The 101,650-nt window shown below is 42.4% G+C and overlaps 1 protein-coding gene across 3 annotated transcripts; it reads left to right on the top strand.

Moving 5' to 3' along the window:
* The first annotated feature begins 6,887 nt into the window (after nucleotides 1-6,887).
* Nucleotides 6,888-97,628, top strand: LOC143782651 (colorectal mutant cancer protein-like). Of its 3 annotated transcripts, none has more exons than XM_077270361.1 (14): nucleotides 6,888-6,981; nucleotides 10,825-10,974; nucleotides 20,107-20,276; nucleotides 34,501-34,659; nucleotides 51,964-52,104; nucleotides 59,564-59,691; nucleotides 59,822-59,962; nucleotides 63,394-63,494; nucleotides 64,562-64,694; nucleotides 65,554-65,812; nucleotides 69,473-69,655; nucleotides 77,929-78,020; nucleotides 90,498-90,620; nucleotides 97,173-97,628. In XM_077270361.1, the coding sequence occupies exons 2-14, from the start codon at nucleotides 10,911-10,913 to the stop codon at nucleotides 97,351-97,353; spliced, it is 1,875 nt and encodes a 624-aa protein (XP_077126476.1). In that variant the 5' UTR covers nucleotides 6,888-6,981; nucleotides 10,825-10,910; the 3' UTR covers nucleotides 97,354-97,628. The 3 variants fall into 3 exon arrangements, with proteins under 3 accessions (XP_077126476.1, XP_077126486.1, XP_077126469.1); XM_077270371.1 differs by having other exon boundaries at nucleotides 6,898-6,981; nucleotides 10,864-10,974; nucleotides 97,173-97,489; XM_077270354.1 differs by lacking the exons at nucleotides 6,888-6,981; nucleotides 10,825-10,974 and adding an exon at nucleotides 15,521-15,665 and having other exon boundaries at nucleotides 97,173-97,489.
* The last annotated feature ends 4,022 nt before the right edge of the window (nucleotides 97,629-101,650 follow it).

Here is a 101,650-nt window from a genome sequence, read left to right as displayed (position 1 = left end):
AGTTAGAAAAGTACAGCCAGCCTCCGGGTCACTGTAACATGACGTATACGCCAGCGGGTCGGTGGAGCGCCCCTGTAAGAGGCTGGGTACCCCATACAATGTATGGTTCTGTAAGAGCCGGATATGGCGATAAGTATGAGTTATAAATAGTGATGAGCGAATATACTCGTTACTTGAGATTTCTCGAGGTGTCCTCTGAGTATTTTTAGTGCTCGGAGATTTAGTTTTCTTCGCCGCAGCTGAATGATTTACATCTGTTAGGCTACGTTCACAATGCAAACAAAAACGCACGCTAAAACGCTGCGTTTTGCGACGCATGCGTCCTTTTTTGCCGAAAGTTGGACGCAAAAAAAATGCAACTTGCTGCGTTTTCTGCGCCCAACGCTTGCGGCCAAAAAAACGCATGCGTCGCAAAATGCAGCACAACGCATGTCCATGCGCCCCCATGTTAAATATAGGGGCGCATGACGCATGCTGCGGCGCCGAACGCTAATGTGAACGTTACCTAAGCCAGCATAAGTACATGTGGGGGTTGCCTGGTTGCTAAGGAATCCCCACATGTAGCTGTAAATCATTCAGCTGCGGCGAAGAAAACTAAATCTCCGAGCACTAAAAAATACTCGGAGGACACCCGAGCGTGCTCTGGAAATCTCGAGTAACGGGTATATTCGCTCGTCACTAGTTATAAACGTTTATGATCTCTTTAAAAATGTGCAAAATAATGAATGGAATCTGTCATGTAGAAAATGGTATCTGGTCTGCAGGCAGGATGTTATGGCGCAGGAGCAGATTGACATTTTTGTCAGAAAACTTTCAATTAAATCCCTGGTGTTTGCTGTCAGTTAAGTTGGCGCTCCTATCCAGTGATTGACGGTCTTCCGTGTATGACTATGCATGTAGAGATAGCTGTCAATCATTAGTAGGACAGCCAGCTGGCCTCATACATACACACACTGGATTTCAATGAATAAAATGCAAGTCATATTGAATCTTTCCAAACCTATTTATTCTGCTTAGCATCTCCTTTATAACATGCTGTCTACAGATCGGATTGTGCAATGTTAGGGCTCTATCACACGTCCTGATATTTCCAGTACTGGAAAAACGAGTACCAGAGATATCAGTGTCAGTGTGTGTAATACATGTGGCAACCATGTGCCGCATCAGTACCACACATACCAGCGCCTGGGAAGCAGCGGTACTGTTAGCTCTGTTCCCCAGCGCCAAGTTCTGAAGACAGCTCACATCAATGATGAGAGTTGTATTCAACTGATAACAGCGAGAGCAGGCAGCAGCTGATGGGACACTAATAACAGCAAGAATTTTCAGTCTGTGCCTGGAAACACACTGACGTGCAGAGACAGGGCCACCATCAGGGCATTACTACCCTCACTATTGTAAGGGGCCCGGTGAGCAGAAGCAAAGGAGGAGGGGCCTGGACTGCCTGAGACACCTGGCAGAGTGTCTGACCCAGTCCAGACTGTCCTCTTTTTCTTCTCACCGGGCACCAGGGGCAGCATCAATCATCTTTATTTGCTAACACAGCCCCGCACACATGCAGGATCTACAGTACAGACAAAAAGTTTGGACACACCTTCTCATTTAAAGATTTTTCTGTATTTTCATGACTATGTACATTCACACCGAAGGCATCAAAACTATGAATTAACACATGTGGAATTATATACTTAACAAAGAAGTGTGAAACAACTGAAATTATGTCTTATATTCTAGGTTCTTCAAAGTAGCCACCTTTTGCTTTGATGACTGCTTTGCACAATCTTGGCATTCTTTTGATGAGCTTCAAGAGGTAGTCACCGGAAATGGTTTTCACTTCACAGGTGTGCCCTGTCAGGTTTAGTAAGTGGGGTTTCTTGCCTTATAAATGGGGTTGGGACCATCAGTTGTGTTGAGCAGAAGTCTGGTGGATACACAGCTGATAGTCCTACTGAATAGACTGTTAGAATTTGTATTATGGCAAGAAAAAAGCAGCTAAGTAAAGAAAAACGAGTGGCCATCATTACTTTAAGAAATGAAGGTCAGTCAGTCCGAACAATTGGGAAAACTTTGAAAGTGTCCCCAAGTGCAGTTGCAAAAACCATCTGTTAGGGGTCAAGTTCCTGCCTCTGCACAGGGGGAATCTCGGGCCATCTCCACTGCAGTCTCCCATTCTTCTCCTGCCGCAGTGGAGTCTGCTCAGTGGAGACATCGGTCCCAGTGTCTCGCTCAGTCTGACTCTGTGCAAAGGGTTACTGCTGCCTTTCCAGCTTCTGCCATTGTAGCCAGTACTGGGCAGCGGCGAACAGACGTTTTTGGGACTAAGTCCTGCTTAGCTCCTCATCATTGCCATGGTGACCCGATGTCGTTATAACGACATCTGGGTCTCCAGAGCTAGTGCAGTGCATGATCACCAAGTCTCCCTGTCAGTGCACATGGTCACTGACAGCTTCTATGGCTTGCGGATGCTGCTTCATCTGCAAACTATTGAAGCGATCAGCCTGCAAAAAATGATTGTCTCATAGTGGGACAAAGTAAAAAAGTTAGAAAAAAGTAAACAAAAATTTTTTAAACAATTGTAAGTTTTAGTTTTTTTTAAATCAAAAATAATAATAAAAAATCAATATTTATTCTATCTAAATAAATATTTTAATAAAAAAATCTAAATAATAAAAGTACACATATTTGGTATCGCCGCATCCACAGAGACCCGACCTATAAAACTGTCCCACTAATTCACCTCTTTAGTGAACACCATAAAAACTAAAAATAAAAAACAAGGCAAAAACAATGCTTTATCATCATACTGCCAAACAAAACGTGGAATAACGCGATCAAAAGGATGGATATAAAACGTCATCTTGTCCCAGAAAAAATAAGCCCCCATACAGCTCCATCAGCAGAAAAATAAGAAAGTTATAGCTCTCAGAATAAAGGGATACAAAAATAATTATTTTATATTTAGTAGTTTTTATTGTATAAAAGCGACAAAACATAAAAAAAAATTATATAAATGAGGTATTGCTGTAATTGTACTAACCTGATGAATAAAACTGCCTTATCAATTTTACCACACATGGAATGGTATAAACGCCCCTCCCAAAAGAAATTAATGAATTGCTGGTTTTTGTTCATTCTGCCTCCCAAAAATCGGAATAGAAAGCGATCAAAAAATGTCATGTGCCCGAAAATGGTTTCAATAAAAACATCAACTCGTCCAGCAAAAAATGAGACCTCACATGACTCTGTGAGCCAAAATATGGAAAAATTATAGATCTTAAAATCAGGTACAGACTGGGGCTGAAATTTAGTCCTGGCATTTGAAATCACACAGGCCCATGTCCCTGTCCCCATGAACCAGATGGGACATAGTACTAATATTTCCCTGGATGGAGGAAAGGAAGATTTACTACAAGACCAATATTTCTAATGATACCTGTGGCCTGTTGGGGTTAGTGACAGTCAGAGACTTTGTGCTCCTTCAAAACTCTTAACAGTATGGATGTCTTGAGAACACCGATTCTGTTAACAATGTAGCAGACAAGGCAGAACACGACAAGACAGGCCCTTCTGGCATTTGCCAGAATTGCCAGATGGACAGTCCGGCCCTGCTTAAAATATGGTGATGGAAAAACTATTTTTTGCAATAAAAAAACGTCTTTTAGTGTGTGACAGCAGCCAAATATAAAAACCTGTTATAAGGTCTCTTTCACACATCCTGATATTTCCGGTACCGGAGATATCAGTGTCTTTGTGTGCAATACTTGCGGCACACATGTGACATGCTTGTGCCACATCAGTACCACAAGGATGGGTGCAAGGGAAGAAGCGTTACAGTAAGCGCTGTTCCCTGGCGGCGGGTGCTGAACACGGCTCTCATCATTCTCCCCTGCTCTGCCGGCGATCGGTGTGAGCAGGGTAGAATGATGAGAGTTACATTTAAGGCCTCTTTCACACTTCCGTGTTTTTTTTCCGTCACAATGCGTTGTGTTTTGTGAAAAAACGGATCCAGCAAATGTTTCATAGCGGTCTATGTTTGACAAGTGTGACCAACCTGTCAATCAGTTTTCCAAGCGATGCTACAGATCACTTGGAAAACGCTATGGATCTGTCAAAAACACAGATCCAGTGCATCCGTTTTTTACAATCTGCACAGGATCCGTCTTTTCATCATTTTGCCGGATTGTGACTAATTGTAAAAAATGGAAGTGTGAAAGAGGCCTAAGTAATAAAAGAGACAGCAGGCGGCGGCTGATGGCACGCTTACTCCCATCAGTCTACCCCTGCTGCTGCTAATAACAGTGACAGCAGGAGCAGCGGATGGGAGTATTCATTTGCCGCTCCTGCGCTGTAAATAAATACAGTAATTTAAAAAAAGGGGGTGGGTCCCTTCTTATTTTTGATAACCAGCCAGACAAAACTCAGCTGGGGGCTGCATCCCTCAGCTGTCAGCTTCCGCAAGGTTGGATATCAGGAATAGAGGGGTCCCCACGCCATATTTTTAAAATTATTTAAATAATTTTTAAAAATCGGCATGGGGTCCCCCCATTTTTAACAACCAGCTTTGCTAAAGCTCACAGCTGTGGGTTGGTATTCTCAGGCTGGTAAGGGGCCATGGATATTGACCCCCCCAGCCTAAAAATAGCAGCCGGCACTTGTCTGGCACTTCCCACTTGCCCTGTAGCAGTGGCAAGTGGGGTAATAGTTGTGGGGTTGATGCCCACGGCTTAGTAATGGAGAAGATGGTTCTGCTGTTTTGGCACCTCATGGGGTCTCCCAGTGGGTCATGGTACCTGCAAACCATAACAGTAAAATCTGGCACTCCTTCCCTTCTGAGCCCTGCAATGCTCCCAAACAGTGGTTTACTCCCACATGTGGTGTATCAGCGTACTCAGGACAAATTGCACAATAACTTTTGGGGTCTAATTTCTTCTGTTTCCCTTGGGAAACTAAAAAATTGGGGGCAAAAAGATAATTTATGTGACAAAAATATGATTTTTTATTTTTAAAGCTCTACGTTACAAACTTCTGTGAAGCACTTGGGGGTTAAAAGTGCTCACCACACATCTAGATAAGTTCCTTTGGGGGTCTAGTTTCCAAAATGGTGTCACTTGTGTGGGGTTTCCACTGTTTAGGCAAATCAGGTGCTCTCCAAACGCGACATGGTGTCCGATCTCAATTCCAGCCAATTTTGTATTGAAAAGTCAAACGGCGCTCCTTCCCTTCCGAGCTCTGCCATGCACCCAAACAGTGGTTTACCCCCACATATGGGGTATCAGCGTACTCAGGAGAAATTGCACAACAACTTTTGTGGTCCAATTTCTGCTGTTACCCTTGGTAAAATAAAAAAATTTTGGTCTGAGTTAAATTTTTTGTGAAAAAAGTTAAATGTTCAATTTTTTTAAACATTCCAAAAATTCCTGTGAAGCACCTGAAGGGTTAATAAACATCTTGAATGTGGTTTTGAGCACCTAGATGGGTGTAGTTTTTATAATGTTGTCTTTTTTGGGTATTTTCTATCATATAGACCCCTCTAAGTGACTTCAAATGTGAGGTGGTCCCTAAAATAAATGGTGTTGTAAAAATGAGAAATTGCTGTTTAACTTTTAACCCTTATATCTTCCTAAAAAAAAAAATTGGTTCCAAAAATTGTGCTGATGTAAAGTAGACATGTGGGAAATGTTACTTATGAAGTATTTTGTGTGACATATCTCCGATTTAAGAGCATGAAAATTCAAAGTTGGAAAATTGCGAAATTTTCAACATTTTCGCCAATTTCCATTTTGTTTCACAAATAATCGCAAGTCATATCAAAGAAATTTTACATGAATTACAATATGTCATGAAAAAACATTGTCAGAATCACCGGGATCCTTTGAAGCGTTCAAGAGTTATTACCTCGAAAAGGGACAGTGGTCAGAATTGTAAAAATTGTCTTGGTCATTAACATGCAAACAACCCTTGGGGGTAAAAGGGTTAAGACCCTGTTAGGCATCGGGATTCTCCCGCTGCATGGGATTGATCCCAAGCTTTATCTGTGTCGTGAGTCTGTCTAAGCTTTGGGACTGTACACGTAGGCAGGCAGCTAGCGTCAGTGGGGGCAATTAGCCATTGGCTTAGCATCTGGTTCCTACATGTGTGTGGTTAGCATAGCAGAGTTCCAGAGCAAGCACAACCTTAGTCAGGGTATTAAGCTCAGTTGCAGAGCTTCTCTTTCATTTCTGTGTGCGAGTGACACAGCTCAGTTGCAAAGCTTCTGTTTAATTTCTGTGTGCGAGTGACACAGCTCAGTTACAGAGCTACTCTTTCATTTCTGTGTGCAAGTGACACAGTTCAGTGCAGAGCAGCTCTTTTGTTTCTGTGTGCAAGTGACACAGCTCAGTAGCATAGCTTTCATTTCTGTACTCTTCCTCTCTGGTGAGTAACAGTGGTTGGAACTCAGCATCCTGTTCACACTGAGGTGGCGTTAAGCCAGTGAGAACAGGCAATCGCTCGCCGTGTGTTCCGTCATTGTTTACTAGCAGCAGTTTTCCATCTCTGCACGGTGGACCCTGGGTTGCCATTGCACTTTATTATTTATTTAGCGCAATCTGCCAACCCTAACAGACGCACACTCAGGTTCATTGGAAGTCCACGCAAATAGCAAGTTATCACTTATTTAATGGACATCCATTAAGGACTTCAGAGAGAATATTACAAAAATAGTCACAACTCCTAAAAAAAAAAAGATGGAAGAGGTTGTTATGAAGTTTAGCTTTTTAATTTAATTTTATATTTGCTTGTTGCTAAAAACACATTTGTGAGAATATTTTAAATTTAAAAATAAAACAACTAACTCCCTGCCACAGTTTACCTTGTCTTTTCCCTCAGGAAGCCCCTGGCTATAAAATGAGTGTCCCTGTCTCCATATCACGTCCTGTTTCCTCTTTTAGCTTCCAGTGTGTTACATGTTCCTGGCTACGTTGGATGCTCTGGGTAGTAGTGGTAAGTGCATGCGTTCATATGCTTTGTTGAAACATGCTCAATAGATCGACATTTGTCAACTTGTAACACTTATCTACTGTTTTTTGTTTGACTATGGTAGGTATAGTAGCGGTAGAACTTTGTCTGTGATGGCAGTACTTTTACAGCTCTATGCCTGTTTATAAGTCTTCATATAGAAATATACTATTTTGTTTCTTTAATATAAGCTTCCTATTGGTGCATAAATAACAGTAAAACACTGCAGTTTTTAGATTTTATGTTTCATTTCTGTTATAGTAGAACAGTGTGGTTATATGAAGTTGATTGTCCGACTCACTATAAATTCTGTTGTAACAAAGCAGGATATTTGATTTTCCTGTTTCTTGTATTCTTTAACCACTCCCTACAAACCTCATCTTCACCTCACATTTGTGTGCGCACACTGCTCTGTCTGTCGTTTTATTTAGGAAACAAGCTTGAATGTAGAAAAGAATAAATACTAATGATGTGAATATACAAGTGCTTCTCACAAAATTAGAATATCATAAAAAAGTTAATTTATTTCAGTTCTTCAATACAAAAAGTCAAACTCATATTATGTAGAGTCATTACAAACAAAGTGATCTATTTCAAGTGTTTTTTTCTGTAATGTTGATGATTATGGCTTACAGCCAATGAAAACCCAAAGGTCATTATCTCGGTAAATTAGAATACTTTATAACACCAGCTTGAAAAATGATTTTAAAATCCGAAATGTTGGCCTACTGACTGTATGTTCAGTAAATGCACTCAATACTTGGTCGGGGCTCCTTTTGCATCAATTACTGCATCAATGCGGCATGGCATGGAAGCGATCAGCCTGTGGCTTCAGCTCATTTGCATTGTTGGGTCTGGTATCACTGATCTTCCTCATGACTATACCCCATAGATTCTCTATGGAGCTAAGGTCAGGCGAGTTTGCTGACCAATCAAGCACAGTGATACTGTAGTTTTTAAACCAGGTATTGGTACTTTTGGCAGTGTGGACAGGTGCCAAGTCCTGCTGGAGAATTAAATTTCCATCTTCAAAAAGCTGTGTGTGTATGTGTGTATATATATATATATATATATACGGTACATACTGAGTACTGTGGCATGTAAAAGTTTGGGCACGCCTGGTAAAAATTACTGTTATTGTGAACTGTTAAGCAAGTTGAAGATGAAATTATCTCTAAAAGTGCTACAGTTAGGCTGTGTGCCCATGTTGCGGTTTTTATGCTTTTCCACCGCGTTTTTGCTGCAGCAGAAACGCTTAAAAAACGATTAAAACGCATTCCGATGCAATCTTATGGGATTCCCCAGTTGCTGTGCCCATACTGCGGATTTTCCCACTGCGGAATCGCATAGCAGTAAAATCCGCAGCATGTTCATTATTTCTGTGGAATCGCGGCAATTTCGCCTCCATAGGATTGCATTGAAACACTCACTTTACGCATGTGGCTATGCCCACCATGCGTAAAGTGAGCGCTTCATGTGTGGATGGTACTCAGGGTCTGGAGGAGAGGAGACTCTCCTCCAAGCCCTGGCTACCATATCCCTGTTAATAAAAAAGAATTAAAATAAAAAATAGCAATATACTTACCTTCTGATGGCCCCCGGAGTCCTCCCGGCTCTCAGCGGTGCACGTGGCGGCTTCCGTTCCCAGGGATGCATTGCGCAAATCACCTCAGATGATGTCGCGGTCACGCGACCGTGACATCACAAAGGTCTTTTGCGCAAAGCATCCCTGGGAATGGAACGTACCGGGAGCGCCGCTGAGGAGATCGGTAGCTGTCGGAATGTGAGAATAACCATATTTTTAATTTTTTAAATTATTTTTAACATTCTATCTTTTACTATTGATGCTGCATAGGCAGCATCAATAGTAAAAAGTTGGTCATACTTGTCAAGCACTATGCTTGACAAGTGTGACCAAGCTGACAATCACTTTTCCAAGAGATGCTTGGAAAAGCGCAAGCATTCTGCAAGCTAAAAACACTTGCAAAACACTTGTGTTTTGCGGGAAAACACATGCGAATTCCACATGCATTTTACACGCGGCAGGGAGTTGCGGAAATGCTGCGGACATTTCCGCAGCATTTCTGCAACGTGGACACATAGCTTTAGAGATGACATATTTCCTTTGTATTTTAGGCAAAAAAAAATATTGTTATTTTTTTACATTTTAAAAATTACAAAACGGAAAATGGGCCAATGCAAAAATTTAAGCACCCTTGCAGATTTGTGTGGTCAGATAACTTTGACCAAGGTTTCAGACCTTAATTAGCCTGTTAGGGTTATAGTTCGTTCACTAACCAGCTTTAAAAAAAAAAACAGCTTCCTCTAACCTTGTACCATAAAGAGTAGCCATGGGTTCTTCTAAGCAGAAAATGGTGGAGGCCCCGAAGCAGGAGAAGGCCATAAGAAGGGAGCAAAGCATTTTCAAGTTGCCCTTTCCTAAGTTCGAAATGGAATTAAAAAATGGCAGTTAACAGGAACAGTGGAGGTCAAGATAAGGTCTGGAAGACCAAGCAAAATTTCAGTAAGATCTACTTGTAGGATTGCTAAAGAGGCAAATATGAACCCCCGTTTGACTGCAAAAGACCTTCAGAAAGATTTTGCAATCATGCTTTGGCATTGTGTTTTCAGCCAAAGGCATGGGGAACATTTCACGGGTAGAGAGAAGAATGGATTCAATGAAATTTCAACAAATTCTTGACGCAACCTAACACCATCTGAAAAAAAAAAAAGCTGATGTTGAAAACAGGATGGCTTCTTCAAATGGATAATGATCCTAGACACACTTCAAAATCCACAATAGACTACCTCAAAAGGTGCAAGCTGAAGGTTTTGCAATGGCTCTCACAGTCCCCTGATGTGAACATCATTTAAAAAAATAGACCTCAAAATAGTGCATGCAAGACGACCCAGGTATCTCACAGAACTGGAAGAATTTTCCAAGGACGGATGGAAGAAACTCCCTCAAACAAGAATTGAAAAAGTGTTTACAAGCTGTGATACTTGCAAAAGGAGGTGCTACTAGTACTAACCCTGCAGGGTGTCCAAACTTTTGCATTGGCCCGTTTTCCTTTTTGTAATTTTTAAAATGTAAAAGATGAAAATATATATTTTTTGGCCTAAAATACAAAGGAAATGTGTCATCTGTAGCTTTAGCCCCTTTAGAGATAATTTCATCTTCAGCTTCCTTACACAATAACAGTAATTTTGACCAGGGGTGCCCAAACGTTTACATGCTACTGTATATATCTATCTATATATTAATATCTATATCTATATAAGTAAAAAAAATTTTTTATCTGGTAATACTTGGAATCAACACCTTGAGGGCCCGTGATCTATTAAGTTACATAACAAAGAAAAATTATAATAAGATGTTGATGCAATGGTGTTATGACTTCTAAGTGTATAAAAATGATTTCTAAATATATGCATGTGATGTCACTGGCAGTTAGTCATAAAGTGCATGTAAAACTTTTAAGACCCCATACATATTAGACTATTGGAGAAACATGCTGATATAGGTGGTATCGGCTGATAGTGTATTGTGTCCTGAAGAGAGAAATCCAGCCTTTTGGATTCCAATAGTCGCTCCTTGTTCTGCTGATAAGACTTCCCCAGACAGTCTGGCAGCAGTTCTCTTGTAGAGGACACAGGAAAGCTAATTATAATAGTAATTTATAATAGGGCTATTGTTCACAGCTCTTCAGGGTTCATCAATTCTATAAAGATGGCGAGTTTGTGAAAGTTATTGGCTCATCATTGTCCCATAAAATAATCATTTGGGCTATACTGATTAAATACATGATAATATGGCTTCTTTTACAGAAAGTAGAAGAACTAAAGTATTTGTATTACTTTTGCCAGCAAGTAGACGGTGATGGAATGAGAAGTGACCAATATAGTATAAAGATATGGAGGAATCTTCCAAATCAGAAAACGAAAGCCAGCCACCAGTGTTAAATGCTTGTGATGAAGGTACCACTATGAAATTCAAATCATACTTATTTTTTTCTGTCATGAAATGGAAGTAGTGATTTCTGGTTGCATATTTAGTGACTGTAAAACATCTAGCCAATATATGTTAATTTATTTCTGAAATACATTTTTTTTCATTGTTACCACAACTTAAAACCAAGACATGCATCTGTTATCTGGGAACTTGACCCCTTGTTTAAGAAATAGATTAAATGGATATTTTCTTGTAAATTCATGGCTTATTTAACCCCTTTACCCCGAGGGTGGTTTGCACGTTAATGACCGGGCCAATTTTTACAATTCTGACCACTGTCACTTTATGAGGTTATAACTCTGGAACGCTTTAACGGATTCCAGTGATTCTGAGAATGTTTTTTTTCGTGACATATTATACTTCATGATAGAGGGAAAATTTCTGCGGTACGATTTGCGTTTAAAAAAACAGAAATTTGGTGAAAATGTTGAAAATTTTGCAATTTTCAAACTTTGAATTTTCATGTCCTTAAATCACAGATATGTCACACAAAATAGTTAATAAATAACATTTCCTACATGTCTACTTTACATCAGCAGAATTTTGGAACCAAAACTTTTTTTGTTAGGAAGTCAAAAGTTAGGAAGGGCTAAAAGTTGACCAGCTATTTTTAATTTTTACAACAAAATTTCAAAAACCATTTATTTTTAGGGACCACATCACATTTGAAGTCACTTTAAGGGGTCTATATGACAGAAGATAGCCAAAAGTAATACCATTCTAAAAACTGCACCCCTCAAGGTGCTCACAACTACATTCAACAAGTTTATTAAAGGGCACCTGTCACCCCGTTTTTTCCGTATGAGATAAAAATACTGTTAAATAGGGCCTGAGCTGTGCATTACAACAGTGTATTTTGTGGACCCCGATTCCCCACCTATGCTGCCAAAATACGTTACCAAAGTAGCCGTTTTCGCCTGTCAATCAGGCTGGTCTGGTCAAAAGGGCGTGGTGTCTTCCCCCAGATCTTGCTTAGTTTTCCGTTGGTGGCGTAGTGGTTTGCGCATGCCCAAGGTCCCGAATCCACTGCACAGGGGAGTGAAAATAGCGCGATGTGCGTTATTTCCCTGTTGATCGGTGGGGGCGGCCATCTTCCTTTGGCCGCGCGTGCGCAGATGGAGCGCTCTGCTGTCCGTGGCTTCAGGAAAATGGCCGCGCGTGCGCAGATGGAGATCGCGGCGGCCATTTTCCTGAAGCTGAATTCGCATCTCGGCTTCAGGAAAATGGCCGCTGCGATCTCCATCTGCGCACGCGCGGCATCCCGCGGCCATTTTCCTGAAGCCGCGGGCAGCAGAGCGCTCCATCTGCACACGCGCGGCCAAAGGAAGATGGCCGCCCCCACCGATCAACAGGGAAATAGAACACATCGCACTGTTTTCACTCCCCTGTGCAGTGGATTCGGGACCTTGGGCATGCGCAAACCACTACGCCACCAACGGAAAACTAAGCAAGATCTGGGGGAAGACACCACGCCCTTTTGACCAGACCAGCCTGATTGACAGGCGAAAATGGCTACTTTGGTAACGTATTTTGGCAGCATAGGTGGGGAATCGGGGTCCACAAAATACACTGTTGTAATGCACAGCTCAGGCCCTATTTAACAGTATTTTTACCTCATACGGAAAAAACGGGGTGACAGGTGCCCTTTAACCGTTCAGGTGCTTCACAGGAATTTTTTAAAGAAAAAAAAATAACATTTAACTTTAAAAAAAAAAAAAATTGACTTCAGATCCAGTTTTTTTTATTTTAACAAGGGTAACAGGAAAAATGCAATGCTAAATTTGTTGTGTAATTTCTCCAGAGCATGCCGATATCCTATATGAGGGAGAAAACCACTGTTTGGGTGCACGGCAGAGCTCGGAAAGGAAGGAGCGCCATTTGACTTTTTGAATGCAAAAATTTCTGGAACAATTGGCAGAGGCCATGTTGCATTTGGAGAGCCTCTGATGTGCCTAAACAGTAAACATCCCCAACAAGTGACACCATTTTGGAAACCAGAACCCTCAGGGAACTGATCTAGATGTGTGGTGAGCACATTGAACCCTCAGGTGCTTCACAGAAGTTTGTAACGTTGAGCCATAAAAAAAATCAAACTTTCCCCACAAATATGTTTTCAGCACAAAATATTGCATTTTCATAAGGGTAACCGGAGAAATTGCACCATACAATTTGTTGTGCAATTTCTTCTGAGTACACCGATACCCAATATGAGAGAGATTGGGCGCATGGAAGGGCTCGGAAGGGAAAGAGCGTCATTTGACTTTTTGAATGTAAAATTTCCTGGAATCATTAGCAGACGTTATGTCCCATTTGGAGAGCCCCTGATGTGCATAAACAGTGGAAATCCTCTACAAGTGACACCATTTTCTAAACTAGAACACTCAAGGAATGTGTTTAGATGCATGGTATGCACCTTGAACCCCCAGGTGCTTCACAGAAGTTTATAATGTTGAGCCATGAAAATAATAAAATCACATTTTCCTCACAAAAATGTTATTTTAGCCCCAAATTTAGCATTTTCAGAAGGGTAACAGGAGAAATTGCACAATACAGTTTGTTAATTTCTCCTGAGTACACCGATAACCTAAATGAAGGAGAAAACTACTGTTTGGGCGCACGGTAGGGCTCGGAAGGGAAGGAGAGTCATTTGACTTTTTGAATGGATGTTATGTCCCACTTGGAGAGCCTCTGATGTGCCTAAACAGTGAAAACCCCTCAAAAGTGACACCATTTTGGAAACTAGACCCTAAAATTAATGTATTTAGATGCGTGGTGAGCACCTTGAACCCCCAGGTGCTTCACAGACATTTGAGCCATGAAAATGATAAAATCATATTTTTCCTCACAAAAATATTGTTTTAGCCCCACGTTTTTAATTTTTTTAAGGGCTAATAGGAAAGGTCCATTTTTTCCTGAGTGCGCCAATACCCTACATGCAATTGGGAAATATTTTTTCAGGCACAGTGCAAAGCTCAGAAGGCAAGGAGCGCCAGATTTTACTGTTAAGGTTTGCCAGAGCTATGACCCACTGGGAGAGCCCATGAGGTGGCAGAACAGCAGAACACCCCCAATAAGTAACCCCATTTTACAAAGTACACCTCTCAATCAATTCATCTAGGGGTGCAGCGATCATATTGACACCACAGGTGTGTCACAGAATTTTATACCATTGAGCAGTGAAGAAAAAATAACTACATTTTTTACCCTCAAAATTTAGTTTGAGCCCCAGATTTTACATTTTCACACAAGAAGTGGGTAAAAATGGCAACAAAATTTGTCCCACAATTTCTACTGAACGTGGCAATACCCCATATGTGGCTGTGCAGTACTGCTTAGCCATACGCAGAGACTCAGGAGTAACGGAGCGCTATTTGCCTCCTGGAGCGCAGATTTTCCTAGAAGAGTTTGTGGATTCCATATACAGAGCCCCTAATTGTTATAAGAGCAATATTTCCTTCAAATTGACCCCGTTTTGGAAATTATACCCCTTGTGGAAATTATCTACAGGTGCAGTGCTGATTTTGACTCCATGGGTATTGTCCAGAAACAATCATCAATGAATGTTGCCAAGTGAAAATTGCAAACTGCCGCTGTAGTGACCAGTATGCTGTAGTGATCAGTACATTGCAGTCACCAGTATGTTATCCACAGCCCGTGCTTCTGGAGGCATGCGCCCGTAAGTTAGGTGGGCTCTCATTGCTTCAGAAATGCCAAACGTGGACGCTATAGGTGGTTTAGGTACACCGTGGGGTGTTTTTTTTTGTGGATTGAGTTGAAGCTTTTATTGGGAACATTTTACATAATGTTACATAATTTATCTGGCGTTCTACGCTGAGCACTTATTTGGGGTTTCCATCTAAATCTCTCAGCGACATGATTCAGATGAAATCCCAGAGGGATCCATTCACTATAATGAGGCAGCAGAGTGACTCTGGACTCTGGCCTCTGTTTAGCGCTGTACTTCTTTTCAGAAGTGCATAAAACTGTGGCCGACAGAATTTTTGTGTAATCCTAAAAAGATGGACATTTCCGGATCACAGGCCAGACGGCATCCGTATTGCCTCCATCTGCCTCATTATAGGGAATCTTCCCCCAGAGGTTCCATCTGAATCACGTATTTCAGAGATTTACATGGAAACCCCGGTATAAGCGCTCAACGCAGAGCACAGGATAAATATGCGCCGAGCCTTACTGCGATCTTTGGGAGGCAGAATGAAAAAATTAACAGTAGGTGAAGAATTGGTTTTATTAATTTTTTATGCCATTTCTCGTGCGGTATAAGTGATTAGGCGACTTTATTCTACTGGTCGGTGCAATTAGAGCAATACCAGATTTATATTGGGTTTTTATGTTTGGCTGCTGTCACACATGAAAAGACGCTTTTTATTACAAAAAATAGTTTTTGCATCACAACATTTTGAGTTCTATAAATTTTCTATATTTTGACAGTCAGAGTCATGTTATGGCTTGTTTTTTGCAGGACGAGTTGACGTTTTTATTGGTACCATTTTCGGGCACATGACTTTTTTTTATTGTTTTCTATTCCGATTTTAGGGAGGCAGAATGAAAAAAACAGCAATTCAGGAATTTCTATTTTGGACGGGGGTTTATGCCATTCCGTTTGTGGTAAAATTGATAAGGCAGTTTTATTCTTCGGGTAAGAATGATTACAGCGATACCTCATTTATATCGTTTTCTTATGTTTTGGCGCTTTTACACAATAAAAACTATTTTATTGTAAAAATAATTATTTTTGTATCCATTTCTTGTAAGAGCTTTAACTTTTTATTTTTTCGCTGATGGAGCTGTGTGATGGCTTGTTTTTTGTGGGACAAGATGACATTTTCAGTTGTACCATGTTTATTTATATCTGTCTTTTTGATCATATTTTAATTCCACTTTTTGTTTGGCGATATGATGATAAAGCATTGTTTTTGCCTTGTTTTTTTATTTTTTTTATGGTGTTCACTAAAGCGGTTAACTAGTTGGACAGTTTTTGCAGGTTTGGTCGTTGCAGACGCAATGATACCAAATATGTGTACTTTTATTTATATTTTTTTTTCTATTCAAATATTTATTTATAGATACAATATTTTTTCTTTTTTTATTATTTTTTTTTTAGATTTTTACAATTATTTAAAAAAGGTTTTTTTTAACTTTTAACCTTTTTACTTTGTCCCACTATGTGACAATCATTTTTGCAGGCTGATCGCTTCTACAGCATGGGAATGCAGAAGCATGCTGTAGAAACTGTCAGCTCTGCACTTGAGTCGCCCGCCAGGGCCGTGGGGTACCCGGTACCGGGTCCAGTGTTCACAGGGGGATATCCATGTCGCCCATGTAAAAGGGGAAAGTCTTTAAAGGGGATTTGGTGAATAGAGTTTATGTTCGTGACGCCACCTGTGGTGTTCGGTCAATGGGGACCAACACTGCTTTAAGGGGTCCTCTGGGGTGATGTTATGGCAGCTAGATGGTATAACTTCCCACAGGTGAAGTGTATCCCCAGGGCTCCCGTGGTGTAGATGGAAGATGGTGAGGAGTGCAATAAAGAATGAGGACACAAGGTTGCAGTCTCTTTACCTTGGTTTACTGAAGACTTCAGCATCCACAGTCCAGGGCACTAGATCACAGGGCAGGCAGCGTCTGGCCAGCTTGAAGGCAAGTTAGGAGTCCCCTTACCCAGGTGGAAATCAAAAGCCTTCCTCTAGCGCCGTGGTGGTGTAGTTCCTTACTGCTTAAAGCTTCACATAAGGTCCTCACAGATGTTTTCTCTCTCTTTCTTTGTCCCCCGGATAGGATAGGACATAACCCGTATGACTGGTGGCTTGAGGCTGTTTATAGGGACTCTAGAACTCCCCAGCCTCTGAGGGGTCCCACCGTGCCTCCTGGGTGTTAGGTCGGACAGGTAACTTAAAGTTCGGCTGTCCTGCCGGTCTCTGATGTAAGTCATAGAGGTCCTTACAACCTCAGTGTTCCGCCTACCGGTCTCTGCGCCTCAGAAGGAGGCAGCCTGCTTGGGTATTGGTATTCTCTCCTGTGCTTTGCTCTCCTGCATGCTCTCTTCAATGTATTTGGCTTTCTCAATGTCTCTTTCCAGGAACTGCAGCTACACAGCTCCGTAAACCCTTCCTTTGCCTCAGACTGATCCAGTCTGTTTCCTGGCAAGACTGAACTAACCCTCCCTACAGACTACCAGTTATATATAAATATATATATATATATATATATATATATATATATATATTGAAAAAATTAGAACAGCATCATATTACCACACTTGCAGTGCAAAGCTTTCCAGACCAGTGTTCAGATGGTTCCAATAATATGAGAAAAAAAGGAAAACAGCACAAAGAAAGTAACAAAAAAGTGGGTCTTTAATGCCTGGACGGCGTGGCAACCCTCAGTTGCTTCTCTGGAGTATTATTGTGGCTAAAATGACATGGTCTTGATTGTACAGGTGACGAGAGTGAGCTGAGGGGGACTGTCCACCCCCTGTTCTCTCTGTGTCCTTGTTGGGATACAGGAGGTCCCACTTAATTGGGGAGGGCTGTCCTGTGTCTTTTTGGACTTATGTCCTAGACTGTCTATGCCACTAAGATATAATCAAGATGCTAAGAGGTAGTGAGTGCCTTCATATATACATATATAGCATTCCTATCAGCCATGCAGATATATATAAAAAGAGATAAATATTTTTGGATACGACATTTTTTGAGTCATGGCACTATGAGCTGATTGGTAAGTTAGCGCTAAAAGAACTACAAAAAAATCAAACATATTTTCTTTATTTCGGTCCCGTTCTTTTTCCTTTGGGAATTAGGTCCTTTTTCCCTTTTCCAAAATGGCGCCGACGTTCCTAGAACGCTAGTGCGCAGGCGCCTACCACAATCCTTTGCTTGCTTGTTCTGACGCAACAGACATGCGCAGTAACCCTATGGGGACGCTGAGAACAAAAAACATGTGGTGTTGTGCTGTAAGTACGTCTCTGACTTAATTTCTAAATAGATTGGGACATCTGTGGGATTTTAATTGATTATTAATAGATTTGGTTCACAATCACATTGCACTTTATTTATAAAATATCAGGTTTGATGTTTATCTATTTTTAATAGAATATGTACGTATGCACTTTATTGTAATATGATATTGGATGGATATTGAAGATATATGTGCAAATAATGTTTTAGTGATTAATTAATGAGCAACATGTGTAATACCTATATATACTCACTCTATTTGTATGTTCACTGCTTGAAAAAGGATTGGAAAATCCGAAACGTTGCCACGCCGTCCAGGCATTAAAGACCCACTTTTTTGTTACTTTCTTTGTGCTGTTTTCCTTTTTTTCTCATATATATATATATATATATATATATATATATATATATATATATAGGGAGTCACCTAGCAAGTAGGATCAAAAGCTCCCCCTGGTGGCCTGGAGTGTGAATGTGTTGCATGTTTGTGGTACCTGGTTGCAGTTATCCCTTCTTGCCTTCAAGCGTACCATCACTCTCCCCGTGAGGAAAGCAATGCTACTGTGATGACCAGGACCCTGGGGCGCCACACACTGACAGAGAGACTTGCTGATCATGGACTGCGCATGATCAGCATGTTTCCTAGCTCTGGTGACTCGGATGTCGTCATGACGGCATTCGGTCACCATGGCAATGATCGGGATCCCGCGTCACACAGCGGGGTCTCCAATCCAAAGGCAGAGGGGCTGTCAGCCCTCTGCCTGCACCCAGAATGCTGCTATCGTGTTTGATTGCAGCATTTCGGGGTTAAAGTGCCAAGAGCAGTGTGTGACCACTCCTGGCACTTAGTGTCCGATATCAGCTATCAGAATCAGCTGGCACCCGGCTGCGATCGCCCACACACCACCAGTGTGCGTGGGCGATCGCGCAGACGTGATAATCTGTCCGTGGTCAAATAGGCCCAGGTCACATAGATGGATTATTATGTCTGATGTCAAAAAGGGGTTAATAGGGTTCATCTGGTGAGGTGAATTCACTAACCCTCAGATCATGATGAACACAAGCTTGAAGTGAGAACAAATTCAGATAACCGTTCTTTATGCTTACAGCAGACAAAGGGTTAATCAGCAGGTTTGAGCCAGGAAGTATACAGTATGTAGGTTGTAAAAACAGGAATTTGCAGAGATGATTGCAGTCAAGAGTACTAGATGGTGGCAAACTTGAAACAAGCACATGGTAACTGAACACGAAGCGTACATATTCAATACTCAGATCCACTTGAGTATCTAAGTTGGCCTTAAAAGGCCTTGGCTTATGATGTTGTTGACGTTTTTTTCCGGTGAACTTGTGAAGCCTGACATAGAACACAGCTATGAGTGGTGGCTATAGATAAGGGAAGGGAGTAGGGCCTGGCCATATAGCCCAAACACCTGTGAAACATTTATGGGAGTGAGTAAAAAGGAAAGCAGCAAAATTTAGACTCAAAATCATGTAAAAAAATATTCCAGTCATGAGTCGGGAAAGTCAACGAGTCCGATGTCAATAGCCAAGAGGGCAGAGACGAAGTTGTAGTCAGATAACAGTCCAAGGTCAGAATACCAGAAAGCGGATCAGAGCAAAAGGGGTAATACAAAATGGTAGTCAATATTAAAATCCAGAGTCTGTCAACAAAGTATCAGAAAATCAGAATGCTGAGAACAAGGCACAGAGGAACAAGCCACACAAAGCTGAAAGCTGCAAGCTGCGACCGGCAGCTATCTGGGCCAGACAGCTCAGTTAAGTAGCTAAGTAATCACTGGAACAGGGAGCACAAAAGGAAGCTCAGCACGTTCTAGACTCCAATTGGATGGCCGAGGTGTCAACAAAAACACAGACAGCTCAGCATACCCCTACACCAGACTGGATAACGGAGCTGTCAATCACTGCACAGACAGCTCAGCACGCCCCCGCACCAGACTGGACGACTGAGCTGTCAATCACTGGCTCCTAAGACACTCTGATGGATGCAATCATTACACTAACAATGGAGCAACTGCTTTAAGTTAAAACATTTTATAGCATTTTTTGTTGTTATATACTTATCCATTGATATTAGTTTATTTTTTTAATCTTTTTTTTCAGCATATCAGAATGACTTGTTCTTACAGCTGCAGGAAGTGATCTCTTCCCTGGAAACATGTGCCTTCTCATGGAGAAATCCACCTGGAAACAGGTCAAGGGAAGAAAGTGTGACATTCCCCCATGATCTCTGTACTCATGAAAAAACACAAATCATGCATGGATGTAATCAGGTATGAAATTATTATATATCTAAAATTAATTCTATAATTTTATCCATAAAGCCGATTTGATATGAAAATAAAAATAAGTGACTATGTTACATAAACCTGATTCATATTGACAATCATTTCCCAGTTTTCTGAATGCTGCCATCTCTCATGATGTGAAGGAGAGGGCCTAAAACTGTCCCTGGAACTGGGACCCTAACTATCCCTATCCCAAGGATACTCTTAATGGTACAGCAGACTGGGTCTCCAACCTTACTATGCTCCTGTTTCTAAACTGTCCCCTCCCCCACCCCATGAGGCAGGGGTAACTGAAAGCCACTATCATACAAAACACTCACCAAAAATAGGGAGGAGCATATGGAAAGGGACAAATGAACAAACTAAATTGGAATAAGAATGAGGAGATATACACTCACGAAACCACTGCACACAAAACACTCAAGCAACTACTCAAACTCCAACACTACACAGCTCATCACTTTGAGGAAGAAGATTATTTCACCGACAAGGAAGAAACACCCTAGAGCTAGAATATGTAGGGAGAGGAAATAATATCAGCAGCTGAGAGCAATAATGCTGTATGTTCTCAGCCAGCACGGAAAGAGTCCATAACCTTTTCAGCACTTATGGAAAGGAAATCCATTTATAATAGGACACAAATCACACTGTCTCTAAAGAGGACCTGCGATTCATTACCTGTTGTGACTTTTTAATTCTAGGTCTCCCAGAGGGACGTGACATCCTCGTGACGCCAGCAGTGCAAACAATTTATATTTTCATTCTGATTGCCTTCATCACTTATAGATACGATTTCCTCTAGTCTACACTGATTTACCGAAATTTAGAAGCAGAATTAGGCCTCGTTTACAGCTACCTTATTTTACACTGCATCTTGTGCAATGAGATTTTTGCTGCACACCTTGCATTTGGCAGCAGAAGTATTAAACTAAGAACTGTTTTCTTCTAGTGAAACAATAGTGTAATATTTGAAAAGAGGATAACTGATAGTTGATCTTCTGGACTTGAAAGAATATACAGTGACATGTAAAAGTTTGGGCACCCCTGGTCAAAATTACTGTTATTGTGAACTGTTAAGCAAGTTGAAGATCATATGATCTCTAAAAGACCTAAAGTTGAAGATGACACCGTTCCTTTGTATTTTAGGTAGATATATATATATATATATAATAGAATAAAAAAATAAAAAACGGAATGCACTCACGAATCTCAAAAAACAGCTTTATTCAATCTTCATGGATAAAACTTCATGGCCGGGGGAAGAGGAGTGGAGATCGGGCGAGCAGGAGGAGACGACGGCCGTTTCGCGCAGTGCTTGCGCTTCAACGGGTCTGCATGAGTGAGGGCCGGGTGGTGGACGGGATATGTCGGCCAACAGACACACCCCCACACCCAAACCCTCCCACTTGCCGAGAAATACAAACATTAAAAAGCACTTATTAAAAACAGCAAAACCAAAATTGCACACTATAAATAATTTAGAATATATACGGAAATAATCAAAGAAATTGCTAACAATAAGAAACCTTCTTATCTATACAGTTGAAATAACCATTAACATTAATAGCATTCCAAAAACTTACGAATACATTTAGATATAGAACCTCTCTACTTGATAAAGATTGCAGGGAAATTTACAAAAAGATTGACATGTCAACTCTGTCGTTGAAACCTAGAGGACCCATTGCGCCAGTGCGCATGATCCATCTAGCTTCATGCCTCAAGAGAATATTATCCCAATTACCCCCCCGAACAGGTAAATTAACTCTTTCAATACCCTCAAATGTTAGCACTGCGGGATTACCATCATGTTTATCCTTAATATGGGAAATCAATCTAGGAACACCTTTACCAGAAAGCACAGACTTAAAATGCTCACGGAATCTAACATATAGGGGACGAATAGTTTTCCCTATATAAAAATACTTACATGGGCAGAAGATAATGTACACTACATGATCAGTTTTACAAGTTATAAAATCAGTAACCAGATGATCTATACCTCCCATATGTAACAAACGCTCCGTGATATGCTGATTACAAAATGGACAATGTCCACATTTAAAATTTCCCTTCGGAATGCCAGAACTCAACCAATTGTTGTTACATTTCACAATCCGGTTCCTGACCAATCTGTCTCTTAATCTCGTACTGCGTCTGTTGGCTATTAAGGGACCCCTCGCTACAATGTCCGCTATATTCTTATCACGCTTCAAAATGTGCCAATTCCTTCTAATTGATGAGCGTATATGATTGTCCATAGCACTAAAGCGAAAACAGAATGCAAATCTCTTACCTTTATTCATTCTCCTCTTATAACACATTAACCCAACCTCCTCACTTTCTACCACTCTGTCTAAGGCTGACTGAACCAAATTTTCGGGGTAACCCCTCTGCCTAAATCTATCTTTCATTTCCGTTGATTGCCTAAAAAAACCTTCATCCGTATTATTTACTCTTCTGATTCGGAGAAACTGGCTGTAGGGTAAAGCGTGTTTAACGTGCCTGGGGTGATAGCTGTCAAAATGTAACATTGAATTGGTCGCTACTGATTTCCTATATAGAGAGGTACAGACAGTCCCCTCTCTAATCTCTACTAACACATCTAGAAATTCCAATGATTGTTCCCCAAAAACTGACGTAAATGACATATTCATTTCATTATTCTTGTTCAGGAAAGCTCCAAAATCGTTAAACTATTCTTTTGTGCCATCCCATACAATGACTATGTCGTCGACATACCTGAAATACAATTTAATGTGTTTCAAATAGATGTTACTATCAGAATAAATATATTTTTCCTCAAAAAGCCCTAAGAATAAATTAGCGTACGTACAAGCTATTGGCGTACCCATTGCTGTGCCCACTTCTTGTATGTACCACCTGTCTAAGAAAGTGAAAGCATTATGGGTTAAAATAAAATTTAAACCTCACATACAAAATCAATAAAATTTTGACTATTACCCGTGGAACCCAATATTTGTTCGATGGCATCAACTCCCATCTTTTGAGGGATGTTGGGGTCACAGTAACCAATCTATATACTGGGATAAGGGCTCAGTAAGTGAACCCGTCCCAGAAACAATGGGTCGCCCTGGGGGATGATCTATAGATTTATGGACTTTTGGGATATAGTACCAATGAGGTTTAATAGGATAATCAGGTAGTAACTTTTCAGCTTTTTTCTGGGAAATCACACCCCGCTCGACATGTTTTCTCAAAAAGGACGTCAGTTCATTTTTATATTTATGCGTTGGATCACCGGACAGTGGTTTATATGTTCTATCATCTGACAGTTGTTTCAAGGATTCAGATACGTACATTGACCTGGGGAGCAAAACGATCTTACCCCCTTTATCAGCTGGTCTTTCTATCGTGTCATCCCATGCTCTTATTTCTTTCATAGCTTTAATCTCCACTAATGTGAGATTAGGGGGAGCTCTGTCATACATCAGGGCTTCAACATCACTGATCACCTGCGCCTCAAATAAGTCAATCAGATTTCCAGGTGAGGTAGGGGGCATGTAATTAGATGAAACTCCCCCAATAAAGGGCTTCATTTGTACAGTATCAATATCCTCATATGTATTAGAGCTATCCGATATACTCAATAATAATTCTGCATCTTTTTTTATATCTGCCAATGCACCCGTACCAGCCATAAATCCCAATGGACCAATCTGACATGGATTTTCCCCTTCCGGGACCCTGTCAGATTGGGATTGATTTATAAATGATTTATGTAGATGAATTTTTCTGATATATTTAAATAAGTCAATTTTAAATTCTGTAAAGTCAAACTCTTGCAGAATACTATAACCTAAACCCTTCGAAAGCAGCGACAAATGTGCTTCAGTCAAGTTATGTGTGGTAAGATTAAGTACCGCATCCTCGAGGGGAACCGCTAATACCGCCGTGTCCACGCCACATGTTTCCGTTTGTGTGGACGACCCCCTGCGTTTCTTCCTTCTGCCCCTCCTGGTTTTTCGCCTAAAGGGAGCGATGTTTCAATGTTACTGGGTGTTTCCACTGGTAACTGTTCACAAAAACTCGCAGAGGTAGCTGCCTCTTCACTGAGACTTGAATCCGACTCTGTAGTTATGTAGTCTCTCTTTTGTCCTTGATTTTTAATCTTAGAGAAACGTTTTTTTCTCTGCCACTTGTTAGTATTTGAACCCATCGTCATGTCCTCATGTCTTGCTTTCCGTTTGTTCCAAGAAAAAATATGTCCTGTTTCAAAATCTGTCTTGTCCCGTATAAATTTATCTTTTTTTCTTTGTTTTATATCAGCTTGAATAGGAATTAATTTGCTATCCAACTTTTTATTAAAAGTATTCCATTGACTTTGTGTCTGTTGGCCGACATATCCCGTCCACCACCCGGCCCTCACTCATGCAGACCCGTTGAAGCGCAAGCACTGCGCGAAACGGCCGTCGTCTCCTCCTGCTCACCCGAGCTCCACTCCTCCTCCCCTGGCCATGACGTTTTATCCATGAAGATTGAATAAAGCTGTTTTTTTTAAGATTGGTGAGTGCATTCCGTTTTTTCATTTTTTATTCTATGGAACATATCTGTTTTTCTATGGAGTTGCACCCGGAATCTTATGGTGTGACTGTCTTGGATAAAGATGACTTATAAATACCGGCTTCAGTTCAATTAATAAGCTTTAGGCAGTGCTGTTCACTTTTTTTCTTTGTTTCTGCTATATATATAGATAGATAGATAGATAGATAGATAGATAGATAGATAGATAGATAGATAGATAGATATAGATATCTATATATATATATATATATATATATATATATATGTATATACCTATATATAGTTTTTTTTACATTTTAAAAATTACAAAAAGGAAAATGGGCCAATGCAAAAGTTTGAGCATCCTTGGAGATTTGTGTGGTCAGATAACAATTGATCAAGGTTTCAGAACTTAATTAGCCTGTTAGAGTTATGGATTTTTCACTATCGTCGTTAGGAAGGGCCAGGTGATGCAATTTTCCCAGTTTTATAAAAAACCCAGCCTGCTCTAACCTTGTGCCAAAAACAGCAGCCATGAGTTCTTCTAAGCAGCTGCCTAGAATTCTGAACGTGAAAATGGTGGAGACCTACAAAGCAGAAGAAGGCTATAAGAAGATAGCAAAGCATTTTCAAATTGCCCTTTCCTCATTTTGAAATGGAATTAAGAAATCATAGAATTTTAGAGTTGGAAGGGACCTCAATGGTCATGGGGTCCAAACCCCTGCTGCTCAATGCAGTATTCACTAAACCATCTCAGACAGATGTCTGTCCAGCCTCTGTTTAAAGACTCCTTGTGAAGGAGAACGCACCACCTCTCGTGGCAGCCTGTTCCACTCATTGATCACCCTCACTGTCAAAAAGTGTTTTCTAATATCTAATCTGTATCTTCTCCCTTTCAGTTTCATTTCCATTGCTTTTCATGTTTCCATGTTCAAATGAGAATAAGCATGATCATTCTACACCGCGGCGTCCCTTCAGCTATTTGTACATAGCTATTAAGTCTCCTCATAGCCTTCTTTTTTGCAAGCTAAACATTCCCAGATCCTTTAACCGTTCCTCATAGGACATACTTTGCAGTCCGCTCACATCCTGGTATCTCTTCTCTGAACTTGCTCCAGTTTTTCAATGTCTTTTTTAAAATGTGGTGCCCAGAACTTGACACAGTATTCCAGATGAGGCCTGACCAAGGAGGCGTAAAGGGGGATAATTACTTAACATGATCTAGGCTATATACCTCTCTTAATACATCCTAGAACGGTTTGCCTATTTTGCTGATGCATCACACTGTGCAGTCTGTGATCTATTGGTTTACCCAACTCTTTTTCACACATGTTGTTGCTTAGTTCTATTCCTCCCATTCTGTAGATTTAATTTTCATTTTTCTTGCCCAGATGTAGAATCTTGCATTTCTCCCTGTTAAATACCATTTGATTAGTCGTTGTCAATTGTTTAAGCTTATCTAGATCCTTCTGAATCCTTTCTCTATCTTTTCTAGTGTTAGTTATCGCTCCTAGCTTTGTATTGTCTGCAAATTTGATCAGTTTACCTTCAGTTTCCATATCTAGATCAATTATAAAAATGTTGAACAACACTGGGGCCAGGACAGAGCCTTGTTGTACCCCACTTGAAACACTCTTCCAATTGGATGTGCAACTATTTATTACCACTCTTTGAGTACGATCACTGAGCCAGTTATGGGCAGTAGGGGATAACGAGAAAGCCCAAGATTGAGGATCTTCCTTGAGTAAGGAAATAATTATTCCCATCCGCTGAGTCTCATCCCCAGAAGATCAAGGTCTCAGTGAAAACAACGATTTGCAACCCTCCCTGAACGTACAAAACTTATTGTTTTCACCAGCAAAGGTGTCAGGGAGCTTGACCGAGGGTTCAGGAGAGTGCAAGGCGACATGTACAGAATCGCCAGGCCTGCTGACAACATGGGGGTGTTACCCTGCACCGTCTTAGCCATCTCCGTGAACTATTTCTGTAATTGAGTATAGGACGTGGCCAGGGCCCTATGTTCCACTTACAAATCCCGCATCATCTGTGTCAAACTGGACACCTGGTCATCAAGATTGCACACACAACCTCCACCAGGGGGTATGGGTGAATGAAAATAGGTACACTCACAGAGAAACCACAGAGCAGCAGGCAGGAGCCACTAGGTGGTGAAAGAGTAGTCAGACAAGCCAGGTCAGCAACAGAGAGGGAACGAAGTACCAGAGGTCACAGCAATACACGTGGTCAGAAATAAGCCTAAGAAATCAGAGCCAGTCGGGAGCAGGAAAGCTAGAGACGGAAGACAAAAGAACAGGTCAAGGGGCAAGCCAAGTCAAACACCCGGAGGTCACAACACAGAGAGTGAGTCTTACAACGAGCGAAGTCACATGGAAAACAGGAAAGGGACCTAGGTAAACGGGCAGAAAACAAATCAGGGTATAACGGGGTCAGCTGCTCAAGGCAGAGACGGGAACTATAATTGACACTGCTTGCAGATAACAGCGGACTTAAATAGCCAGACAGATAAAATTAACCCCCGCATGACCATCCCAGGGAAGGAATAATCAGAAACAAACCTTGGACTGGATCATGACACTCCCATCCTTCTTGGAAATTTCTGTCCTTTAGAAAATCCAGCCACTGGACCTTTCCTACCCTCTTTCTGAGTCCATTGAAATCTTCCTTTTTGAAGTCCAACCTTAAAGAGAAGTTGGCGGAATACTTGTCTGGGTCTGAAGTCCTAGTGCGCACCGATAACAACTCTCTGGCTCACTTGGAGAATGCAAAGTTGGGAGCTTTGGAACAGCGCTGGGTGGCGCTAATGACCAAATATCAGTATAAAATCACCCACAGAAGGGGGGCTGAAAACACTCATGCAGATGCACTCTCTAGAGTGACACACAAGAAGCCTAGTCTCAACTGAGATGAGGAGTTAGAGGCTGAAGAGGTTCCCGAGTTTCAAGATTCTGCCAGGATGTTGGCAGCTACACAGGAACAGGTACAAGCAGTTCCCCATGAAAATCTATTAGGGCAGCATCGAGATGACTGGGTATGGATCCAACAGGAAGACAGAGAGCTCGCACAAATACGACAGTGGGTGGCACTTAAACAACTGCCCTGCCTGAGTGAGAGGGAGGCCCTGTCTCCTGGGTCATTACAAATTCTTCAGCAATGGGAGAGAATGCAATTAGAGAATGGACTGTTATATTGGAAGATCCAATTACAACGGGCCCTGTCCGTCACTTGGCAAGTGGTGATTCCCAAGACGCTGTTACATAAAGTGGCTATGGAGGCACATGAGAGAGGAGCTCACTTTGGCCAGGAAAAGACCTTTCAGTGTCTACAGAAGCTGGTTTACCACCGCTTGCTGAAGTCAGTAGTAGAAGAAGTGTGCCAGCTCTGTAGCAGCTGTGAGTTGGCTAAACCTCCAGAACAGAGAGCCCCTGCACAAACGATTGTAACCTCGGCACCTTTAGAAGTGTTGATGATCAACTATTTGGCAATATGCCACGTCCTTCAGCGGTATGAACATTGCTTGGTAATGACAGATCTTTTCACCAAATTTGCCGTTGTGACCCCGACTCGGAACCAAACAGCGGACTCCGCAGCACTTGCCATCTGCAAGAACTTCATCCAAGTGTACGAATGTATCCACTCAGATCATGGTGCCTGTTTTCTGGGACGAGTAATGGAGGAACTCCATCGCTTATACCAAATCGGGAAGTCTCGGATGATGCCCTACCATCCTCAAGGCAATGGAGCATGCGAGCGGTTCAATCGGACTCTCATTCAGATGTTAGAACCCTAGAGGAACACCGCAAAGTGCGATGGCCAGAATTCATAGCAGAGTTGGTGTGGGTCTATAACAACCAAGTACATCGCACCACGGGGTACACTCCCTACACCCTGCTCTTTGGAAGACCGAGAGCAGAGACTACAGAGCTGGAACTGGACCCAGAAGAGGACTACCCACGGATGGGGGTGTCCACCTGGGTATGGGAACATCGCCATTGTCTGCAGACATTACATCATCTGGTGTGGACCAGGTTTGAAGAGCTGGAACATCCGGAGGTAGCTCCTCTGCGATGGACAGTTCTACAGGCCAGAGATCTGGTATTAGTATGAGACAAACATCCTAGAAATAAACTAGAGTACTGATGGGGAAAAAAACATTGTATCGTGTGAAGCGATGAGTCAACTCTGAAGGACCCGTCTATGAAGGTCAACCTGAAGCAGAAGAAAATGCCCCCACTCGTCTCGTGCACTGAAATATGCTACGTCCATGCGTGTCAAGAGACCCTGCACAAGAAGAAGAAAAGAAACCCAGTACTCCTGAGGATCTTCCTTCAGTCACTTATGATTGTGAAGAGGAAGTATGTCTTGAACCGTCACAAGTAGGCCCAGAAGAAGGGCAGATACCTGAGGCTTCTGAAATTCCTGAAATGGCTGTTTTTTTACCAGTTCCAGGCGCGTCCTTGACCCCATCAGTGAACCGGACTCAACTACCCAACTTGATTCAACGGCTACTACTAGTTTATGACGTTCTGAACGTTCGACTGCAGGAAAAGCTCCTAACCGATATGAGCAAGACCAATTTGTTTGGCAACAAATCATCCAAGGAGTAGGAGAATGTCAATGCATCCTACAGGAACTCTCGTGGAATGGCGAGCACAAAGAGAGGGGAATGTAAGGAGAAGAAACGGACCAGGCATACCTTTTCCGTTGTGGATTCGAAACTGTTGAAACTGTCACCCAAGTTGCACAGGGGAAAGCTTAAAACCTCGGACGGACCTTTGCACTCAGTGTTAGGGGGCGCGGCTATATGAAAGAAGCTGCAGAGTGTGGGAAGCATGGCAGACTTGGTGGGAACGTGCAGCACGCAGGAGGACATGGTCAGGGCTCCGACTAGTGTGCAACGGGATGGAGCAGGTCCAAGCCTAAAGGGACTGCAGACAGAGACCAGCAAGTATACGCTGACACCGGAGATCGTTAGTGACAAAATCCCCTTTCAGGACTTAGATGCGCGTGCTGAGACAAGAACGCCAGGTGACCTGCTGTGAACTGTTTCCTGACACACCAGCTTGCATCTGCCAAGTAACATCATACTCTGGCAGTGTTAGAGACTGTGACGGTACCGCTACTCTGCCTTGTGGACCCAAGACCCCTGTCAGGACAGCGAGGATACACCGCCGCCGCCAGGACCCCCATCAGGACGACAGGGATTCACCGCCGCCACCAGGAACCAGAACGCCATCTTCCTCAGGACACTGCCGGACGCCTTATGTGCCAAAACCTTGGTGCCACCGCTTGAATTCAGGATTCCAGATTCTGACGTCGTTGGACTGATAAGTGTAACATTACTGAACTTCCCCTTTAAATTGCCGGCATCTGTTTTATTCCACGTTAACATTTACTGCTCTAATCAGTTTAATCCCCTTTTCTCCCTGCCTGGAATATCCACTGTTAAAATAAATCCCACATTAACCCTTGCTCTGCCTCCAGTCCGTTACTGCATCCCGCATCCTGCTTATATACTGTATATATATATAGATAGATATATATATATATATAGATAGATATATACATATATATACATACATTGCATTGCAAAAGTATTCGGCCCCCTGGAACTTTTCAACTTTTTCCCACATATCATGCTTCAAACATAAATATACTAAATGTAAATTTTTGGTGAAGAATCAACAACGAGTGGAACACAATTGTGAAGTTGAACGAAATTTATTGGTTATTTTAACCCCTTAGTGACAGAGCCAATTTGGTATTTAATGACCGAGCCAATTTTTACAATTCTGACCACTGTCACTTTGAGGTTATAACTTAGGAACGCTTTAACAGATCCCGCTGATTCTGAGATTGTTTTTTTCGTGACATATTGTACTACATGTTAGTGGTAAAATTTCTTCGATATTACTTGCATTTATTTATTAAAAAAACTGAAATATGGCGAAAATTTTGAAAATTTTGCAATTTTCAAACTTTGAATTTTTATGCCCTTACATCAGAGAGATATGTCACACAAAACAGCTACTAGCCTGCTTGATTACCCATGGGGATTCCCTAGCAACCAGGCAACCCCCACATGTACTCAGCTTGGCTACTAGCTGTAAATCATTCAGCTGCTGAGATGAAAACTAAATCTCCCTGAGCAGTCATAAATACTCAGCGGTCACCCGAGCGTGCTCGGGAAAACCGCTCATCACTAATCTTTAGGTCTTTCAAATTTCAGAGGTCATTTCATCTTAAAATTTCTTAACTGTTCACAGTAGCAGTAATTTTGCCCAAACTTTTACATGCCACTGTATGGTTATTAAATCCATGCGGTTTTAAGTATAATTTATAATTGTTTATTCTGGAACACTGAAGTGGTCAGCAGATTTTTACATATGGAAGTGGTGGTATAGCTGTGTGGGCTCTTGTTCTCCACTAACAATTATACCTGTTTTTGTGGAGTATGAATGTTTCAGTAATGAGTACTCTAGTGTAGAAGGATATGGAAATCAGGCTGGGAATGCACTGGGGGGGTGTCATTGGATATGGAAGAAGCATATCAGTTGGATTGATACATCACCAGTGCACTTTCAGTCTGATTTGTATATGGCTTCCACTATATATTCCTCTTGACTGGCACATCAGGTCTCTACAATAAAAGAGTATCATTTTTATTGGAGGACAAGCACCTGCACAGCCATACCACTACTTCCAAACTAAAATGTGCTGACTGGTTCTCTTTAAGTATTCTTTTTTATTCAGCTGCTAAAGTCATGGAAAAGTCTTTAGTGTGCAATCCATGTTCTACCAAACAAAGCAATGGGGGCACCACGATCGGTGGGACTCAACCCAGGTCTAAACAACTGAAACACATATGAAAAGAGAAAAGGTAGACCTGACAAAATGGGAGTCACCACCATGTGAATATAAAATATCAGATAACAACCTTTATTCAACACTTATGCAAAAGACAGAACATTTAAAAACATTTAAAAAGGGATCACACATATCCCTGAACCAAATAGCCTATAATAAGGCCAAAGCACCGCACCCCCTAATGAAGGGTTAAATTCACATGCCCAATATAGTGAACAAAGAAAGACCCTGTACACTAGCTCAATTGCTACAAATCAACAGTCCCCCGGTCCAAATAGTGGCAAGCGGTGTTTGTCTAATAACAAATATACCAGCGCCCCATGATGGCATAAAACCTGAAAGACAATAATAATTAGCACAATCCTTAGATATTTAGCATGTGTAGAAATGTTATGACCATGCAGGGATAAAATACCCACCTAAGCAAAAGAGACCGGTGACCCAGAGTGCAGGAGCAAGAAATAACCCGTAAATGCCAGTCATAAGCACAATAGCATAATAGCATACAAGGGCATGTGTACCCTAACACAGGTGAGTGCGGGCGACAGACACCCAACGCGTGTCGCCACACAGCGGTGGCTTCGTCAGGGGTAAACTACCCCTGACGAAGCCACCGCTGTGTGGCGACACGCGTTGGGTGTCTGTCGCCCGCACTCACCTGTGTTAGGGTACACATGCCCTTGTATGCTATTATGCTATTGTGCTTATGACTGGCATTTACGGGTTATTTCTTGCTCCTGCACTCTGGGTCACCGGTCTCTTTTGCTTAGGTGGGTATTTTATCCCTGCATGGTCATAACATTTCTACACATGCTAAATATCTAAGGATTGTGCTAATTATTATTGTCTTTCAGGTTTTATGCCATCATGGGGCGCTGGTATATTTGTTATTAGACAAACACCGCTTGCCACTATTTGGACCGGGGGACTGTTGATTTGTAGCAATTGAGCTAGTGTACAGGGTCTTTCTTTGTTCACTATATTGGGCATGTGAATTTAACCCTTCATTAGGGGGTGCGGTGCTTTGGCCTTATTATAGGCTATTTGGTTCAGGGATATGTGTGATCCCTTTTTAAATGTTTTTAAATGTTCTGTCTTTTGCATAAGTGTTGAATAAAGGTTGTTATCTGATATTTTATATTCACATGGTGGTGACTCCCATTTTGTCAGGTCTACCTTTTCTCTTTTCATATGCAATCCATGTTCTACATAACTTTTTAAAAACAATGTGTGGCTATACAATATCAAGAGGTATAGCCACCACTGTGAAGCAGGAGCGGTAAGTTATCTTGCCTACACAGTATCTCACATCTAATATCCATTGAGGATGGCTGAGATCGTTGAAGCACACATTCTATCTCATGCATGTTAGGACCTTGCCAAGTCACCGGTCATCTGCTCTATTGAGTTCTATAGAACAGCTCCTGAACACACAGTAAGGGTATGTGCACACGTAGAAAAGTCCACTGCGGATTTTTCCACAGCGGATTTGATAAATCCGCAGGTCAAAAGCAATGCTTTATTGCGGATTTACCGCTGTTTTTGTGCGGATTCCACTGCGGTTTTACACCTGCGGTTTTCTATTATGGAGCAGGTGTAAAACCGCTGCGGATTCCGCACAAAGAATTGACATGCTGCGGAATGTAAACCGCTGCATTTCCACACGTTTTTTTCCGCACGTTTTTTTCCGCATCATTTGCACTGCGTATTGCGTTTCCCATAGGTTTACATTGTACTGTAAATGCATAGGAAACTGCTGCGGATCCGCAGCTGCGGAAACGCTGCAGATCCGCAGCTAAATCCGCAGCGTGTGCACATAGCCTAACTCAGGAGCTGCACTCAGTCAAGAACTTCTGCAGCACTCCCTGATTAAGCAAGTAGCCTGCAATGGAACTGGAGGTGAGGTGACACAGCAAAGAGAAACAACCCATTTAAGTACCTGTTTTAGTACCTTCAAATTGAATGAAAATACTTATGATTTTAATCCAAGTCTAGGAGTAAATCACATTTAATCCTAGTATGATCAACATACTGTCACAATATTGACATAATCTTTAGACAGCTTTCATATGGCTTTAATTTTTATTCTATTTTGTGCTCATATTACAGATACAATAGCCAGAATTGTGGTTCATGAGCTAGGCTAGATACACATAACATTTGTGGCCAATGTCATGTGCATATGCTCAGTTGATATGCGCCCAACAGTGGCTACAGTCAGGATGGATGCCAAAGCATCCTTCCACCATAGGGACCCATTGTAAAAAAAGTATACGTCTGTATAGGAAAGGGTAGGTATTAAACAGTTAAAGAAATGGTGTATAGGCGCAACCCTTCAAGTGTATATGGTAGGCTAAGTTCACAAAAGCAATATATATCTCACTATCTATCTAGGAGATTCAGTTGTTGTGTTCATAATAAGGCTGCAGTCACACTAGCAGTATTTGGTCAGTATTTTACATCAGTATTTGTAAACCAAAACCAGGAGTGGGTGATAAATACAGAAGTGGTGTCGTGTTTCTATTATACTTTTCCTCTGATTGTTCCACTCCTGGTTTTGGCTTACAAATACTGATGTAAAATACTGACCAAATACTGCTAGTGTGACAGCAGCCATAAATGGTGATAGAAAGCACACGTATTATGATTGCCTAAAAGTGGCCTTAGCTTTTGTTCAACTTTGAATCTTAGTATGCAAGTCTGAATGAGGCCTTGCACGTGAATTTAAGCAGTAGTTCAATCAGCAGTGAAATCGATATATAAAGGCTATTGGCACTAATAACCCACTCTTTTCTTACAGAGTTCTGTTGATGATAAGGTTTTACAGTCTGAAATTACACAATTCCGGGAGAATAATGCAGCATTAAGGGTCAAACTGGGGCTTGCAGACAAGGAGCTCAGTAGGTCAAGAGCCACACTCAGCATCTTCAAGGAGGAAAAGGACAAACTACAAATCAAGGTGATTACTTTTGTTAATATAATTATAAGGAATTAAGGATACATCCCATGCTGTGCTGTAATCGAAGAACAAACACAATGAGACTGTCTCAGTGCTAGTGGTGACTCTCTATGTCCCTATAGTATTTTTTTTAGTAATTTGTTACTTGACTCTTCTATTTTTGTGTTCATATTCAATGTTGAAAATCTCACTCATAAGTAAATACTTTCAGTTGCTTCATGCAAATGGCCTCTTAAAGTGAATCCACCATCAGGTTTTTGCTACCCTGTCTGAAAGCAGCATGATGTAGAGACAGACACCCGGATACCAAGGCTATATCACTTATTGTGCTTTTTACTGTAGTTTTTATAAGACCACTGTTTTATCTTCTGCAGATCAACCAGTTCACTGAAAGCTGAGCTCTGTATCACCCAGCCGACACACATGATTGACCGCTTTTTGTGAACAACTTGCTTAGGCAGAAAGCTGCCAATCAGTGGTGGAGCAAGGTTATACAGAGCACATAAATATGGGAGACTACTATGGTTGCAATAGGAGATTACCTTTAGTCCTCTAGTGATAATCTCCTGCTGATAAAACAGTGATTGTATGAAAACTACAGGAACCAGCCCAATAATTGATGCATCACAACAATCAGTGTCTCTGCCTGTACATCATGCTGCTCTCAGATTAGATAGCAAAAACCTGGTAAGTGATTTTCTTTCTTCCATTCCTTGCACTTGGCTTGGACATGTCAATTCCTAAGGGCAAAATTAGATATAAACACTCTTATTATAACAGGGAAAAATAAGTATTGCAAAACAAATATTTTATCTTCAGTTTCTGAAAAAAAGCACTGGGTGCATAAATTACTCAGCTTTTTACAGCATTTCAACTGTAATAAGAGAGTCTTCCATATACTGTAGCCACAATTTTTTTCAAGCTGTTAGTTTCCTTGCTGGGATCACACTGAGAAAGACGCCTCAATTGGCTTGAAAAGTTTTTTAATTTGTAACTAAGGCCTATTGAAGGTTGTGAAAAATATGGAGGCTATAATTTCTTGCCAATCAACTATCATATCTGGTTCAAGATAATATTCCTCCTACAAAGTGTGAAGCTGAGACAGGAAACCATTCTCAGTAGGTGACCAAGCTAAATTCATGCCTCCGACCTTCCATAGAGAAGTTATGAACTATCATAGGTTTTGGAGTTTCCGCTGCCAGAGCAAGTGGGAGGGAGACTAGGACCATCCTGGAGGACGGGGAAGGCGAAGGGAGTAACTGACCAAGGGGTTAACTACACATGCGACAATGTGGGTCTTCGTTCTCTGCCAAGGGAGGTCACGCCGTGCAGTGTGTTGGAAGAAAACAGAAATAACTGGTTTCCACACCTCCCATGTGGTTGCCAGCATCCAATGGCCAAACAGCAAGCCGGTAACTGACATTTGTATCCTCTACTTATACTTTTGTACTACCTCCTGTATTTGCACATCTGACCATTGTATATAACTATTGTGTATATAGTGTATTGTCTTGTGTACCCTTAAGGTGATTAAATATATAATTTAACCTTGGGCTGCTGTTTTATCTCGGTCCACGAATCTATACGTGCGTGTTCTCGGTTTTTACCTTCATATGCTACCGGGGCTGGCTTCTGGCTCCATATAATCCTGTTAATGGACCGGGCTTATGTCTAATAAGGAACTGGTGGCAGTCCTACCAGGCTGGCAGCGCTCTGTTTCACTGTTGCTAGTAAAAGGGGTCTCTCAGCCTGTCAGAGTTGTGAGCGAGTGTGGTGCCACATCAGCGGCTGCGTGGGCCACCTTCTCTCACTCCCTGGGCCTCTGTGGACAAGGGGTGTCTGTGTAAAACTGTGCCAAGCTGACCTTACATGTCCCCAAGGGGTGCGGAACATCACGTTGGTGCAAGTGCGAAAGACCATACCGCATGGTCCCTCCAACTTAATAGTGACGTCAGGCGGTGTGGTGAGGTACGGGTTCATCACAAAGGTAATTCAAGGGAACCTGTCACCAGAAAAACGCTATTAACCTGCAGATCTGGGGTTAATCTGCAGGTTAATAGCGCTATAATGCTGGTCACCACCTGCACGTAGCCTAACGCTGTGGGGAGAAAATTAACTTTATTCTCCCCAGCAGCGTTCACATTTTAGGCACGGGGGGGCCCCAGCACTGGTTCAGTCACCGCAGAGTATACAGAGCGGCGGCTTTAACTGCACCCTCGGCTCTGACTAACAACTGAGCCCCAATGCAGAAAGAGTGTCAGTGAGGGCTGGAAGCGGTTACAGCAGACTCAGACTCTGCATACTTAAAGCGGTGACTGAACCTATGTTGGTACCTCCCCGTGACTGAAACCACGCCCCTGTCACTGACTGACACTGGCTCTGCATTGGGGCTCAACTGTCAGGGCCAGGAGTGCGGTTTCAGTCATGGAGGCAGCGTCGGCTCCGATTCAGTCACCACTCTATATAGAGAGTAGCAGCTGTAATCTCGCAGCCGGGCCCTGACTGACACTGGCTCAGCATTAGTGCAGTTGTCAGTCAGGGCCGAAGGTGCGGTTACAGCTCTGTATTCTCAGAGCGCTGACTGAATCAGCACTGGCGCCGACCACATGACTGAAACGAGAAAGCTGCTGGGGAGAATAAAGTTAATTTTCTCCCCGCAGGGTTGGGCTACGTGAAGGTGCCGAACAACATTATAACACTATTAACCCCATATCTGCAGGTTAATTGCATTTTTTCTGGTGACAGGTTCCCTTTAACCCCTTCTGGACATGCACCGTACATGTACTGCTCTGCAGGAGCTGTGTTCCTGCAAACAGCAGTACATAAGCACAAGCAATAATCATTAAGCACATCATGTAATCAAAGGCCAAGAGTATATTACCATGAAAACTCCCCCAGTATACCCAGACAGCATATCGCCAGGTGAAATACTCCAAAAAGCATATTTTACACTAGAGAGAGAGAGAGTATCAACAACACCAGGAAAGTAACTAAAAAGTTAATCTTTATTAAACATATATCCAAATTACATATAACATAAAAATAGAAAAAGAGGAGGAAACAAAGCAGGTACACAAAGGAAAGGTCACTTGTCCACTATATAACCTGGGAGAGCACTTGAATATATGATTCTAAGTAGTCAGAAAAAAGAGACCGGGTGCACAGGTATTCCTTATCATGCAGTAGTCTCACAGGTATAGCCATAAGCACAGCACCATCAAGTCCGTTCAACGCATATTTTGTCAAAAACAGTGCTCACCCATAGTAAGTCAGGACAATGCGGTGGCCTTCCCATGACCCCTGACGCGCGTTTCGCGTGATTGCTTTCTCAAAGGGGAGATGATGTACACGATCGCGTGGCCTCACGCTGAGTGAGATCTGACACCTCGCAGCAACACCCATTTAACCCATCTGATACCGCTGTCAGTAGTGACAGCAGCATAGATGAGTATTGCGCAGGGAATTAGTTCTCTGCGCACTTCCATCTGCGCACTTCCATCAGGATAACACGATGTGATCGCCTTGTCCTGATGGTCTCCATGGAGACCCCCGGCCGCAAGATGGACGCGGGGTCCTTCAAGGTACTGCAGGAAAGGTGACTTGTGAGCGCCTGCTGAGAGGAGCTTATATTCCTCCTTCCATGCCTGTGAGATGCAGAGTATCAGATTGGCGATCTGACACCTTACATGTCTTGATGTCCCAGGATGGGACAATGTAAAAAAAAAAATAATTCATATATATATATATATATATATATATATATATATATCAAAAAAGAAGGCAGCACTCCATTTTTCCAAGTAGATATAGGATTTATTCAAATCCACATGTCAGTGCGACGTTTCAGCTCTATTGAGCTTTTCTCAAGCAGTGGATACAGGTTCCTTAGTGCATTTATATAGTACTCAAACATCCTTAATTACCGCCATTTGTGCTTAATTATATTCAGATATATTAAATAAAGTGCATCTGTGCATTTGTGCATTTATAAGTGTTAATACTGACGGCCACGCCGTTCTTACCGCTGCAGGAGTCTGTTACTGATGGAGGACGCCATTACTTCTGTCGGCGTTCACAAATATCTAATGCGCATGTCCGCTGTGTCATACCACTAAGTTGAACTGCAAGCCAATTGGATAAGCTTGGCGCATGCGCAGTAGCGCTAAATTTCGCCATTTTCTTGTAGATATAATTACTAGAGCTCCAAATGTACAAAAAGGGGGCGTATCAATGTGCTTTTGAGTACGTAAGTGGGCATAACTATATCTAATGCCACCACTTATTTAAATTACGCATACCCTTTAACACTGCTATTAAGCATAAGCACCATATCTATTTCCAAAACCATCTAGGTCCTACATGGACACTAGTTCCTATAAATATATGTAATAAACGCATATGGGACATTATAATCACCACCCTGACACTGCGAGTATAGCCTTAACAGGCCGTACCTCACAGATCAGATAGCATTCGGTCGTGGGCAAGTCAAACCACCGTCAGGCTGCCCACAATCCGGATCGCCATAAAGTGGTGACATGCCCCAGCGTATTAACAAAATTCTCTCATCAGATACATAACAGGTACTATAGCCTCATTTTAGCTCACTTTATTAAATTGGCCTCAGTTCAACAAGATACTTATATGTCAAATTAATCAAATTATATAATAAATTTACAACAAGTAATAACATTTTTATATAATGCATGTCCTCCATGTTCACTTTGTCCTTCACAGCGGTAATTCGGCCTGGTCGACTTCTTATCTATATAAAGGATAAAATAAGAAAAGTGCATTAGTGCCTCTTCTTAACTTAAAAACAACAACAAAATAGCAATAACATGGGACCATATAACCATACATTACAATCAAATAATCGTATGCATCTTAAAATCTACATTAAGACCCCCAGGTTTTAGGGTATTGAGCTCGTATATCCACATAAGTTCTTTCTTTTTGAGGATTGATTCTCTATCTCCCCCTCTTCTCTGTAAAGGGACAGTATCAATAATTTTAAACCGTAGGTCTTTTTCTGTGTGTTTATGTTCAGTAAAATGCTTGGGGACCGGGAGATCAGTTCTCTTTTTCCGTATGGTATATCTGTGTTGGTTCATTCTAACCTTAAATTCACAGGTTGTTTCTCCAACGTACCACAAGTTACAAGGACATGTGAGGACATAGATGACATACTCTGAGCTACAGGTCAAAAAGTGTTTAATTTTGTACGTTTTATCTGTCACTGGATGTTTAAATGTGGGTCCTTTTATCATTTGGTTACAATTTATACAGTTTAGGCAGGGGAAGCATCCATTTCTACCAGATCCTGTCAAGGACATTTGAGTTCTTCTCCTCATGGGGCCAATATCTGACCTAATGAGCATGTCCTTGATATTTTTACTTCTCCTATATGAATGTAACGGAGGCATCTTAAACTCATGGACATTAGGGAGACATTTTCCCAACATTGTCCAATGTTTTTTGATGATACTAGCTATTTTGTCACTTTCCTCTGTATATGTAGAGACAAAAGGAACCCTTTTAGATATTTTTTTCACATTTGGATTTTTGTCAATAAGTTGCAATCTGTCCTTTTTCATGACAATATTTTTTGTCCGTTCCAATAACCTCTTGGGGTATCCCCTATCCAAAAATTTTTTGATCAATAGGTCTATTGTTGAATCAACTTTATCTTCCTCTTTTACTATGCGTCTAACCCTAAGCAGTTGGCTCAAAGGGATAGATTTCTTTATTGATCTTGGATGCTGGCTGTCATATAAGAGTAAATTGTTTTTGTCCGTATTTTTTACAAATAGAGTAGTGTTAAGCTGGCCATTATTTTGTCCAACCAACACATCCAAAAATTGAATTTCAGTTCTAGATTTTGCCAAAGTAAATTTGATCGTTTGGTCTATTGTATTAAGGAACATATGGAATTCATCCAACTCATCTTCTGTACCTGTCCAAAGGAGGAAGACATCGTCTATGTATCTCCACCACACCAATGCATGTCGGAAGTGGTGGGACACATAGACAAGGTCCTCCTCCAAGGACTCCATAATGAGGTTAGCATATGAAGGGGCCATATTGGCCCCCATAGCTGTGCCTTGTTTTTGAGCGTAAAACGCGTCACCAAACAGAAAGTAGTTATATTTCAAAATGTGGACGACCAGTGGACAGGTTGCCTGGAGGCTCTGCACCCAGAGATAAGTTATACCAGTGTGCTGTTCCATTTTTTACTATATTTATATATATATATATATATATATATATATAAAACATTTTTTTTAAATCCCCAAAGAAAAAAAAATATTTTTTTCCAATAAATACGTTTATTTATGTAAATAAAAATCTGCAATAAAATAAACATATTTGGTATCTCCGCATCTGTAACGACCCGCTCTATAAAACTGTCCCACTAGTTACGCCCTTCAGTGAACACCGTAAAAAAATAAATAAAAAACGAGGCAAAAAGCAATGCTTTATCATCATACTGCCGAGTGCAAAAAGTGCAATAAAACGCGATCAAAAAGACGAATGTAAATAAAAATGATACAGCTGAAAATGTCATCTTGTCCCGCAAAAAGCAAGCCATCATACAGCTCCATCAGCAGAAAAATAAAAAGCTATAGCTCTCAGAATAAAGCGATGCAAAAATTTTTTTATTTTTTCTATAAAATAGTTTTTATTGTGTAAAAGTGCCAAAACATAAAAAAAAATATAAATTGGGTATCACTGTAATCATACTGACCCAAAGAATAAAGCTGCCTTATTGGTTTTACCACACGCATAACGGTATAAAGAAAAGCCCAAAAAAAGCAATTCCTGAACTGCTGGTTTTTGTTCATTCTGTTTCCCAAAAATCAAAATAGAAAGCGATCAAAAAATGTAATTTGCGCGAAAATGGTACCAATAAAAATATCCCTCAAAAAACAAGCTGTTACATGACTCTGTCAGCCGAAATATGGAAAAATTATAGCTCTTAAAATGTGGTGATGCAAAAACTAGCTAAATGCAGCTGTGCTCCGTGCTTGTAATTCCCCAGCGAATGAATGAAATGTAGGGTCATTGACCTACATTTCCTTCAGTCGCGGTGAGGCGCCCTCTGGTGGATGTTCTCATGAACTGCAGCCTGGGAACTTTTTCCCACGCTCCAGGTCATATGAGGACATCCACCAGGGGGCGCATCACCGCGACTGAAGGAAATGTAGGTCAATGACCCTACATTTCATTCATTCGCTGGGGAATTACAAGCACGGAGCACAGCTGCATTTAGCAGGGCTCCTGCCTGTAATATTAGTTAACCCCTTCAGATGGATTACTTCGTGGGACGAGACGGTTCACCAGAAGGTATGTATCTTGTGCGTTTATTATTTTTCCAAGCGAGGGTGTTCCTGATGGATTGAGAGAACAATAAATTATTACAACAACCGCTGTGTTTATTTCATTAAAATACTTTTAAATCATGTGTGTGTGTGTTTTTTAACCCTTTCGTACTATTGGATTAATAATGGATAGGTGACATAATTGACGCCTCTCCATTATTAATCTGGCTTAATGTCACCTTACAATAGCAAGGTGGCATTAACCCTTCATTACCCCATATCCCACCGCTACAGGGAGTGGGAAGAGAGTGGCCAAGTGCCAGAATAGGCGCATCTTCCAGATGTGCCTTTTCTGGGGTGGCTGGGGGCAGATGTTTGTAGCCACGGGGGGGCCAATAACCATGGACCCTCTCCTGGCTATTAATATCTGCCCTCGGTCACTGGCTTTACCATTCTGGCGGAGAAAATTGCGCGGGAGCCCACGCCAATTTTTTCCGCCATTTAACCCTTTATTTCAGCAGCTACAGCGCTGAAATTTTGCACATACACACTACTAACATTAGTAGTGTGGAATATGTAAAAAAAAAGGGGATATGAGATGGTTTACTGTATGTAAACCATGTCTCATATCCTGTCGGGTTTGTGCAGGAGAAATGAGAAGCCGGCAATTGAATTACCGGCTTTTAACACATATCGCGCTGAATGAAATCTAAATACAGAATATATATATATGTGTCTCAATGACATATATATATATATATATATATATACTGTATATATGTTTTCCCGAACATTTGAGCACATAAATCCATTAGATGTCGGTTTTGCAAGCCTGCGCGAAAATCTCGCAGTACGGATGCCATACGGATTACATACGGAGGATGCCATGCGCAAAATACGCTGACACACCCTGACTACGGATCAATATTTTGGGAACATTTCTTCGTATTACGGCCGTAGTACGGACGTATAATACGTGGCGTATTGTCTTACGCCCAGTGTGAGGCCGGCCTAAGGCCGGTCAGACCTAACGTATAAAAATACGGTCCGTTTTTTACGGCCGAGATACGCAGAAAAGTTCCTGAACAGTGATCCGTATTCAATGCGAGGATGCGATTTTTTTTTTTTTCTCCAAAAAGTATCCGTGTATCATCCGTATGGCATCCGTTCGGCGAGAGTTTCTTGCCGGCTTGCAAAATCGACATATAATAGCTCCATGGGCTCAATTATTTGTGAAAATATATATACAGTATATATATATATATATATATATATATATATATATATATATATATATATATATAATCAGTGAGACACATATATATATTTATATTTAATACAGAGCTAGATAGCATAAAAGCCGGTAATTCAATTGCCGGCTTGTGCTAACTCCTTACCAAACCCGACAAGATATGAGGCATGGTATACATACAGTAAACCATTTCATATCCGTTATATTTTTACAGATTCCTCACTAATAATGTTAGTAACTTGTGTGTGCAAAGTTTGAGAGCTCTCTGTGTTAAAATAAAGTGTTAAATCATGGAAAAAACTGGCGTGCTCAGCGGAGAGGGTAGGATAAATGTCATCCTAAATGTTATGTAAAATGTTCCCAATAAAAGCTGCGACTCAATCCACAAAAAAGCAAGCCCTCACTCAGGTCTGTCATCTGTTACCGGAAATATAGGGGCTTCCACGTTACTGATAGCACAAAGGCTCTGGAAAAGCTAAATGGCTCCTCGCCCCCCAAAAGAAACTCAGCAAATTCTCTGCTCTCAAATCCAAATGCCCACCCTCCCTTCTGAGTCTGTGTGCCTAAACCACACTTAGTGCCCACATTTTTGGCATTCCTGTAGTGATCGGCTCCCTCCTTATTCGGCAAGCTTTAGCGCTTACCAAATAAGCTGCAGAGGGATTCCGGATACCTAGTTTGCTCCTGCTGATCAGCTGTCCAGCGCTGCAGCTGCATGCCCAACAAACAGGCTCTCCATGCATGTGTTGTGACAGTGAAACAGCCGCGACACATGCGCCGGACAGTTGATCAGCAGGAGCGATCCAGATATCCAGGTCTCCCTCTCTGGGAGAAGAACAAATTCTCTCATCTATAGTGATGGGAGCCCACCTAATTTACAGGTGTGTGTCTCCAGAAGCATGAGCTGGGCATAATGTACTGGCCACTACAATGGCAGTTTGCAATTTTCACTCAGCAACATCCACTGCTGCTTGTTTCTGGAAGACACCCATGGAGTCAAAATGGTCACTACATCTGTAGATAAATACCCAAAGGGGTGTAATTTCCAAAATGGGGTCATTTGAGGGGGGATTCTGCTTTTCTAGCATTTAGGGGTTTTGTATATGAAGTTCGCAAACTATTCTAGGAAAATCTGCGCTCCAGGAGGCAAATAGCATTCTGTCCCTCCCGAGTCTTTCCATATGGCTAAGCAGTACTGTACAGCCACATATGGGGTATTTCTACATTCCGCAGAATTTGTAGGACAAATTTTGGTGCCATTTTACCGTTTTTCCAGAATGAAAATGTAAAATTTGGGGCTAACACAATTTTGGTGGTAAAAATGTAAATTATTTTTTTCTTCACTGCCCAATGGTATAAAATTCTGTGACACACCTGTGGTGTCAATATAATCACTTCACCCCTAGATGAATTCATTGAGAGGTTTGTAAAATGGAGTCACTTATGGGGGTTCTGCTTCTCTGGCACCTCAGGGGCTCTGCCAATGTGACATGGCACCCTCAAACCAGTGCAGCAAAATTTGCACTGTAATATGGCGCTACTTCCCTTCTGAGCTTCTCACTGTGCTTCAAAAGTAGTTTTTGACCACATATGGGGTATCAGTGAACTCAGGAGAAATTGCACAACAATTTTTGGGGTCCATTTTCTCCTGTTACCCTTGTGAAAATACAAAATTTGGAGCTAAAAAGGTTTTTGCAGGAAAAATGTGATTTATTTTTTTTTTATATTCACGGCTTAACGTTATAAACTACTGTGAAGCACCTGGGGGTTCAAGGTGTTCAATACACATCTAGATAAGTTCCAAAAGGGGTCTAGTTTCCAAAATCGTGTCACTTGTGGGGTGGGTTCCACATTTTAGGTACATCAGGGGCTCTCCAAACACGACAAGGCATCCGCTAATTATTCTAGTGAATTTTACTTTCAAAAAGTCAAGTGGCCCTCCTTCCCTTCCAAGCCCTGCCATGCGCTCAATCAGTAGTTTTCTCTCTCATATTGGGTATCAGTGTATTCAGGAGAAATTGCACAACAAATTGTATGGTGCAATATATCCTGTTACCCTTATGAAAATGCAATATTTTGTGCTAAAAACACATTTGTGGGGAACATTTGATTTTTTTTTATTTTTACGGCTCAACGTTGTAAACTTCTATGAAGCACCATTGTGCTCACCACCCATATAGATCAGTTCTCCGAGGGGTCTAGTTTCCAAAATGGTGTCACTTGTTGAGGTTTCCACTGTTTAGGCACATCAGGGGCTCTCCAAACATGAAATGGTGTCCACTAATTATGCCAGCAAATTTTACATTCAAAAAGTCAAATGGGGCTCCTTTCCTTCCAAGCTCTGCAGTGCGCCCAAACAGTGTTTTTCTCCCTCATATGGGGTATCGGCATGCTCAGGAGAAATTACATAACAAATTTTGGGGTCCATTTTTTCCTGTTACCCTTGTGAAAATAAAAAATTTGGATTTGTGGGAATTTTTTTGTGAAAAAATATTAAATGTTAATTTTTTTTCCACATTCCAAAAAATCCTGTGTTGCACTTGAAGGGTTAATAAACTTCTTGAATGTAGTTTTGAGTACCCTGAGGGGTGCAGTTTTTAGAATGGTGTCACTTTTGGGTATCTTCTATCATATAGACCCCTCAAAATGACTTCAAATGTGATGTGGTCCCTAAAAAAAATGGTTTTGGAAATTTTGTTGTAAAAATGAAAAATTTCTGGTCAACTTTTAACCCTTATAAAACTTCCTAACAAAAAAAATGTGGTTCCAATATTGTGCTGATGTAACGTAGACATGTGGGAAATGTTACTTATTAACCATTTTGTGTGACATATCTCTGTGATTTAAGGGCATGAAAATTCAAAGTTGGAAAATTGCGAAATTTTTGCCAAATTTTCGTTTTTTTTTTACAAATTAGTGCAAGTCATATCAAATAAATTTTACCAGTACCATGAGGTACAATATGCCATGAAAAAACGATCTCAGAGTCATCGTGATCTGTTGAAGTATTCCAGAGTTATAACCTCATAAAGTGACAGTGGTCAGAATTGTAAAGTTTGGCCTGGTCAACGTGAAAACCACCTTCGGGGGTATAGTGGTTAATTTAAATGTTAGTACCTCTTCCATTTGTCGCTGCTCCACGTTTTCTGGACCAGTTTTATTTTTTTTGCTGTGCGCCTCCATTCTAAATTTATGCCCCTCAATAATAAAGAGCACCCAATATGCACATTTTTCCTTCAACCAACTGGACATATCCAACAGAACTTTCTGAGTGTTTTTGCTTTGTCTCCTGTATTACGCTTGTCAATCAAAACATGGTTATATCATAGAGAGATAAACTAAACACCCACAAAGAAGGTACCAGTCTGGCTCTGCCTGTTCTCCTGAGATGAGGTTTGTCTCACCGCAACACGCTGAGAACTCCACAGTCACCTCTTCCCCTATTGCTATTGAAGCCCCAGAGCACAGGAGAGTGGAGTGTTTTCATTGGTCAGCATAATAGAGGAGAAAAAGCTAATGTCCATTGAGAAGTTACGGTATGTGTAATAAGCCTGTTGGTTTAAGGGAAAATATGCACATTGTTCAAACTTTATTACCAGGGGACAATGGAACAGAAGGGCTTAGAAAAAAAAAGAAAATCTGTTGTAGAATTAGTGGAGCAATGATGATACATTTTTTAAATAAAAAAAATCCAGTGAATCCAGTTGCAGTCCCTGTAAAATAGTTTCTGTTAAATGTACTGAATTAATGAATCTAATGGATTTATGGTAATTAAAGGGAATCTGTCATCAGGTTTTTATTACCTCATCTGCATAATGTAGGAAGAGAGACCCTGATTCCATCGATGTATCACTTAGTTTACTGGGTCCAGCAGTTATGACACAATCAGTTTTTAGATGTAGCATGTTGCAGAGCTCAGAAAGCTAATGCCACCCACAGCACAGCTTTCTGTGTACATTTTCTATCCGACAGTAAACTTCTTATCAGAGGAAGAGGTATGGTCGCACAAGGGCTCACGCAAGTTGTAGTCAAGGCATAATCTCCTGGTAGTAAACCATTCATTGTATTGAAACAACAGCATTGAGTCTAATGAGTGACACATCCCTGAAATCTGTGTCTCAGCCCCTACTCCATATTGTCCTCGGATTGCATAGCAAAAACCTGCAAACAGATTCCCTTTAAGATAAAACCGTGTATATACACTACTATAATTACAGCAGAATCAGTAGATATTTGGTGGGCTTTCACTCCTTTCCAACATCGGGCGTAATAGTACGTCAATGTTGGACTTTCCAGGCACATGTCAGCTGATATATACAGCTGACTTGTGCCCGCAACAGCAGTGGGTGAAATTGCGATCCACCTGCGAATGTTAACTAGTTAAATGCCGCTGTTAATTTCTGACAGCGGCATTTAACTTGCGCTTCCGGCGAGCGCGCTGGAAATTCCACCCATCGGTGACCCCGTCATGTGATCGCGGGTCACCGATGGGTTGGCATGACAACTAGAAGTCTCCAACAGACATCTGTGGTTATTGCTATGAGCGCAGCCCAGTGGTCGGCGCTAACAGCAAGTGAGCATTTCTGCTACATACTGGCGATCTGATCATCGCCTGTATGTAGCAGAGCTGATCGGATTATGGCAGCTTCTAGTCTCTAATGGAGACTATTGAAGCATGCCAAAAGTAAAAAAAATATGTTTTTAAAACTATGAAAAAATAAAAAAATATAAAGTTCAAATAACTCCCCTTTCGCCCCATTGAAAATAAAACAATAAAAAAAATCAAACATATACATATTTGGTATCAACGTGTTCAGAATTGCCCGATCTATAAATATAAAAAAATTAACCCAATCATTGAACGGTGTAACGAGAAAAAAGTCAAAACGCCAGAATTACGGTAAGTTTTCTTGGTGCCCGCAACATTGCATTAAAATGCAATAATGAGCGATCAAAAGTTCATATCTGCACCAAAATGGTATCATTAAAAACGTCAGCTCGGCACCCAAAAACTAAGCCCTCACCCAACCCGAGATCACGAAAAATGGAGACGCTACAGATATCGGAAAATGGCGCAATTTTTTTTTTAACAAGCTTTGGAATTTTTTTTCACCACTTAAATAGAAAGGAACCTATACATGTTTGGTGTCTGAAAACAAGAAGAGAATAAGGAGTAGCAGGTGAATAGAGTAAAGTCAAATATACAGTAAATTTGATTAAATATCACATTAAGAAGGTTTACAAAAATACAGTAACAAGACAGAAGGGTGACCATGTACCGGATGGCAGGACCCTGACACTTATTTGGCATGATCAAGACACTGCTTTATCAAGGCGAAATGCGTGTCTGGGGCCTGCCATCTGGTACAGGGTCACCCGTCCACCTTCAGTAAGCTCTACACCTTGGTATTACTTATTATTACTTTACTTCTTACTGTATGCTCTCTCAAACCTGGGATTGATCTCACCTGAGGGTGTCACTATTAAGCACACATATAATGCCTGATTATATTCTTACCTATGATGGGTGACCCTGCTGTATTTGTGTTGTCTTGGTATCTTGTTACTGTACTTTGTAAACCTTCTTTTTTAATGGGTTCTAGGATGTTTCGCCCCCAGCAGTTCACCCCTGGGTACAGTTCGCCCCCGCACATTTCGTCCCCAGCCTTTGGCCCCAGGATGTTTCGCCCCCGCACATTTCACCCCCGCACATTTCGCCCCCAGCAGTTCACCCCCAGCAGTTCGCCCCCAGCAGTTCGTCCCTGGGTACATTTCGCTCCCGCACATTTCGTCCCCAGCATTTGGCCCCCAGGATGTTTCGCCCCCGCACATTTTACCCCTGCACATTTCGCCACTAGCAGTTCGCCCCCAGCAGTTCGTCCCTGGGTACATTTCGCCCCCGCAAATTTCGTCCCCAGCATTTGGCCCCTGGATCTTTCACCCCCGCAGTTCGCCCCAGATGTGGTTCATGAATTCCCGTCCGTCATCAATGTTTCGCCCCCAGCAGTTTGCCACCGGCAGTTCGCCCCCGGATGTTTGTAACCTTGTGGTTCATGAATTCCTGTCTGTCATCAATGTTTCGCCCCCAGCAGTTCGCCCCCGGATGTTTTTCACCCTTGTGGTTCATGAATTCCCGTCTGTCATCAATGTTTCGCCCCCAGTAGTTTGCCCCCAGCAGTTCGCCCCCAGATGTTTCACCCTCGAATGTTTCTCCTACAGCATTTTGTCCCTGGATGTGTCGCCATCTGATGTTTCGCACCTAACATTTTGACCCAGATGTTTCACCCTCAACTTTTGGGGTCAACATGCAAGGATCAAAACATCTAGGGCTGAACAACCTGGGGGTAAAATATACAGGACCCCAATTGCTGGGGATTCCTGTGGCTGCCTTTTCAGCAGCTCACCCACCCCTTCTGGCTGGCCTTAACACCCTAGAACAAAAAAAAATGGACATACTTACCTGTCGCGGCTGCAGCTCCTTGGGTCACAGAGTGCAGTCTAGCAGTTCCCCGTGATGTCTTCTCCTGCTTCTGGCTATCTTTTCATCTTCCCTGGATCACTGATCCATGAAGCATGATGACTGCCGCAGCAGTGAGGCCGAATGTCTCCAGGCCGCTCACTGACATGACGTCACTCCTGCGCCATTCATCAGTCAGTCCAGGGGGCAGGATGCCTCTCCTGTCACCAAGGAATTGCATATATAGATCAATAGTTGGCGGTTTGTAAGTAGAGCGCTGGCAGTAGTCCCAGGATGGGGAAGGTAGACAGCCAAGTCCCCGCAGCTCCAGCCGGGCACTCCCAATAGAGGGTATAATAACAGGTTATAGAAGAAAAAGCCGGTCCTAGGAGTGCAGAAAAAAGGACTCTGACACCAGGTTGAGTTGAGCCACAACGCGTTTCAACGGCATACACCGTCTTCTTCAGCTGCATACTGCCGGTGGCAAACTGTTGGGGGCGAAACATTGATCACGGATGGGAATTCATGAACCACAAGGGTACAAACATCCGGGGGCGAACTGCTGAGGCGAACTGCTGGGGGCAAAACATTGATGATGGACAGGAATTCGTGAACCACAAGGGTACAAACATCCGGGGGCAAACTGCCGGGGGCGAATTGCTGGGGACGAAACATTGATGATGGACAGGAATTCATGAACCACAAGGGTACAAACATCCGGGGGCGAACTACCGGGTGCGAATTGCTGGGGACGAAACATTGATGATGGACAGGAATTCATGAACCACAAGGGTACAAACATCCGGGGGCGAACTACCGGGGGCGAACTGCTGGGGGCGTAACATTGATGATGGACAGGAATTCATGAACCACAAGGGTACAAACATCTGGGGGCGAACTACCGGGGGCGAACTGCTGGGGGCGTAACATTGATGATGGACAGGAATTCATGAACCACAAGGGTACAAACGTCCGGGGGCGAATTGCTGGGGACGAGACATTGATGATGGACAGGAATTCAAGAACCACAAGGGTACAAACATCTGGGGGCGAACTACCAGGGGCGAATTGCTGGGGATGAAACATTGATGATGGACAGGAATTCATGAACCACAAGGGTACAAACATCCGTGGGCGAACTACCGGGGGCGAACTGCTGGGGGGCGTAACATTGATGATGGACAGGAATTCATGAACCACAAGGGTACAAACATCCGGGGGCGAATTGCTGGGGACGAGACATTGATGATGGACAGGAATTCAAGAACCACAAGGGTACAAACATCTGGGGGCGAACTACCGGGGGCGAATTGCTGGGGACGAAACATTGATGATGGACGGGAATTCATGAACCACAAGGGTACAAACATCTGGGGGCGAACTACCGGGGGGCGAACTGCTGGGGGCGAAACATTGATGACGGACGGGAATTCATGAATCACATCTGGGGCGAACTGCGGGGGTGAAAGATCCAGGGGCCAAATGCTGGGGGCGAAATGTGCGGGGGTGAAATGTACCCAGGGGCGAACTGCTGGGGGCGAGCTGCTGGGGGCGAAATGTGCGGGGGTGAAATGTACCCAGGGGCGAACTGCTGGGGGCGAAATGTGCGGGGGTGAAATGTGCGGGGGCTAAACATCCTGGGGGCCAAATGCTGGGGACGAAATGTTCGGGGGCGAAATGTACCCAGGGGCGAACTGCTGGGGGCAAACTGCTGGGGGCAAACTGCTGGGACCAAAACATCCAAATCCCTTTTTAATGTGATATGTAACAAAATTTATATCTGATTTTACTCTATTCACCTGCCACTCCTTATTCTCCTCTTGTTTTCATGCCTCTTGGAGTTGATGTTGTTTTCTATAGGGTAGGCCACTACTATGTCATCACCCTGGCATCCAGTGTGCAGCTGGGATTTTTGCTATTACATGTTTGGTGTCTGTGAACTTGTAATGACCTGGAGAATCATAATGGCAGGTCAGTTATAGCATTTAGTAAACATGGTTTTCCAGTACAGGATATGTTAAAACCAATGGTGTTGTTCAAAAGTACAACTCGTCCCGCAAAAAAACAGCCCCTCACATGGTTATTTTGACCAAAAAATAAAAAAGTTATGGCTCTGGGAAGAAGGGGATCAAAAAATGAAAACTTAAAAACAGAAAATGGCCCAGGGGTTAAGGGTTAATAATAATAATGGTGAAGATTTACTTTACTTTTTAGAACAGGAAAATAATATAGCTTTCATGGATTTTTTTATTTTATTTTATTTTTTTTTCTAGATAAATCATTTACAAGACATTTTGCAAGATAAAGGTCTTTCTCCTGCAACTGTGACGTCCCCTGGTAGTCCTGAATTGGAAGACCTAAATAGTTTTACATCTGAGCATCATCACATACTGAGTGAGTTTAAGCTTCATCAGGTAAGAGAACTGTAACCAAGAAGTCCAACACATAAGTAAAGAAAAACAGAAAGATTTGAAAAACTGACATTTAATAATTAAAATAATTGTTTTACATAAATCAATAGCATATGTGAATATATGAACATTTGTGATATATCTTATTAGATAATATAAAGTTGCATCTTCCTCACGTTCTAGCATCCGGTAATTCCTCTCTGTATTGGCATTCAGTGGCATAACTAGAGTCCGATGCGCCCCGGTGCTAAATTTGGACCTGGCCCCCAACTCTGTATGTTGGTCAGATATATGGGCTCTTGTAGTGTTCTACAATGGGTATGGAAAGTATTCAGACCCCTTTACATTTTTCACTCTTTGTTTCATTGCAGCCATTTGGTAAATTCAAAAAAGTTCATTTTTTCCTCATTAATGTACACTCTGCACCCCATCTTGCCTGAAAAAAACAGAAATGTAGAAATTTTTGCAAAATTATTAAAAAAAGAAAAAAAATATCACATGATCATAAGTATTCAGACCCTTTGCTCAGACACTCGTATTTAAATCACATGCTGTCCATTTCCTTGTGATCCTCCTTGAGATGGTTCTACTCCTTCATTGGAGTCCAGCTGTGTTTAATTAAACTGATAGGACTTGATTTGGAAAGGCACACACCTGTCTATATAAGACCTCTCAGCTCACAGTGCATGTCAGAACAAATGAGAATCATGACGTCAAAGGAACTGGCCAAAGAGCTCAGAGACAATTGTGGCAAAAGGTTACAAAAGAATTTATGCAGTACTCAAGGTTCCTAAGAGCACAGTGGCCTCCATAATCCTTAAATGGAAGAAGTTTGGGACCACCAGAAGTCTTCCTAGACCTGGCTGTCCAGCCAAACTGAGCAATCGTGGGAGAAGAGCCTTGATGAGAGAGGTAAAGAAGAACCCCAAGATCACTTTGGCTGAGCTCCAGAGATGTAGTAGGGAGATGGGAGAAAGTTCCATAAAGCCAACTATCAATGCAGCCCTCCACCAGTCGGGCCTTTATGGCAGAGTGGCCCAACGGAAGCCTCTCCTCAGTGCAAGACATATGAAAGCCCTCATAGAGTTTGCTAAAAAACACATGAAGGGCTCCCAGACTGAGAGAACTTAGATTCTCTGGTCTGATGAGACGAAGATAGAACTTTTTGGTGATAATTCTAAGTGGTATGTGTGGAGAAAACCAGGCACTGCTCATCGCCTGCCCAATGCAATCCCAACAGTGAAACATGGTGGTGGCAGCATCATGTTATGGGGGTGTTTTTCAGCTGCAGGGACAGGATGACTGGTTGCCATTGAAGGAAACATGAATGCGGCCAAGTATAGAGATATCCTGGATGAAAACCTCTTCCAGAGTGCTCTGGACCTCAGACATGACCGAAGGTTCACCTTCCAACAAGACAATGACCCTAAGCACACAGCTAAAATAACAAAGGAGTGGCTTCAGAACAACTCTGTGACCATTCTTGACTGGCCTAGCCAGAGCCCAAAACCCAATTGAGCATCTCTGGAAAGACCTGAAAATGACTGTCCACCAATGTTCATCATCCAACCTGATGGAACTGGAGAGGATCTGCAAGGAAGAATGGCAGAGGATCCCCAAATCCAGTTGTGGAAAACTTGTTGCATCATTCCCAAGAGGACTCATGACGGTACTAGCTCAAAAGAGTGCTTCTACTCAATACTGAGCAAAGGTTCTGAATGCTTATGACCATGTGATATTTCAGTTTTTCTTTTTTAATAAACTTGCAATAATTTCTACATTTCTGTTTTTATTTCAGTCAAGATGGGGTGCAGAGTGTACATTAATGAGAAAAAAATGAACTTTTTTGAATTTACCAAATGGCTGCAATGAAACAAAGAGTGAAAAATTTAAAGGGGTGTGAATAGTTTCCGTACCCACTGTAAATCCTATAAAGACATATGTGTTGCCCCCCTCCCCCTTTATTGGTAATGTCCTCCATCCTGAGCCCCTTCCAGGTATATATGTCCCCCATCCAGGTTTATATGTCCCTTATCCTGGCATATATGTCCTCCTTCCTGAGCTCATCCTGGTGTATTTGTCCCCCATCCTGGATCCCTTCCTGGTATATATGTCCTCCAACCTGGTATATAGTTTTCCCATCCTGATATCTATGGTATATATATTTATATAGATCTCTCATCCTGAGCCTCTTCCTGGTGTATATGTCCCACATCCTATTATATATATCCCCCATACTATTATAAATGTCCCTCATCCTGGACCCCTTCCTGGTATTTGTGTCCCCCATCCTGATATATTTCCCCTCTCCTGGGCCCCTTCCTGCTATATATGTCCCACAACCTGCTGTATATATTCACCATTCTGGTTTATATTTCCCCCATTCTGGGACTATCCTGATATGTATATTCACTGCTCTAGTATATATGTCCTCCATTCTGGGCTTATCCTGATATATTTCCCCCATCCTTGGCCCCTAACTGGTATATTTGTCCCCCCAACCTGGTATACATGTTCACCATCCTGGTCTATATGTCCCCCATCCTGAGACCATCCTGGTATATATGTATCCAACCCTGGTATACATGTCTCCCATTCTGGGCTCATCCTGATATATTTCCCCCATTCTGGTATATATGCACCCATCCTGGGACCCTTCCTGATACTGTATATATGTGCCCCATCCTCTGCCCCTTTCTGGTATATATGGTCCCCATCCTGAGCTCATATTGGTATATATGTTCCCCATCCTGGCCCCTTCCTGGTATATATGTTCCCTAACCTGTTATATATGTTCACCATCCTTGTTTATATGTCTCAAATCCTGGGACCATCCTTGTATATTTGTGCCCCCATCCTGGGGCCATCCTAATATATTTCCCCCATCCTGGGCCCCTTGTTTGTAGATATGTCCTCTATCCTGGGCTCACTCCTGGTATATATTTACCCCATCCTATGCCCCTTTCTGGTATATACAGCTCTGGCAAAAATTAAGAGACCACCACATCAAAACCCTGACATGGGCAGCCCAATCTCCAGACCTGAACCTCATTGAAAACCTCTGGAATGTAATCAATAATCAAGAGGATGATGTATAGTCACAAGCCATCAAACAAATTTTTGCGCCAGAAGCAGTGTGAAAGACTGGTGGAAAGCATGCCAAGACGCATGAAAGCTGTGATTAAAAATCATGGTTATTCCACAAAATATTGATTTCTGAACTCTTCCTGAGTTAAAACATTAGTATTGTTGTCTCTAAATGATTATGAACTTGTCTTTTTTGCATTATTTGAGGCCTGAAAGCACTGGGTTTTTTTTAAATTCTGACCATTTTTCTTTTTCAGAAAAAAAATTCAAAACTTATTGCTTGGTAAATCAGAGACATGTTGTCAGATGTTTATAAACTAAAGAACAATTTACATTTTACTCAAGAATATAAAGAGACAAATCAGACAAACTGAACATTTTGCAGTAGCCTCTTAGGTGTCCTCTATCCTGGACATCCTAATTGATATGTCCTTTATCCTGATATACAGTTGTGCTCAAAAGTTTACATACCGCGGCAGAATTTTTGCTTTCTTGGCCTTTTTTCAGAGAATATGAATGATAACACCAAAACTTTTTCTCCACTCATGGTTAGTGGTTGGGTGAAGCCATTTATTGTCAAATTACTGTGTGTTCTCTTTCTAAATCATAATGACAACCCAAAACATCCAAAATGACCCTGATCAAAAGTTTACATACCCCATTTCTTAATACCATGTATTGCCCCTTCTAACATCGTTGACAGCTTGAAGTCTTTTGTGGTAGTTGTGGATGAGGTTCTTTATTTTCTCAGATGGTAATGCTGCCTATTCTTCTAGGCAAAAAGCCTCCAGTTCCTGTAAATTTGTGGGCTGTCTAGCATGAACTGTGTGCTTGAGATCTCCCCAGAGTGGCTCAAAGATATTGAGGTCAGGAGTCTGAGATGGCCTCTCCAGAACCGTCATTTTGTTCTGCTGTAGCCAATGACAAGTCGACTTGGCCTTGTGGTTTGGATCGTTGTCATGTTGGAACGTCCAAGTACGTCCCATGCGCAGCTTCGGGCTGATGAGTGAAAATTTACCTCCAGTATTTGCTGATAACGTGCTGCATTCATCTTTCTTTCCACTATGAGCAAGTTTCCTGTGCCTTTGTAGCTCCCACATCCCCTAAACATTAGCGATCCACCTTTGTGCTTTATAGTAGGAATGGTGTTCCTTTCATCATAGGCCTTGTTGTCCTCTCTCCAAATATAATGTTTATGGTTGTGGCCAAGGAGTTCAATTTTGGTCTCATCACTCCAAATTCCCTTGTTCCACAAGATTTGAGGCTTGTCTCTATGCTGTTTTGTGCATGGTAGGTGAGATACTTTGTGGTATTTGCGCAGTAATGACTTTCTTCTGGCGACTCAACCATTCAACACATTTTTCTTCAAGTGCCTCGTTATTGTGCATCTTGAAACAGCCACACAGCTAGTTTTGCAGCTGATGTTTTTGTAGGTTTTTCTTTGCATCCCGAAAATTTTCCTGGCAGCTGTTTACAACATTTTTGTTGGTCTACCTGACCGTGGTTTTGCTTTTACAGAGCCCCTGATTTTCGATTTGTTAATCACAGTTTGAACGCTGTTGACTGTCATTATCAATTCCAAGAAAACGGGTCACAGGTGAGGATGTTACCTTTAGTAACCATTCAAACTCATTTGTGTCATCTTAGGTGCATGTTATCGGGTCAAAATCACCAGGGTATATGAACTTTTGATCAGGGTCATTTGGATGTTTTGGGTTGTCATTATGATTTAAAAAGAGAAAACACACTAGTTTCACAATAAATGGCTTCACCCAACCACTAACTATGAGTGGAGAAAACGTTTTGGTGTTATCATTCATATTCTCTGAAAAAAGGCCAAGAAAGCAAAATTTCTGCCGGGGTATGTAAACTTTTGAGCACAACTGTATATGTCCTCCATCATGAGCTCATCCTGGTATATATGTCCCCCATCCTGGGCCCCTTCCTGGTATATCATCCAACCTGGTATATAGATTCTCCATCCTGGTCAATATATCAGCCATCCTTGTATATATGTCCCACATCATGGGCCTCTTCCCAGTATATATATCCCCCATCCTGTTCCCCTTCCTGATGTACATGTCCCACAGCCTGGTATGAATCTCTCCCATCCTATTATATATGTGCTCCATCCTGAACTCCTTCCTGGTATGTATGCCCCCCATCCTTGGTCCCTTCATGGTATATATGTCCCCCAACCTGGGTTCTTCCTGGTATATATGTCCCCAAACCTGGTATATATGTTCCCCATTCTGGGACCATCGCGGTATATATGTCTCCCATTCTGATATACTGGTATATGTCTTCCATCCTGGGCCCATCCTTGTGTATATGTCCCCCATTCTGGTATGTATACACCCAATCCTGATTGGCCAGCAGCGTGTAGTGCAGTGCAGGAACCTTGCGGGTCTCTGCTTCACAATACAGTGCATTTCAGCTGAATGTGTCTCCTCATATGCAAATCCAGCTCTCTGCGACCGCGATCAATACGCCACTGGGTGCAGTTTTTTTTAGCATATGAACCTGTAGGCCTGATATCAAAGTCAGATCACTCAATTAACTTTGAATAGAAAGGCCACAATTGACAAGCAAATACATTTGTCATATATTGTTACCATAATTCATAACTGTCATTTACAATATTGAATGTGATTCTGTGCAACTGTACTAAATTTGAGATCAGAAAAAAGCACTACAAAAATAAGTCTAATTCAACAAAATAAAAACATCAGCCTATCCTAGCAAATGAAATAAATGTACAGATACAGGTTGCTGTGACTGCATTGAACTAGCATACAAACATATGCAGCAACGCTCTGGCAATGATAAAATGTATGCTTTTCTGGATAGCTGGGGTACCACAGGTTTAACCCCTGGCAATCAGTAAGTTGTCTATAGCTTACTATTTTTGGAATAATCCTTTAATGTATGAATATTGAATTGCATTACTGCCATTTAGACTATACTTTAAACTTGAGGTTCTAAGCATACACTTCTGTGTGCTGTATCCATACGGTCTAGACTAGATTCATAAATATAGTCTATGTGGCAGTAATTCAAATCAAAATTGTTAGACTCATTGTTTGTATATGGAGCGCCCCCAGACGCAGGGCCGCGGGGTACTCGGTACCGGGCCTCTCTGTCTCGGTCCTGGGGTTGTCACGGTGGCTAGACCCGGTCCGTGACCCTGCTAAGGGTCGTCCAATGAAAGGTGTGATGATGGTGCGTGGTGCAAGGTGCGATGAATAACGAGGACACAGGGTTGCAGTCTCTTTACCTCTTTACTGAAGGCTTCATGATCCGCAATCCAGAGCACTGCTAACAGGGCTGGCTGAGACCGGCCGGTCTGAAGGCACATCCAGAGTTCCCTTTGCAGGTGGAAATCAGTGCCTACCTTCTAGCGCCTGTGTGTTGTAGTACCTCCCTGCTGAGCACCACGGGATAGTCCTCACAACTGTTGTGTCTGTTTCTGATGTTCTTTCTCCGTCCCCCAGATGATTTGGCTAGGACACACCCGTATGACGGGGTAGGCCTGGAGTTATTCTGGGACCCTAGAGATGCCCCTCTCCCACAATTGCCTCCTATGTCTTCTTAGGTGAATTAGGTGAGACAGCCAACCTAGAGTTAACTGTCCTGCCGCTGTTTGAAATATTGCTTGGAGCCCAATACTTCCTCGGCGTTCCGGCCACCGGCTACGCGCCTCAGTAGGATGTTGCCACGATCTTAAGGCACGACTCCTACTGGTTCTATTTTCCTTTGTGCTGTGATCTCGTTTCTCACTTCTCCACAATAAACCTCGCTTCATGTCCTTTCTTAGGATGCCACCGCAACGGGTGCAGGCGCGGCTCCGTAACGTTCTGTCCTTTTCGCTAGGCCACTGTCAGGATCCCACCCCTGACAGAGACCCCCCTGAATCTTCCCAGGAACTCCCTCTCTCACAGGATGTTGCCTGGGCAAAACCCAGTCAGCTTCTCTCTAACTTCCTATCCAGCCCCCAGTTTTTCCAGATTGTGAGGAGTGGCCTAATAGATAGAACCCTTTGCTCCCCCTGGTGGCCAGAGTGTGAAGTGTAATGTGTGACTGTGATACCTGGTCAGGTGAACTCCTTTAGTGCCATCAGACGTACCATCACTCCCCTTAGTGGCGGAGCGTCAGTACTGCAACGACCAGGACTCTGGGGCGCTGCATATATAGCTTAGCGCTCTCAGAAGACAGTAGCATAAGTTTGTTCATGTAAGTAAGTCTGACAGGTAGCGCAGGTGGCAAAGGCAAAGGGTTTTCTTTTACTATTATGCATTCAAACACACTTTGTTGATGATATCTTCTTTTACATTTTTGTATGATTGGGATTTGTTAATTTTTTCCTTCCCAATAGACTCCTATTCCAACAATACAAGGTATCATAAAATACATTCAGAGTCTCCCTGGATGCCAGACTTCAGTATCATGTCTTCCTGAGATACATCCAAGCAACATGGAGTCTGAGATAAAGTGGTTAAAGGTGTAAGTAGAAAAATGCTTATCAGAAAATCAAGCTTGTGCATGATTGCGTAGTCATACTTCGCAGAGCAAGAAATATTACATTACCTTTCTGATTTCTAAGATCCAATGCTTTGTTCCATATGTATTTCAGGCAACTTGATCGTGTAAAACAGTTGAATGAACAGCTCAGTGTAACCCTAGAAGAGTGTAAGACTGATTCTGAAAAACTCAGTATGCACCTTGGAAAACTGGAATCTACCTGCACAGCACTGCGTCTCGCCTTGCAATCCAGGTAACAGTCTATTTACTATAAGAAATATAAAAAGCCACATTTTACTAGAAATTAATATTGAGATTAATTCAATAACCCCTTCCCAATTTAAGACGTAATAGTTCATCCTAAGTCAGGCCCCTATTATTAAGGGAAAAAAATGTACAGATAAAAAACCGGTGGAAAATAGCAGTAAAATGGGGAATGCATAACAGATACTAATTCACAAGTCTCAGTGTAAGATTTTTTTCACTGGCAAAAGATATTTTTGTGAAGCAAGTAAACCGAGAAATATGATGTCCTCACAACAAGAACATACCTCTTATCACCGCAAGTTGGCTTTACGCTGCATGAAGAATGAATTAGGAAAGAATTTGAACCTAGATTGGAGGTTTAGGCTATGTGCACATGATGCGGATTTGCTGGGGATCCGCAGCTGATTTTTCCACTCAGAAACGCTGCAGATCCGCACTGTGATGTACAGTACAATGTTATTCAATGGGGAAAAAAAAAAGCTGTGCAAATGGTGCGGAAAAATCAGTGCGGAATTGCTGCGGATTTCAAAGAAGTGCATGTCACTTCTTTTGTGCGGATCTGCTGTGTTTCTGCACCCCTCCATGTTAAAAATCCGCAGTGGCAAAAACCGCTGAAAATCCGCATCAATTCCGCATAAAAACCGCGTCAAATCCGCGGCTGCGGATTCTGCCAGGAGATGCGGATTTTGTGCAGAAAATTCTGCACCTCTTTTCCTACATGTGCACATAGCCTTATTGCTCTGCTCATGAGATTACTGTTTTAGAGATAGAAGCCTTTCTGTGAGGAATCCCAGGATTATCTGAGGCATTGAGCTCTGCTTGAAGCCCTTATTTCAAAGGAGGACCGTAGAAATACTGTTAAATCTTTAAACTCCGCTCCTGAAGCAAATAGAATTCCATTTCCAGTTTATAGAATATAAAGGAAGGGTTCTTCCACCCTTACATTTGGAAGTATTTAATAAATCATTTGAGTCAAATCATCTTCTGCTTAAAAAAGGGAAACAACCCGGTGGGTAAGAGGCTTATAGACCTATTACATTATTGAATACAGATGTAAAAGTATTAACCAAGGTACTGGTTGAGATATTAAAGAAATTAGTGGATACAATCAAACCTCATGATCAAAATGGGTCTATTCTAAATAAGAGGGACAAGACTGAACGTGAGTATTGCAAGCGTTCCTGTGGGTGATGGGGGTCACCAGTTCATCATTTGGGGGGGGGGGGCGCAGGTTAAAAAGTCATCAAGGCCAGTAAATTACCTGGGGGTCCTGATTCTCCTGCTTTAGATGTAGAGGATGCCTCCTTGACATTGCAGGCCTAGGTGTGAAAAGATCATTAGAAAGATGTCACAGGTGTGTCAGAGGCAACAGACAGTCTGGCTTCCTTTCCCTCATCCCCTCATTTTGCACTTCCCACACTGTGTGTGACAAAATATCTTTGTACTGTTCCCTCATTCAGTATATTTGTAAATTGTAATAACATGACCCCTAAGCCTTCGTTTTTCCAAACTGAGCAACCCTATGTTTCATAACTTGTCCTGGCACTGCAGTCCACTGATTCCCTTAATAACCTTGGTGGCTGTTGCTCTAATTCATCTATGTCCTTATACACAGGAGACCAAAATTGTATACAGCATTCTAAGTGTGGCTGCACTAATGACTTGTATAGAAACAATGTTTTTGTCATGAGCATCTATTCCTCTTTTAATTCATCACATGATTTTATTGTAACCAGTGTTTTACCATTTACTAAAATCCCTGTGGCCGGCTTCAAACAAGACCCGGAATTTTACTACATGCAGCAATACTTTGGTATTGCAGTATATACTGTAGTACAAGCGATGAGATGTTCGCAGGTTCCAGTTACTTAAGGAGACTAAGAAATACAGTGAAAAGATAGAAAAAAGTTTTAAAATATGAAAAAAAAAACATAAAATTTTAAATTAACTCCCTTTTCCAATTCCTAAAAAAACAACGTCAGATTGCATGTTTTACATCGCAATTTCAACGATCTTGAATTTTTTTTCCTGTTTTTCAGTACACTATGTAGTTAAATGAATGTTGTCATTCAAAAGTACAAAAGTACAACTCATCCCTCAAACACCAAGCCCTCATATGTCCATTTTCTATATTTCAGAAATATAAAAAGTCATGGCTTTTAGAAGAAGGAGAGGAATAAAACAAAAAGAACTGAAATTGGCCATTTCAGGAAGTGGTTAATATATACACTACAATTAGTACACATGTTATTATTAGTATAGCACGTTGTTATACATGCATTTCTTTGAAGAATGTTGTCTTCATGAGGCTGGGATGGGCCGGATGGGTTATTGGTGATGCTATAATTATTGTAATATTGTAATTGTATTGAAAGAGTTAAAAATAACAAAGGGCATCAATACCAGATTGATAGGGGTCTGACACTTGATACTCACACTGATTATATGCTATTTGCTCTAGCCCACAACGGAACAAAAAAAAAAGGAGTACCCAAATTATACATGTGACGGTGGCCGGAACAAATAACAGCTGATCTGTAAGGGTGCAGAGTGTTGGACCGCACTGATATATCGATGAACTATGCAGTGGATAGGTCAATATGTTGTGACCAGACAACCCCTTTAATTTTATTCCTCATACATTATCTAAAAACTAAAAATCCACTAGGCTGATTTTAGCAAGAAGGGGATCAGAGAGTGTATTTAAACAATATTAATACATTTTATTAAGCAAATGAATATATTTCATAAATTACAAAACAGAGCAACACTCACTAAGCAGGCTCAAAAAGGGGGGATTCAAAGAATAAAATGTATTTATAAAGGCCACTATACATGATTAAGCAAATAAATTATTATAGTATAAGGCAGGTGTAAGGTTGCACAATACAGCTGAAATATTGCCCTTTGAAATACACAAATAACCCTAGAGCAACCATTCCATTATCCGAGATAGGGAAATGTTTTCTCATATGAGGGAGTGGTTTATAGTCAAGAAAAAATACCAATGGCAAAAGCAATATAAAGTGCATAGAGTGCAAGACCTGCATGAGAACATCTGTATAATAAAGTGCATGTAGAGGACCGGTACTTACATGTGAAATCTGTGATTAAGTCCCCCGCCTGCCACCCCTAAGCACGTTTTGCTGCAACTTCGTCAGGAGGCGTGACGTAGTTGCAGCGAAACGCACGTAGAGGAGGCAGGCCGGGGGACTTGATCACAGATTTCACATGTAAGTACCGGTCCACTACATGCACTTTAGTATACAGGTGTTCTCATGCAGGTCTTGCACTCTTTGAAATAAATGTATAGAAATTATGTAAATGATTTTTAGGTAGCCCTAAATGGTGCTGAAAACAGTTAAGTGGTTAAAGACTGACTTGTATGCTGTGATTCCTACTTCTTGTCTTTTATAGTGAGAAATGTCTGAAGACATACAGTGTGTTGTTGGCTCTTGCAGAAGCAAAGCAGGAAATCATGCTTGGTCAGGTGTCATCGGGGGACATTTTGAACTCAGGTACTAATTCAGTAATGCTTTTTGCCTTAAAGGGAACCTGTCGCCTGAATTTGGCGGGACCAGTTTTGGGTCATATGGGCGGGGTTTTCGGGTGTTTGATTCACCCTTTCCTTACCCGCTGGCTGCATGCTGGCCGCAATATTGGATTGAAGTTCATTCTCTGTCCTCCGGAGTACACGCCAGCGCAAGGCAATATTGTTAGTTCTATCCTCATAAGATAAGAGCAGGTTCACACAACCTTATTTTCCGTCCTGGAAAAAATGGACAGCACTCGGACCAATTTATTCAAAGGAGCAGTGCAATTTCTTTTGACAGACCGAATATGCATGTTAAAAAAAATCACGGCATGCATTGTTTCTGCAAATCAGATGAGACTCACCTATTCTAATCTATGAGTGCGCAAAAAAATCATACAGTGCCACAGTTTACCATTTTATTTATTTGGATACATTGCAATTCTTGGACATAGGAAACTGTAAATGGTCTTGTAAATTATTGATAGGTGCTGCTTTATAAAAATGGATTCCATGTGGATGACAAACAAGAAAAAATTGTACTACTTTTCGGGATGAAACTCAGATTTTGTAGATGATTGTGGGAACTTGGCCTAAAAAGAAATAAAAATTCAACTTGATTAGCAATGTCAATAAAAAAAAAAATGAAGGGTGTAATTTGTTATTTGTTGCAGGGATGAGTCTGTTACATAGATATCATATACAGTAGCAAACCCAACTAGTGTGTGCCTATAGACTTTAATAGGAAATCTGTCATCTGACAATACTGTGTTTTACGGTTTACATACCATATAGAAAATATGGTGGTGGAACAATAGCCAACAAATATAATGGCAACAAGTAGTCTTGCAGCTTATTATTCTGATATCATCTTTAATAGCATGGCCTTTAACCCAATTGTCTATCCTCTGCACCTGCATTATTACATTGTGTACATCTTTTTATGCAACAACACAACTAAACACTTGCAATAATATTTTTTATGTACTGAATGTATATGCTTGGAACTTTTAATTGACTATAACTATATTATTTTATATCTTATAAAATAAGGCTGGAGGCTGCTGCCAAAAGACTTGGAGATTAAAACCAAACTGTTCCTGATGGAGGTAAAAAAGATATTTAGAAGAAAAGAAAATATATCAGAATTAAAATCAAAGAAAATGGCTGGGCAAAAAATAAACAGGTAAGAAAATAATATCAGTTTCCCTACTATACTTTATGAGATTGTCAGCGTTACTGTAGACGGTCTGTTTTCTTTGCTAGAAGGTTCCTAGACTTAAGGTACCTTCACACTAAACGATATCGCTAGCGATCCGTGACGTTGCAGCGTCCTGGATAGCGATATCGTTGAGTTTGACAGGCAGCAGCGATCAGGATCCTGCTGTGCCATCGTTGGTCGGAGCTAGAAGGCCAGCACTTTATTTCGTCGCTGGATCTCCCGTAGACATTGCTGAATCGGCGTGTGTGACACCGATCCAGCGATGTCTTCACTGGTAACCAGGGTAAACATCGGGTTACTAAGCGCAGGGCCGCGCTTAGTAACCCGATGTTTACCCTGGTTACCAGCGTAAACGTACAAAAAACAAACACTACATACTTACATTCCGGTGTCTGTCCCCCGGCGTCCGCTTCCCTGCACTGTGTAAGCGCCGGCCGGAAAGCAGATTACAGCGGTGACGTCACCGCTGTGCTTTCCGGCTGGCGCTTACACAGTGCAGAGAAGCACAGCGCCGGGGGACAGACACCGGAATGTAAGTATGTAGTGTTTGTTTTTTTTACGTTTACGCTGGTAACCAGGGTAAACATCGGGTTACTAAGCGCGGCCCTGCGCTTAGTAACCCGATGTTTACCCTGGTTACCAGGGGACTTCGCATAGTTGGTCGCTGGAGAGCTGTCTGTGTGACAGCTCTCCAGCGACCACACAGCGACGCTGCAGCGATCGGGATCGTTGTCTAGATCGCTACAGTGTCGCTAAATGTGACGGTACCTTTAGACTTTTAAACTTAGTTAAAAAAAATTCTCATTTCATGTGATTTTAACAGCCCCTATGCCCCGTGGCTCAGCGATGAAGAAGAGCAGATGCTAAAAGATTACATTCAGTCCCTAAAGTGGGACTTATCTTCCATTACAATGTCAGATCACTTCATACCTGGTACATCACATGCAGAGGAAGTAACTCAGTGTGCTGAAGAGATCAAAGCTAAAGTGGATGGTGCCATTAAAAATTCAACAGACGCTTCATCTTGTCTCTCAGAGAAGCCTGCTAGAACGCAAATCATGCAGGATCTGATGAACACTAAGGTAATGTAAACTTTCCTTGTGGGAGGAGATTTATCAGTTATCAAATTTGTGAAAACAATGTATGATAATGTCATTTTTTTTCTGTATGATAAATATTGCATGATAAATTTAGCACAAGTAATTACCGTTGATAGATTAGCCATATAGGCAGTGCACATGTGTAGCCAAAAGAACCTGACCTATGCCAATCTAAATAGCATTTCACTCTATATGCCAATTTGCATTTGCTTAAAGGGGTTGATATATGATGACCTACTATACCTACAGAATATGTCTTCACTCAATAGCAGATCACTTGGGGTCGGACTCCCGTTGCCGCCACCAATCAGCTGTTTTTTGTTTCTGCGGCAGGTGGATGTAAAAATTTTGCATTGATCTGCTAAGTGCAGCCATTACTGGCTACTGCTGAAAAGCTCCTACTTTTTCGAAATTGGAGCTGTGCGGTAGAAGTCAACAGCGGCTGCTAAGCTGAGACTGGAGCTGCAAAAACAACAAAAAAAAAAGCTGATTGGTGGAGGCACTGGGTTTCAGAATCCGGTTGTTCTGCTATTGATGATCTATCATGCAGACCACAAATACGCATTAAAACAGCGGCCATTAATGGCCTTTGTTCCCTCATGGATCTGGAATAAGTGAATAGTGTCCCTCCCCCCCACAGGTGAAATTCCCATGGGTGAGAGCTGTACATGACAGGTGACACCCTGCGGCATTGACCTCTGATGGTGTTGGAACCGGAGCCAATTACCCCCTTAAATACCACTGTCAATCGTGAAAGTCACATCAAAGTGGTTAAAAGTGGGTTAAAAGACCCCATTTGACAAGATTGACCACCCTTCATCGTAATCTCAGGTGTCAATGGTTGCCATGGTACCGTAAGGTCGTCTGATAACCCTAGCATATGGTGGCCTATTAGATCCTGCTATAAGCAAAGTCTAAGGGTATGTGCACATGTTGCGGAAAGTCCTGCGGATTTTTCCAGACTGATTTTGGTAAATCCGCAGGCAAACCGTAGTGCGGATTACCTGCGGAATTACCGCGGATTTACGGCTTTTTTTTTGTGGTTTTTGTGCGGATTTCACATGCTGTTTTACACCTGTGGATTCCTATTATGGCTCTATTGTTCTGCCAACTAAGGGTATGTTTCCACGGTCAGTAAACGCTGCTTGTTTGACGCTGCAGCGTCAAACAAGCAGCGTCCAGATGTTCCAGCATAGTGGAGGGGATTTTATGAAATCCCGTCTCCACTATGCGTGGAAACCCGCACGCGGCGGCCCTGCGACTCCGGACATGCTGCGCGTCTTTTCAGAACGCAGCATGTCCGTACACCTTGCGGGGACGCAGCGTCCCCGCAAGGCATATCACAGGGCCCTATGGCGAGGGGTGCGATGATCCCGGATTTGTACTGTACACATCCGGCACCATCGCGTCCCATTAAGGGGGCGGGGCTTAGCGCAGAGCGGCTTCGCCGCTGCGGCGATACCGCCGCGTAGCCTTAACGTGGAGACATAGCCTAAGAGGCTCTGCAAATGTCGCCCGTAAACTATTCTACCAAAATTTGTGCTCCAAAAGCCAAATAGCGCTCCTTCCTTCTCATCCCTGACATGCGGCCTATCCGTTGTTTCTAAGGACATATGGGGCATCGCTGCATTCAGGAGAAATTGTGCAATAAATTATGGAGTCCAGTTTCACCTATTAACCCTTGTGTAGCTGACAAATTTGCATCAAATAAGAAAATATATTTTGACCACTAAAATATTATATTTACACTTCCTAAAGTTATAAAATTCTGCAAGGTACCGATGGGTTCAAAGTACTCACAACGCCCCCAAAGAAAATCCTTAAGCAGTGAAGTTTCCAATATGGTGTGACCTGGGATCTGCGTTCTAAAAGCCAAGTAGTGCTCCTTCCCATCTGATCACTGCCGTGTGTTCAAACAGTAGTGTACAACCTCGTATGGGGTACTGCTATGTTCGGTAAAAATTGCATAAGAAATTATGGGGTCCATTTTCTCCTATTACCCCTAGTGGAAATTATACATTTCGTACTAAAACAGTATTTTAGAGGAATTTTTTTTTCTTTTGTATGATCCTTGTTGGTTTTTTGACCCACTTGCTTGTGCACGTGAGGATTTTGTATGATCCTTTTTGGTTTTTTGACCCACTTGCTTGTGCACAGGAGGATTCTGAATTAAAGTCTGAAAAATCTGTATTAATGTCAGTAGAATCCCGATCTGACATTTTTGGTATTAGAATCCCGAACCACTTATGTCCTTATGTTGGTGCGTTTTTTTTTTTAAATTGATTTTGGTGTTTCAGTAATATTTTTATATTGCTGCCAGTTGAAATTATTCACTGATGAATCTGTTGCTGGATTCATTTTCCTCTTTCATACTGCTCATTTGCTGCTAACACGAACTTCATTCCGTGCACGGCCATTGAATTCTACTGCGGTGAGCTGGATTGTTTCTACAAAGTTTTTTTTTTGTTTTACTGTGTACTGAGTGTGTCTATTTACATAAAATATAATATTTTCATATATACACGAGATATTGGATTTGGGGTAAAGGACTGTTTTTGTCTTATGTCCTTAACCCTCGTCTCCGGCTAAATTCATAATGCTCAGTTGAGCAGACAGTCTCTTGATTCTCCTGCAAATGAGAAACGGAACAATATATATGATTACGAACAGGAGGGCAATGACAGGAAAAGGTAGCTTTGGGCCTTTAAAACAGTCTCCTCCTCATGGCTGAAATTTGAGAGGAGAGGTTTCAGCTCAGTGCCAAGCGCAAAAGGGATCTTCTGGTGTCTCTCAGGGGTATCTGGGAGAATATTAAGTCTTCTCTCTGGAGTGATCCCTTATTTTAGGGCTTCCCTGTCCCACCATACTCACTCATTCTTTACGTTGCTCCTTCAGGATGACCTCCCCCTGTTAACCTTTCCTGAAGTGCCCAGTTTGTTCATATAGAATAGCTGATGCCTTGACTCCTGGACCCCACAAAATTAATGCAATTTTCTCTTGGCACACTGCTAGTCAATTGCTGCTTTTTCCAGTACAGACCCACTTTCCAGTTTTTCACAATTCAAAGGAGTAACATACAGCCTTTGCAGCTACTTAGTCTCCTGTACATAGCTTCAAAACGACTACACAGAGAAAAAGGCCCATCGTATATAGTTGACTTAACCTACAACAGGATTTCTGGAGTAACATCCCAGTGGCATGTTGCCAGTGTCATTAGTAAGGAAAGGTGTTCTTCCTCATAATGAAACTGCCAATCCCTGGGTACCGTTCTGCTTTTTGCAGCAATTTTATAGCTTGAGTTGCTGTGAGACAGGGACCACTTGTGCTGGACAACTGACGTCAGCGAAAGTTACAGTATTGTACTGGCAAGTATTAGTTTTGTATCTGGGTTTAAATAAACCAAGTCTTGAATTTTACCCACGCTATGTTCTACTTTCGAGTCTAGGAACGCTGGGTCTACGCTAGGCCTGTCTGCTCCTCATCTTGGATACGGATGTAGGAAAAAGGTCTCACAGGACCTATTCAGTCAGCTATACCTTCACTCGCCTTATGTCGAGACAGAACACACAGCACTGACTGACTTCTATCAATAAAAACAGTTAATTCACGGAAAAAAACTTTACATTCATTTTTCTCCTTTAGAAAAAGCTATTTGAACTGAAAGCCAGTCTGCATCTACTTCAGATTGAGAAACGTGCCTTAGAGTTGCAATGTTTAACTCAGCAAGAGCAAGAGAAAGCCTACATGCTTATCAGAGACCACCAGCAGATGGAGCAGAACGAATGGACAAAGGAAGGATCTGGAAAATATAAAGCAGACAAACAGGTAATACTCACCTCTGTCTAGTTAATGGGGTTCCGTCGAACGTGACACTTGTGACTTATCAAAAAAATTAGTTTGGGTACTACATTTGGGAACACCACTATTCTCAAGAGTGATGGGGTTCTGGTCTGTGTTTTTACACCAAGATTTTTATAACTCATAATGATTTCTAATGTAAAACCACCTCTGCAGTGAAAACCTAGACAGTATCCTCACCGCTGTAGAGTTCAATGAAGTACCACAGCTTCTGGCCTCTTATTAATTTGACACTTAAAACATATCTGATTAAAATATCACATCAGAATTGGAACATTTCCCTATTAAAATGCGTTTGTTATCATTCCTTCTTATTGTGAGAAACACATCCAGTTGTCTGTCAAGTTTGCTTTAAATATTACCAGTTTCTATAATAGGAGATGATTAGGATTTAAACACACCGCAGAAACACCAAGCAACAGTCACAGATAAACACTCCAAATGCCCCTATCAACAACTGATTCCTCCACTCCATACCAGGCAGCACAATACTAACACTGTCAATCCAGATTGCCATAGGCGAGTATATACAGGTCCTTCTCAAAAAATTAGCATATAGTGTTAAATTTCATTATTTACCATAATGTAATGATTACAATTAAACTTTCATATATTATAGATTCATTATCCACCAACTGAAATTTGTCAGGTCTTTTATTGTTTTAATACTGATGATTTTGGCATACAACTCCTGATAACCCAAAAAACCTGTCTCAATAAATTAGCATATTTCACCCGTCCAATCAAATAAAAGTGTTTTTTAATAACAAACAAAAAAACCATCAAATAATAATGTTCAGTTATGCACTCAATACTTGGTCGGGAATCCTTTGGCAGAAATGACTGCTTCAATGCGGCGTGGCATGGAGGCAATCAGCCTGTGACACTGCTGAGATGTTATGGAGGCCCAGGATGCTTCAATAGCGGCCTTAAGCTCATCCAGAGTGTTGGGTCTTGCGTCTCTCAACTTTCTCTTCACAATATCCCACAGATTCTCTATGGGGTTCAGGTCAGGAGAGTTGGCAGGCCAATTGAGCACAGTAATACCATGGTCAGTAAACCATTTACCAGTGGTTTTGGCACTGTGAGCAGGTGCCAGGTCGTGCTGAAAAATGAAATCTTCATCTCCATAAAGCATTTCAGCCGATGGAAGCATGAAGTGCTCCAAAATCTCCTGATAGCTAGCTGCATTGACCCTGCCCTTGATGAAACACAGTGGACCAACACCAGCAGCTGACATGGCACCCCACACCATCACTGACTGTGGGTACTTGACACTGGACTTCAGGCATTTTGGCATTTCCTTCTCCCCAGTCTTCCTCCAGACTCTGGCACCTTGATTTCCGAATGACATGCAAAATTTGCTTTCATCAGAAAAAAGTACTTGGGACCACTTAGCAACAGTCCAGTGCTGCTTCTCTGTAGCCCAGGTCAGGCGCTTCTGCCGCTGTTTATGGTTCAAAAGTGGCTTTACCTGGGGAATGCGGCACCTGTAGCCCATTTCCTGCACACGCCTGTGCACGGTGGCTCTGGATGTTTCCACACCAGACTCAGTCCACTGCTTCCTCAGGTTCCCCAAGGTCTGGAATCGGTCCTTCTCCACAATCTTCCTCAGGGTCCGGTCACCTCTTCTCGTTGTACAGCGTTTTCTGCCACATTGTTTCCTTCCAACAGACTTACCATTGAGGTGCCTTGATACAGCACTCTGGGAACAGCCTATTTGTTGAGAAATTTCTTTCTGGGTCTTACCCTCTTGCTTGAGGGTGTCAATGATGGCCTTCTTGACATCTGTCAGGTCGCTAGTCTTACCCATGATGGGGGTTTTGAGTAATGAACCAGGCAGGGAGTTTTTAAAAGCCTCAGGTATCTTTTGCATGTGTTTAGAGTTAATTAGTTGATTCAGAAGATTAGGGTAATAGGTCGTTTAGAGAACCTTTTCTTGATATGCTAATTTATTGAGACAGGTTTTTTGGGTTATCAGGAGTTGTATGCCAAAATCATCAGTATTAAAACAATAAAAGACCTGACAAATTTCAGTTGGTGGATAATGAATCTATAATATATGAAAGTTTAATTGTAATCATTACATTATGGTAAATAATGAAATTTAACTGTTGTGAATTTGGATTCTGGGCTCCCCCGGTGGCTACTGGTGGAATTGAACTGGTGTCTTCATCTTCTCTGTTCACCTGTTCCCATCAAGATGTGGGAGTCGCTATATAACCTTGCTGCTTTGTTAGTTGCTTGCCGGTCAACAATGTTATCAGAAGCCTCTCTGTGCTTGTTCCTGCTCCTAGACAACTACTAGATAAGTTGGACTTTTGCCCATGTTTGTTTTTGCATTTTTGTTCCAGTTCACAGCTGTAGTTTCGTTACTGTGTCTGGAAAGCTCTTGTGAACAGGAATTGCCACTCTGGTGTTATGAGTTAATGCCAGAGTTTTAAAGTAATTTCTGGATGGTGTTTTGATAGGGTTTTTAGCTGACCATGAAAGTGTTCTTTCTGTCTTCTGCTATGTAGTAAGTGGACCTCAAATTTGCTAAACCTATTTTCATACTACGTTTTGTTATTTCATCTTAATTCACCGCCAATACATGTGGGGGGCCTCTGTCTCCTTTCGGGGTATTTCTCTAGAGGTGAGCTAGGACTTATTTTCCTCTGCTAGCATTATTTAGTCCTCCGGCTGGTGCTGGGCATCTAGAATCAACGTAGGCATGCTACCCGGCCACTGCTAGTTGTGTGTTAGGTTTAGTTCATGGTCAGCTCAGTTCCCATCTTCCAAGAGCTAGTTCCTATATATGCTGATGCTATGTTCTCTTGCCATTGAGATCATGACAGTTTGACCGGCCCACAAAGTGTTAATTGTTTGGGCTGAAGCAGGAGATAGAGAAGTGTTTAAGGGAAATTTTTTTTTTTTCTTTTTTTTTTTTTTTCCCTTCAGAGTTTTGCTGTCTAGCCCTTAATTGCTGTCTAGCTGCTTCTTACCTCCTCTTAACCCTTGAATGGCTCTGTGTCCACCTGTTTGTAATGGATCTTCAGAGTGTAACTGCAGGTTTGAATAATCTCGCCACGAGGGTACAAAATTTGCAAGATTTTGTTTGTCATGCACCTGTATCTGAGTCGAGAATTCCTTTGCCGGAATTTTTCTCGGGGAATAGATCTGGGTTTCAGAATTTTCGAAATAATTGCAAATTATTTTTGTCCCTGAAATCTCGCTCTGCCGGAGACCCTGCACAGCAGGTCAGGATTGTGATTTCCTTGCTCCGGGGCGACCCTCAAGACTGGGCTTTTTCATTGACACCAGGGGATCCTGCGTTGCTCAATGTGGATGCGTTTTTTCTGGCCTTGGGGTTGCTTTATGACGAACCTCATTTGGAGCTTCAGGCAGAAAAAACTTTGATGTCCCTATCTCAGGGGCAAGATGAAGCGGAAATTTACTGCCAAAGATTCCGTAAATGGTCTGTGCTTACTCAGTGGAATGAGTGCGCCCTGGCGGCGACTTTCAGAGAGGGTCTCTCTGATGCCATTAAGGATGTTATGGTGGGGTTCCCTGTGCCTGCGGGTCTGAATGAGTCCATGACAATGGCTATTCAGATCGATAGGCGTTTGCGGGAGCGCAAACCAGTGCACCATCTGGCGGTGTCCACTGAGAAGTCGCCAGAGAGTATGCAGTGTGATAGAATTCTGTCCCGAAGCGAGCGGCAGAATTTTAGACGTAAAAATGGGTTGTGTTTCTATTGTGGTGATTCTACTCATGTTATATCAGCATGCTCTAAACGCACTAAAAAGCTTGGTAAATCTGTTTCCATTTGCACCTCACCGTCTAAGTTTATTCTATCTGTGACCCTGATTTGCTCTTTGTCATCTATTACCACGGACGCCTATGTCGACTCTGGCGCCGCTTTGAGTCTTATGGATTGGTCCTTTGCCAAACGCTGTGGGTATGATTTAGAGCCTTTGGAGACTCCTATTCCTCTGAAGGGGATTGACTCCACCCCATTGGCTAATAATAAACCACAATACTGGACACAAGTAACTATGCGTATTAATCCGGATCACCAGGAGATTATTCGCTTTCTGGTGCTGTATAATCTACATGATGATTTGGTGCTAGGATTGCCTTGGCTGCAATCTCACAACCCAGTCCTCGACTGGAGAGCTATGTCTGTGTTGAGCTGGGGATGTAAGGGGGCTCATGGGGATGTACCTGTGGTTTCCATTTCATCATCTATTCCCTCTGAAATTCCTGAGTTCCTGTCTGACTATCGTGACGTCTTTGAAGAATCCAAGCTTGGTTCGTTACCTCCGCACCGAGAGTGCGATTGTGCCATAGATTTAATCCCGGGTAGTAAATACCCAAAGGGTCGTTTATTTAATCTGTCTGTGCCTGAACATGCTGCTATGCGAGAATATATAAAGGAGTCCTTGGAAAAGGGACATATTCGTCCATCGTCATCTCCCTTAGGAGCCGGTTTTTTCTTTGTGTCAAAAAAAGACGGCTCTTTGAGACCATGTATTGATTATCGGCTTTTGAATAAAATCACTGTTAAATATCAATACCCATTGCCGTTGCTGACTGATTTGTTTGCTCGCATAAAGGGGGCCAAGTGGTTCTCTAAGATTGACCTTCGTGGGGCGTATAATTTGGTGCGAATCAGGCAGGGGGATGAGTGGAAAACCGCATTTAATACGCCCGAGGGCCACTTTGAGTATTTAGTGATGCCTTTTGGTCTTTCAAATGCTCCGTCAGTTTTCCAGTCCTTTATGCATGATATTTTTCGCGATTATTTGGATAAATTTATGATTGTGTATCTGGATGATATTCTGATTTTTTCGGATGACTGGGACTCTCATGTCCAGCAAGTCAGGAGAGTTTTTCAGGTTTTGCGGTCTAATTCTTTGTGTGTGAAGGGTTCTAAGTGTGTTTTTGGGGTACAGAGGATTTCCTTTTTGGGATATATTTTTTCCCCCTCTTCCATTGAAATGGATCCTGTCAAGGTTCAAGCTATTTGTGATTGGACGCAGCCCTCTTCTCTTAAGAGTCTTCAGAAATTTTTGGGCTTTGCTAACTTTTATCGTCGATTTATTGCTGGTTTTTCGGATATTGCTAAGCCATTGACCGATTTGACTAAGAAGGGTGCTGATGTTGCTGATTGGTCCCCTGATGCTGTGGAGGCCTTTCGGGAGCTTAAGCGCCGTTTTTCCTCTGCCCCTGTGTTGCGTCAGCCTGATGTTGCTCTACCTTTTCAGGTTGAGGTCGACGCTTCTGAGATCGGAGCTGGGGCAGTGTTGTCGCAGAAAAGTTCTGACTGCTCCGTGATGAGGCCTTGTGCCTTCTTTTCCCGTAAATTTTCGCCCGCTGAGCGGAATTATGATGTTGGGAATCGGGAGCTTTTGGCCATGAAGTGGGCTTTTGAGGAGTGGCGCCATTGGCTTGAGGGGGCCAGACATCAGGTGGTGGTATTGACGGACCACAAAAATTTGATTTATCTTGAGACCGCCAGGCGCCTGAATCCTAGACAGGCGCGCTGGTCATTATTTTTCTCTCGGTTTAATTTTGTGGTGTCATACCTACCGGGTTCTAAGAATGTTAAGGCGGATGCCCTTTCTAGGAGTTTTGAGCCTGACTCGCCTGGTAACTCTGAGCCCACAGGTATCCTTAAGGATGGAGTGGTATTGTCAGCCGTTTCTCCAGACCTGCGGCGGGCCTTGCAGGAGTTTCAGGCGGATAGACCGGATCGTTGCCCACCTGATAAACTGTTTGTTCCTGATGATTGGACCAGTAGAGTAATCTCTGAGGTTCATTCTTCTGCGTTGGCAGGTCATCCTGGCATTTTTGGTACCAGGGATTTGGTGGCAAGGTCCTTCTGGTGGCCTTCCCTGTCACGAGATGTGCGAGGCTTTGTGCAGTCTTGTGACGTTTGTGCTCGGGCCAAGCCTTGTTGTTCTCGGGCTAGTGGATTATTGTTGCCCTTGCCTATTCCTAAGAGGCCTTGGACGCACATCTCGATGGATTTTATTTCAGATCTGCCTGTTTCTCAGAAGATGTCTGTCATCTGGGTGGTGTGTGACCGTTTCTCTAAGATGGTCCATTTGGTTCCTCTGCCCAAGTTGCCTTCTTCTTCCGAGTTGGTTCCTCTGTTTTTTCAAAATGTTGTTCGTTTGCATGGTATTCCTGAGAATATCGTTTCTGACAGAGGGACTCAATTCGTGTCTAGATTTTGGCGGGCATTCTGTGCTAGGATGGGCATAGATTTATCTTTTTCGTCCGCTTTCCATCCTCAGACGAATGGCCAGACCGAGCGGATTAATCAGACCCTGGAGACATATCTGAGGTGTTTTGTGTCTGCTGACCAGGATGATTGGGTTGCTTTTTTGCCATTGGCGGAGTTCGCTCTCAATAATCGGGCCAGCTCTGCCACTTTGGTGTCCCCATTTTTCTGTAATTCGGGGTTTCATCCTCGATTTTCCTCTGGTCAGGTGGAATCTTCGGATTGTCCTGGAGTGGATGCTGTGGTGGAGAGATTGCATCAGATCTGGGGGCAGGTGGTGGACAATTTGAGGTTGTCCCAGGAGAAGACTCAGCTTTTTGCCAACCGCCACCGTCGTGTTGGTCCTCGGCTTTGTGTTGGGGATTTGGTGTGGTTGTCTTCTCGTTTTGTCCCTATGAGGGTCTCTTCTCCTAAGTTTAAGCCTCGGTTCATCGGCCCGTATAAGATATTGGAGATTCTTAACCCTGTTTCCTTCCGTTTGGACCTCCCTGCATCCTTTTCTATTCATAACGTTTTTCATCGGTCATTATTGCGCAGGTATGAGGTACCGGTTGTGCCTTCCGTTGAGCCTCCTGCTCCGGTGTTGGTTGAGGGTGAGTTGGAGTACGTTGTGGAGAAAATCTTGGACTCTCGTGTTTCCAGACGGAGACTCCAGTATCTGGTCAAGTGGAAGGGATACGGCCAGGAGGATAATTCTTGGGTGAATGCATCTGATGTTCATGCCTCTGATCTGGTTCGTGCCTTTCATAGGGCCCATCCTGATCGCCCTGGTGGTTCTGGTGAGGGTTCGGTGCCCCCTCCTTGAGGGGGGGGTACTGTTGTGAATTTGGATTCTGGGCTCCCCCGGTGGCTACTGGTGGAATTGAACTGGTGTCTTCATCTTCTCTGTTCACCTGTTCCCATCAAGATGTGGGAGTCGCTATATAACCTTGCTGCTTTGTTAGTTGCTTGCCGGTCAACAATGTTATCAGAAGCCTCTCTGTGCTTGTTCCTGCTCCTAGACAACTACTAGATAAGTTGGACTTTTGTCCATGTTTGTTTTTGCATTTTTGTTCCAGTTCACAGCTGTAGTTTCGTTACTGTGTCTGGAAAGCTCTTGTGAACAGGAATTGCCACTCTGGTGTTATGAGTTAATGCCAGAGTTTTAAAGTAATTTCTGGATGGTGTTTTGATAGGGTTTTTAGCTGACCATGAAAGTGTTCTTTCTGTCTTCTGCTATGTAGTAAGTGGACCTCAAATTTGCTAAACCTATTTTCATACTACGTTTTGTTATTTCATCTTAATTCACCGCCAATACATGTGGGGGGCCTCTGTCTCCTTTCGGGGTATTTCTCTAGAGGTGAGCTAGGACTTATTTTCCTCTGCTAGCATTATTTAGTCCTCCGGCTGGTGCTGGGCATCTAGAATCAACGTAGGCATGCTACCCGGCCACTGCTAGTTGTGTGTTAGGTTTAGTTCATGGTCAGCTCAGTTCCCATCTTCCAAGAGCTAGTTCCTATATATGCTGATGCTATGTTCTCTTGCCATTGAGATCATGACATTTAACACTATATGCTAATTTTTTGAGAAGGACCTGTATAGCAGAGAGGAGTGGCCAATACTGAACAGCGGAGATCATCCAAGCAGAAAGGCTTCAGAGACCCTAGGTTGTCAGTTTAACCCCTGCACTGCTAACAGAAACTTGCACCATTTAATATAAAGAAGTGCTTCTAATCATTGAGTAGTACATAAAATCAGACGCTGCGGTCTTCTGGCCCCTCTGTGCTTTGGTAAACCCGTGACAGATATACTGAATAATTTCAAAGACAAGACAATTTGTCTCCAAAGAGCTGGAAAACAATCTATTGCTGCATTCACCTGCAGGTGTACCACAGGCCATGTTAACATTTGAAACTTTAATTTCATTTTTTTCTTTTTTTCTTGGTCAGTATTAAATATTATATATTTTCTTTTTATCCATTTTACAAAGAAATCACCTGATGGAGAAAGAGAGTCTCTTAGCCAAAGTAAGAAATCCACTTCATCTCCTACCATGCAGAGACTGCTAGATTCCTTGAAAACGTAGGTGTTCTTTCTTTATCTGCATAGTTTAGAAGCAATAGGTAATGCCTGTCTATATTTTTTTTTATATTCCAAAGGCCTTTGACTATGATAATAGCTAATTCTACAATGAAGCCATTGATTTACCTTTTATACCACAGTCCTGCATTGTTGAGAGCTTTTAAGTGAAATAACAGATGCATGAATAATAGTAATATAATTAATAATATATAATATAGTAATATAATATATAATATTTTGATCAGTCATTCCTTAAGAAACTGCTCTTAGGCTATGTGCTTGAGAAGTGTGACCAACTTTTTACTATTTATTCTGCCTATGCAGCATCAATAGTAAAAGATAAAAAATAATAAAAAAAATTAAAAATATGGTTATTCTCACCTTCCGCCGGCCCCCGATCTCCTCAGTGGCTCTCCCGGTACGTTCCGTTCCCAGGGATGCTTTGCACGAAGGACCTTTGTGACGTCACGACGTCATCTCAGGTGATTCGCGCAATGCATTCCTGGTAATGGAAGCCGCCCGTGCACCGCTGAGAGCCGGGAGGACTCCGGGGGCCATCAGAAGGTAAGTATATCCCTATTTTTTATTTTAATTCTTTTTTTTACAGGAATATTGTACCCAGGGCCTGAAGGAGAGTCTCCTCTCCTCCAAACCCTGGGTACCATCCGCACATGAAGCGCTCACTTTACGCATGGTGGGCATAGCCACATGCGTAAAGTGAGTGTTTCAATGCAATCCTATGGCGGGGAAATTGCCACGATTCCGCAGACATAATGAACATGCTGCGGATTTTACCGCTATGCGATTCCGCAGCGGGAAAATCCACAGCATGGGCACAGCAACTGCGGAATCCCATTGGATTGCATGGGAATGCGTTTAAGAGTTTTTTTAAGCGCTTCCGCTGCGGCAAAAAACGCGTCGGAAACGCATAAAAAACGCATAAAAAACGCAGCATGGGCACACAGCCTAAAAGAAAATCTGTCAGCAGGTTTTTGCTACCTCATCTGACAGCTTTATGATGTAGGCAAAGAGAAGCTGAATCCAATGATGCATCACTTAGTTTACTGGGTGCAGCCGTTCTGATACAATCAGACCTTTTAGATTTAGAATGAACAAGAGCTGAGAAAGCTGCCCCCGCCCATACCAGGCTCTCCATGTACAAAGTTCTCAGTTGCTGGACTAGTCCGGCAGTGTTAATCTCTTAGTGATAAATGCTTCACAGTTAGCAAACAACAGCGCACACTTTGACAAGTGACACATCCTTGAATTCTGTGTTTCAGCCTCTAACCCCTGCTGTCTTCAGATCATATAGCAAAAACCTGCTGACAAATTATTTTTAAAGAAAAACTTGTTTCTTCATCTGAAATGTCTGGGAGTCTCATAAAACGAGGTTGATATATTACCACTTTCCTGGATTGATCTCTGATAGAGTTCAGACTAGGATCAGAAGTAAAATTTAAACTTATTATGTAGGCACTGTGGCTTTCATTATAGAAGCATTATAGATAATTTTATGTAGGCACTGCAGATGACCTAAAGAAGGAACAATGTGTAGGGATAAAAATAAGCTAACATATAGAATACAAATCTACATTAAAAATATAATTTATGGATATACTGTATGCACTGCTGGCAGGGGATAGGCCAGGGAAGACAAACTTTGCAGCACGCAGTTGTTATAAATCCCTGCAGAGTTTGGCCATGTCTTCCTATAACCGGGTGGAGGCTCTCCAGCAACAGGAGATGTAGCAGAGCTGGAAGTGTTTGTAAAGACAACTTGGCGAGATGGTCATACACTGGGAGGAGCAGAGCTGCACACACAGTGAGTAGGACAGTGCTGTGGAGGAGTGTGAGTTACCAGCGTGACAATTTATAAGTTACTTTTTGGCTATGTGCACATGTCAGGATTTTCTGCAGAATTTTCCTGAACAAAACCTGACTTTTTCTGCATGAAATCCGCATGCGGTTTTTTTTTTTGCGTTTTTTTTCATGGTTTTTGTGCGTTTTTTGCGCGGTTTTTTCCAGAGCTTCCCAATGCATTAAACCGCAAAAAATCTGCAAAATTAATTAACATGCTGCGTTTTTTACCGCGATGCGTTTTTTTCGCGGAAAAATTGCAGAGTGCATTAAAAATGATGGGATGCTTATGTATGCTTTTTTTAAACGTTCTTTCCTCAGAAAACGGCCGAAAAAAACGTGAAAAATCCTGAACGTGTACACATAGCCTTTCATTGTTAACCGATTGTGCTGCTAGTTTGTTTATAGGGAAAGCCTTTTTTATTGGAAATCTGTTTTCCCTTAGTCGCAACAGCAGCACAAGCATCACTGCCCTTTTGTTCTTTTTTTATATATCATAATGTAACTCAGAGTGTGTGGAACTTGAGGGGTCTTTATAGTGTGGGAAGAGGATGTTTTATTTTGTTTACTTATTAAATCTGTCCTACCCGTTCATAGGGTCATAACTACCCCATGACTATATTGCTGTGAGGCTAGTTTCACATTTGCGTTTAAAAAGCAGCGTTTAAAACGCAAACGCAGGTGGTGAAAAAAACGCATGTAAACGCGTGCAAACTCTGTTTTTGTTTTTGCCGCGTTTACATGCGTTTTTTCCTGCGTTTGCGTTTTTGAAACGCATGCTGAGAAGTGTGTAACAGCTGCCAATCATCAAAATCAACAAGAAAACCCACTATAAATAGAAATAGCTAGGGTTGGGGATAGGGTTAGGGGTAGGGTTAGGGTTAGGATCCCTAGGGTTAGGGTTGGGGTTAGGGTTAGGGTTTGGATCCCTTTATCAGCTTGATGGTGGGGGATGGCTTATCAGTGTGTATTCTTGTTTTTTTTCTATGGAAACGCATGCGTTTAAAAACGCAACCAAACGCATGTGCTTAAAAACGCATGCGTTTACATAGACAGCAATACTTTTTTGCGGCAAAAAAACACCTCTAGAAATTACTACATGTTGCATTTCCACAACAAAATGCAAGCATAGAAACGACGCATGCGTCGTCAAACGCGGCAAAACACATACAAAAAAATGCATGCGTTTTTAATGTTAAATATAGGAAAAAAAATGCATGCGTTTTTTTGCGCTAAAACGCAGCGGCAAAAAACGCAAATGTGAAACCAGCCTAAGTAGTAAGGAAAAATAGTTGAAAGGGAACCTGTCACCTGAAAAAACGTCATTAACCTGCATGATTAACCTGCAGATATGGGATTAATCTGCAGGGAAATAGTGTTGTGAACCTGACCAGTGCCAGCACTTAGACCAACGCTGCCGGCCCTAATGGTAGGTGGCTTTCAGTCAGTGCCAGGAACGCAGTTACAGCCCCCACTCTCTATACACAGAGCCATGGCTGAACCCGCACCAACGCCACCCCATGACTGAAACTGAAACACTGCCAGGGAATAAAGTTAATTTCCTCCCAACAGCGTGGGTCTAAAACCTGTGTCTGGCAAGTTTACAACATTATTAACCTGAAGATTAACCCCATGTCTGCAAATAATAGTGTTTTTTCAGATGACAGGTTCCATTTAAAAATAAAAAGTCAAGACTTCTGCCTTTTGAATTGAGCATCATTCAGTAAATTGCAAAAAAAAAATAATTTCTATATATTCTGCAAGAAATAAATGAGAGCATTTTAATCAGAGGATTATCTAAATAGCAATTATTTAATACAGTATTATTATTTATTGAATTGCTCATGTTAGATATAACAAAAATACAATACGGCAACGAGGAAAACTTCAGATTCCGTGTGCATGCGCTGCTGATTTGTCTGTAGCCTTTAGCTCCTTGGTGTTAATGAATGGTACAGTACGTCTGTCTGGTCTGCATGTGTGTAGGGAGCTCATAAGTTGAGCCCGCTCTACATGCAACCCATGCCAGTTGTGTAATACACTTGCACTGCTCTGATTTGTGATGGCGCCATTTACATGTGATGGGGTCCTGATGTGTTAACATAAAAGACGGGGGGCCTGCTCAAGGACCCCATGGTTACCATCTTGGTTATGAAGCCATCATTTCACTATATATTGCAATACTATATACAATACAATACAATACGCCTCCTGAAGTAGTTGCCACGAAACATGCGTTGGGGTGGCAGGGATCAACTCTACAGTCTTAGCTTACTTGTATGTTTACCTATTTATAAATCTATTGTATGTGATTTTCATTGGCTTACTTTAGAATAAATTTACTTATGGTACTTTGTTATTACTTAGGCTAAGTTCACATTTGCGTAAATGTGCGCAGCGTATCATCTGCATGTGCAAATGCATGCAAACACATGCTTACGCAGCGTTTTTATCCACATCATCTTACGCATGATGCCAAAAAAAGCTGCGTGTGCATGCATTTGTATGCTTTTTGGCATGCGTTTGCGTTGTTTATGCATATGCGTTAGATATTTCCAATGCTTCACAGTAGCTTTTCCTTGACATCAGACACCTAGTAGGCGTGTCTCATGGGATTTCTATATACAGTATAGAGACCCACTGCACTGATGAAATCCTCGTCTTTGGCTGCTATATCAAGCTGCAAGATGGATCTTGACATGGACAGCTTTTATGAAGATCTGGATTTACAATTGAAATTGGCTGCTGCCTTTGCTGTGGCTTGTCAAGAACAAAGAAGAAGAGAAAGACGGAGAAGACGTCGTTGTCGCTAATGGCAACACCTCATCCTTGAACTCCGAGAGAGCCATGGAGCCTACCACTCTTTGTATGCAGAGCTGCGTGCAAACCCTCAGAAGTTTTTTGACTACACGAGGATGTCGGAACAGAGCTTCGATGACCTGCTGCTACGTGTCCAAGGATCCATCGCCAGGCAGGACACACAGTTCCATCAAGCAATTCCTGCTGAGGAACATCTCTTGGTTACCCTGAGGTATGTAATTTGGAAAAAGAAACACCTGTCATTAATATGATTTTTCTAAAAGCCATGTACTGATATTTTTTTTTCTCATTTTCTGTTCCGCAGATTCCTGGCTACCGGAGAGACCTTGTCATCCCTCCAGCTTCAATTCAGGATTGGAGTGTCAACACTTTCTGGGACTATTGGAGACATCTGCCGTGCTTTAGGTGAGGTTCTACTGCAATAATTCCTTTCCCAACCCACAACTGAAATATGGCTTGAAAATGCTGAAAAATTCAAGTACATTTGTAATTTTCCTAACTGTGTGGGGGCTGTGGACGGCAAACACATTTGGATTCTGAAATCAGAAAGTGGAACTGAATATTTCAATTATAAAAAATACTTTTCCATTGTTCTAATGGCGATTGCAGATGCTGAGTGTAGATTTGTCGCCGTGGACATTGGCTTATATGGACGAGGAAATGACTCACAGACTTTCAAAACCTCTGATAAGGGCCAACGTTTATATGGGAATAATTTTAATTTTCCACAGTCACAACCTCTTCCCAACACTGAAGGACCGCCAATGCCGTTTGTTGTGATTGGGGATGAAGCATTCCAAATGTGTGCCAACCTCATCAAACTGTACTCAAGTAGGGACTTAAATCACACAAAAAAAGATTTATAACTACCAACAGACAAGGGCAAGAAGAACTGTTGAGTGTGCCTTTGGATTGCTGGTTTCTAAATGGCGCATTTTGGGAACATCCATTAATCTAAAAATTGAGACTATTGATGAGGTTGTGAAAGCTTGTGTTCTTCTGCACAACTACATCCTGGTAAAAGAGAGACCAAACTTAGAACCTGAGGAACCTGTTTCATTGCATGATTACCATGATTACCCTCTGCGGACTACAGTGGAAGTTGCTCAGATGAGGGATAAGTTTGCTGCTTATTTTGTTTCTGATAATGGACTTGTTGCATGGCAAGACCAAATGGTTTAAGCCGCCAAGTAAAATTTTCCTTTAAAGGGAACCTTTCACCCCCCAGACGTTTGTAACTAAAATAGCCACCTTGTGCAGCAGTAATGCTGCATTCTGACAAGGTGGCTCTTTTAGTTCGGGTCCCTGGCACTGCTGAAAGAATTGTTTTAGAAATTTGTCCCTCATACTGTGAAATCGTCATGGGGGCAGGTCTTTCCCCCCTAATCCAGATGCCTCACAGCCGTCAATCATGGCCTCTGCGCACCGGGCGCCACCTCCTCTTCCTTCATTAGCGTCCCCGGCACCTGCGCAGTTACTTTTTTTTTTTTCGGGCATGCACAGTTGCGCTGCCCTTCGAACTTACAGTGCAGTCACCGGGGACGCTAATGAAGGAAGAGGAGGCGGCACTCGGCGCGCAGAGGCCATGATTGACAGCTGTGAGGCGTCTGGATTAGGGGGGAAAGACCTGCCCCGTGGCAATTTCACAGTATGAGGGACAAATTTCAAAAACGATTCTTTCAGCAGTGCCAGGGACCCGAACTAAAAGAGCCACCTTGTCAGAATGCAGCATTACTGCTGCACAAGGTGGCTCTTTTAGTTACAAACGCCTGGGTGGGTGACAGGTTCCCTTTAATGTTAAAATGTCACTGTCATTTTAAAATGTCCCTGTAATGTTAAAATCTCCATGTAATGTTAAAATGTACCTGTTCAAATGTACATGTAATTTTAAAATTTACCTGTAATTTTACAATGTACCTTTAATGTTAAAATCTACCTTTAATTTTACAATGTACCTGTAATTTTTGCTTACTCAATAAAATACCTCCAGTTAAACTTACAAGTTCCCTCAACAATACAATACACACCTGTGTGTGTTTGCGGCGGTGGTGCATAATGATACAAAGAAAACACAGATATTGTGCAAAAAAATATAAATAAAAAAATGGGTTTAGGATAGGGGTGATTGGGTTTAGGATTGGTGTCTATCTGAGGGTGAGATGGGGTGGACTTTGGGGTTGTGGAGTTGTGAAGATTGGGTGGTAGTTGATGAGGCAGGAGTTACAGGGGAAGGGTCAACAATTTGAAGGATTGGATCATGGATGGGAGTGGACACATCGGGGATAGACGACACAGTGGAATCATGGGAATGGATAGACAAACTGGAATGGACAGACACAGACACAAGGGAAGGTAGAAACACATTGGTAGGTGAGGGTAGAGGTGGTGGGTCCAATCTTTGCAGTTTTTTGTGGATCCGGGTCTTCGTCCTGGTGGGAAGAGGTTTACTCTTTGTTCTTTGTTTTCTTGGCCAACTGGGAGTGGTGGCCTCTGTATCTTTGTTCTTTGTTTTCTTGGCCGACTGGGAGTGGTGGCCTCTGTAGTAGTGTTATGGCGTGTTGCTGGGATGGGCAGTGTCGAGGATACTGCTGGCTGCAGGGGTGATGGAATGGGCAGCATCATGGATGCTGCTGGCTGCAGGGGTGATGGAATGGGCAGCGTCATGGATACTGATGGCTGCAGGGGTGCTGGAATGGGCACTGTCATGTATACTGCTGGCTGCAGAGGTGCTGAACTCGGCAGCATGGTGGATCTCTGAACTGGAGGCGGTTGTGGTGGAGGATAGTTCGGTGCTGTGGGAGTTTGAAAGTAGATGTTTGGCTGCTGGTAATATCCTACTTCCTGTGGATTGTAGCTTTGGGACTGCTGCTGTTGTAATGCGTGGCTGTAAGCAGCCTGGCAGGCCTGAATGATGTTCAGCTGGAGTTGAGGCGTAAGGTTTTCCGACACGCTCCGCTCTATTGCTGAAAAGAAATGTCTCGCCGGTTTCTCAAGGTCGGCTTCCAGGTGGTCAAGGCATTTGTTGACATCCTGTAAAAGTGTGTTCACATGGGTGAACCCACTCTTCAGTCTATCACCAAGCACCCTAATCCCATCCCGGAAAACCGAGCTTAAGTGCATAAACTCGAGCATGCCTGGCCTCTCCCAGGCCCTCTGCCACTGACGAGAAGACCCAACTAAGGCCGGAGTCACACTACAGCGAGATACAGCCGAGTCTCGCAGGTTAAAAACAAGCTCTGGCACCGACACTCCGGAGCGGAGCGTGAAGCTCCATGTATTGCTATGCAGCCGCACGCTCCACTCAGGAGTGCCGGTGCCAGAGCTTGGTTTTAACCTGCGAAACTCGGCCGTATCTCGCTGTGTGTGATCCCGGACTAAAGCAGAGGAAGAGGGCTGGGAGAGGGGAAAACCAGATGGACCGGCTGCCTGTTCCCCAGCCTGTGAAGCCTGCCTGGTTGCTCCATCGCTGGTGGATGATTGGGACTGCATCTGTTCGTTGGCTGGTCAATGAGGGGCCGCTTCAAAAGAGGATGATACAGGTTGCGCTGTGCTGCACCAGGTTCTGTGTGAAAAATAAAAGCAAAACATTAGGAAAAAAAAAAAAAAACATGCAACACAAAAGATACTTACGTTCGCTGAGCAAGCGCAGACTTCAGAAAACCAAGGATGCGGTGGTATTTATATTTTCTTAACCTTTGAGCAGCACCACTTTGAACCCAAATCTCCTCTCTGATGTCCTTGTTGAAGCTGTCCTTCACGGAACGCCAATGGATTTTGATTCTCTTCACTGTGAAGAGGTAAAAAAAGGAAAAAATGTATTTGAAAACAATGCACATACATTAATAGGTTCACTGCCACATCTGACCACATTGCAATACTTACCAAAAGAATTTCTGGCACGTGGTGTGACACGGTCCCAATCATCCAGCAGTAATGTTGCCACTTCTTCCCAGAGTCGTCGAATCACCACATTGTCGGAGTGCTGACGGTCACAGGTGTCCCACATCGGTACTCACTCTTGCACAAGGTTGATCAATTGTTCGTTGTCAATTTCCAAGATGGCTTCTTCCCGTTGTGGAACCTATAGATCAAATAGAAAAAAAAGATTTTTAAGTAAAACTGCAAACAAATTCTATTACAACTCTGATGAAAAGAATACTTACACCCCGTCTTTCCTCCTCAGAAACTTGAGTCCAATGACCCTGGGAAGCTTCATTTCCACTTGACTGCTCCTGCTCTTCCGCACTGGAAGGTACCTGTAAAGAAAATACATTATTTAGCATGACAGTCAATACATACCAATCAGTATATCAAATGTGATTACATAATCAGGGTCAAGTCCACTCTGGGAGGCTTCACTGGATGAGGACATGTTGGAAGAGCAGGCAGCAGTCAAATGAAACACTACAGAAAAGAACAGAGAAGAAAAATTAAACTTGTTATGAGCAAAACACTATGTAGCAAAAAAAAAAATCCATGGACACCAATACTTACATTACAGGCAGTAGTACAACAGCACCCCTCAGCACAAGGAGACACACCGCAGCACCAGGAGATTCCACCAGTCTTCAAGCAACAGAAAAAGCAATAGAGAAACAGACCTTTTCAAAAAGTCTATACTTACATAGGATCTAACGGGTAAGGTTTCTCCTTATGGAGAGTGACATACCAGCTCTGGCTTGTCAAGGTAAGGAGGCTTATTTGCCGTGCAATGCTCCTCTGGGTTGATTGTGACTTGTAGGATCGCTACTTCCAACAGGTGGCGCTATAGAGTTTAAGTTTTTCTCTGAAGAGACCCCGCACTACAAGGAGGCACGCCACAGCAACAGGAGATTTCACCAGTCTACAAGCAACAGAATAAGCATTAGAGAAACAGACAGACATTTTCAAAAAGTCGATACTTACATAGACAGTGTTGTCCTCACCAGGAAAGACAGCAGTACCAGGAGACCCCGCAGCACAAGGAGACACACCGTAGCAACAGGAGATTCCACCAGTCTACAAGTAACAGAATAAGCATTAGAGAAACAGACATTTTCGAAATGTCTATACTTACATAGACTGTGTTGTCCTCACCAGGAAAGACGGCAGCACCAGGAGACCCAGGAGCACAAGGAGAAACACACCGCAGCACCAGGAGATTCGACCAGTCTACAAGGAACAGAAAAAAAAATTAGTACAAAGTACAGACTGCAGTGAGAGAGACAGACATTATCAAAGGTTCTATACTTACATAGCCAGTGTTGCGGTCAGCTCCAGTGTCTTGAGAGTAATGTACTACCTGTCTCCACACCCCCTTTTATACATCAGTGATTTTGGAGGTGGTAACATAGTTTCCTGGACATGATTAGTGTGAAGTACGCATGCGTATCAAATGCGTGCGTATGCATTTCATTGCGTACCAATGACGCACTGCATCCGCAATCATCCGCATGATGACTGCGCATAATTGACGCCTCAAAAAATGTTGCATTAGCTGTGCCCCGCCGCACATCGAGAAACGACGCATGCATACGCAGACGCATGCGAATGCATGCAAACGCATGTCCCTGTGTACACTATGTTAAAGATAGGTACACAAGATGCATGCGGATATATGTGCAGCACCCCAGGTTACCGGTTGCTGCAGTGATGTTGCTTTTCCTTCAGGGAAGGTGATGTCATGCTCAGAGGCAAAGGAGTTCTCTTCACCAGGTAAGGCATACACATGCAACACATTCTGAATCCAGGCCAGGAGGGGGAGCTCAAGACCTGGATTCAGGGGAGCTTCCCTAGGCTTTATGTATCCTGACCTGGAGGAGGCACTAGTTTAGTCTGGGAGAGACACAGAAGCAGAAGGAAGTCTGGAACTGAGTGCAGACAGAGAGGCCTGGCAGCCATGAGGGAGCTGCAGCCTCTGGAAGGAGGAAGAACCTGAAGGGTTGTTGTATGTGGAGTAGCCGGAAGGGAAGGAAAGAGCACAGGAGTGGAACATAGCTCAGAGGGGAACTGTGGCAGAGCACCCTCAGAGCTGAAGTGCAGTAGCCGTGAACCGGGAGCCCGAGTCTTTTGTGGGACTCTAGGACACAGAGCAGAACCAGAGGGCACAACAATACACGTTACCTGCCCGCACCACACCTGAGACGCAGCAGCACCTGAGGAGCCCGGGGCATGTTAGAGTACCTGAAAAAGGCTCAAGCTGCCCGTCATGCAGGTACCTGTCCCAGGACAGGGGGAAACTGGAGGACCCTGTAGGAAGCTTCAGGCAGCAGGGACCTCACCGTGAAAGGTACTAGTTGGAAAGGCTCATGGACCTCTACTGGTACAGGAGAACTCTCATTTGCCTCTGAGCCGGCCGGACCACCATCACCCGTGCCTGGTACCCTGGACTGTGGCCAGCAACCTGCAGTAAACCGGGTAAAGACTTGCAACTTGTCTCCTCTATTTACCAGCACATATCATCTTAGCCACACATCATAGGACCCCTGGGGACCCCACTTCACCTGTGGGAAGTGTAACATCTGGGCTGCCGCAACATCCCCCAGGGGACCCCTCTAATGCAGCGTCGGTCGCCCTATTGACCGAATTCCACAGGTGGCGTCACGACAAACTTTGAACATTTAACCCCCTTTAACGTTGATGCCCAGGGCCACGGACCGGGTCGCAGCCACCGTTACATCCCTCTTTGCGACCAGACCTGGTACTGAGTACCCCACTGCCCTGTGGGCGCGTCATATGAAGATCAAATGCTGTGCACATATACGCAAATGTGAAATTAGCCTTAGAGAGCACATCTTCTAAGAGCAAACTAGCATTGTTTGGGCGGCACGGTGGCGCAGTGGTTAGCACTGCAGCCTTGCAGCGCTGGAGTCCTGGGTTCAAACCCCACCAAGGACAACATCTGCAAAGAGTTTGTATGTTCTCTCCGTGTTTGCGTGGGTTTCCTCCGGGCACTCCGGTTTCCTCCCACATTCCAAAGACATACTGATAGGGAATTTGGATTGTGAGCCCCATCGGGGACAGTGATGATAATGTGTGTAAAGCGCTGCGGAATATGTTAGCGCTATATAAAAATAAAGATTAAAATAAAGATTATTATTGTTTATTGTTATTGTTTTAATTTGATCCCTGCAGCATTGCTTGACAGCTTCTGTTTTTGCATGCAGTTTTTACCATGTCTGCTTTTATTTGTGAATTAAAATAAAATTGTTATTTAAGGCTTATATACTCTTTGTGTTTATTTACACCTTTTTGTTGGTATAATATGTTTGTTTGAGTCTTTGCCCAATTTATAATTTTTTTCTACTAATGGGTGTCTATTAGTAATGAGTGAGTATACTCATTGCTCGGGTTTTCCCGAGCATGCTCGGGTGTTCTCCAAGTATTTGTGAGTGCTCGGAGATTTATTTTTTGTTGACGCAGCTGGATGATTTGCGGCTGCTAGACAGCTTGAATACATGTTGGGATTCCCTAGCAACCAGTCAACCCCCACATGTACTCAGGCTGGCTAGTAGCCGTAAATGCAGTTTGCTTCGACAAATACTAAATCTCCAAGCACTCACAAATACTCAGAGACCACCCGAGCATGCTCGGGAAAACCCGAGCAACGAGAATACTCACTCAACACTAGTGTCTATTTTAAATATTGGAGTGTTGTAGTATATAAATAAGTGATCAAAGGTTCACATATTCAAGTCCTACAGAACTTCATTCAAGAATTGTTTGTAGGTAGTTAATGATTGTGTATTTAAATAGGGTTTTCATTAGATGAATAAATGCCATCTTTTGCAAAGTGATATTCTTTATTTCTTTTAATTTTAGGAGCAGTGAAATGAAAGTAAGAATTGAAGGTCTCATTTCAGAAGTGGACCAATTATCTTCTAAAGTCTGTGCAGAGAATGTAATATCTGCACAGATGATCAAAGATTTCTTCAAGGCTCATAGGTATACAGATCATAGAGTTTTTAGCATACACACATTGCTTTGAAAAAGTATTTATGCTTTTGAACACTTCCACATTTTTTTCATATTTCACTTCACTGTTCAATCCATCATCCAAAAATGGAAGGAGTATGGCACAGGTGCACACCTACCAGAAATGGCCATCCAACTAAGCGGACTTCCCAAGCAAAGAGAGCACTAACTAGAGACGAATATGGTGGTGAAAGCATCATGCTGTGGGAATGCTTTTCTTTAGTAGGGACAGGGAAGCTAGTCAGAGTTGATAAGAAGATGGATGAAGCTAAATACAGGGCAACATCGTTAGAGGCTGCAGAAGACTTGAGACTGGGGTGTAGGTTCCCCCACCAGTAGGACAATGACCCTAAACATGGTAAATGGGAACAAACTGAGGGCATTACTGAACAATATATAAGTGAGATCACTGGCCACACACTTAAAAATTGCTGTATAAGAAAAGAGAAAAGAAGTGTGTATATAGGCTAGGACAGTGATGGCGAACCTTTTAGAGACCAAGTGCCAAAACTGCAATCTAAAGCCCACTTATTTATCGCAAAGTGCCAACACGGCAATTTTTAACTGGAATACTTAGGTTTTAGATTAGAAAAACAACTCCTACATTAGCGCGCTATGTAGACCAAAGAGCTTGTAAGCGCTGCACTCCAAGCTTAAGATACTAGCCACCGATTGCAGTGGAGGTCTGTACTTGAGAATGAAGGGGATTTTTATTCAAAAGTAAAATTGTCAAGTTGTTTGTTTTTTACAACCTCTTTGCAATTGTAACCCTTTATCATGATGAGAATAACCCTTTAAGCATGGTATGACAAACTAAATACATACACACAGGGCCAAAATTAAAAGCTTTGACAAAGTCGCTGGCCAACCTTGATATTTGTTAAAAAAAAAGTCTATAATTGAGGAAGTTTTTCCTTATCAAATAAAACAATTCACTTTTGGAATAATATAATGTTATGTAACAGCAGTAAAAAGCATATGGCCCAATGGTTGGATGTAAACATGTAAAGGATACATAAACACAGTATTCCTCCATACACAGTATGATGACACTACTTTATCCCCCTCCCTCAATTCCCCCAACAAAGAATGATGACCCCATCACAGTGTGATTCTCCAAAGGTAGACCCCACGCAGCTCTCCATGCAGTATAATGTGCACAAAATGTCCTCCATACAGTACAATGGTTACACACAGTCCTCCATACAGTGTAAAGGGCCTCACATAGTGCTCCATAGAGCGTAGTGGACCATATATAATCCTCCATAAAGTGTAATGGGCTCCACATAGTGCTATATACAGTATAATGGGGCCCTGCATTGCCTTCCATACAGTATTATGGCCCCACATAGTGCTTGATACAGTATTATGGACCCATATGATGCTCCATTCTGTATAATGGCCCATATAGCGCTCCATACTGTAAAATGGTCCCACATAAGGCTTCAAACTGTATAATAGCCCCACATAATGCTCCATACAGTACAAAGGCCCCACATAGTCATCCATATATTACAATGGCCCCACATAGTGCTCCATACTGTATAATGGTCCCACATGATGCTCCATATTGTATAATGGCCATACATAGTTCTCCATACTTTATAATGACCCCACATGATGCTCCATACTGTATAATGGCCATACATAGTGCTCCATACTTTATAATGACCCCACATGATGCTCCATACTGTATAATGGTCCCATATGATGCTCCATTCTGCATAATGTTCCCACATGATGCTCCATTCTGTATAATGGTCCCACATGATGCTTCATTCTATATAATGGCCCCACAATATGCTCCATACTGTATAATGGCCCCACATGATGCTCCATACTGTATAATGGTTTTAAATGATTTGTCATACTGTATAATGGTCCCACATGATGCTCCATACTGTATAATGGCCACACAGTGCTCCATACTGTATAATGGCCACACATGATGCTGCATACTGTATAATGGCCACACATAATGCTAGTGCTCCATACTGTATAATGACCCCAAATGATGCTCCATACAGTATAATGGCCACACATAGTGCTCCATACTGTATAATGGTCCCACATGATGCTCCATACTGTATAATGGCCCCATATACTGCTTCATACTGTATAATGGTCCCACATGATGCTCCATACTGTATAATGGCCACACATAGTGCCCCATACTGTATAATGGTCCCACATGATGCTGCATACTGTATAATGGCCCCACATGATACTCCATACTGTATAATGGCTACATAGTTCTCCATACTGTATAATGGCCCCACATGATTCTCCATTCTGTATAATGACCACAGCTAGTGCTCCATAATGTATAATGGCCACACAAGATGCTGCATACTGTGTAATGGCCCCATATGATGCTCCATACTGTATAATGGCCCCACATGATGCTCCATACTGTATAATGGCCACACATGATGCTGCATACTGTATAATGTCACTATATGATGCTGCATAATGTATAATGACCCCACATTATGCTCCATACTGTATAATGGGACCATATACTGCTCCATACTGTATAATGGCCTCACATTAAAAAAAGAAAAAAAATCCTACTTGCCTCTGCCCATTCCAAAGCTGATCTGGTCTCTTCATATATCAGTCCTACCTGTGGGCACATATGCCATCTCGGCAATAATGCCGCCACTCTCCTCAGCCCGCGCGCCATCATCGTCCTCAGCCCACATGAAATCCCAGTCCTCAAGCACGTTCACAGACTGATGGAGCGGCGCACGGCCTGATAGGGGAGTTAGGAGCAGAGGAGAGTGGCCGCGGCACTATTGATGAGGGAGATTACGAGCGGGCTGAGGAGAGTGGTGACGCTGCTAGTTTTGAGGAGATGCTGCGCGTGCCCACCGGGAGGGCTCTGCGTGCCCCCTCTGGCACACGTGCCATAGGTTCGCCACCACTGGGCTAGGATCACCTTAAATTGACAAGCAAATAGACTTTTATTATAATACAAAATAAGCAAGGCAAAAGACACACATTTAAAAACTATTAAAAAGCCCCAAAAAAGGCTAAGCATAAGCAACAACTGGAAGGCCATGTAAGTTCCCTCCAGACTCCTCCACTATGTGCACCAGGATATAGCAAGGTAATACTCTCTAAAAATAATATACCAAGAAGTAATTTAAGGTGATCCTAGCCTATATACACACTTCTTTTCTCTTTTCTTATAATGACCCTAAACCTACTGCCAGAGCTACAAAGGAAAGGTTTAGATCAGGGGTCTCAAACTCGGCTGGCTATATGGCCCCCATTCTTTGATGGACAAAGTGACATTTTTACGCCGGTAACACATTGTTTCAGTAAAATGTGTACCCTTGGACATATGTTCAATTGAAATGTAATGCCGCGCAGATACACTCTGCACAGTAATACCAATGAAAGTCGACGGCCAATCAGAGGCAGCTGCATGACAGCAGAGGTGTATTTAGGTTTTCTGGCACCCGGGGCAAGAACACCCCCCCAAGCCTATGCGAGTTGCATACTTATTTACGTGCCAACGAGCTGCTCTCCCTATATCAATGTTCAGTGAAAAACAGAGAAGCAGGAAGAGAAGCTCGTTGTCTTGTGAATGTAAGTATGAAAATCGCTTGAGTGACGCCGCCATGTGATGACTGTTGGAACCTGCAGAGCTGAATCTTGACAGTGAGGTTATTACACATTGTTAGGATTGGCATGCTACAGGGCATCATTTTATAATTAAAGGGCTCTTCCAGGTTGGAGATGAAAGTCTCCAGTCACTATAGGCAACTCCAGCTTCTGAATTCTCACAGCGCATGCACTGCACACTTTTAGGATTCTCCTTTGCACAATATGTGATTTGCATACTTCTGCCCACATTCCATCTAGACATTCCGTCCTCACTCAATTAATTTTAATTTTGTGAGGCCACACATGTCTAATTGGCACTTGACTGTATGTATGCAAATCAACGGCACAAAAAATTCCTGACATCGTGCAGTGCGCACTGTGAGAGTTCAGAAGTCTGCTGTCACATAGAATGACTGCAGACTCATCACAAACGTGGACAACCCCTTTAATGCTTCCAACAAATAAAAATATGAGAATTAGTAATTATCACAAATAAACATTTACATCCAGGTACCTTATAGATAATGTTGTGTCTGGAGTTGTTCTCTTTCTTTTCTTCTTCATCTTGTCTAGACTCCATGATGAGTTTTCTCATCCACAGCCATCTCTGCAGACTTTCATCTTCACCGGTCTTGTGTGGCACATCCCCACCCGACGTCCTTAAAGATAGCAGTGTCATTATAATGCTCCCAAATAAGAATATTTGCCCTGCACTGACCCCATGAATAAATAACTGCCCTGTTACACTAATTACCCTCATAACAGTAAATCTCCCTCAGGCCCATTACACTAAATACCCCCAGCCCTCGTTACACTAAATACCCCAATCACAGTAAATCTTCCCCAGGCCTGTTACAGTAAGTCTCCCACACACACAGTAAATACCCCCCAGGCAGTAAATACATCCCCCACGCACAGAGTAAATGCCCACCACAGAGTGAATGCCCCACACAGTAAATACCTCACCCACACAGTAAATAGCTCACCCCACAGCAGTAAATACCCCCAACACAGTAAATACCTCACCCACACAGTAAATAGCTCCCCCTACAGCAGTAAATACCCCCAACTCCGTAAATACTGCAGCCACACAGTAAATACCTCACCCACGCAGTAAATACCCCCATACACGCAGTCAATACCCCCATACACGCAGTAATTATCCCCCACACAGTTAATACACCAACACACTGTAATACCCCCCACACAGTAAATACCCACACACACAGAAATACCCCCCACACAGTAATACCATCCCACACACAGAAATGCCCCCCCACACAGTAAATACCCCCCCACACACACACAGTAATTCCCACACACAGTAATACCCCCCTCCCACACACACACCAATGTGGAGCACTTACCAACAATGTGCGCATCTGAGGGCCAGCTAGTGACGTCAGCAGCGTGATCACATGACCTGATCAAACTACTGGAGTTGCTCTGACCCTGCAGTCAGAGCTTCAGTTGTACTTGTGTCTGATTACTGGGAGCTGGCACAGAGAACTGCCAACTCCCAGTCCAGGGGGCTGCAGTTCAGCTGATATAAAACGCTGCCGTTGGCGGCTCCCTGGACCAGGTAGGGATCGCCAAGGGGTCTACAGTGCCTATGGGCTGCATGAAGCAGCCTCAGGGGCCTCATGTGGCCCACGGGCCACGTGTTTGAGACCCATGGTTTAGATCAAAGCATATTCATGAGTTTGAATGGCCCAGTCCCAGTGAGAATCTGTGAAAAGTCTTGAAAGTTGCTGTTCACAGATGCTCTCCATCCAATCTCACTGAGCTAGCGCTAGTTTGCAAAGAAGAATGGGCTAAAATTTCAGCTTCTAGAAATTCAAAGCTGGTAGAGACATAACCCAAAAGACCTGCAGAAGTAACTGCAGTGAAATGTAGTCCTACTCAGGTGGGTTAAATATACAAACCCACGTTACAATTTTCAGATTTTTTTTTTTAGATTTAGAAAACAATGTATCATTTCCTTTACAGTTGACAAATACATCCTACTTTGTGTTGGTATATCACATAAAATCCCAATAAAATACTTTTAAGTTTTGTGGGTGTAACATGACAAAATGAGGAAAAGTTCACGAGGTATGAATATTTTTTCAGGACCTGACAAGGTCATGTGCTTGAATAGCTATGTACTAGGATGAGATGAGTCCTCTATGAAGGGAACCATTTTTCCTTGTGAAAATGACAAGCTGGTGTACGGAGACTTATTGGCCATGCAATGTTCCTCTTCCAATTTAAATATTCAAATAGCCTCTTCAGAGAGGAAGAGAACAGGAGTTCTAGTGCCTACTAGTAGATGTAGCAATCCTGAAAGTCAATATAGAGCCCTTAAAGAGCCTTGCCACATGACCGGGGAGGGGCAAACCACCCAAAATATGTGTCTGAAAATGGAGCTTTTGGTTTGTCTTTCTATCCTAAGTCAGAAGTACAGTGGAGCGAATTTGTTCGGATTCGGTTGCCAAATCTGAATTTGTCATATTCGTGCCATATTTGTACCCTATTTGTGCCAAATTTATGTTTCATGATCGGTTACGAATTTCTACTCCCATTGACTCTAATGACGTTCGACTGTGTTCGACGAATATTCCAAAAACAATATTCGCTGCCGATCGTATTCGGACCCAAATCCAAACAAATTTGCTCAACACTAGTCATAAGGCAAAGCTCGTTAAAGTGTTGATACTGACTTTTAGGATTGCTACTTCCAGTAGGTGGCACTAGAGTTCAACTTCTCTTCCTTTCTGAAGTGGCAATTGGCATAACTAGTATTAGAACATTTTGAGAGGTAGATCTTTTGACAACTAATTAAAGTGGGAATTAACTAATAGCATTAGGAGGTCCTAGTCTATTATTTACTATGTCGGTACTTAGCTGTCTTCCACTTCATTGCAGGAATCTTTTTCTGACATATCAGAATGCTTGCAGGAAGTACCAAGAGCAACAGCACAAACTGGAGTCTCAGGCTGATCTAATTTCGCAACAGCAACAACGACAGCTACAAAAACTTGGGCAAAGTATCCAAAGTCTGCAAAAGAAAAAGATTGACAAGGACAAGGGGGAAACATCCCTGTAAAAGAAAAAAATAGATTTTGTGCTTCCTGTAAAGGGAATTATTGGATGACATTATAATTAACACTCTATTATAAAGTATAAACAATAACACTTAAAACACTTACATAGTACTGAAGATTGACTTACCTCTGCCGTGCAGTGTTTAATTGTGTCGTTAATTTGCCTCTTTAATAAAGTAACACAACTCTTTATGTCAACTATTTTATGTATTTTTTATCTTTTAAAACATGTTGTTATAGAACACATACTGCTTTCTAATAAATATTCCTAGTTTGAGTGGTGTATCTTCCTAAGTAGTTAGCATACCAGCTGTGATGGGGGCCTATCTTTGCCTAAGCTTAGCTGTGTATTTACTGACCAATTAAAACAATGACATTTGACATGTAACCATTTCCCACTGTGGCCATTTATCCACTTTTCATTTTGTTTCTCCCCTTCTTCCAAGAACCACAGCTCTTTTATTTTTCTATCAATAAAGTTATGTGACATCTTGCTTTTTGCTGGACGAGTTGTAGTTTTGAATTACAGTGCAGCAGTGTGCGGGCCTGTTTTCTGTGTGGCAAGTTGACGTTTTTATTAATGCCATACAAAAAAATCACAACTCTGACATTAGGTTTTTGCCTTTACAGAGTCTACCATACTATTTAATCAACTGTACATTTTCGTATATCAAAGTTTTAGGCATCATGTGATACCAAATATACTTTTTTTTGCAATTTCTTTAAAATGAAAAAAGGGGGTTGATTTGAGTATCATTTTTATATTTTTTAAAACTTTTTTTACTTTATTTTTAAGCCCGTTCTATATTATGCAATACTGAAGTATTGGATTATATAGTTAAAATGTCATTTTCCTATGAAACCCATCCACAGCAGTGAGAAAACATTTTTTTTTTTACATGGAAAGCAGAGGTTTTTACGCCAAATTAAAAAAAAACAGACTTTTCAGTTTGTTTCTTTTTACGGAGTTTACTGTAGAGGTAACAACTATTATGGCCACCATCAGGGCATTAGTGCCCTGAATGGCGTATGGGGCCCGATGGGCCACGGTATGGTGGTATTTGTTCCTTGTATGTGGTATTATTCGGTCACTGTGGTGGTAATATGTGGTCTGGACATGGTGTGGCGGTATTTGTTCCTTGTATGTGGTATTATAGGTCAGTATGTGGTGGTAATATGTGTCTGGTCATAGTGAGGTGGTATTTGTCCTTTGTATGTGATATTATTGGTCATTTTAAAAATTGAAAAATAAATAAAAATATACCTAAATTGTATAGGATATTTTATCAAATGTTTAATAGGTTAGAGTAGAGTAGAGCTCAACCAAAAGAGTCTACCTTATCCTTTTGGCGGCTTAAAAAATCTTTTGGCCAAAGCAAAAGCTGCTGGCTATATGTGTGATCTGGGAACTGTTAATGTGTGATTGGTGAGAAGTGGATTTTTTCCAAGAGAGAGCGGTGGGACTGTGGACAGTTTGAGGGGTGGAGCCTGGGTGGGGTCTCAATGGGGCTCCAAAAAATTTTGCCAGTATGGAGCCCTGAAATTCCTGGTGATAGCCCTGGAAACAGCAAATGCTGTATTGAATGTGTGGGACGGGGACAGCAAATGATGTATTGAAGGTGATGGACAGTAAATAATGTATTGAAGGTGGGGGACAGCAAATGAAGAATTGAGGGTGAGGGACGGGAGACAGAAAATTATGTATTGAAGGTGGGAGAAGGGGACAGAAAATTATGAATTGAAGGTGGGGTATGGGGAATTGAGAGTGGGAGACAACAAATGTTGAAATGAGGCATGGGATGAGGAAAGCCAGGGCCGGACTGCTGGTGGCAGTAGTGGGCCGCTCGCCAGCACCGACTCCCCCCCAGCGCCAACTCCCCCCCCTGCCAGTGCCACCGCATTCAACTATGCCGGCGTCTATGGCGGTACAGTTGAATGCAATGTTGGAGGAGAGAGCGTCTGCTGTCGCTCCCTCTCCCATCATTCCCCGCTCTGCCTCTGACACTGCAGGTGCGCGATGACGTCATATCATCATCGGGCAGACTGCAGCTGCTGAGACTGGAGCCGTGAGCAGCACGGAGCACGAGGAGAGTGTTTTTTAAAATATATTAATGAGTGATAACTGGATTGTGGCGCTATTGGTGGGCTGTATTACATTCTATGGGGACTGTGCTGTATTACATTCTATGGGGGGATTTATTACATTCTATGGGGGGCTGACTGCATTACATTCTATGGGGGGCTGGCTGCATTACATTCTATGGGGGCTGTGCTGTATTACATTCTATGGGGGTTGTGCTGTATTACATTCTCTGGGGGGGATTTATTACATTCTATGGGGGCTGGCTGCATTACATTCTATGGCGGCTGTGCTGTATTACATTCTATGGGGGCTGGCTGCATTACATTCTATGGGGGCTGGCTGTATTACATTCTATGGGGCTGGCTGCATTACATTCTATGGGGGCTGTGCTGTATTACATTCTATGGGGGCTGTGCTGTATTACATTCTATGGGGGCTGGCTGTATTACATTCTATGGGGGCTGGCTGCATTACATTCTATGGGGCTGGCTGCATTACATTCTGTAGGGGGCTGGCTGCATTACATTCTATGGGGGGCTGGCTGCATTACATTCGATGGGGGAGGGCTGTATTACATTCTCTCGGGGCTACATTATATTCTATGGGGGGCTGTGTTATATTCTATGGGGAGGTGGGCTGTATTACATTCTATGGGGGCTGTATTACATTCTATGGGGTGCTGTATTATATTCTATGGAGGGGCTACATTATATTCTCTGGGGGGCTGCATTATATTCTATGAGGGGGCTACCATATATTATATATGCAGGGGCTGCATTATACTATATGATGGGGCTGCATTATATTCTCTGGGAGTTACATTATACTCAGGGGCTACAATATATTCTGTGGGGTGGCTGCATTATACTCTGGGGTGGTATCATTATACTAAATGTGGGTTGCATTATACTGTATCGAGGACTATGGGGAATACATTATACTATATGACGAACTATAGGGTGCATTATACTATGGGAAGTGAATTGTACTACATGGATGACAATGGCGGGGCATTATACTATATGGAGCACTATGAGGAATATATTATACTATTTGGAGGACTGAGGAGTGTATTATACTATATGGAGGACTGTGGCAGCACATTATACTATATGGAGGACTGAGGAGTGTATTATACTATATGGAGGAATTGCAGTGTATTTTAATATATGGAGGACTATGAGGAGTGTATTATACTATATGGATGACTGAGGAGTGTATTATACTATATGGAGGACTGAGGAGTGTATTATACTAAATGGAGGACTGAGGAGTGTATTATACTACATGAAGGACTATGAGGAGTGCATTATACTATATGGAGGACTGAGGAGTGTATTATACTATATGGAGGATTATAAGGAGTGTATTATACTATATGGAGGACTGAAGAGTGTATTATACTATATGGAGGACTGAGGTGCACATTATAATATATGGAGGACTATGGGGTGTATTATACTAAACAAGCAAAATGCTGCCTATTCATCGAGTGATTGGATTGTTTATGTTCTCAGCAGCACATCGCCGGTGTAAACTGTAGATGTGCTGCTGATAACATGATACTGTATGGGGACAGATTGACCTAATTGTGATTGTTCTGTTCCTTTCATTCTTTCTCAGTTGGTGTAAAGAGGCCGGGAAACAAGCGAACGACTTCAGTATTGTCGATCACACTCGTTTAGCGGCCTGAGATCAGAGCATGTAAATACAACAAAAATGCTTCACAGGGAGACCAGGCAAGGATGATGACAGTTGTAGTTAGCACCCGGTGCCTGGGAATAGCGCTAACTCTACTGCTTTTCCCAGCCGCCAGAGCATTTAATTGTGCTATGTGTAATGATTTTTAGGGTTGATGTCAGCTGCGTAATGTCAGCTGCTATCAATCCCTGGTGTAAGTAATGGAGAGGTGTCTATCAGACACCCCCACTACTAGCCCAGACCTGGCGAGAACAAGCAACTCTGAAGATCGGTGATGGTAGTAACAATACCGCTCTTCACAGTCACCGAGCTCAGCGCAAGACCCGGAATATCTGAAGAGCGGTGACGTTACTGATGTCACTGCTCTTCAGAATCACCGGGTCTCGTGCTGCTCAACGGAACCAAAAGTGGCTGTAGGCAAAGTGTATGGAGCATCAGAATGAGGTTCCATAGCCTTTGGTCGTCTCAATCCCTTCATTATCTACGAGATCCAGTTATGTAGGTAAAGTAGTGGC

The sequence above is a fragment of the Ranitomeya variabilis genome, chromosome 1 (genome assembly GCF_051348905.1).
Source record: "Ranitomeya variabilis isolate aRanVar5 chromosome 1, aRanVar5.hap1, whole genome shotgun sequence".
In the NCBI taxonomy this organism is placed as follows: domain Eukaryota; kingdom Metazoa; phylum Chordata; class Amphibia; order Anura; family Dendrobatidae; genus Ranitomeya; species Ranitomeya variabilis.
The sequence above is the reverse complement of the archived record's forward strand: the minus strand, read 5'-3'. Positions and strand labels throughout refer to the sequence as shown.

Coding starts and splice junctions, on each gene's coding strand:
- LOC143782651 (XM_077270354.1), top strand. CDS start 15,572: ATGAAAAAAACAGCAATTCAGGAATTTCTATTTTGGACGGGGGTTTAT. Junction 34,660..51,963: donor AGGACAAACTACAAATCAAG/GTGATTACTTTT, acceptor TTTTTTTTCTAG/ATAAATCATTTACAAGACAT. Junction 59,692..59,821: donor GAGATAAAGTGGTTAAAGGT/GTAAGTAGAAAA, acceptor TATGTATTTCAG/GCAACTTGATCGTGTAAAAC.